At 49.7% G+C, this 118,479-nt stretch overlaps 4 protein-coding genes across 5 annotated transcripts; 2 read left to right on the top strand and 2 right to left on the bottom strand.

The window, feature by feature from the left end:
- Positions 1-5,361: 5,361 nt before the first annotated feature.
- Positions 5,362-9,656, bottom strand: LOC104369705 (NmrA like redox sensor 1). Its single transcript, XM_086622122.1, has 5 exons — positions 9,601-9,656; positions 9,017-9,255; positions 7,896-8,145; positions 7,204-7,394; positions 5,362-5,533 (listed from the first exon to the last, which is right to left on the bottom strand). Exons 1-5 carry the CDS (start codon positions 9,638-9,640, stop codon positions 5,363-5,365), a joined length of 891 nt encoding a protein of 296 aa, XP_086478248.1. The 5' UTR covers positions 9,641-9,656; the 3' UTR covers position 5,362.
- An 8,251-nt stretch (positions 9,657-17,907) lies between these two features.
- NLRC3 (NLR family CARD domain containing 3) lies at positions 17,908-27,723 on the top strand. Its single transcript, XM_086622332.1, is given in 19 exon segments — positions 17,908-17,964; positions 18,421-18,663; positions 19,741-21,496; positions 21,751-21,837; positions 22,555-22,638; positions 22,927-22,981; positions 22,983-23,011; positions 23,563-23,646; positions 23,755-23,838; positions 24,179-24,262; positions 25,019-25,102; positions 25,508-25,591; positions 25,697-25,780; positions 25,873-25,956; positions 26,252-26,335; positions 26,452-26,535; positions 26,758-26,841; positions 27,047-27,130; positions 27,633-27,723. Coding segments are annotated over 19 exon segments (3,276 nt in total). The 5' UTR covers positions 17,908-17,957.
- Positions 27,724-31,693: 3,970 nt separating this feature from the next.
- IFT38 (intraflagellar transport 38) lies at positions 31,694-101,167 on the bottom strand. 2 transcript variants are annotated; one of them, XM_086622338.1, is made up of 13 exons: positions 101,146-101,167; positions 100,521-100,632; positions 98,427-98,511; positions 94,146-94,325; positions 92,952-93,047; positions 79,577-79,660; positions 77,332-77,465; positions 76,016-76,157; positions 53,492-53,564; positions 44,399-44,506; positions 34,734-34,789; positions 32,390-32,443; positions 31,694-31,848 (listed from the first exon to the last, which is right to left on the bottom strand). In XM_086622338.1, exons 1-13 carry the CDS (start codon positions 101,165-101,167, stop codon positions 31,702-31,704), a joined length of 1,293 nt encoding a protein of 430 aa, XP_086478464.1. In that variant the 3' UTR covers positions 31,694-31,701. The 2 variants fall into 2 exon arrangements, with proteins under 2 accessions (XP_086478464.1, XP_086478465.1); XM_086622339.1 differs by lacking the exon at positions 32,390-32,443.
- A 13,090-nt stretch (positions 101,168-114,257) lies between these two features.
- On the top strand, positions 114,258-118,201 carry LOC104379153 (glucagon receptor-like). Its single transcript, XM_086622288.1, has 13 exons — positions 114,258-114,335; positions 114,537-114,633; positions 114,841-114,948; positions 115,243-115,364; positions 115,462-115,568; positions 115,684-115,844; positions 116,213-116,368; positions 116,522-116,582; positions 116,764-116,833; positions 117,099-117,187; positions 117,563-117,701; positions 117,952-117,993; positions 118,130-118,201. Exons 1-13 carry the CDS (start codon positions 114,258-114,260, stop codon positions 118,199-118,201), a joined length of 1,302 nt encoding a protein of 433 aa, XP_086478414.1.
- The last annotated feature ends 278 nt before the right edge of the window (positions 118,202-118,479 follow it).

Here is a 118,479-nt window from a genome sequence, read left to right as displayed (position 1 = left end):
TGGGTCGAACTCATCCCGCTGGGAACGCGACCAGTTGGGCTTAGTAAACACGTTGGGAAAGTTGGGTTTGAATCGAGCCAATCGCCCGGAAAATACGCGAGGGATGTTTTTATACAGCTGGAAAGAAATAATTCAGGTGCCTTAATTAACATAAATGAATGATTACGAAAGCAGGAGGTACAGCCCTGTGTGGGGCTTCTGCACAGTCATTTTTGGGGTGAGGGATCTTCAGCTTGTCGGGAAGGTGACAACTGATGGGACTTCCCAGATGCCATCTCCTCTTGCAACCAGCCCCCTGCCAGGGTGGGGAATTGCCAACACACCTCACACTCGGGGAGGAAAGGTTCCTACCCCTTACCAGGCACAGCCCTGGGACCGGCACAGAGCTTGTGCTTGGAGCAATCCCTGAGAGACCACAGCCCAGGGCGGTGGCTGGAGGTCCCAACTCCTGCTTGCCACCGCCTCTCCAAACACAGTTCACCGTGCGTGTGAGCCCATGTTATCCCCCGCCAGCTCGCCACCGAGAGCTCCATTAGCCACCGTCATCTCTCCTCCGTCCTCCACTACCATCTCTCCTCCGTCCTTCTCCACCACCATCTCTCCTCCGTCCTCCACTACCATCTCTCCTCCGTCCTTCTCCACCACCATCTCTCCTCTGTCCTTCTCCACCACCATCTCTCCTCCGTCCTTCTCCACCACCATCTCTCCTCCGTCCTCCACTACCATCTCTCCTCTGTCCTTCTCCACCACCATCTCTCCTCTGTCCTTCTCCACCACCATCTCTCCTCCGTCCTTCTCCACCACCATCTCTCCTCCGTCCTTCTCCACCACCCGCCATTGACCCCCTCTCAGCTGGACTCGGTGGAGGGAAAGGTGTGTAATTATAGATTCAGATGCCACTTAATTAGAGCTACCTGTGTGCGTGGAAGAACCTTGGATAGAAACGCTCACTGGTGCCGAGCGTCCAGCGTGATGGAGGGAGCGAAGACAGCTGGGAGCTTTGTAGAGCTGCTCTTTCAGCTCTGAATCAAAAATTTTGATTTTGCAATTAAGCGTTTTAAGTTTCAGGGGTGAGGTACCTGGCATCAGTAGCAGCTGAAGGCAAAACGTACGATAGAACAGTAAGGCAAGAGTCTACTGGGAGTCTTTCAAAGCTGGTAAATGATCCCAGGAACTCAGGTGCTCTCTACTACGCATGCTAAAGCCTGAGGAACATAGGCTGAAGTTCAGGATATTGGAAGGCAGCATCTGCCAAACACTTACAATGTTATGTTTTATAGTGCTTCCATAACATAGAATTTATGTCTTTTCTGCTGAGGGTAAACATTAAAGGCCGGTCTTGGGGGGAAAGGGAGAGATCCTTAAGCACAATACTTTCATTCCAGCTTTTTCAAGATGTTTATATGCCGAAGGAAAAAAACACTCTCCAAATTTGTTTGTTATAAAGTAAACCTGCCAGTTTTTACCACATTCAGCAGCAAGGTGGAGTAAAACCAGCGCCGGTAGCTTGCCGTGTAGAGAGGCTGTTGCTGAAAGTGAGTCCTTGCTCTGGGAAGCAGAAATACCCTGAGTATTTCCTACCATTGCATCAGTCCCAGCTTGGCAATCAGCTGGAGGAGGAGGGGGAGGACTGGACTTGATGTTCTCTGTGTGCAAAGGAAGCTCAAGGAGCATTCGGGGGTCTTGTTATTCACGGGTTTACTTCAGAAAAAGCAGATTAGCAAAGAGGTCTCCTTTGTTCTTGCTGTAGCCACTTCTCAGAGGGACAAATGACTTCTCAGGACCTGTTTATATAGGAAAATTGTTGCTGCCGGAAAGATTCCTTACCTGGACACTTGTTCTGAAATACTTGTAGCCTTTTTTATTCTACCTGAGTTCATTTTTTCCTTGATACTGTTTGTCTGAGCATGGCATGAGGATTACTTGAGGCAGGCTCTTGGTATGGTTTTGCACTGCTTTGCTCTGAAGGTGAAACAGGAAGACAGGTTGTTCCAGGGACCACCAATATAGGGGTTTATTCTGTGAAGTCATGGGTGGCGGTGGTCAGCTTGACAACTTGGAATTGAGGGTCTGCCACTAAAACCAGGTGCTTGTTTCCAAAACCTGTGGGCTCCCTGACTTAATTGTGCAGCATTGTCAGCTGGAGGGCTGGGCAGAAGGGAAGGGAAGGGGCCTGAGCTCACGGCCATCTTTTCCTCTTCTGGGGCCTGGGCTCTCCAGTGCTTTCACTGCAAGTGGTCCGGTACTATGGCTCGCTGCCAGGTGCAGCCCTGTACACGAGGATGCAGGCAAAACCAGCTGCCTTGACTTGACCATTCCCCATCTAAAATAACCCTCTCGCTTCATCAGGGGTGCTGGTTACTGGTGGGAGATGTGTCTGACTGCAGCCCTTTGCTGTTTGTGTCCAGGTGGCAGGGCCACGGCTAGCGCTGACGCAGGCGGGGATAGGCCTGAGGCTGAGGAGAACAAGGAGGGATTCCTTTCCAAACTTAAGAAAATGTTTAGCTCCTGACACCCTGTCCGAGGTAGGAGGCCTCTTGTCTTTTACTGTCATCTTTTCCCCACACGAAGCAGAACTTGGCACTTCTTGGGGAGGTAGAAGCAGCGAAAGCGCAGCATTGCTTCTCACTTAGCCTCAGGCCATCCAGCCACTGGTGTGGAAAGCCCTAGCTGTCCCCCGTGACCTGGAGCAAAAAGCCAGGGACTAAATTGCATTGTTGCTGCAGCAAAAAGCAGCAGAAATGCTGGGTACATCTTCAGGGAGGTTGCTGGCCCCCCCTGCAGCTCTATTTCCTTATCCACTCGGTGGCTGTGCCCGTTCAAAGCACCGAGGGTGCTCCCGTTGGGCGGTAAAGCTGGAACCAGGCAGTCCTGCAGGCGGGTCCGCGGCGCCTCCGGTGCCGGTACGCCAGGCTGGACTCGCCCCCACCACGGGCTTACAGCACCAGGAAGGGTGCAGAGCACAGCACAGCCCCCGCCGCACCGACGAGTACAGTGTTACGACTTGGGGTGCCGCTCAGTTGGCATTGGCCATTGTGAGAGAGCTCTGCAGGCTTGGAATCATCCGTGGGGCCGTGGGTTCCAGCGGCTCAGCTTCCCGTCACCGCAGGCTTCACACTCGGCCGTTGAGCGTGGCCGACGAGGCGTGAGGGCAGGGCCGGTGGGGAGGTGCTCTGGCAGAGCAGGCTGCGGGGCTGCCGCGCGTCTCGGGCTGATTCGGTCTGGAAACGCTGAACTTTTCTCTTGCTTCAACCGCAGGGAAGCGTTCTACTGGAAACTAAGAGCCGGTCGCAGCAGATTGGCTTTGCAGTTGGGGATGAACCTTTGTGGCAGCGGGCTCTGGAGAGCGAAGGAGGTCAGGCGGCAGCGCAGGGAGAATCCCGGCTGGAGAGGCTACAAACAAACCACTGAGGCACCAACCATCGGCGTGATACAAAACCCACCCACCGACCGAGGAAATGGTAACGAAGGAAAACACCAGCTTTGCAGAAATGCGAGGCTCTCTCGAGGTTGCTCTGCAGCCCCTACTGCTGCTGGAAACTTATTTGGTGAAAATTGAAGTTGAAATAATATTTACAATCTAAAGCAGTGGAAATGTGAAATAAAAATTGTCCTTCCAGCACAGAGTGGAGCAGATTGCTCTGTGGAGCCCGAGATTGCTGCTGCTCGCTCAGGTGCCCGTCTGAATGGTGGATGTGCTTGCTGAGCTTGCCACCACTTATCTTCTCCCAGGAGGCTGGTGGGACAGTTAGGTTTAACTCTGTCTTCCCAGCAGCCCTCCTAGCTGTCCTGCACATCTCAGAGTGGGAAGTTTCCCTCTGGGACTCGTCAGAGCCCAGCTCCCTCAGCAGCCAGGGGCTTTCTTAGTCCTGCTGATTTCCCGCACAGAGCGCAGCGATGGAATCTGCATTTTGCCTCAGGTTTCCCTTTCCGCCCCCAAATTAACTAAAGTTACAACACAAATGCTGTCGCTTCTGAATGGGGACAAGTTTATCACCAAGCCCTTTGCCAGTTTGGGACAAAAGTCTTTTATTACATTAGTGCAACACCTGTAGCATAAATGATTGGTCAAAGAGTCATTGTTCCTACATGTGTGAGAATACAGAGAAGTGGATCGCTCCTTCCAGGTGGAGTCGAGCTCTTGCCGTGAGTGTTTTCGTGGTTGCCGTAGCCTGCTGCTGTTAGTTATACCCTACAGGTACCATCAGCCCACATACTAATCGACCAGTTAAACAAGGACACGTCCTAGTCTTGCCCTTCTTAATTTGCTGAAATAAAGCACGAGTTGCCTCCTGATCAAACTGTCTGTAAAGTGATTCTGTACCCATGTAAATAAGATTGACTTCATAAAGATATTTAACACGTGCTGTGCCTCGCTGCTTTGTCTGCTCTTCCAAACGTGCCTGTCCCTCCCTTCCCTCCCCCAGTAACAGGAATGAAGGTCTTTTGGACAAGGAGAGGACAGGGTGAGAAGTCTTGAGCATCAGTCTAGGGGCTGTGATTGACTTCAAGCACTTGTGCAAAGAGCTCTTAGCTAAACAGTACCTTAAGATACAGTGATGTGAGCCAGTGGGGGAAGGAGCTTTGTAAGTGAATCTTAAATCCTAAGGTTGGACAAGTCTTGCAAATGTTTTACTCAGCTCACAAGGGCAGTGACAGAAATTGGCTCTGGGAGCCCCAAGGCCAGGCCCCAGGCAAGAGCTGACTGACTTGAGGAATGAGGTTCAGGTTCTCCAGTGCAGGAAGTCACAGCACGGTTCCTCTTTGGGGCTGCTGGCACAGAGCTGAGGGCACCTTTTTACCAGGGTGGTGCTGGCACAGTGCCCCATCTCTCTTGGTTCTCTGCCTGCTGGCTCACCTGCAGTGCCTGGACCTGCTCTGTGGAGAAAACCCAGTGTTTTCTGTCATCTCAGGAGCCTGTGCTGGTGTGGGCCAGCCACAGGTGGCTGCAGAGGAGGTACTATGAGTTTAGCCCACCAAGTGGTGCTGTGTGCTCAGAGCTGCCCAGGAAAGAGCGATCCTGGGAAAAGAAACCACCACCCAATAGCCATGAAAACACCCAGAATCACTAAACAAACACCTCCCTGAAGATAGCGTGCAAAGGGAGCGCTTCTCCCACCTGTCTGCCTGCAGCTGTACAGCATTGCCTTTTGTTCTAGTTGTGCTGATGGACAGAATCTCAACCAAGTTGCAGGAGAGCCCTGGAGCACACGCATGGACTAAAGCATTTGCCAGCTCCAGCAGGATCAGCCTTTCGCCAGGGCATTAGGGGAAAGGCAGCGTGGCTCCGTGCAGCTCACCTCCTCGGCTAGTTCCCTCGACTTGCTGCAGCAGCTCAGGTGGAAGGGGACGGAGGAGCGGGTCAGAAGGCAGCCTTGTTGTCTGCCACCCACTGACGGAAGGTGCGGGCCTTGGGGTTGAGTTTCATGGTCAGGTCCACGTTGCGGTCTGGCTTCAGGGCATAGAAACGGAACATATTGGCCATTTCCTTGGCGCCAGGGGTGCCACGTTTCTCAAAATCCGCAGGTGAGAGCTGCAAGAATAATTGGGGGGAAAAAAACAAAGTGTCATCACAGGGCAGAGGCTGCTGGGGGCCCTTCCTGTACATCACACAGGGAAGCTGAGGAGGGCGGCATTGGCTCAGCCTGCCAGGCTACTGCCACTGGTGAGGAGGGTGCTGCTGCTCTGTAAGTGATTTTAGTTGAGTTTGTGTGAAGAAAGCAGCAGCCATACAGTGTGAGGGCAAGGCCAAGGAAAGCCTTCGCCAGAGCACACTGGTGGGAGGTAGGATGGAGAAGACCAGTGTCTCTTGGTGGTGCTCCAGGAGTTCCCCCCAGTCCACCCTTCCTCCAGGTGCAGCTGGAGAACAAGGGGTGGGGAGAAATAAAAATAAAATAAAAAATAAAATCAGACAGTATGGATGCTCACAAGCTTGTTCTGGATCTGTCCCACACAAGCTGCCCCCCAAAGCCACAGCCCCCTGCCTGGCAGGGAACAGCCCAATCTGCCTGGAGCCGGTCCCTGGCTCTGGCACACAGCCGACCTGGGCACAGGCTCGGGCACACAATCTGCTCACCCCAGCAGCAGAGGCCCAGCACAGCTACGAGGGAGCCCTTCCCTGCACTGGGCACAAGCTGTGGCTAAGGGGGGTCTAGAAACACGGGCTTGGGAGATCTGGGCGAGCTCTGTAGAGTCTGAGCAACCCAGGCTGCCACCCGGCACTCCAGCCTTCCACTCACTTGGCATTCCAAGCCTTCCCTGCTTGGATCAAAGGGTGGACCATGGTGCTTCTGCACCGTGCTGGGAAGAAAAGAGCTGCTTATTTGTCCCTGGCAGAGCAGAACCTGCAGAGAGCATCAGAGCTGCGTCGCTGCTGCTGAGCTGCACTTTGCTCTCCGAGCAGAGAGCCACCGCGCCCCTCAGCCACTGCATCGGCTGCCTGATGGCAGCAGCACAGCCAAAGTACAAACAGAAACAAAAGTCACAGGGCACAGGGAGGCCAGGAGCGCTGTAACGGTGACACAGCAGGAGCGCTGTAACGGTGACACAGCAGGAGCGCTGTAACGGTGACACAGCAAAGCCCTGGGGACACACTGCTGAAGGGAAGGGCGCGCAGCAGAGACCTACCTGTTCCATAGGTGCCCAGCCCTACTGGCAAGTGCCAGGCCCTGGCTCTTCTGGAGACCTCCCGCTTCAGTTATCCCTCAGAGCCAGGCACAGACCTGCCCGGGCACACACGCGCGTTCCACGAGCGTGAGTTGTCTCAGAGACAATACTGACACGGCAGTTTTTGGTGCCAACATGTGCTCCAGCTGCACGCGAGGGCAGCGGCACTAATCCTGAACGCCAGTGCGGGGTTGTACCAAACCCGTACACTGGGCTACAAGGGGCCCTCCACCCCCGCAGCTCCCGACCTTGCTGCTGGGGCAGGACAGCACTTGTTTTGCCACTGCCGTCCGTGCTTGGCCCCCCAGCAGGACCCCCCGCTATTCCAGACCAACGGGAGAAGCCGGGCGTGCTGCTCCTTTGCTGCTGCCAGGCAGGGGTGCCCAGCAGCAGCCTGGCTCAGGCAGGGACCTGCAGAGGACCTAGATGTTGGGAAGGCACCAGGATCATCCCTCCACCACCTCACGGCAGGTTGCAGAGCCCTGAGCCAGCTTCCCCACCTCAAGAACATCCCCCACACCAAGGGACGCTTCCTACCTTGCTGGCTTTCACGGTCTTGCCCGTCTGCTGGGAGAAGACAGCAGCATACTCTGCCTCGGTGAGCTTGCCAGTGCTGAGCCCGATCACTTGGCCTATGTACGCCTCCGGGGACTTCAGCAGGGAAACGACAACAGGCCCAAAGTCCTGCACTGCCATCCCATCCATGGGAGTGTCCTCCATGGGCAGCGCTGTATGGGAGAGATTGATCCTGGTCAGAGCACAGCCCAGCTCCAGGGAGGTACAGCCAGGGTTTTTGGCACTCAGCCTCTGAACAAGAGGTGAGGAAGAGCCGAGAGAACCCATCAGCGCGGCAAACCTCGAGACCATCTGCAGAGCTCAGCTAAGAGACTGAGCGACCAGAGCAGCACCATGACTTGTCTGGATCTGCAGCCCCACCTCTGACCTCCAACATCCCTACTGCAGGGAGCTGGGGTGTCCAAAGACACTTTGGGATCTGCAGAGCTGCCCTCAGCACCCAAAACAGGACCAGGATCTCATTTATTTCTTGCAGGCCACCAAACAGGTCTGAAGGACTATAATGCAGCTGCAAATCGCTGTGGTGAAGCTGGCACAGGCCTCTCTTCTCCATCAGCACTACCGGTTTTTCCACCCCTCAGTGAGGCTCTGCACAGCAGGAGCAGATGAGAACTACAGGACAGTGACCTGGAGAGCAAGAGGTTCCATCTTACCCAGGGTAAAGGTATCTCCCTGCGGGACCTTCTGCGGCTTGAAGAAGGAGAGGAAGTTCTCAAAGTAGCACGGCAGCCGGATGATCGTGGTGGGAACGCCAATGTCCTGGAAGTACTCCTCCACCTCACCTTTGCTGTCAAAGTGGGGCACCTCCAGCTGGCCCCCGGTCAGCTTCTTCACGTTCTCCAGGCCGCTGTACACGACATGGCGCAGACCCAGGCGCTTTGACAGATCAGCAAGCCGCTTTCCCTGGGTGAAGGGTGAAACTGGCCATGAAGAGGGAAATGGCTCCCTTGGGACACAGGGCAGCTCTCACCATCCCCACAACCCACCCTTCCCCTCTGTTGCACTGGGCAGGAGGGCAGGAGCCAACACACGCCAGCTGAGCAAGCTCTTCTGCATCTGGCACCCCGAGCACTCAGCTGGAAGCAGGGCTGAGCAGACCCAGCGAGCCCTGAGAGTTGGCCAGGAGGAGTAGGGTCCTCTGCTTACACCATCCTACATTAGACAAGCCGCACACCCTGCAGCTTTGGTGCCAGCTCCTCCACCAAGCACACAAACACCAGCCCTAAAGATATGCTGGGCACACCATACCTGCCCTAACGTATCTTATCTTTAGTTTGCTGCCATCCAGGCTTGGCAATTGTGCCACCCTGTGAAACCTATCCAGGGGTGAACACTGCCCATAGGGAAAGCCCTGGGAGTTCTGGTACCACAGCACGTTTTGGCCCCAAAGCTGTAAGTAATGAGAACTACAGGACAGCAGGCAGTGACAGTCCTGACTCAGCCCTGGGAACGCTCTGTGGAGCTGCATCTTCCCTCTCCTGCTACTCTGACTCCCAGGCAGTGCTCTCTGCCACACCAAGTCTCACGGCATCTAACAGCTCCCTGAAGGCACCAGATCCTGGAGCCATGTGACTGCAAGGGAACAGGGAACAAGTTCTGGCTTTGCAAGACCTGGGACCCGGTTTGTTTGCAAAGCCTTGGAACTTTTCTGGACCGGGCGCTTGAACCGTCAAGACTGTTTCATGACCCCCACCCTGATGCCACATGGCTGTCCCTTGATTTCCCCCTCCCAGGCCGTTCTGCACGTGCTCCCAGTTAAAGCAAGCAGCGGTACCTGCGCGATTTCCCTCTCTTTGCTCAAGTGATCCCAGAAGTTGGTTACAACAAAGGCTCCATAAGCACCCGCCAAGGCCAGCTCCAGCGACGGCTCATCGTCCTGATCCGCCTTCACGATTTCAGCTCCCCTCTGCTTCAGCTCGTTGGCCTCCTTCTTCGCGGGGTCCCGCGTCACCGCGCGGACCTTGAAGGTCCCATCGTCCAGCAGAGCCCGGGCCACGGAGCCCCCCTGAGCCCCTGCAGGTGCAGACCCGTTCAGAGCCCCGGCTTCCCGCAGGGCTCTGCCCACAAAGGGAACTGGGACGAGCTGGGACTGGGAGACGGAGCTGCTCGGCCCCGTGCTCTCCCTGGGACACAAGGACCAACTCCCCCAGTGCGTCCTCCTGCCAGTCCCACCGCCTGCTCCCAGTGCTGCTGCTCCAGCCGGGCGGGCGCTTTCCAGGCGCCCTGAGCCCGCACGGTTCTCCTCCACGGCAGCAGGGCAGAGCGCTGCGGCACAGCCCGACCCTCGCCCTTCCCACCGGCCCGGCCCGGAGCCCGCCAGCATCCCGGGCAGGGCCGGGCTTTTCCCCGAGAACTCACCGGTTGCCCCGAACACCGTGATCAGTTTCCTCCCAGCCATGAGGCAGCGCGGGCGGTCCCGGGGCTCTGCCAGGGCGAGAAGCGGAGCGGTCGCACCAGCGTGCGGGCCCGGCGAGACCGCGGCTCAGCCCCCGGCCCGGCCCCGCTCGGGAGGGCTTCGCCGGGCGCGGCAGCGAGGGGAGGAACGGGGCGGCTGCGGGTGCCCATCGCCAGTCTCGGCACGGGCCCGGAGCCACATCCCCTGGCAGGGGGGGGCCGGCCGTCGCGAGTCTCCTCACCTGGGTTCGGCTCGAATCGGCTCGGCTCGGCTGTCCCGAGTGCGTTCGGCTCGGCTCGGCTGGTCGCGAGTGCGTTCGGCTCGGCTCGGCTGTCCCGAGTGCGTTCGGCTCGGCTCGGCTGGTCGCGAGTGCGTTCGGCTCGGCTCGGCTGTCCCGAGTGCGTTCGGCTCGGCTCGGCTGTCCCGAGTGCGTTCGGCTCGGCTCGGCTGCCCCGAGTGCGTTCGGCTCGGCTCGGCTGGTCCCGAGTGCGTTCGGCTCGGCTGGACCCGAGTGCGTCCGGCTCGGCTCGGCTGGACACGAGTGCTGGACCCGACTCCGCTCGGTTATGTCCGGCTGGGCGGGCCGCCCCCCTCCATCCCACCCCTCTTCCGACCCCGCCCACCTCTCCCGGCCCCGCCCACCCCCGCCGGGCGCGGCAGGCGATGGCGCAGCGCGACCAGGGATGGCGGCGTGTCCGCCGGCGGAGCCGCCTGCTTCCTTCTCGGTCGCTGCCGCTTTAAACCTGAAAGCGGCCTCGTAACCCCCTCAGGAGGTCGTTAAGGCTTGTACCGCGGAGGCGTCCCGGGGCTTGGACACCCCCTCGCTGCGGGTCCTCCGGTGCCGGTTCCCCGGTCCCGGGCTTTGCTTTGCACGTTCGCCGGGTGTGGGAGCCCGGCTGATCCCAGGGAGCGTCCCGCTGCTCCCTCCGGACACGGGGCCGTTCGTTATCCCGGGCGAGTGGCTTCTGCGGTGGGCTGAGCTCGGGGAACGGTCCCCGGTCCCCCCCCGCCACCTTTCATCGAGCAGCCCCGGGCGAGGCGGGAGGAGCAAAGTTGTCACCGGGGCTTTTGCGAGCAGCCCCGGGAGCCCTGTGTCACCTGCCCGGTCGGATGGGTCGAACTCATCCCGCTGGGAACGCGACCAGTTGGGCTTAGTAAATATGTTGGGAAAGTTTTGTTTGAATCGAGCCAATCGCCCGGAAAATACGCGAGGGATGTTTTTATACAGCTGGAAAGAAATAATTCAGGTGCCTTAATTAACATAAATGAATGATTACGAAAGCAGGAGGTACAGCCCCGTGTGGGGCTTCTGCACAGTCATTTTTGGGGTGAGGGATCTTCAGCTTGTCGGGAAGGTGACAACTGATGGGACTTCCCAGATGCCATCTCCTCTTGCAACCAGCCCCCTGCCAGGGTGGGGAATTGCCAACACACCTCACACTCGGGGAGGAAAGGTTCCTACCCCTTACCAGGCACAGCCCTGGGACCGGCACAGAGCTTGTGCTTGGAGCAATCCCTGGGACACCACAGCCCAGGGCAGTGGCTGGAGGTCCCAACTCCTGCTTGCCACCGCCTCTCCAAACACAGTTCACCGTGCGTGTGAGCCGACGTTATCCGCCGCCAGCTCGCCACCGAGAGCTCCATTAGCCACCGTCATCTCTCCTCCGTCCTTCTCCACCACCATCTCTCCACTGTCCTCCACCACCAGCCATTGACCCCCTCTCAACTGGACTCGGTGGAGGGAAAGGTGTGTAATTATAGATTCAGATGCCACTTAATTAGAGCTACCTGCTAGACATAAACGGACCCCACCAGGGCAGATCTCCTAACAGCACGTGCTATTTTCATCTGTTTTCATCACAGGCTGCTGCTGACTCTGACCTCTGCCAAACCACCCTGGCAGTGGGAGCTCTTGGTTCAAAAAATGAGGCATTGGATATAGACCAGGACGGCAGCAAAGCCCACCGTGGTATGCGATTATCCCGTTATTTTGGTGAGGTGCCCTTCCCTGGCTGTCCCGGGACTCATGGAGAGCAGAGTTACCATCTGCCTCGGGTCTCAGTGCTGCTGTGCCACCCTGCCCACCTGCCTCCAGCGGACCTCTGCGCTCAGCATCTCAGGATTAATAGGAATTACCTAAATGCCAGCAAAACCTGTGATAAGATTTATAAATTAAGGCTTTTGTAGAACAAAAATGCAAAATAACAATCAACCCCACTTGCCTGAGCGGAGTCAGGGAGGGGACATCCCACCAGTCCCGCTGCTGCCGGCACCTCTGGCTCCTCGGTGTGGACGCAGCGCTCCTCGGGGCCACATGATCCACTTCTTGAGAGAGAAACTCGTAATTCGAGAAAACATTCAGGCACTGGCAGAAAAGTGGCTTTGGAGGAGGGGGAGTTTATTCCTGCCTCCTTATTCTGCTCTTTGAAGGTGCAACTTGAACGTACTCGTGGAGATGATTCCATGCACGGCCCGGCAAAGGGCAGAGCTGCTGGGACACCAGCTTCTTCCGTGGGATCTCCTCGGTGTTCCTGGCCAGCAAGGGGGTTATGTAGCAAAACCCCTGGGCTCTCCCAGGCCGGGGTGAGCTCGTGGTTTTGCTTTGAGGGAATTCGGTGTAATTTGGATGTTGGTCAACCTGATTTTGTGGTTCTCCAGGGAGAAAGCAGCCGTGGCGGGGGAATTGGCTGTGCACCGAGCATCCCGCTGGGACAGACCCCGCGCCGCTGCTGTCGGGGGGGTCACATGGGCTCTGGGTGGTTACCGCGCGCTGTTTTTCAGCAGATAACTCGCATCGATTTGCATAGGCGGCAGCCCTGCACCGACAGGAAGGAAGATCGAGCGAGACCCGTGGCGCAGGAAGGGGCGAGAAGCAAACTGAAAGAGAGAAAAAGCCACTGAGCTGGAAACAGTGGTGGTGGGCTGCCAGGGAGGCCGGACCCACCTTGCCCAGGTGCTACCAGGAGCATCGCCCCGGTTGCCAGGTCCCATTGCCTCCGCAGGTTCCCTGGGGGCAGGGGCTGCCAACTGGTGGGGCTTCCATTTCCGACCTTGAACTTGAGCATCCAGGCGAGACAAAGCTCTGGGGATGAAGTGCTGAGCGGTGGCACGGAGGGGATCCGTCCTCCCGCCATGACGAGGATGGCCTCTCCACTCTCCTGCTCCCACACAGACCTGGGGAAGGCGGCAGGAGGCCAAGGTAAGGATTTGGTGGGGCTTTGGAGGAGTACAGGGAGAAGGGGAGGTGCCGTTTGGCCCTCCTGCACAGGGACTGTCTGCTGCAGATGTCCTGCTGCGACGGCCATGTGAAATGGAGCGGCTGGGCCAACACGTGGCAGGGCCAGGAGCCGTTGGGCAGAGGTCCCTGGGATGGGCAAGATGAGAGAAACCACCAGCAGCGCCCAGCAAAGCAGCCTGGCGCGGCGTGGCCACCGGTGCCGGCAGGAGTGGGTGCTGCGGCACATGGCGCTGAGCCCTGAGCAATGGAGATGAATTCTGTCCCCGTGCCTGCTACTGCCTGCCCTTCCCGTGCCAAGTCTTGCATGGCATCAGCTTTTGCCCCCACATTAAAGTCGTTCACTGAATTCATTCCACTGCAAAACCATCCCCCAAAACCCCCCAATATATACTGCAAATAGAAAAGGATGAGATTAGCCACACGCTCGCCCGTGGCATGGTGCAAAATTGCACCAAAGAGCAAGGCAGGGTCCTGGCACGAGGGTGATGGACCTTGAAACCCAGAGCCACACCCCCATGTGCCCCTTTGGAGCCTTCCCAGAGCTCACCCAGAGGGAACAACAACATCCAGGGCTCCAAAGCTGCAGCTGGTACCTTCTCCAGCTCTTTTCACTGCAGGGGATCCCCCAACCCTGCGTAGGACTCGGCGGCGCAGGGAGCAGGTCGAGGCGATGGAGCTCAGCAGGGGACATGTGGCTGGGCACCCAGGTGCCCATGGCACCCATGGGGCTGCATCAGTGCCTTGGGCTTAATCCTGCTGTTATTTAAGCACTCGAAGGTTATCAGGGAAAGTGCGGATCCTCGGGATAAGTATGGCTGGGGAGATCCTCTCCCAGTCACCCACTGGGAAGTCTCCAGCACCCACCTGGAAGGGTTACCCGAGGCCAGACGCGCATCGATCAGGGCAGCCTGGGCAGAGCCTGGCACAAAGGATGTCACATTGCGTGGAAGTTTCTTTCTTGAGAGCTTGTGGACACTTTTCGTGGTACTTTGCAACTCTGGAAACCGGGGCTGACCCTGAGCATCAAACCCCGTGAGGTGCTCGTGCCAGGATGGTACTGCGGACGTTGGGATCCCTGGAGGCAGGCTGGCAGCAGCTCGGCCTCAGTTTTCACCCTGACGTCCTGAGACCCCGCAGGCACGAGGGGCAGAAACTGCTTTTCAATCATCTGGGTGCACGGACATGGTGAAGTGTCCTGGGGGCACCATCAGCTCGGTAAACTCATCGCTCTTCGTTTTGCAGCTTGCGAGGTGTAACAGTGCCCGGCGAGGGACCTTCTCGCTGAAATTAGTTTCGTTTTTAGCTGTTTGGAATTACCTGGAGTTTGATTTTTTTTTTCTTTTTCCTGGTAAGATTTCGTGTTAGGGCTGCTGGCATTCAGTCTGGGGTCCTTCACAGCTCCTCACCTCCACGACTCACTGTTTAATTCCTGCTGTGCCTGAGCTCTCATATTCTGGTTGGGGTTTTGGAATAAAAAAATAACAACATTGGTAGGGGTTAGTTTTGGCGTAGAGAGTCGCTCTATATTTGCAGTAAATTTTGCTAGGATTAAATCCAGACCGAAATAAATTAGACTGCACCTGAAAACCGTATGTAAACTTATCTAAGTGAATTACCTGCAAAAGCTGCAGATTTCATAACTGGGGCATAGCATAGGAGGTACTTTGTCGCTTTGCTTAATTAACATAAATTAATAATGTGAAATCTTTTTGGTTCTGCCAAAAGGTGGCAGCCTCCATCCTGCGTCCCGGTGAACCTCAGGGTCTCCCCAGCTGAGGGGGAACACGTGGAGACGTTGGGTTGGCAAATGATGCGGTGGGTGGGTCATCGCCCTCCGAAACGGGGTCGGTTCAGGGCAGAGAAATAAATAAGTGGATACACGGCGGGAGAAATAAATAAAAGCTCCGAGGGTGTGTTGGTAAAGGAGCCGGAGATGCGCTGGAGGAAACCCAGTTTGTATAAAAAGCCGTAAACGTACCTAAACACTGCAGATCGGCCCGTTTTCTGATGGTTTCCATATGTGGGTCCCTGCAGCCATCCAGGAGCTCTTGCCCAGACTTCGGTGCCCATCCAGACTTGGCACCTTCAGCCCACAGCAACGGGTTGGGTCCCTGAGGTTCTGCTGACTGGAAAGCCAGTGCCCAAGGTGCCAGCCGGTGTCTGGTGGATCTGCCCACGAGCCCCTGTGGGGTGATGACCACAGATTTCCGACCGTTGAGCGTCGCAGCCTGAGTCCTCTGCAGATTCTCAAAGCACAGGGCCATGGATCTGTCTGGGGGTGACGCTGCCCTAGGAAAACCAAAGTCACCTCCTGGCACGAGGCTCCGAGGGGCCGGGTAGAGCAGTAAATATTGATTGTGCCCAGACACCTTCGTGCTGTGGCCATCCCAGGACTGTCCCTTCATCTGGGATCCCCTGGCAAGCTGCTTTTGATCCATGATGGACTTTCAGGAGCTAAAGCACGTGCACATAATTGGAGCCAGAGAGGAGCAGAAGCTTCTGCCTTTAGGTCCGTGTTTTCTGGTGTTGATGCCAGGCAGTTTGGATCTTGGAATAGGGCACACACGGTGGGAAATGCAGTGGCTCTGGGATAGAGGGTTGTTTCTGCATGTGGTTGGGGACTTTCCACTGCGGTGGTTGTGGCTCTCAGGCACTGGTAGGTTTTGGGCATGGACCTTCTGCTCACAGGTGTGGTGGGACATGGGGATGGCGGGACGTGGGATTGAAACCCCTAGAAGAACAGATCAGCGTTGACTGGACATCCTCAGATGGGAGAATTTTCCCCTGGGCTGGGCTCTTGGACCACACCAAGCAAAAAAAGCGTTAATGCCAAGTTCTTGCCAACAAAATCCCCATTTCCCTCCCTGGGGCTTGTAGACTCCGTTCATCAGGCTGGGGAGCCTCCCACCCTCCACCTTCTTATCCTGGTGCCCCGGCGCCACGGGCAGCAAGGCAGGGCAGACACAAACCATGGCTGGATCACCGCTTCTCCAGGCATGCTGCACGGTTTCCAGCAGCAGGATCACGTTTGGAAGCAGCACCAGAAGACACCGTCAAACAATCGCTGGCATTGGAACAAGCTTCCTCTCATCAAAGGGCTTTTCCTTGCCAGCTGCAAGCAGCAAAACCCCCTTGCCACCCCCTTGCAACCCAGTTGCGGTCTTGGTCGTGCAGCAAAGATGAAAGACCTGGGGACTTCTGCCTGTGAAGACTTAATTGAACTTTCCAGGCCAGTTAGAGACAAGAAGACATCAAAGGGTGAAAATTTCGCCATGAATTGCTCAGAGAGCTCCTTTAATTGATGGTATCTTAATTGACCAAGCCACAGTCTGTGGGGTGAAGAGCAAGAGGGGCTGCTGCTGCAGCCCTGCTGCTCCCTGTATGGGGAAAAGGGTTTTGCTGTGGGGCACCATCGCTGCCAGAGGGAGCGTGGACCTCTGCCTCCTCTGAAAACAGGTGGTTAGAGCTGCGAAAGAGCAGAAGGATTCAGGTTTCTCCCCTGGGAAAGGTTGTGGGTTCAGACCCAGCTACAAGAGCAACCTCCACCCCTACGCGGGCTCGTCCAAGCCATATGTGGAACCACCTGGGCGGGCAGGCAGGGCTGGGCTGGTGCTTTGTCACTTGGCGCCTCTCGGACACTTACCATGCTCCGAAGGACATGCAGCGAAGGGGTCTGGATGGGACATCCAGCCAGCGGGGTCTGTGAGGGACTCAGCTCTGGGAGATGCTCTGCCTGGTCCGGCCACCATCCGCATAGCTGGGCTGCTGCTGGTGGCTGAGCCCTTGTGTCTTCTGGCGGGAGAAATAAACCTCAGCATGGATCTCCTGGCAGGAGGATGAATAGAAAAGTTTGCAAAGGAGATGTTCCCAGCACCTTAACCTTGCACCATGGGCCTAACCATGGACCAGAAACTCTACCAAGTTTCCCCAGTCAAGCTACATTTGTGCTTTCTCCCTGGAAGAGGTTGGGTTTGACCGAGGAAAGCAAGTGTTACGTGTTACCAAAGACCCCACAGTGCCCACGTCCTGCTCAGGAGTGGGTCTGGGCAAAGGCAATGCTGCCTGTGGGCAGGGATCTCCTTGCAGTGCCTCTGAGCAGCACTCATGGGGTGATCGCATGGATCTAGAGCATCCGGCAGGCCAGGTGGAGGTGAGGAAAGAACGCAGTGCCAGGACACGAGCCGGGGCACTGGGACACCGTGTTTGCATCGCTGCCGTGATCAGACAGCCCTTGGGGCTGAGAAAGTCCCACCTGGACATGGCCAGCTCCTGGAGATGACTTTGGGGCTGGTGGAGAGGCCACAGCACAGTGCCATCTGCTAAGACAGGTGAAGCTGGGAGAGCTTGGTGAGCAGATACACTTCTGGCAAACAAAACACCAACCCCTCGGTGTGGTTTGGCAGCAGCGGAGGGGGAGGGAGCAAGTAGATGCTCTTTCTCCAGGCGGTGATTCACCAGTGCTGCTGAAAGTGGAGCATCTACAGAGCTCTGCAACAGGATGTGGTGTTGGCTGTGCTCAGCAAGCCCTGACGGAGGCTCTGGATGGTGGCCAGGTGGGTTCAAAACCAAACCGGGGCCTTCATCGCTCTGCCTGCTGCCCCACAACTTCCTTTGACGGCAAACGTGCGGGTGGTTCACAGCCCTGCTGTCCCTCTGGTGGCCCGCGGGTGGCCCGGGGACATCGTCCGGGCAATTCATGCAAATCACTCTGCCTGGGAAAGGCTCCGGCATAAGCGGTGGTGGTGAAGGCACTAGATTTGTAGCATGTGTGGTCTGGGTGAAGATGCTGCAGCGTGATGGTCCTGGCTTTGCCCCTGCTGCGTCCACTGTGCTGGGGCCTCTGGTCTTAGGCAAGAGCTGAAGAACGGACCCTTGGCTCAACCACAGCACCACGTATGCTCAAGTTTGGCTCCTTCCCACACTGTTCCTGATGCTTTTCCTCTTCTTCCACCAGGAACATGGATAAAGGCTGAGGAGCCTCAACTGATGCTGTGAGCCGGCCAGGCAGATGCAGGGCAGTCCATGCTGCTGCCAACACAGTGCTCCTCACCCAGGGATCACTCATGTCACGGGAGGCCTCTGATGGAAGGTGAGCATGGCTGGGCAGCTGGAGATCCATCATCTCGGTGGAGTTTCGGGTTTGAAAATGGGACAAGATGGGGCACCAAGGCATGAGGGTTGGCAGCAGTTCCTAGTCTGAGGGCTCAGGGAACGAGAATGGCTGTCTCCAAAGAGAAATGATCTTGCTCAGACTCTGCGTGGGTTCGGTTTCCAGGAGGAAACGTCATTCATGGTTGTGTTCTTTGGTTTCTTTGACTCTAATTTCAATAGCTGCTGCCTTGACCGAGCAGCTGCTAACTAAAGCAGCCCGCCGCAGCTTTGGGATGGCGTCATCTCAAGGAGGACTTTGGCAGGTTGCTCTGGAGGGCTCTAACTTATGTTCAGAGTCAGATGGGGTGGTCTACTGCTGCCCTTATTCTTTCCCCCCGAGCAACGTGCCCGGGGCTTCTCCAAGACCCAACTCCCCTGCTTTCCTCTCCTGCAGAGGCTTGGATCAATCGCTACCGCAAGCAGCTGGTGAGGTCCATCTCACCGCAGTTCCTGGAGAAGATCATCTGTCACCTGCGGAGGTTGGACCTCCTCACAGCGGAGGAGGCCAGCCGGGCGCAGGAGGCGAGCTCCCTGCCCGAGCAGGTGAGGGCGGTGGTGGACGTCCTGGCTGGCAAGGGCAGCCACGCCTGCCAGTCCCTGCAGACCTTCATCGAGGCCACCAATTCCCAGCTCTACCTTCACATCACTGTCTATGGTAGGCAGTCCACTTTGGACCCAACGAGGGCTGCCTGCGCACATGTCCTGGCTGTGGGCGCTTGCTGGAGCACCCCAAGACATGCGCAGAGATGGGCAGTGTTGGCAGGTCTGATGGGAGTGTCCATGCAAGTGACGGTGCTGTCTCAGGGTCTCTGCTGGGGAAGGACACAGTCGGGGGTGACAAGGACTCTCTACCAGGTCTGAGGGACCTTCCTCCAGGCCCCTCACTGCCCTCAGCACACCTCTCTGGGCAGCCCGAAGAGTCTTTAATGTCCTCAACGTCCAGGTCACACCAGTCACTCCCAGCAGCTGGGCTGGGAATGGGGGTGTGGCAGGACGACAGCTGGGCATCCCTGACCCCATCCGTTGGTGGCTGCCCCAACTTAAGGCTCTCCTTGCAAGGTGCTTGCCAGGAGAGGTTTCCCTGGTTTCCCTCCTGGTTGGAAGTCTCCAATCTTGGCTGGTGTCTGCTCTGAATCTCTCACAGCACCGTCCCCTGCTTGTCCAGCCTTTGCTGGAGGGTTTAAATATGCTGTACCAGGGGCCGTGGTACCTGAGCCAGGTGAGCAGGACCGGTCCAGAGATGGTCACCAGGTTCAGCCAAGAGTCCAAGACATCAGACAAGTCCATGGTGATGAGGCAGAGCTGAGGTCAAGCCGGGAAGTCACTCCAGAGGTCAGGATCAGGTCCAGTGAGGGCAACCAGGTTCAGACACAGCCCAGTGGTCATCAGGCAAGTGCAGAGCAATGAGATCCGAGATCAAGGTCCATAGCAGGCACAGGTGCGATGGTGCTGTAGACAAACACTCCTACAACATAGCTCAGGCAGGGGCTGAAGGCCCAGGGCTGAGCTTAAGTGGGCTCCTGGACTAATGGGTGAGGCTGGTGAGGGCCATTTAAGCCTATGAGTGCCCTCTGGGCCCCGGCACGTACCTTCCTGCCCAGACGTAAAGGCTCCGTGTGGTTTCCCCTCTGCGTAGGCATGGCAGAAAAGTGAAGCAGCGTCTCTCATTTGCATTTGTGGTTACTGTCCTCCTCCTCACCCCCTCGTTTTGTTTCTCTCTGTGCAGAACCCATGGTGCAGAAGCACCTGGAGAGCCTCCAAAGCTACTGTGGGAATGGCTTGGAGACAGGTCCCCTCCAGCGACTCACAGACCTGCTGCTGGTGGAGGGCTTGACCGATATCCAGCAGAAGGAGCATGACGTCCTGCAGATGGAAGCCACCAAAGGCCTACGAAATGTATCCAAGAGCATCCCTCTGGAGAAGCTCTTCCTGCCACTCTCCAAGGTCAGCATCCCACCTCGGATCTCTGTTACCATCGGAGTGGCCGGGATTGGCAAAAGCACACTGGTGAAGCTGTTTGTCTACACCTGGGTGAAGGGGGAGATCAACAGGGACATCATCTTTGTGCTGCCCCTCACCTTTCGGGAGCTCAACGCCTATGAGAAGCTCTCTGCCGAGAGGCTCATCTGCTCAGCCTTCCCTCACATCACCGAGCCGAACTGCATCTCGGCCGGAGCCGCCAGGACCCTGCTGATCCTCGATGGCTTGGATGAGTTCAAGACTCCTTTGGATTTTTCCAACACGGTAGTGTGCACCGATCCCAAAAAGGAGATCCAAGTGGACAACCTGATCACCAACATCATACGTGGCAACCTGCTGCAGGAGGCTTCTGTCTGGATCACGTCACGGCCGACGGCAGCCAGCCAAATCCCCGGCGGGCTTGTTGACCGGATGACAGAAATACGAGGTTTTGGAGCTGCAGAGATGAAGGACTTCTTGGACCAGATGTTCCCTGACAACAGAGACCTATCCAGCCAAGTCCTGCATCACATCAGGGCTAACAGGTCGTTACGTGTCATGTGCACTGTTCCTGGCTTCTGCTGGATTTCCGGCTCCTCAGTCGGCTATTACCTAAAAAATAGCACTGATCAATCCCAGGAAAGCCCCGTCGTCCCCAGGACACTATCCGAAATCTACTCCTATTATTTTAAAATGGCTCTGAGCGGCGACTGGCCGGGCAAGCCGAGAGAAACGCTCAGGATCGAGCAGGCTGTGAACAACAGCAAGAAGATAGTGGGCAGCCTGGGCAGACTGGCCTTCTACAGCCTTCTCAAAAAGAAACACGTGTTCTACGAGCAGGACATGAAGGCGTACGGCATCGACCTCTCCTTGCTGCAGAGCAGCTTGTGCAGCCGACTCCTACTCAAAGAAGAGACGCCGTCCTCCACAGCCTACTACTTCTCCCACTTAACCATACAGGAGTTTCTGGCAGCTCTTTACTACTACATGGCTGCGAAACGGGCGATATTCGACCTCTTCACGGAGAGCGGGGTCTCCTGGCCCAAGTTTGGTTTCCTCAACCACTTCAAGAGTGCCGTTCAGCGGTCGCTGCAGGCGGAGGACAGGCAGCTGGATGTCTTTGTGCGCTTTCTCGCCGGGCTCCTCTCGCCGCAGGTGAACAAGCTGCTCTCTGGGTGGCTGTTGGTGAAGGATGAGCACAACAGCTTCAGGAGCCAAGCGATCAGCTTCCTCCAGGGCTGCCTCAACACTGACTACGTCATCTCCTCGCGGGCAGTGAACACCATGCACTGCCTGCACGAAATTCAGCACACGGATATCGCCAAGACTGTGGAAGAAGCCATGAAGAACGAGAGCTTGGCTGGGATGCTTACCCCCGTGAACTGCTCTGCCCTGGCTTATCTCCTGCAGGTCTCCGACGTCTGCATGGAGGAGACGAACCTCTCCAACTGCCTCACCTACAACATCTGTAAGAGCCTGCTCTCCCAGCTCCTCTTCTGCCGGAACCTCAGGTGAGTCCTGGTCAGATGGCACTGGGAGAAGCAAGCAGGGATGCCGGGTTGTGACTCAAAATCCCGGCATGGGATACATGGGCCCACCAACATTGACCATCAGCAGAGGGCTGCCCTGGGGATGGCACTGGGTCACCTCTGCTTCTGTGCTTCAGTTTTTCTACCTGTGATGGGCAGATGTCACGGGAGGGTGGTCCTTTCTTCACTTTCTTCTCCGAATGCTTGCTTTTGCTCTTTCCTTGGGTATTCTCCAGGCTGGACAATAACCAGTTTAAAGATAACGTGATGGAGCTGCTGGGCAGCGTGCTGAGCGGGAAGGACTGCCAGATCCAGAAGCTCAGGTAGGACCTGGCCCAGGGCAGACAGGCTGTTCCTGGGGATGCAGAGCAGAGCTGGGGGCACTTCGAAACCAGGGTGAAGGTCCTCCAGGAACATCTCTCCTGCTGGCTCCCCAGGGTGCCGAGTGACAAGGACAGCCCCACACAATCTCCTGCACCCAGGCACGGTGACCTTACCCGCCGTGTCCTCGTGGTGGCTGGGCAAGCTGTCTTGCTCAGCCTTCCTGGGACCACCGCCTCCTTGCTGTTCCTAAAAATATGGGTAGAAATCCCTGGATTATCCCAACGAACTGCCTGCCAAGGTCACGGCTATTTGCTGGGCACCTGAGGCTCCACACAGAGCATCTGACGTATGGAGGGGACGGGTCCTGAGCCCTGTGCAGGGAGATGCCTGGCCCCAGGCAGGTCCCCACTTTCCCCACCTCCCTGCCCTTCTTCATGGTGGCACGTAGAGTCTCCAGTGCTGCCATCTGAGCCCCCTTTTCACAACATGAACGAATTTTACATCTAGAAAGTCCCCTTCCACCCCGTCCTTGCAGTCCTCTGCCTGGTGGCCTCCGCGGGAGAGCAAACCTCAGAGCATCCACCACTTTGCATGGTTGTACCATGAACCATGACTTTCCTCTGCTCACCTGTCCCAGCTGTGTCCTGGGACATGCCAGGGGCTGCAAAAACCTCTTTTTCCCCTGAAAAACACCCGATTTATCTTTTTCCGGACAGCTTGGCAGAAAATCAGATCAGCAATAAGGGCGCCAAAGCGCTGGCCAGGTCGCTGATGGTCAACAGGAGCCTGACGGTGCTGGAGTAAGTGTTCCCCCTGTACCAGCTCCTGCCACGCACGCGTTTCCCACTGGGAACCATTCCTGAGGCCACAGCGGGGCCCGATCCCACCTGGCCTGACCGAGCTGCGGATGGTCTTCAGCCCCCAAAGCCACCACCGCTCAAGAGCTGAACGTAACTTGTGGGAGGTGCCGGCCAGATGTGCCACCTCAGCAGGACCTGAGGTTGTGCCACCTGGAGGCATTTGGCTTAAGCTGGGCATGTGCCACCCTGGCTCTGCTGACCTTGGCTTTTCTGCCCGTCTCATCCCAGCCTGCGGAGCAACTCCATTGGGCCCAGCGGAGCAAAAGCACTGGCTGATGCGCTGAAAAAAAAATCAAGTCCTGCTCTCCCTGAAGTAAGTCTCAGCTTCTGCAGCACCTCCAGAAGCAGATCCCAGGACAAGCCCCCGCCAACCCTCTCCTGTCCCATCGAGGTTTTCCCCACTTCGAGGGCCAGCGCGCGGGAAGACCCTGGGCACAGCCTGGTTTGGTTGTGCCAGGCAGTGAGCAGGAGTTCAGCTGGCAGAGGCCCAGTGACTGGGGCAGCCTTGGGCCAGAGATGTAGGGACCCTCCTGCCTCTCAGCTTTGGTGGGTCCAGGCTGAGGTTGACGTCGAGGCTGAGGCTGACGTCGAGGTTGACGTTGATGTCAAGGTTGAGGTCCAAGTCCAGGTCCATCCCTGGACAGGAGCTCACAGGATTCTGGTGCATGGGAGAAGGCATCTCCCATGGGAGAAGCCAGAGGGAGTCCCCTGGGCAGGGATACTCAGGGACCAGACACTCTTCTCGCACCAGGGATGGGGACAAGCAAACGCCAGGGCAGATGACCACCACCCTGCAGCCCTGCGCGTCCCCTCACCCCACTGCGGTGGTTGCCATGCAATGGCTTCGCTCCTCTCCCCTTGCAGCCTGCAGCACAACGCCGTCAAGGAGGATGGTGCCACCTTCCTGGCCGAAGCCCTGTTGACCAATCACAGGCTGACAACCCTACAGTGAGTGACTGGGACCTGCTGTCCCCCGTCCCAGCCACCCAGCAGACCAAGGTGCCGCGATGGGGCCGTGGCACCCGATGTTCACAGGTCCTTTCCTCACCTTTGCAGCCTGCAGAAAAACGCCATCGGAGCCCACGGTGCCAGGAAGATGGCAGAGGCGCTGAGGCAGAACCGCAGCCTGAAGGAGCTGATGTAAGAGCAGGACGAGGTGCAGGGGTGCCACAGCTCCTGGGATCGGCTCCTGGGATCTTCTCCTGGGATCATGGGGCAGGAGCGGTGCTGGGCAGGGGGCTGGGCCACGCGATGCCAGCGGGGTGGACGCTGCCAGCTCTGCCCGAGCGGCGGTAAAACACAGTAGAAGCTGTTCCAGCTCAAAACCAACACACGAGGATGAAGGCGTACGGGGTGGGCGATGAGACCGCAGCGAGTGCGGGCGTCCTGCTGGAGCAGGAGGAGCCGGGGGAGATGAACCCTTTGCCACGGAGCGGAGCTGGTGGCAGTGGTGACGCCCGCTCTCTCTCTCCTCTCGCAGACTTTCCAGCAACTCGGTTGGAGACAATGGCTCCGTTGCCTTGGCTGAAGCTCTGAAAGTGAACCACAGCCTGGAAAGCCTCGAGTAAGTCCCCGCTCTGTGCCTGATCTCCTGCTTGCCCAGAACAGCCCAGTCCAGCCTCCTTGCTCCAGCAGCATCCCCCCACCCTCTCCGGGCTCCCTCCCCTGCCCCACTCCCTCCCCACGCCTCTCCCACTCCATGTTCCCCTGGAGCAGCCCTGGGCAATGCCAGCAGCAGCCAGGCTGGCCCTTGGCCTCCACCAAGAGAACACTGAAGAAGTTAATCCTCAACCCAGATGGTGATTTATTTTTCTGCTTTTGGAGGATCCAAGCAGCTTTGGGCTTTTTTCTCACCCTCAAATGCGCTGGGAATTGGCTAACAAGGAAGGTGGCAGGGTGGGATGGTGCAACCTTCATCCCCCTTGGGAATGGCAGCCAGGTGGACCGTTCCTCCTGCCTGGCTGGAGCAGAGCTCCAGAGAACAAGGTGCTGTGCCCTGGGTCCATCACCAGCTTCCCACGGTGTGCCAAGGACTCACAGACTGCAGGATCCGCATCCCCAGCTGGGCTGGCAGCCGCGGTGACAGCTGGTGGGGACACAGCTGCCCCAAAGCGCCGACAAACCCCGTCACCCCTGCTGGGTGCTGAGCAGGAGATGCTGACCCTGGCCTGGCTGCTCGGTTCTGCCCCGTCTCCCGTGGCTGGGAGACGCGTTTCTCAGGGAAATGGGCAAACAGGCGCTTTTCACCCCAAACATGACCCCACGGCCTTCCTGCCATGCACGACTGCCCCGTCCTCACGCCTTCCTCCGCTTGTTGCAGCCTCCAGAGCAACTCCATCAGCAGCGCTGGGGTCACCGCGCTGACAGCCGCCCTCTGCTCCAACAAGGGACTCGTCAGCCTCAAGTAAGTGCCGGTCCCCGCGGCCGCCCCGGCCACGAGCTGCTGCTGGGACACGGGACACGAGGACGTTTCCTCTTGCCTGGTTGTTTCCATGAGCGCTCTGGGATGCTGAAGCAGCTTCTGTCCCTCCTCTGGCCACGAGCGTCTTCTCTCCATCATCACCTTTCCCCTCTCGGGCCGGTAGCAGATCCGGCAACGGGATGACGGCAGGAGGGGTGGGAGGTTGGGAAAAGCCCCGATGGCGGCAGCGCTCCCGGCTGTGGGATGCGCAGGAAACGGCGATGCAGATGCTGGCGGGGGTTCGAGTCAATCTGCCTGCTGCCAGGGATGGTCCGGAGCGGGGAGCGAGGGGGGAGCCGCAGGCATCCTGCCTTGGCCACTGCGCCCCAGCCCCGCGCCTTTCCCCAGCCTTCGGGAGAACTCCATCAGCAAGGAGGGGGGTCCCGCCATCGCCCGCGCCCTGAGGACCAACGGCACCCTCAGGAAGTTGGAGTAAGTCCTGTGGCTGCCCGGAGGGCACCTCCAGCTGCTGCACGGCATCAGTGGAGCCATCCCAGACTCCACGTGTGTGACTCGTCCTCTGTCCCCTGCCTCTAGCTTGGCGGCCAACCTGCTGTGCGACGAAGGCGGCAAGGCCATCGCTTTGGCCGTGAAAGAGAACCGGGCGCTCACGTCCCTCCAGTGAGTTTCCCCTTGGATGCGGATGGATCCCGCGGGGATCGGGGCGTCCTCGCAGCCCCGGGACTTCACCTCCCATTGTCTCCTGTTTGCAGCTTGCAGTGGAACTTCATCCAGGCCAACGCTGCCGCGGCCCTGGCACAAGCACTGCAGTCCAACGGCAGCCTGGCCAGTCTCGAGTAAGTGGGGACACGGGCGGGCAGGTCCTGGGCAGCGTCCTCCTACCGGGACCTGCCCAAGGACTCTGCCCTCACGCCGCTCCGGGGCAGGTGGCTTTGCCTGCTGCCTCCTCCCTCTGCTCCCGTCCATCCTGTGTCCCCATCGCGGGCCCTGGCTAGTGGTGCCATAAGTGCATGGTGGCCTGGGGTGTCCTTAAGCCATTTGGGAAAGCCCGGCACACCGTGCCCGCTGCTCACGGCCCCTCGCTGCCCGCCTGCCCGCGCCGTGGGCAGACACGGCACTCGCGTGTCTTAGTTTGCAGGAGAACGCCATCGGGGATGAGGGAACGGCCGCCCTCGCCGCCGCGCTGAAGGTCAACACAACCCTGGCAGATCTCCAGTGAGTATCCAGGCTGCGGTGGGGCCCTGGCATCGCAGCCTGGCTAATTTCCTTCTCCAATTAGCACACCACGGCCACCTCACCACATGCGCTGAAGAGCCCTCATTCTCTTGCAGCCTGCAAGTGGCTTCTGTTGGCACAGCTGGTGCCCAAGCCCTGGCGAAAGCCTTGATGGTCAATAAGAGCCTGCAGATCCTGGAGTAAGTGCACGGTGGGGCCACCAAGTCCCCACGGCTGCGGCACCGCTCCCTAGGGGTGTCTGAGACCCTGGTCCTTAGCTCAGCACCGCTTCCACCCTTGTATCATGTCCTACCAGACTTGGCTTGCCTGTCCCTTGGCACACTGGTGTGGGGCCACCTCTCCCACAGACAGCGTGGGGCCGTCCCGTGCTGTTCTCCCTCACCACCTGCCTTCCTCCGCAGCTTACGAGGAAACTCCATTGGCGTGGCAGGGGCCAAGGCGATGGCCGACGCGCTGAAGGTGAATCGCAGCCTCCGCCGGCTCAAGTAAGTACCCGCTCCCTGGGGAGGGAACCAAGAAGAGTCTTTCCAGACCTTCCTGGAAGGAGCAGCGAGGGGATGGACAGCAGCTGTCAGTGGGGCAAACTCCTGAGCTGGTGGCTTTTCCCAACGGCCACGCACACAGCATGCATTCCCTCCTGGTGGCCACGTCCCCCTGGCTGATGCTTTCTGACCCTCCCACCTCCCACAGCCTGCAGGAAAACTCCCTGGGCATGGATGGAGCCATCTGCATCGCCACTGCTCTGAAGGGCAACCACGGCCTCGCCTATGTGAAGTAAGTGCCTTCTGAGCTGGACAGTGAGGTGAGGCCAGGTGAGACCACAGGAACCATCAAGGGACCTTCCCCCCCACCGGCACAGCCCATTCCCAGCTGCCCTACAGGGACCTCCCCAGTGGGGCAGGGGACAGGAGCTCCCTGTGCTCCTCCCAGCATGACAGCCACCAGCCCTGCACAGCGCCGGGCCCCTCAGCTCCTCTCTGGGGATGCCTCTGGGGTGAAGAACCATCCCAAAAGCCAAACACTCTCCAAAATATCACAGGGATGGGGTGGCTCTGCCCCTCCAGCTCCCCAGGGGCTTTCTCCAGCTTCTCACCCAGCTGCCTCTGGACTCTCAAACGCAGAGTCCCCTGTGACCGGGGTCCCAGCAAGAGCTCCTGGATGGTGTGGGGAGGGTGCAGATGATGCTGGCACAAAGCTGGGGGCCATCTCTTGTACCCACCAAGGATCCTGCTCTGCCTGGTCCCCAAGCCGGGTCTCCTCTCCTCTTTGCTCGCAGCCTGCAGGGGAACCTCATCGGCCAGTCGGGAGCCAAGATGATCTCGGACGCCATCCGGACGAACTCACCCGACTGCATGGTGGACGTGTGAGGGTGCCTGGCCGCAGCGAAGAGGTGGCCCGGTGGGTCCCTTTGGCCAGCATGGCCCCTGCAGGGAGCTGCTTGGCCCTTCATCTGCTGTCCGAGGGAGGAGAGCTGGGGCGAGGAGAGCTCCTGAGCTCCCCGGCACGGCCCAGGAGGACGTGGGACCTGTGGATCAGCAGTGCAGGAGGGTCACGACTCGCTTGTGTTGAAAGCTGAGGGGTGTGTGACCATGTCCCTGTTCATTCAGGCCCTGGAGGGCTTCAAGGAATGGGTGAAACACAAAAAGGAGGGAGGAGGAGACAGATCCCACGTGCCAGCCCTTGTTTTCATGGGTGACTTCCCTGCCACCACTGGTGGCAGTGGCCACCTCCTGTGATCTCCACGGGGCTGCAGTGCTGTGCTCGGATCCTGCCCCAGACCGGGACCATCCTCACCATCCTGGAGCTCCGCTCTCATCCCAGCCCAAGTCGCCACAGGCAAATGGTGCAGCAGCCCATCCCGGGCCCCAGCGCCCCGCTCCCAGCTCTCCAGTTCTGGCAGGGATCCCTGGAGAACTGGGTGAAACACAGGCAGGACTCACAACAGCCCCTCCTCACCTGGCTACACACAGCCTGGTCCTGGATCCCGCTGAAATCTCAGAGAGGAGAGGTTTGGTGTTGCCTTGTTCGGATGAGAGCGGTGCTCCAGCCCTTCGGAGCAGGGGCCCGGGCAGCGCTGGCGTGGCCGGTTGCCTGTGCTGTTTGCCATGGCCTCTGCCAGCGCGGCTGAGGGTGCAGTAGGGCTCTTCTGTGTCGAAGCCTCTCGGAAAAGACTTGCATAGCAGTGGAGCCATCTAGAAAGACCTTGGGAAATGAAGAGCCCTCAGGATAACGAGAGGAGGAGTGGGAGGGTGAACGTAGGAGGAGAAGCCCTGCTTGAGGATGGGCCATCTTCAGCACACGCGTCTTGGTCCTACACCGGGATCGCCTTACCACAAAGTCCTGTCTCTCAAGTTTTGGCCGGACTTCTTGGGTCTCCTGCTGTTGTCATCGGTGACGAGCTGTGTGACCTGGGGATGCGTCTTCCCGACGTGCCAGCTGCAGGCAGGGGCCTCCCCTGGCAGGTCGCCTTTCAGGCAGGCAGTGGTGCCAGGTGATGCCCTCACATGCGCAGCAGACCTGGTGACTCTCCAGAAGGAGCCAGACTTACAGGTGGACCAAGTGGCCAAACTATGCAACCCCCACCCACCCCAAACCCCCTCCAGCCACCATCTCCTCTCCCCACTCCACCCCAGCCAGAGCCCACCCCGCACCACGCTGCTGCCGCTGCAGTCAGGGCTCTGAGGGTGGTCCTGGAGAAACACCGGGCTGAGCTGGGTGAGATGTACATCCTTGGAAATAAATCGGTTCCTAGCTAAGAAGATGCCTTGTGCTGTCTTCCTCTCTTGATTGTGGATCGTTATGTGTGATGTTCGGGGCACGCTGTGCTCCACCACCGCGGCTGGAGACTCCATGTCCTGCACTGGGGCGACAAGAGGGCTCACGGCTTTTCCAGGAGATGTTGGGGGCTGGTGGGTGCTCTCCAGCAGGATTCAGTGGTGCCGAGTGGCTGAAGTCCCACCTCTTTCACCGTTATTTCTGGGCAGACTGAGGCTCGGGTCCAGCTCTGCCCAACCACGGCCCTGGGCAAAGCGGACTGTTTGGGGACAAATCAATTTGATTTGATAACGGCTCGTTTACAGAGGATGACAAGAAACAAAGCCAGATCTCAAAAACTCCTTCCCCCCACCCCTCCCTTCTTCCTGGCTCTATCTCCTCCCCCAGCGGCGTGAGGGGATGGGGAATGGGAGAGTGCAGGTCAGTTCATCACATGTCAGTTTCTGCTGCTTCTTTCTCAAAGGAGGAGGACTCCTGACACTCTTTGCCCCTGCTCCAATGGATCCTCTTCTCCTGGGACAGTCCACAGACTTCTCCACTGTGAGTCCTTCCCACAGGATGCAATCCTTACCCATCAGATTGCTCCAGCGCGGGCTTCTTCCCCACGGAGTCACAGCTTCTTAGGGAGCTGCCACCCACTCCGGCGTGGGGTTCTCCACAGGCTTCAGATGCCTCTGCCTCATCATCAGCCTCCAGCAGCTCACGGAGACCATTCTCTACGACTTCCTTCAGGCACAGGCATCTCTGCTCCAGCGTGGGGTCCTCCAAGAGCTGCTGGTGGGTCTCTGCTCCACCACTAATCTCCCCGAGGTCACGGGGGCAGTTGGCCACCTCACCACAGGCTGCAGGGCAATCCCAGCTCCGGCACACCTCCTCCCAGTCCAGCTTCACTGTCCTGGGTGTCTGTGTGGCCATTTCTCTCAGGTTTCTTCAGCGTAGGTCCAGCCTCCCTTTGGGCTCCTTTGTCCCCGTCTTAAATAGGGCATTCGTAGGACCTAGCCCCGGCCAGAGGGGATGGAGAGGGTCTCACCTGGCCAGAGGCTGGACCCACCAGTTTTGGAACTGGGGAAGCTTTGCACAGCTGCTTACAGGGGCCCCTCCCGTGCTGCCAAACCCCATCACGGAAAGCCAACACATTAAGCTTTTCACAGCTACTTACAGGGGCTGTTTCTGCAGCCCCTCCCGTAAGAGAGAGGCTTCGCAGAGGTGTCTGGCACTAAGAACACCATCTTCTGTGTCTGCTGTCTTTCAAATGAGGTGCCAAACGCCAACTAACTTCACAGGGTGCCAAGAGGCGTCCTAAATGTCAGCCAGTTCAGCTCAAGCCTGCATGATTTCAGCCCATTACTGCACCCACCTCTGTCCTGTTACTACACAAAAACTGCTCTGTGGTTACCTGTAAACCATTGTTCCACCTCGATGTGACTTTTCAAGCTCTGAGTTCTGCTGATGGGGAACTGCCTTGGGCATGAAGGTTCTGCCCTTGGGGCCAGAGACACAGAGAGATGAAAAAGCTCCAAGTTTTTTGAGTAACTCGCGTGTATTCCTTCCTTCAGCCCAATAACAGAGGGGTTGGACCCAACTCTAGACTTCAGATGGGAGGCAAAGCAAAGTACTTTGCTGATGTGGAAAAAGGGAAGGGCAGGAGAACAGCCTGGGCTCTCATCTGCCCTGATGAACACACACCAAAATGAACTCTTCTCATCAAGCACCGATTTCTGCTCCCATGAAGACAAATTGTGACACTAAAGCAGAGCTAAAAGAAAAGAGGCAACACACAAACTCCAGCTTTTGCCTCCACTTGAATACACCTTCCTTGATGGCATCAGGATAATTTGTTGAACAAAAGCCCAACTTTTGGCCCACTTGAGCGCCTAAATCTCAGTTCACCCCAGAAGTCCCAGTGTAATTAAAAGCCTAATTTCATACGGATTTAGTCACAGTGCTGTCGTGCACGGCTGCGCTCAGAACACTCGAGCACAGCCCACTGGAGTCTGAGAACTGTTCCCACTAACACAGCTGAAATACTTGGAGATGTTGCCCCGAAGGTGGTATTTGAGGAGCCCTTCCCTCGTTTCCCACTCCCTTAGTGCAACCAGTGCTGCTCTTTGTGGAGGCAAGCCCTTGATTAAGCAAAGGATATGTTTAGGATAAATAGATTTAAGGCAGATTTAAAATCAATTTAAGTGTGTTCCCAGAGCAGCTTTTCATCCAGTTTTATTAAGCCACAAAAAACCTGTTTGGATATAATAAAATACAGGGAAATCAAGCACACGATGTTCACTGGAGTGCGACTTCTGGCACTGCGGTGGCTGAGGGCCGGTTCTCATGCAATTCCGGAAATAACCGCGCTCCACGTTACGGTGAGTCTCATTACGGATAAGCTGCTCACGCTTTGGGAGTCACAACACTGGCAATCCAGGCTCAATTTTCAAGTTTAATGAACATTATTTACCGACTCCTGACTTCACGCTGACAAGCACTTTTCAAACGGCAGGACATCAGCTCCCAGCCTGCATGCTCTCCAAAGTTTGTCTTTCCAGATGCTTCCTGGTCCTGCTACCAAAGGGTCAGAAGTCATTATCACTTTCCTCTAGCGGCTCTGGCTTCCTTGCTCGGTGACCGGATTTGTTTGGGGAGATTTCCACGCTGTCATCTTCCATATCATCCTCCTCCTCGTCTTCATCCAGGTCAATCTCACTATCCCCTGAGTCCTCCTGCAGGAAAGCGAACAGAATTCATGACCAGTTCAGTTCTCAGATGGCAAAGCACCTTTGCCAGCTCAAAAATAAAGGATGGTGCTGCTGGCTGATGTGAAGCCACTTCCTCCCTTGTGCTCCGTGCGCTCACACACCCAGGGGCTATGGGGAAGGCTGTCTGGACTGGTACCGATCCAGATTCGGACTCTCTCCAGAGAGCAGCAGCAGATTCTGCGAGAGGTTTTGTTCCAGCTCAGGCTGCTGAGCTGCTGGCCTTCCGAAATAATGGAAAGCCAGAGCTCAGCTGCCTCTGGGAGCAGACGGCCTACGTGGCTTTCACCAGCAGCTCCCCACTTTGCTAGAGAATGGCTGCTCCATTCAATTTATCGCAAACCTCCTTCCCCGGCTTCACGGGGCTCACAAAAACGAACTCCCTGACTTCTGCTGAAGCCGTGGTATTAAAATCCTTGCAGGGTGTTTAGCTTTATAGCAATACCTATTGTGAGACCGAAGACTCAAGGCATAGTGGAAGAAAATGAACTGTGGGAGAGAAACCCACCTGTGCCTCAGTGATGGTCTTGCGCGTGCCTGGCCGTGCTGGGGCAGATCCCCCCTTCGAGCACCAGAGTGGACAGAACAGGAGAGGCAGAGCAGGGGAAAAAAAAAAGTACAAGAACGTAAAAGAAAACAGAAAGTAACCAGGATGGGAGCAAGGGAGAAGGCAGCAAAGCCAGGTACAGCTCAGGCATCATGTGCCACACCAGCAAGTGACAGAGGCTGGGCACACAGCTGTGGGCTCTTGGGCAGGAGGAAGCCGGCTCTCCTCTCAACTCCATAACCCGATGAACTCTTTGAGGGGTTCCAACCAGCCTCACTAGTTTCCTTCCCTGATCTCAGACACACAGATGCCTGCAAGGGTCCCTAAATAAGCCTCTCAGCTCTGGTGCCCGCTGAGGTGCTGTATTAAGAGGGCAGAGCCATGAGACAGCTAAAGTGGCTGCAGTTGAGGGCAATAAAAGGCTGAAGGCCTTGGCTTTCCACACCTGGATATGCTGGGGCTGTGCCAACAGGGAGACACAGGAGAATGCTGTGAGCAGGAAAGTCCAAAGGGGAGGAAATTGCAGAGGATGACTGTCTAAATCTGCCAAGAACACGGTCAAGGACAGTCAGGCAGCACCATGAGAAAGGTCACCATGTCTTCACCTATGGCGCTGGTGCTCCTGACCCTACCCAGAAATGGGTCCGAATGCCAAGGGCAGAAATCATGCCCTGGAAGGCATCAAACAGCCTTAACCACATCCAGAGGCAAACAGCAGAACATGGTCTGCAAGTTCCTTCCCAGAGAAAAGGTGAGGATGGGCAGAAAGAAGGGCGGCTCGGCCCTCTCTAGCAAGAGACTTAATTCCCTTCGTGCTGGGGGGTGCCTCCACACCTCTGCAATGCGCACTTTCTGGCAGTGGTGTCTTCTCTCTTCTGGCCCTGCCTGCAGGAGAAACAGTCTGCCGAGAGCTTTGCAGGGCTCACCCAGCAGTGTAGGCACCATGGCAAAGGGCTTTTGGGCGCGGTGCCCTGTAGAGGCACCTACACATCCTGTAGAGGTGCATTCCCTCGTCCACTTCCCTCCCATTTTAAACCTCCTTGGGACCCTGGAGCTGTGCTAGCTCACGGCTCACCCATTAACCTCTGCTTCCTGATCCAAGCCAGCCTGCTCCCCCAGCGTCTGCTGTCTGCCACGGGCACTTGTGAAGGGATTTCTCAAAAGCAAATTCTTTGTTTCAGAGTGGATTGATTTCTGTGCCACAAAGGCAGTACCGAGAGAGACGGATAATCCCCCAGCAGCACTGGGCTTCTTGCTGGGCCCAGAGAAGATGTCTGAACTCCTGGCATGCCCTCCTCATCTAGACAGGCAGCACTGGCTGGGGTGTCTGCGGGACAGCGAGACAGAAGGGCTACATCTACACTAGGATGTAGTGCAAATACAGGTTCAAATACAAGTTCACAATCATCACACTTTTCCAGTGTTTGTACTATTTCCTGGGACACTCTTGGCCTGGGCCAACCAGCACTCTCCAAAACGATATTCCAGCATCAGCTGGGGAACAGAACACCCCCACATTGCTCCTGGTTGGCAGCTTGGATGCAAGAACCTTTTTGGGATGGCAGGGAGAGCTTACTGTATGGATGCAAACCGTATCACAGCAGCTGGCTTCAGCTTCCTAGGACAGACAGAGCCACGCAGGAGCGCCCAGAGGCATAGAAAGACTGCCCGTATGCCAAAGGAGTGGCCCATATGCCAAAGGCTGAGCACAGCAGTCACGACCTGCTCTACAAACCTGCCTGTACCTGTTTAGCCACTGTCCTCTCACCAGTCAACTGTAACCAGATGCAAAGGCGGGAGCCACGGGACAGCTTTGTGCGCAAGGCAGGGATCCCAAGGGGCACAGCTCGCAGTGCAGCCCTCATCCCTGTCCCATCAGCTGGAAGACTGATGCTGGACATTAGTACAGGCCACTCAGAGGGCTCCAAGAAATGTGATTTTAGAGCAATGCAGTGATTTAGATTCACACATCTGACTCCCGCTACATTGCCCTGATCCCCTCTCCCCAGCACTCCCCCCCAACAGCTCAACAAAACAGCTTTTCTGCAGCCTGTGTGCTGTAGTTATACACTGCAGGCGGAGGTTAACGCACGAAGCAGTGCATAGAGACTCTAAGAGCAAAATAAAAACAGGAAAATATGCATTTATGCAGATGAGACAGCAGTCAGTTGGAGGAAAAGACGGGAAAAGCAGGTCTGGGGCATGAAGACCGAGCAGGTAAAAGGTGTTTCTCTAGCTGAGGAGAGGGCTGTCATACTAAAGCACTGTCAGAGAAGCTCTGCAGGCACATGGGATGGTTACTTACATCTTCCTCCGTGTCTCCACCTTGCATCGTTCCCACAATCCATGTGCCAGCTCTTCCTGCAAGAGCAAAGAGAATCACCATAAAGTCTGGCTCACGGTTAACACCAAGGGAAACTGAAAGACGAAGTTCAGGATTTATGTTTTAGGGGACTAATTGAATGGCAGTGACAGGATGAGATCCCAGCACATGTAAAGTCACCCTCCTTGTTTAGTCTCAGAGCTCAGAAGGTAGAATAGGGTAAGGCTGACAGTAATTCCAATCAGGATAGTATTTCCAGAGCTACCTTATGCTGGTATGACAGTTCCGACAGGACAAGAGGCAATAATGCATTAACAAACTGGAAATTCTATTTGAACACAAGAAACCATTTTATTTTTACTGTGAGGATGGTCAAACACTGGAACAAGATTGCCAAGACAAGTTGTGGAGTCTCCATCCATGGAGATATTAAAAACCCAACTGGATGTGGTCCTGGGTAACCTGCTTTAGCTGATCCTGCTTGAGCAGAGGGGCTGGACTAGATGATCTCAAGAGGTCCCTTCCAACCTAAGCAATTCTGTGAGCTGGCATATTCCTTCCTCTGCTTTGGTGCACAGAGAACAAAAGCCCATCCTTTCCATGCGGTAAGCTTTCTGTCCTTTAGAGAGCTCACTGTGTTCAGATCCTTTCTGGTATTGCAGCAGGGAATGACCATCTTCCAGGACTCCCAGGCAGTGCCCAGGCAAACCTCAAGAATGTCTTGTTGCGAGTTGGAGGTGTAAGTCTGAAGAGGCAGGTGGAGATCTCAGGGTTGCAGAGAGTTCACTGAAAAGGGAGAACATGCTTGCACCTTGTTTTGGTGCTTTTGGCTACGTAGAGGCCATAGGAAATGGGGAAGACACTAGTGTGGTCTCCTTGTCTAGAAGAGAGCCCAAAAGGTGTTGGGAATGGGTACAGTAGAGTTGTGACCCAGGAAATTCTACGTGTGGGCTGTCTGGGTGACTCAGCCCTGCCTTCTGCGGCCACCAGAAGTCACTCAGCGCCAACCAGAACAGTCCTGCTGTGACCATCACATGTCACCATCTGTTTACCTCCTGTCATCACTAGTTTTCTCTACAAGAAATATGGATTTTTTTCTAATCCAGACAAAATCTATTTTACTATTTTAGCATGAAAACAAAGCAACTTTATAATATATCCTGTCAAACCTCTTTTGTACCTCTCAAAGTACAGAAGACGACAGGTCCCTTTTGTCCCTTTTGCAGACTATTTGGGTTAGTTGTAGCAAAAAGCTGGCTAACTCACCCAGAAGTCACCAAAAATCCCTTACCGTATCAAGGCAGATAATTTAAAGGATCTTACGTCCCTAAATAAAAAGCAATGTCCTCTATCCATCTGGTTGCTGATAACACAGGCAGTGGAGATGGAATTATAAGATTCCTGAGCAGAAGATCTCTCGTCAAGCTTTAGAGACATTTGCTCTAACATATGCTAGACTAAACTGTGTAAATTTGGAGACAATTACAATTGACATCATTTGATGACCACAAAACGACATTTTTGCCCAACCTACAGGTGGCTCCAATTTTGCTACGTAGAAGGCTCAGCATGAAGTGTTAGATTGGGAATTATTACCTCCAAGAAGAAAGCAGCAGGGAGCTCATAAAGTCTACTGATAAAACAAAGCTGAGAGAGATCCTGGATATGAAAGAGAATCAAGATGTCCCATAAGGAGAGGTGATGAAATAGAACAGTTCAAAAGTGCCAAGGGAAGAGCTTAGAGAGTGCTAACAGAAGGTCTGCAGGATGCTGGGTGCTGCTCTCCCATCAGTGGAGACAGTATGGACACCTTATGGGCATCCAGCTGCTTACATTTGGAGGAAGATGAGAATCAGGTACTGCCCAGACTTTGATTCCTACACTGTTAAAGCCAGGAGCATCTCTCTGAACTCACCACTGTGGGATCAGCAGGATTAGGTCCTGTAGCACAACCCTGGGACACCCCAGGGTGCAGAGGACCTGGGGCTGCAGACTAAACAGGAGAGAAAGCACATTTTTCACATCAGTAGAAAAGCTTCCGTGACAGAGGCGGGAGCGTTATTTTAACTTTCAGATTGTAAACCCCCAAATTTCCGTGTGTGGGAGCCAGAGGAGTGCCAGATGGCCACAGTGCGTTTCCGTGTGCACCGGCGGCGGGGGGAGGCAGGAAACAGAGGAGTCGGTGGTACAGGACAGGGAGAGCTGGCAGGTACGGGGTGTCCGTCACTTGAAATGTCCTGGGTTCCGTTTATCTCTGGCCGCAGAGGCTCACGCAGCTTCCGACTTACAGATAGCGTGATTCCAGCCGGGACAGGCTGCCCAAAGCCATAACTGGGTAAAATGGCAGTCACAAACAGCCTGTAATTCACTGCACCTTTGGGTTCAAACCTAATCTCCGTGCCTCGCCACGGTTTACAGCCACCGAGCCATAAAGTTCTGCTCAAAGATCAGAAGCGAACGTGCAACTGTGGTTTGAACCCTGTGACCGTCTGCCGTTTCCCTCCGCGTGCGAGGCTCGCCGTGGTGCTAACCGGTGCAGCTGCCCACAACCGATCCACAGGACCAGAACGATGGACATCTCCTTACCCAGCAGTGGGTATATCTTAACCCTCTGCCTGACAGCAAGAAGCGATGCTTAACCTGAGACATTAGCAACCTACCAGGAGGGGAAAGGGAATTTGCAGGGGAAGCATTTTGCTCCCACTTTGGAGATCTGCAGCCAGTGTCCAGCTCTTAATGCAAATCCGCAGCGGGAGCTCAGATAAGACACTTCCCTTCCTTCCGCACCGCTTCCGCGCACAGATAATCGGGATAAATCTTTTGCCTGATCTGTCTGATCCGTGTGTCCTTCGGGCACTGCGTCCTCAAGCGCGAGCGTGGCCCGTGGCGCACGGCCCTGACCTCAGCAGCAGTTTCTAGGCATTGCCGAGGTACAGGGACTCATTAAGCACACGACGGCTGCTGCCCGGGGTGAACTTCTATTTATTTTCCTCCATGAGAAGGAAATTTGCTTGGACATGACCTACCTGCCTCCCACCATTTCTGACCTACCACCTCTCCTCCTTCTCCACGAGGACCAGCGTCGCAATGGCCGTAATACCAGCCGCAGGTGTGGAGAAACATCTCCTCCCTCCCAGGGAGCACTTAACTTTGCTGACACAAAACATACAGCCAAAGACAGCTCTGTCGGGAGCAGTTGCTGAGATGGTGGGAGGAAGCTCTATTTCAAGTTAAAACAAATTAATTTCTGTGAATTCCAACCACAGCCCCTTCTCGGTGTTTCCAAATGCACTTGATTGCCCCCCCCTTCCCCAGCTATGTGAGCCTGGTTATCACAGAATGGTTTGGGTTGGAAGGGACCTTCAAGACCATCCAGTTCCAACCCCCCTGCCATGGGCAGGGACACCTCCCACTACACCAGGTTGCTCAAAGCCTCATCCAACCTGGCCTTGAACACTTCCAGGGATGGGGCAGCCACAACTTCTCTGGGCAACCTGTTCCAGTGCCTCACCACCCTCAGTGTAAAAAATTTCTTCCTCAGATCTAATCAATCTGCCCTCTTTCAGTTTACAGCCTTTGTCCCTTGTCCTATCACTACATGCCCTTGTCTGGGATTACAAACAATAACCATAAATCCCACACAGAAAGAAAAGGTAGGAAGAGCTCGGCGCCCAGCAGCGCCTGTCTCACCGCCCCTGCTCATATCTGACTCACCTCTGCCCACCTGACACCACGTCAGGTCTACAGCTCTCCCTTCCCTACAGACATCAGAATCTATTTTGGCCTCTAACGTGTGAGAGGCAGAGTTCCTGTGGGCCCCACGGAGCACGTGAACTGCAGACTCCCAGTATTTTTGAGACTCAGGCTGCGCCATGCTGGGACATCAGGAGGACACTGACAGTTTCTCGAGTCTGCGTTGAAGTTTGTGTGTGCAACAGACCCTTGGCAAACCCTCCCCAGTGGCACGTCGGTTATCGAGCGTGGCATGACTCGGAACAAGACATTTTCTTCTGGTTTTCAGCGACACAAACTCCACGTACTCTGACTGCAGGAGTGGGGAGACCCTGATCACAGCTTCTTAAAGGTTTCTGAACAGACTGGTTGGGGGAATGACCCAGGAACTGTGAAGAAGGAGACCGCATCCTGCACTAGGTTCCATGCCAGTAAGATGCAGCTGTCCCTACAGATGAAGCTGAGAGATCAGGGATGGGATCATACAGCATTTGAATGATGCCTAGAGAACTGCAGTGGGATTCAGCACGGCTTTTTAATCAAGACTCGTTTCCACAATGGAGAAGAACACTATTTTGAGAAAACCTGAAGATTTGTTATCATCTTGTATTTAAAAAGCTAAATGCACTTGTATACGTTTCTTAGTCTTGGACTCAGACATGTAATTTGCTTTAGGAACCAGAGAGAAGGGAAAAAACAGCCTAGTTATTTAACATGTTTTTTAAAAAATTCAGCAGGTGACAGCCACAGGAACTCAATGTGAACAAGACATCCAACAAGGAGCAGGCAGCTGCTGCACATTCCTAATCGAATCCCTCCACTCCCCTGCATACTGATGGCACATCTGTGGCTTCTACACACCTGAGGAGGAAAACTTTCTAGAAATTCAGTAGCAGAAGTCTAAACATGGTCATGAGCTAGAGAGAGGATTTCCACAAGTGCAGTCTGACCATTTCCACTGAGATCAGGACTTTTCCTACTCCTCAGCCTGCATGCTATACGGAGGCACTTGCAAACAGGACTACGTAGGCTCTCCTGGAAAGATTTCTTGCTATTATGTCAAAACTCCAATTCTCTCTACAGGACTGAAAAACTGATTCAGCCTCCGTAACCTTCCCCCCAGCACGCAGGGTACCTTCGGCCCTTTCCCCCCATGTCTGCTGCCAGCTCCTACTTAATAATCACAAGCTCAAGCTTCAAAAGAAAACTGAGACAGGGAGGCTAAACATCACAAACATCACCACCATCTCAAAACACCGAGTGTCTGCTACAGAAGCATCAGCAGCATGCTTTGGGTACGTGCTGCTCTGCCTACACTGCTTCTGTGAGATGCAGGTGTCCAGGACTGGGCTCCCTGCAGGCCTGGCTGCAGCACAGGAGCAGCTGGCACTGCCAAGCCAGCCCATGTCCGCAGGGACACGGGACCACACTGTCTGCCTCTCAACTCACCTCCGGTTTGATTGTTGCATATTTGGTTCTGCTTCTCCCTAGGAGGTACACTTGGCTTTCTTAATAAAACCCCTTTATTGTCAACTGCTGCACCCAGAGACATAGTACTTCTTGCTGTGTTAAACAATTCAGGTTTTCACAGACAAAGATTTCATCCGTTGGGTAGTAAGACTCGCTAACCTGGCTGCCAGCACATCACTGATCCCCTGGGTCAGTTCTGCAAACGTTAAGAGGCTCCAGGAGAGCTGCTCTCTCACTGTTTGACTTCGGACTGCTTGCTTACTGGAAAACAATCAGAGTTTTATAATGCTGTCTTCTTCCTATAGAGACCAAACGGGGCTGATGATGTTACTGTCTTGGTAGTGAAATGGTCTCTGTGGTGCCAACAGGACAAAAATGCCCCTTAACGTTATAAAAGGGAAGATAAGAGCCCCGCCGACGTTACGAAAGAAAACAGAAGAGCTAAAGCATTCGGATAATTGGTTTACAGGAGCTGAAAGATCCTGGCAAAGTGGAATAGAGGGTGATTTACTGTAGACAGGCACAGCTCCACAGTTCTGCAAGCGTGGATCGTTTCTGCTCCATTCAGTAGCACTTCCACTGCCAACCTTGTCGGAAGCACAGCGTGAGCCCGTGTGCCATGGCCTCCCCGATCAGTCAGGAGAGGAAAGATCCTGAATTTCATCATGATTCTAAAATGCATTTCAGAACTCTGGTCTGAATGAGAGTGGGAAGATGGATCTGCACACGTAAACACAACATCGCTTCAAAATCTGCCACTTTTGATAGCACAGATGAAAAAAATCCACTTTAATTTGAGGGGCAACTGGAGAGGTTCTTAGAAATAAAACCACCATCTACTGAGAGTTTGACTGAATTAGTGGAAACCACATCCAGCTCAGGAAACTCTGATGGGGGTTCAAATAGTTGAGAGCTGGAGGGAACCTGAGGGAAGTTCTTACACTCTTCCCCAGGCATTTTCTTTCAGCCAGTGCTGGAGACAGAAGCCCAGGCTAGAGAGACCTCGTGCCTGACCTGGCATGGCAGCTTCTACCTTCCTCAGACAAGGTTTTGCATTCTCCACCCTGATATCCACCCCATCCACACGTGAACAACCATCTTGCTGCAAACTACTGGTTTATGGCCTGTTTCAGGCAAGAGGTTTCTCTACGCTGCAGACTTAAGTCCTTCAACGTGGAAGAGCAACTTCTTCTCTGGTTCTCTGACAAAACAGAGTCTTATTCCAAATGCTGTCAGTAACGCACGGTTTGACCTCAGGGAAGTCCACGCATCTAATTTATTTGTGTAACAGCCTCACTTATCTATTATGAGACAGAATAAAAGCGGATGTGAATTTTTACTTACAGTGATTTTGTTCAAATTTAAAGTTACAGATGATAAAAATCAACATATTCAAGTTACAAAAGCAAATGATTAGTGACACACAGATTTATTATAATAAGCCCGATCAAGGAGGGACTTGCCTGCGATTGTGACATTGTGACAACAAAACAGGTTGTAGTTTCACAAACCCAGCCAAAACCAGCATCCGTCAGTTCGGTGACTACCTTCCCAACCATTGATTCTCACCCCATGCCTGCTCCCTCCTCGTACAGAAGCTGTCCTGGCTTCCTAAAAGTGGGTTTGCTCTACTGCTGAATCAGAACCATTGAACTCAAAGGAGATACAGGCTCCACCGTGCGTTACAGGTTCCTCCTTAACCTGCCACCGCCTATTCCTCTTTGTACACACGAACGAGGGTTCCATTTTCCCTCTGTGCCACAGGAGCCAGCAGCCTGCCACATCTCCCCCAGCTAACACACTTTTCTGCTCCGTGGGAGACTAAATCCTATACCTTCAAGTCTTTTAATTGGCAAAAAGAATAAAACCAGGAGCAATATTGTTGAAGCTGCATTTAGTTTGAATTTTGCTGCATCTGGACAAACCAGAGGAAAGGACTCTCGAGGGTGAAAGTGTGTTGATTTTTCTCGATTATACCAAGTGGCCTAATAAGAGAGATTATCTCCCCCTGAGAATCTCACCTCTATAATGGCAAAACACACCAAAATACCTGCCCACCTATTACAGAGAGAGGAAGGAAGTCTTCTCTTACAATACTAACAACCTGGAAATCAGAGACGTAAAACTGAATCACAGCAACTACAGGAGCTGACCACAGTGGACCATTTCTCCTCAGTTTGAGAGCAAATACAGCTCAGAAGCACCATCATGTAAGAAAACACAAAGCTGCAAAAGAGTGATTGAAGCATCTTGAATTGAGTCAAGGAAAAAGGCACTAATTAATATAAATAATTTTCTTGTTATGCTGCCTTAATAATTAATTTTATTTTAAAAGCAAACTTCCTGTGCTGAAGAACATGTACAGATCCTTGGTGTGGTTAATGACAAATAGCCAGTGAACCTTCAGGACTGATTTTCTAAAGAAGCTGATGCACCTGACATTAATCTCCAGTCTTGACATCTCTCCAGCACCTCAGTTGGTGGCGTGGTATGGACAGAGAACTCGCTGTTAATCTCAAAGTGTAGCTACAGCTAGAGCAACTGGGTGACTTGCCCAAGATGATGACAAGTAATCTCAGCAAAGCAGAAGTGAGCCAAGAAGCCATCCCTTAAGAGTCTAACAATATTTGTATCCATCTCTGCTGGCAGGGATTGCATTGGAGTATTGTAGGACTGGTGTTGTGAACGGGGGTATCATAGAACCACAGAATGGTTTGGGTTGGAAGGGACCTCAAAGATCATCCAGTTCCAACCCCCCTGCCATGGGCAGGGACACCCTCCACTACACCAGGTTGCTCAAAGCCTCATCCAACCTGGCCTTGAACACTTCCAGGGATGGGGCAGCCACAACTTCTCTGGGCAACCTGGTCCAGTGCCTCACCACCCTCATTCTAAAAAATTTCTTCCTTAGATCTCATCAAAATCTACCCTTACTTAATCAAATACAACCTTACTCCTTCTGGAGGACCTGTAGGAAGTTATCTCAGGAGCCATTTAACATACCTGGAGCTGCTTCAGTAGTTCACAGCAGGTCAGAGGCAAAAAGAGGACAAAGAGCTAAGGACAGCTTCCAACTCACACAGAGGTAAGGAAGGTAAAGATCGGGATGGCGACTGTGTAGTCAGCAAACAGCAAGCTCCGAGTACTCAAAAGTCAGAGGATAATTATCTGCCAGAATTAATTTACTAAACACTAGGAAGAGACCTACAAAAGCACAGAAGGCAATCTAAACAGCATGGCAGAGAAAACATCTCTGGGGTTTGAGCTGCTTGCTTTAAGTGTGACAAGCTAGCGCCGAGTCCTCAGTGAATGTAATTAATGGTAACAAAGCCCTTCCTAGAAAAAATTCTACTTGCAACAAAATCCACAACTTTCATAATAAAGCTTTTCGCTCCTAAAACCGATATTAAAAGCTGACTCTGGCTGCAGCCAGTACCCGTATCACAAGGTTATGAAGTCCTCTGAGATGAGGCATCACAGACTGTTACACAGTCACCCCCAAAGCTCTAAAAACTGTGTATAAATCTTTCCTTCAGACACTGCAATGTAAAAATCCTGAGTGAATATCAGCATTTCTAGCACTTCAAGAATTTTCAAGTTTAATGAAAAACAGAGGAACACAAAAACGCTTGAATTATATTGACTTGAGAACATCAGCTTCTTGCTCTGGTTTCAGTCAAAGGGGAGAGCAGAACTCAACTCAGAAAAACCCACGTATTTCCAGTTTGTCTAAGTAACAGGTTCCAGCAGAAGTAGGGGCACATGAAATTACCCACACAGGCACTTCATCCACATCCCAGAGAGGCTTTTGCTGATGGTCTGAATCCCTGACCACTAACAAGAACGCCAAGGAGAACTAAGCTGATTTCCTGGTTTCATTTTGCTTGACTACAGACCAAGCAGGATGTTTCTTTTTCCACCTCAGTGAAACACAGACCCTCAGAGAGTAAGTTCTCCGAGTTGCTTCTGCCCAGGGCTGTAACCACATAAACAGCAGCAGAAGCCAGACGTCCTTCCCTGAAAAGAATAACTCATGTGTTGCACCCGTGACTGTGTCAGTGCAGGTGGCTTTACAGAGCTGCCAAAGGTCTCCGTTTGAAGAAGACTCTACTAGAATGAGTGTCAACAGCTGAAGGGAAATAAATGCTTTGCAATGAGAAATGGTATTACTTTTCTAAGGCTTTGCATAAAGCTACTTCAGGAATGTGGAAGGCAATACCAAGGAAGGAATCTTCTCACACAGTACTTTTTTCAGTAAGAAATCCTGAATTGACTCCCCTGAAAGCACTAGGTTTTCTCCACAAGACACTATCCTCTTACAGCTCATAAGTGCTGAGCAGTGCCAATATCCTCCAACGATAACAGGGTCTTCTTACATTGAAGGTTACTCAGATAATTCCAGCATATCCTTCTGAATAAAGGCAACTAAGGAAAGGTTAAGGTACCTTTCAGCAGTGTTTCTGCGGTGGTGCGGGGCTTCATGATCTGCCTGTCTTCCACTTTACTATCGGATCCATCATCTTCTTGAATCTCTATGTCGGAATCATCGTTATCTGGTTAAAACAAAAGCAGTTGACAAATATCACTCAAACCAACCCACAACTCAGAACAGCAGTTGGACACGAGATGTGCTAGCAGTCTCTACCTTTGTTCAAGTCCAAGATTAATCGAAAACGTGGTTGCAGACAGAGCATTGGCTCTACTGATGAGCACAGGGAAAGAGTCAATGTCCACATCCTAAGGCAGGCATCCTTCTACACGTAAGTGCCAAAGAAGCATTCAACATAAGCCAATGTCTTGGGACAATCCTCAGATCATACCCTAAAGGCGCTGTTCTAAACACACTCTCTGGGTGCGAAGCATACGTTCCATCAGAAGGTGCTATTTCAGCAACTGATTGAAAGTTAAAAATCTTTTAAAAGCATTCAGAAAGTGTGGGCTTATTAATGCATCTCCTAGTCTTTTACCCTGACATAAGCAATATCAAAAACGTCCCCTTTGACTCTCTGCCTTTCACTAAATCATAGGTTAGAAAAACAGAAAGAGACATCCCCAGATAAATGAAAGCAGTTACAGCCAAACCCAAGATGGCTGGAGAGGCAGGAAAGCTTCCAGAGATGCAGGAACTACTTCTAATATTTTCATAATCTGCCTTTGTTTTCGTCTTCCTATCCAAACTAAACCCTACTTAGTCCTTTACTGTTGGTTCCTCAGCCACCAAATTAGAACAAACCTAATGGACTTAGAATAAATTGTCCTTCAGATGTTTGAAAGGATGATAAAAGTCTTTGGATACTTCAGAGTGCTTGCAGAGAAAAGGGCAGACTGTCCTCCGTGTCACCTGCACGAGTCCTACCTTGAGGTTCACGTGCATGGTCAACTAAACTGATTCTCCTCTGAGCCTATTCTGAAGCAAAACAATGGGTGGAAAGATTGGAGCAGGCTCTACTCCGCTGAAGTCTCCTTCTACCCCATGAGCTTTTTCCCTTCTCTCCTTGCTCGTGCCAACCTGCTTGTGCAAGCTCCTTGGCTCGCTACGACCATGCTCTGCTTTCCAGCTACTGCCCACTTGTGATCATTTACTTCCCTCTTCAAACATCCAACGAATGAGCCAGATCCTCAGCTCCTATCATCTCAGGAACTCTTCTCACTCGTGTAGAGATGAGCCCCTCTACACCCACGGATCCCACAGTCTGAAGCTGATGCCATGTGGTTGCCCACCCGCAGGAGCTTACGGAATCGGCCATGCTACGACAAACCCAACAGCAACAATAGCTGGTCATTATTGAGAGAAAATAGGCAATTCTTTCCCAGGTACGTTTAATTACACACATGTCTGAGCTGAAAATGGAAATAACTACTTTAATTACGATTAGTAATGAGCTAACACATCTTTGCAACATTTAATTATTGGACAATATACAAATATTAGACATTTTTCCGTGATCTTTTTCATTGCAATATTAAATTAATGACAAAAATATAACAGCAAGGGATATATTTGATACCCTGGTAAGATTACAAGGCTCCAACAACGTTAGCTACAGTTTCTATCTGTGTTGCACTTTCTTCTTCGGCCAGTGAAGGAATCACTCCCTGCTGCGTGACCCGAATACCGGGTTTGTTTACCTGGGATTCAGGAAAACGACGTAAACTCCTGGCAAAGAGCCACGCGGAGCCTAAAGGAAGGCTTCAGGTTCGTGCTCTGGATGTTAAAGAGCAAGACTGCCTCATCGGCGATGGCTGTCACCGCTGTCACTGAAACACCCTCGGGTGCAACATGTGAAATGTATTTCCCTTGGGACAAAGCAGTCGTAAGAAGATGAGAATAAACAGGCACAAATCTGCCATTTCCCTTTCGCTGCACGGCGACGTCCTCTCTCCCAACCACCCACGCTGATGGCTTAATGCTCCCCTGAACCCTTCCAGCTCCCGACAGCGCACTCCCGGGCACGCCAGCCGTTTCTGACCCATTTCAACTTGCAAAAAGGAAGCTTATTTCATCATATAATTCCCCACTGTACCTTTCTGTTGGTAAGTGGGACCTGCAGGGAGATCCCATGGTGAATAAGTGACCTGCGATAGAAGTGACACCTACTATGGAGAGAGCATCGGTGGCTGGAGGGCCCCACGCTGCTGCTTTATGAAAGGAAAAGGTTCCAACACGGCTTTTCCCTCTCATCCAGGCCTTTTTTTCTTTCCTGCAGGTTCTCTGCTATTTCCAATCCCCTTTTTCTCACACTGTTTCTTTTATCCTTCTCCCCCACTAACTCAGATGTTGTAACTCTTGCCTGTCAGGGATGAAGTTGCAGTTTGCTGCTGTTCAGCCCTGGCAGGGACGCCACAAAATACCTCTGGCAAGCCCCAGAAAAGCACACCGTGCACCCCAGTTCCACCTCTTGTCTTCCACCGTGTGCTCAACAAGCCAAGCCGGCACCAACGGAATGCCTAGCTTCCATGTACATCTTTAAAAATCCTGGATTACTTTTCATAGAATCATAGACTGGTTTGGGTTGGAAGGGACCTCAAAGATCATCTAGTTCCAACCCCCCTGCCATGGGCAGGGACACCTTCCACTACACCAGGTTGCTCAAAGCCTCATCCAACCTGGCCTTGAACACTTCCAGGGATGGGGCAGCCACAGCTTCTCTGGGCAACCTGTGCCAGTGCCTCACCACCCTCAGAGAGAAAAATTTCTTCCTTAGATCTCTTCGAAATCTCCCCTCTTTCAGTTTAAAGCCATTGTCCCTTGTCCTGTCACTGCACACCCTTGTCCAAAGCCCCCCTCCAGCTTTCCTGTAGCCCCTTTAGGTACTGGAAGGCTGCAATAAGATCACCCTGGAGCCCTTGTTTACAATACAAATGAAGAGAAGATTAATCAGGAGAATTATCAGCATTTAAGCACAGTGCATAATTTTTCCTACTAAGTGGTGCCTTTGAAACTCATCTCATTAAGGATTTACAGAGTTTGAATTTTCTCTGAATACCATAGCTGGAATTCTGATGCATGTACCCCAGCACGAAGCACCACTGAGTTGCTACAACGAACACATGCCGGAGGATCAGAAAAGTGGCAGAAACAGTAAAACCTGTGCCTCCAAGCCTCCCGCTCGCCTCTTGGAAACACACTGAGAAACTTTTTAATTTAAAAAAAAAAATACATGTGTTGCTCTAACGCAGCTCAGTGGCTGCTATCACCGAGCCCGGCTCGGTTCATGTAATTCTGCGTAACAGATATCGCAATGCAACAATTCCGGGGAGACAAAGAACATTTTATGGAAAAAAAAACCAGATTTTTTTCTTAGTATCAGCATAAAGCAACAAAGAGAATAAAGCACACTACTACAAATTCCCGTGTGCGAGTACATGGAGTACAGAACACATTCTAACGGAGCTGGATTATGAGATTCGCATGGGTTTACAGGAAGATTATTTGACTTTGCACAATAAATTTCTATTCAGCAATCCACGTGCCCAAATTTAGGCCAAAACCGGCAGTTGACTGGAGCTTAACGATGGCATTTTAACAAGCTCCTGTACTTTTTATGACGAAAAGGTAATCAACAGAACAACTCTATTTTTGGCCCATTTCCCCACTGCTGTGATTTCCTCTGCAGCACGGAGAAGACTGGCAAAACATCAGACTACCTGAGAGAATATCCTGGGATTTTAAACTCCACTTGCCTTATATTTCAACATTCATATTTCATAAAGGTGCGTTTCAGTCAACTAAATTAGTTTCATTTAAAGCAGGCCAGCCATAAAAAGTACATCCTGGTGACAAGCGAAAAACGCTGCTCTCGGAAGACGCGTTATTTGTTCCAAAGTGCACCTACTGTTTCCAGAAAAAAGCTGGAGCAGATACCTGGACTGATACTACTATATTTAAATGATTTGATTTTGGGTAATTTGCAACGCTTGAAGGAAAACCAGCATGATTTAATAACTTACGAGTGATTTCATTACGGATTTGTTAGTTTGCATAAATATTCAAGTAAACGTATCCAACCGTAAAATAAGAAGGTCCTGTGGAGAAGATAACGAGCACAAAGGACATCGTTTATTGATATGCTTTCGAATTGGATGCAAGTGTTGCTTAGCATGTTCAATTTCATAATAAAAATCACTGCTCCAAAAAGACAGGCACTGGCTCCACAGCAATTACTGGATTCAGCAGGATGTTGGCCCTGAGCAACCTGATCTAGTTGGAGATATCCCTGTTCCTTGCAGGGGGGTTGGACTAGATGGCCTTTGAAGGTCCCTTCCAGCCCTAACCATTCTATGATTCTATGATGTTGATTTGGGGGAAAAAAACATCGCGAGAAAATCAAGTGGGCAACTGGTGGCCACTCAATCCAAAATAAAATCCATTTAATAAATAGCATGAAATTTTAGAAAAGGGGGCGGGGGGGGGGGAGGAAGGTGTGAATTTAGATTTTAATGTGATCGAAGGGAGAGTGAAGTTCAGCTCCCACTTGAAAGCCTCGGTTCTACCAAACCCATACTGGTTGTGTACATCGGCCCGAACACTTACGGATTTGCAGCTCTGCAATCTGAACAGGAAGAAACACTGTGATATATAAATTTCAGTAGGGAACATCCTTTGTCCTTAGACCAAAAGCGAGATCCTGCATCTGATCTCTGAGAAAAGTTCATTCTGGTACTGAGAGCTTGGATCAACGTCCTAACGCCTGCGGTTCCTACTAATTTCAGGAGAAAGTTTGGATGTTCAGACCTTCGTATACTAAAACCGGGCAATAACACACCAACAAAAACCAACTGGGAGGCTGTGGAGGTCTAAGTGCACTTTCTTACCTCACTTGGTCATTTTAAAATGGTCTGTTGCTACAGTATCCAAAGTCCCATTTCTAACACCAAGGATGATTAACCACTGCCCAGGGAAGCAATAGGTCTCTGTCACTTGAAATAATTAAAAATAACTCTTGATGACAAGCTCCATTTAAACTGGGATTTGTAGTCTTGGCACAGGAATAAGTAGCTGAGATATTTTTTGGCCCATTTTATAGAGAGGTCCCATTCAGCAACCATAACTATTTCTAATGATCTTAAAAGCCAAGAATCCATCAAAATACTATTAAATGAGCACATGAATTAGCAATTATTTAACAAGCAAAACACAAGACTATTGCAGACAAATTCCAAGTGTCTGCTACAAGAAGATGGATGGTCTGAGCATCCTGCTGGTGACAGTGCTGAGTGTCAGCAATATCATCCAGGCATCTCGCCCTGGTGGGAATTACCCAGTGACTCACTGCTACACTTCAAACACCGCAGTTGTTGCAACAGGGCTTTTGGTTTATCTACTATCAGATTTTAAAGCCATCGATTCTCGAGCAGAAAGGGTACAAGAGATTGGGTGCAGCACCAAACTACAACAGTGTCACATGATTTGCCACCCAAAGCACATCTGTTTGCTTGGTTTAATCGAGCAAGACGATAGAGCTGAGCACATTTTGCTTGGCTGTCAGAAAAGGAGAAGTTAGCTCAGCAAGTAGAACTGGCCAAGGAAACACCCTGGTTGTGTATCGAGCAGAACTGAGGCTCTCCAGGAGCATCAGTTAATCCTATTGCTATTGCCATCAAACTTGGTGGCCTGCTACAACAGTGTTACAGCGCTGGTGGATAAGGGAAGAGCAACTGACACTATCTGGACTCATCCAAAGCATCTGACACTGTCCTGCACATCATCCTTGTCTCTAGATTGGAGAGATCTGGATTTGACGGGTGGACCACTCGGTGGATAAGGAATTGGCTGGATGGTCACACTCAAAGAGTTGCAGTCATCGGCTCCACGTGCCTTGGATGTGCCACAGGGGCAGCATGCGGTGGGAAAAACACCACATTGTATATGGGCTTCTCTAAGAGAATCTTATGTGAAATAAAGATTACAAAAATAACAGCAATTTACTCACCACTCATCACAAAAACACCATTTCTGTACTGCTGCAAATACTTAATTGTGTATATTCTCATCATGTAAATAATATTCAAAGCCTGATCTGTGTCTGGAGTTCGACACCTTCACGTAATTTAAGAAAGGGTTTTCATGCAACTTGGTGTTAGTTTTTCTTTTGTTTTTAGTGTGATGGTTTTAGGGGGATGCTCCGTCACAAATAAAAGACCATTTGCAACGTATGCTCGCAAAAGGAAACCAGAACCATGTGGTTTCTGAATTCTACTAAACATTCTTGCAATATTTGTGCAAATATCAATACATACCTATTGGATTTCTATATTTGTAACACAGACCAGGACCATTCGAACTACGTTCCACAGTTGCTCTTTACAAGAAATACGATTTTGGTGTTAGTTCAGCCTGAAACTCAACGGAGAGCTGTCCAGAACTCCTGCAACTTCTGCTGCAGAGAAACCAACTGTTAATTTACAGCCCTTCTTCCCAAATTAGCAGGAGATAAGGTCAAAGGATCCAGACAGTAAGAGAACCACATCAATTACGACAGTACCACGCAAAGGTGAGAGTGCTTGCAGGGGCAGAATGGGCTCTGACTTTTAGCAGTTAATGGTAACAAATTTATCACCGGGTTCCAGCCTGTGCTGTTCTTAGAAGAGTCTCATTAAGTGTTTGCAGCTCTCAGGGACAAAATATAGTGAGAATTAAAGAACCTTCCCTTTCCCTTGTGGGAGACACGGGCCCTGTGCTAGCTCTTTGTGTAGGAAAACAATGAATCTGTTCAAACAAAGCTCACCTCTACCACTCCAGACCTTGAAGATCCAGCTGAGAGTCTGAGGATGCTGGGAGACACCAGGCCAGCCTGCCCACCTTCCACTGAGCTGAGCTGCCAGGGGAAGAAACTAAGCCATTTGTCTCCAGAACCCATTATATGGGCAAGAACAAGTCCAAGCAGGTCCTACTTTAACAGTCCTGCGAGCAGCCACGATGTATTTGTTGGGTTGAAGGCCCAGACAGCAGAGTCCTGAGATTTTTGACAAACCGAAGATGTGAGACAACTCAATATAAAGGCACTTTGCTTTGTGGGGGAGGGTATTACTCAAAAATGCAGGTGAAGTGAGGGAGTACTTTTTTCCTCCCAAAACCTACTTTAGAAAGATGTTTCTGATGGTGAAGAAAAACCCTTCTTTAACCTTCCTTGTGGCTGTCTCATTAGCAGGGCACAGCTTGTCTCAGGAGGAGGATGTAGTGTGAAGAATCTCTAAACTTAGTTGAAAGAAGGTTTAAGTTCTCATGTCCGTAGCACTTCACACCATTTCCCCACAATACTCACAGTACTCGTTGAGTACTAACTGCTGGACTCTACTCCAGGTTGTAGAGCTCTTGGGAATCCTCTACAGCAGAAACTCCTTCCTTTCTCGTGCTTCCTATTTCTAATGGGAATTTCTCTACGAAACTTTGGGGGATTTGGGGAGGAAAAGCTGTTCAGTGATGCTGCACCGGTTCTGCTGCTGTTTGTTTCATCTTGTGTAAAAAAATGTATTTTTCTGACGATTAAAGATCCTGGGATTTAAATAATAATGAGCAGAGGAGAGTGGGGTCTGGTCTAAGGGGAAAGCACAGCCTCATACCCAGTAATTAGACATTAGCAAACCGTGGTCTGAGAGTGCTTTACAACATTCAATAAATAATTAACCTCACAGCACCCAGTAATGAAGCCGTGCTCCATGCTCGTGCCTTCCAAATTTATTGTCTCAGTTACAACTCTGCTGCTCTGCAGACTTCCACACCATGAGCAGGCAAAGGCAGACCAGAGCTGACAAAGATGACTTGATTTTCCAAGGTTATGGGACAGTCAATAAATGAGCCAGCACTGAAAACCAGGATCCTGGTGCTCTTATCACTAGAATCATTACTAATTATGACAATTAAGTACTTGAATAAAGATGTATTATGGCAATATTTTTAGGTCATTAGAAGTCATAATCATGTGTTCTTAGGTGGCAGTTAAATCACTCACTAAAAGGCAAGGTTCATATTATTTCATTTATGCAAAATGACTAATAGTTTTCCAAGTGAAAATCCACAGATGAGGAGAAAGCAGGTCAGCAAATTTCCACGTTATACTTCATAATGCTAATTACTGATGATAGATGTTCTTCTCCTCTTGAACTTATTTTCCCTGGAAACTGTCAGCAGGATCTGGACTTCTTCACTCAAGTAAATCCTTGAAACAATTTCATTTTCTTGTAATTTATCTTACAAATTCTACGTATCAGTTAAAATTTCTTTAATTTTTACTGCACTGACATAAGAAGATGAGATCAAAGATGGGCAGAAATGAGTGAATTTCCTCTTTCATGAGCTTGCTCTGAAAATCTCTGCCAGCAAACAAACTGTGAAGCGTAACTTTTATGTCCTAACTCAATTTCAGCTTTCATGAACTCTCTCTCTGATCCTGAGAATTAACTCCCCTTCTATTTTTTTCCCACTACCATATAAAAATGCACATGTTGCAATATTAAATTCACAGGGGTAATTAATGAGGAAGTTCTTGCTGGTGCTTGGCTCAAAAGGAGCAAAATCTGGTTTGTCAGTTTTCTGCAAAATCTCAAGAGATTATTATTCCCTTCTGATCCTCAGCTAGCATTCTAATTAATTAAGAGTAAGTTTAGAAAACAAGAAAAAATAAAATCAAATTTTAATTGCATTCACATTTTGCAGGTACACTAGAATGAAGCAAAAGCAAGCAGGCAGACGTGGCCCCCACTTTGAATGTTAGTGATACTAAAGAGCTTTCAAATGGAGAGTTTTTCATTTGTGAAATTTATGACCTAATAGACACATCACAGAGACTTAATCTGAACACATGACCTACCTCCATGCCATGCAATGTGGCAAGCTAACTGCTGAAGACAGAAATGATACCCCAGTTTTGCAAGGCACACCTTAAAATTATTATCACTCCACTTTTTCTAATAGCCTGTTGACTGTCACCCATCCCATGTCTCCTCTGCTTCAGGCTTGTAAGTGGATATTATCCATAAAGTAGCCAGTAGTTCACAATTTTTTCTGGTAATACAGGGGGTGAAGAAATCCCACTTACCTCCACTCTTCAGCAGGTGCTGCTCCTCTTCCTTCAGCCTGTTCTGCATAAGATGTAGCATGTTTGCTGCTTCCTGTAAGAGGTAAAACCAACGGAATTAGGAGAGCTGCCACATTGCTCAGTCGAGTAGCTAACTGGATGGTCCTACAACAACAGTTAAGGGCACTCACAGGCTGAATGAGAACAGAAAACTTCAGCACTGAAAACATGTTATGAAAAAAAGGTCTGAATCGAAACATGGGAGCTCCTACTCACTTTGCCCATGAGGGTCAGGTTATAAAGCAGGCACCCAGGTGAAACAGTGCCCTGAAAATCAACCATGCATTCCCACCAGCTGCAACCTCACTTATCACATTGAAAATGAATTCAGTTGTCTTCACCCAACAGAAAATTACTGCCCTTACAGAATGAAAGGGCTTTCCTTTGGAAAGCAGTCTTTGGCAGTTGTTTTCAACCAATACATCATCAAAAACTTCATTGCGAAACAACCGCAGCTTCGTCATACACGAACCAAACCAGGATAAATTCACACATTTCCACTTATGTAAACGAAATGGGAGGAAAAACCCCAATCCATAAGCTGGAGAAGTACAGCCATATACTACAGTCCAGTATCCAGGTGCAAAGGAGGACGAAGCCAGTAAGGCTGCACAAGGAGATCTGTTGATTTTGTTTTCTGAATACAGCAGGTTGTCAGATAAAAACATGCTGAGAAACACTGTCGTGATGACAGTAGGATAAAGTCACGACAAACGCGGTTCGGAGCAAGTGGAAAAAGGCAGGTCCAACAGTGGCTGCTCTGCTGAGGAAGAGAAGGAAATAACAAGTCTCAACCCACTCAAACGAAGGCCAGCGATAACAGAAAATGCTGCAAAAAGGCCCACAAGGACTTATAAAACCTAAATCTTGCCCAGTCAACCAAGTAAGAAACGTGACAGCCCAGAAGGGAAGAAGGAGGCTGGTGGCAGTGGTGGTTAAAATAGACATTCTCATTCCAGCATAATGGATGAGTCCGAAAACATGGCTGGCTCTGCAGACACTAACTGATGAGAGTAATTTTAATCTGCACTTGCAGAGCATCACAGACCAGGCAGACTGAAGGGACTGTTTGATTGCTGAACACCACAAAGCAATCGTAGGGGGTGTTGCGCTGAGTTCACAAAGTTCTCTGGCCAGGTAGGACTCAAATCCAGCAAAGATGCCAAGATCCTGAATTTTAGGAACTAAGGTTCACTATTCCAATAGCAGCATCAGACAGAAAAATAGGGTTTTAGGGATCTCTAGTTTAAGTTTGGGTAATGTTAATGGTGAACAGCAAACTAAACTATCAGTAGAGTAGGCAGGATGTGAATGCAGACAATCAGGTTCAGATAGAACCTACAACACTAAACAGGTGGTAAACAACGGATGGAAGGATTTAGGCACAAATTTTGCAAGCTTTAGGCTCTTCTACAATTCCGGTCAAGCAAGACAAGTAGATGAGAACACTAATTGACTGTGGATTGAACTAAGATTTTTCTGAGCCTTTGATTGTCTTTGCAAAATATTCATACAGTTAAAAAAAAAAAAAGACAGACACCGGTTGCTCTGACATGGTCAAATCTGCACATTTACAGTGCACTTGCAGAAAGGAAACAGAGGCTTAGCTGGAATATCCGTGGGAGAGAGGGAAGTAAGAAGAAAATCTGAAAATGGTTCAAAGGTGGGCCATTTTTTTACACTTGCTGATGGAAATGCGTATCCATAGGTATGGCAATGCAAGCTGAGAAAGGACAATCTCCTCCCACCAACCTTTAGGCAAACCACCAAGTCCCACCCAGCACATAAGGAAGTTGCTGGAAACAGGCCTGGGGAGCAGCTTTCATGATGCATCATGACTTGGCATAAAGGTCTGTGTCTTGGGAGTTGAAATTCACGCTGAAAAAGCTTGCAGAGAAGATGTTTACAGGTGGCAAAGGGAAGTGACAGAAATCCCCTGTACCGAGTGAGAAATCCAGTCCGGTGCCTTTCTCAAGGCCCCAGAGGGAATAAATTCTGATTCAAAAATCTGCTTTGGGCACCTATGCAGAGTGTCTGCTGTACAAACGCTCCAGGACTAATACAGACGATGGCCCCACAGATGTTAGGAAGACTGGAAGTGATTGCTTGGGATTGTAGAAATAACACTGCAAAACATATAGAAAGTAACATAAATTACAGAAATAACGCAGCAGGCATGACGGCTTCCAGGGCTATAAAGCAGAAAGGTCACGATGCAAAATCATGCTGAGTAAGACACTCCAGCAGCAACTTGCAACCATATTGAAAACCCTGAAGTGATGGATATATATTCTCCAGGGAGAAGCACGTTCCATCTGCAAGAATGAAGAAGGAAAAGACACAAGCATCTTTTTATGACTGTTTCAGAACGTTTTAAATACCTTATTTAGAAGACTGCTCTTCTTTATTAATCCCTTCTATAGGGAACAAAGGACAGTGAGGACAGAAGAGTGTGACTGGAGATGAAACCAAAGGGAAGATGCAAGGATGCCCCAGCAACCATTTACAACACGGCCTCCCCAGCGCTACGTCTCTGGGACAAACGGAGTGAGTGAGGGCTCAACCAGCCCCCTGAACCTCAACCCCCAGGGTTGCCCCCTGCGCAGCGCATATGGCAAAGAAAAGCTACGGGGAGGAAAAAAACAAAGGACATTTCGTGGCAGTCCCCGGCATAAATACAGACTGGGTGGTGATTGGATCGAGAGCAGCCCTGAGGAGAAGGACTTGGGAGTACTGGTGGACGAGAAGCTCAATATGAGCCGGCAATGTGCTCTTGCGGCCCAGAAGGCCAACCGCGTCCTGGGCTGCATCAAGAGGAGCGTGGCCAGCAAGTCGAGGGAGGTGATTCTCCCCCTCTACTCTGCCCTCGTGAGACCTCACTTGGAGTACTGCGTCCAGTTCTGGAGTCTCCAACATAAGAAGGACATGGACCAGTTGGAGAGGGTCCAGAGGAGGGCCACGAAGATGATAAGAGGGCTGGAGCACCTTTCCTATGAGGACAGGCTGAAAGAGTTGGGGCTGTTCAGCCTGGAGAAGAGGAGGCTCCGGGGTGACCTTATAGCGGTCTTCCAGTACCTCAAGGGGGCCTACAGGAAAGATGGGGAGAGGCTGTTCAGGAGGGCCAGTTATGATAGGACAAGGGGTAATGGTTTTAAAATAGAGGGAGGTAGGTTCAGGTTGGATATTAGGAAAAAATTTTTTACTATGAGAGTGGTAGAACACTGGAACAGGTTGCCCAGAGAGGTGGTGGATGCTCCATCCCTGGAGACGTTCAAGGCCAGGTTGGACAAGGCCCTGAGCAACCTGATCTAGCTGGAGATATCCCTGTTTGTTGCAGGGGGGTTGGACTAGATGACCTTTGAAGGTCCCTTCCAGCCCTAACCATTCTATGATTCTATGTCACAGGGATAAATTCATAAACCCAGCAAACATTTAAAAAACGTTCACAGACCACTGAAACGCTGGGTACAGATATAATCAGTGCCTCATACTGTAACGCCAGGCACAAGTTAAGAGAGCTGAAGGTGGCAATCCAAATCCCTCCCTGCACCCCGCGCCGCTCGCTCCTTCCCTTTCATCACCCTCCCGCTCTGGTGCGAGCATTTGCGCAGCGACACACAAGAAACCTGGTGAAAATTAATCCATCAAAACAAAATTAAGCCAGGTGAATTCTCTGCAGCAGTTCAGCAGGTGGCTGGGCAAATTCTTGACTGGCACAGTGGAGGACAGGGAGGTGCAGTCGTGGGAAACATAATGGTGATAAGATGGGGTACTCTTTGTTTCAGCTTCAGTGCTGGTTTATGGACTTAAAATACAAGATAAATTAAGTCCAAGAAGATGGTTTAACCACACAGATGAGCTGCTTCTCCCTCTTCCCTTTAGCCCCTTACTCGTGCTGGTGCCAGCAGCTCAGCTGACCTTGTACCACGCCAGCCCAGACTTAACTGGGAGGAAAACGTAGATTTTTCTACCGGTTTAGATTTCCGAGTAGCTCAATACACGGTTGGTCGAACGCTGCTGTCAGCCCAAGGCTGCTGCTGAGACTGTACATGGTCCCTTTCACCAGTAGCCCATCGCCGCCCCAGTTTGGCTGCGCTGCCAGGCTACACCCTGCAAAAGCTTATCGAAAACTGCAGCAACAAAACCTGTTTCCAAAGGGCAGTCCTAAACCAGTATGAACCAGAAAGCTGTTTACAATTCATAACAAGTAAGATCTTCAAAGGAGGCAGCAGAAGTGATGGCAGATCATATATTTAGAACGTAAACAAAATTTATCATGTAATTATTTAAAGTTATATATTCACTTAAAAGAATCTGCAGAGTCAGTGGCAGCTTCAGCTTCCCTTTCTCCCTGCTGCTTTTAATGACTGCAATCATCAGGCTGCAGTTTACTGGTGTGACTGGCTTCCACCTTCCCTGCAGACACCACTCCCCACACCTCACATCATCTTAACAGACGTGATTTGTATCAGCTCAGCGAAAACAAGGCCATGCTAATCAGAGATGGTTTTTGGTTCTAGGCTGGCCACTTCTGGGTGACCCAGGGCTTCTGAAACATGACGAGGCAGAAAAGCGAAGGGTGTGATGACCATAGAATCACAGAATGGTTTGGGTTGGAAGGGACCTTCAAGCCCATCTAGTTTCCAACCCCCTGCCATGGGCAGGGACACCTTCCACTACACCAGGTTGCTCAAAGCCTCATTCAACCTGGCCCTGGACACTTCCAGGGATGGGGCAGTACTCTTTAGGTACTGAAAGGCTGCTGGACGGTCTCCCCAGAGCCTTCTCTTCTCCAGGCTGAACAGCCCCAACTCTCTCAGCCTGTCTCCATAGCAGAGGTGCTCCAGCCCAAAGCATCATCTTCGTGGCCTCCTCTGGACCTGCTCCAGCAGCTCCATGTCCTTCTGATGTTGGGGACCCCAGAGCTGAACGCAGCACTGCAGGGGGGTCTCCCTTGACCTGCTGCCCACACTGCTTTGGATGCAGCCCAGGACATGGTTGCCTTTCTGGGCTGCCAGCACACGGTGCCGGCTCATGTTGGGCTTCTCACCAACCAACACCCCCAGTAACGCTGCGGATGCTCTTTCAACACTTAACATCGTACTCAGGCTAGCGCTGCATGCAGGACAACAGTCAGGTTTTCTGCGTAGAGGGACAGAGTGACAGCTCCATGAAACAAGAGACTTGGCCTTGACCTTACAAAGCACTGGTGGGGAATGGCCTGGGTGCCTCGGGACGCTGTAGGGGCAGAAGCCAACATTTCAGGGCCCTGTTCAGTCTCTCCAGTATCAAACAAGACTGAAATGCTGCAGGCAAACACTGCACATATCTTACTCTGCAAATGAACTTTACCCAAATGAAGTGGCAGCACACGCTGTGTAACCACAGTGACAAATTAACACAATCAAAGTGCCAGTCAACACAAAGGCAGGGCCAGCCTGCCCCGTCAGAGGGGGCTCCCAGCCTTTCAGGACACCAGAGATTACTGAGGATGAAAATCCTGCTTTGGAGGCAAACAGATCTCTGCTGAGATGGAACTTTTCCTCCTCTGTCTCATCTATTACGCAGCCTTTTCTGGGTGTAAATCTGCCCTTTAACGAGTAATAAATCAATCACTTTGCAAACTCAGAGCAGCCAGCCTAGTGAAACGGGGAGCACGGCAGAACATTGTGGCCAACATTTAGACCTGCAGAACAACCCCAGCTCCAAGGGACCTTCAGAAGTCCCCAGCCCAACCTCCTGCTAAAGCAGGATCAGCAACAGGATCAGACCACAGTGCTCAGGGCTTGAGCTAGTTGAGTCTTAGAAACCTCCAAGGGGAGAGACCGATCAACCTGTCTGGGCAGTCTGTTCTGATACTTGACTATCCGAACAGTGAAAAAGTTTCCTTGTATCACCAAGTCAGAACTATTTTTATTGCCAGTAATTTATCCGTGTCTTTTAGCATAGAAGAGTTCAGTTCACCTTAGTCACCAGTTGTGTCACCACCTTTCCATAGCAGGCACCTTATCTTGTGACAGAGAACCAAATGGTCTACATGCAGTCGATAGCAAAAGGAAATAAAGATTCCTTTTGTTGACATCCTAGGACAAGCAAAGGCTTTAAAACAAAATTCCCTTTATGTTTACAATCAGCTGTGCCCAATTCAGCAAGAACATTGCCCATTTTCTACAGCACATTGAATGCACTCAAGACAAACGTAGATTTTTCTGTAGAACGGAGTTTGAATGAGCACAATATAGATATTCTGTATCTCAGTCTACTTTAATTGGCAAAGCAGATGGCTTTCCATCTCATGTCTGACTAGGAAAGCCTTTGGAAAACAGTAACGAAACAAAACACATGGCTGTTTGGCAGAATGTTTTAATATAATCTAACCTGTTCTTCTAGCAGCCTTCCAGTACCTAAAGGGGCTACAAGAAAGCTGGAGAGGGGCTTTGGACAAGGGTGTGTAGTGATAGGACAAGGGACAATAGTTTAAACTGAAAGAGGGGAGATTTTGATGAGATCTAGGGAAGAAATTCTTCCCTCAGAGGGTGGTGAGGCACTAGACCAGGTTGCCCAGAGAAGTTGTGGCTGCCCCATCCCTGGAAGTGTTCAAGGCCAGGCTGGATGGGGTTTTGAGCAACCTGGTGTAGTGGAGGGTGTCCCTGCCCATGGCAGAGGGGTTGGAACTGGACAATCTTTAAGGTTCACTTCAGGGTGAATGGCAGTTGGCTTTGTAAATCTTTTTACAGAAAGCTATACAGAAGCAGAGCCTGAGAATTGCTTTTTCATTTATTGGCTTTTTGTTTAATATGTGTTTTGATTTCTTGAAGAGAAGGATTATTAAGCAGCATGCCATTACAACTCCTGCAAACTCCACACAACTATGTGCAGGGTCTGGGATGGGGGGATTGGTTGGGGGTTTTCTGTTTTTAAGAGAGGCCAATGTGCCACCACAGAGAACACCCTCCAGCAGCAGCCCCACAGACAACTGGCTCTGCCACTGACTCAGTGTTTGCCTTAGGGGAAGTGATCCCGGATTTGAATAAGCCACATGATTTCTTGGCTGCCAGTCCTTTATGATATACCTAATGCTGCTGAGTATTGTTTTACACAACCAAATCAAGTCCCTGAAATCACAGCATGGAAGACAACTCTATGCCCCTGCAGATTGCAAAGCAGCAAGTCTAAAAAAAAACCAGAAAGAACAAAAATGATGCAGTATTTGATAATTTAAAATATCTATTTTCTTTTTTTTTTTTTTTTTTTTAAAGTTAACCTCAAATTTCTGTTGGGGAAATTGTGGAGAAAACACTAGTGGGATTTTGAATACAAAGAATGTGTGCCCTGGAGCCAGCTGGCAGACAACACGGCTCCCACTAAGTAAAAAGAAAAGAAACTGGGAAAATAGGAAGGGGATAAGTATGAAAGAACAACCGGACAACAACCAGAGCTTGCTGACTTTTCCTTGTTCAGATGCTATCAACTTTCACTAAGTTATTTCTTCTGTTCCCAGACATCCTCCCAATCCCAGAAATCTCTCCAGGCATCTGCATGTAACCTTTTCATCTTAGTAAGGGAAAACGATGTTTCCTTCTGCTTTTTTCCTAGTGATTTGCTAGAGAATATTGGTAATCCTACCGCTCTGTAGTACACTTCAAGGGAAGCAATTTGCTGATGGATTGAACCGCTTCATCTTCACCTTGCCCATCAATCCCAGCAGCTGGTTCTTGCTTTGTTATAGCACAAAGCAGCCCAGATTAGCTCTTGCTACCCGCACACAATGGGATTTGTTTTCCATAATTGAGCGTTGCCACTCATTCAGCAGGAGTGAGATATAAGGACGAGGAGAAATCGTGCGGTGCCTGGACAGAGAATGTGACAGTACTCTTAATAAGAGGAAGCCTGCAAGGGACAACAGAAAGCTAAGTGAACACAACATGGAGGTTGCACAGTTAAAGTTCATGATAGCATGGCGTGCCAATCTACCCAGAGCTGTTTTTTAGGAATTGATGATGCTGCTTCATAGAATCATTAAGTTGGAAGGGACCTCTAAGATCATCAAGTCCAACCATCAACCCAATACCACCATGCCCACTAAACCATGTCCTGAAGTGCTACATCTACACATTTTTTGAATGCTTCCAAGCATGGTGACTCCACCACTTCCCTGGGCAACCTGTTTCAATGTTCGACCACTCTTTCAGTAAAGAATTTTTTTCCTACTATCTAATCTAAACCTCTCCTGGCACAACTTGAGGCCATTTCCTCTTGTCCTGTCTCTAGCTACCTGGGAGAAGAGACCAACACCGACCTCGCTACAACCTCCTTTCAGGTAGTTGATGCTTCATATCATGCTGAACGACTATTAAATACCTCACCCTAAATTCAGGTCCAGTTTTATGATTTGAATCGGAACATGGCTACAGTTACGCTGACTAAAAGTGACTGCAATGCTATGGGTGTTTTTGCCTTTTTATTCTGTTGAGGAACAAAGACGATGGGAGAGAGAGAGAGAGAGAGAGAAGACCTATCTGAAAAAGTGGGGCAGAAGAATCTTTACCGACAGGCTTGCCAACGAGGGGGGCTTCAAACTAGGTCTGGCAGGGAACCATGATGATGGCAGCACAATGAGGAGTGGGGTCAGTGTGAACAGTGAAGGGGAGGCTCTGGTACGGTCCCTGTGAGGGCACCACAAGCAGGAATCCATCTCAAATGCCTGTGCATGAGTACACACATCATAAGAAACAAAATAGGAGGACTTAGAAGGTGCACAGGTGCACAGCTTTGATCCCACCAGGATTACAGAAATATGCTCAGACAGCTTCCATGCTTGGAGGGTTGCGCTAGATGGATGTAGGCATTCCAGAAAGGACAGGGAGGAGAGGAGGAGAGACTGCTCCTTCTGCAAAGGAGCAACCTGAATGCGCCAAACATTGCCTTGTGAGAGGTGAGGAGCCCTTTGAGAGGTTATGGTTAAGGATCAGAGAACAAATCGTTGACTTATAAAATAACACAGATCATGCTGGATAAACTAATATTAATTTTAACCTTGAACTTTTAGATGCTTATTCTTAGCAGGTCATCTCACTTCAGTAAAAAACAAACAAACAAACAAAATCCCAAAAGACACAGCTGGCAGTATTACCAGAGAGGTCTTTTGGTTTCCCATCTCTTGTCTATAGTCATTTGACCGGGACTTTTGTGTTCCTACAAAACATACCAAAACTCAAAACTAAAAAATTCCTTTCCATACCACACGACGTCGCACTGAGGAAATAGCGTAGAACCGCAGCAAAGCTGGTGTACAGCTGCTCAGAGCCAGCAGCAAAGCAGGACCTTGTCCTTCTGGCACAGAGAGAGATTTTGCATGTAGAGGTTATTCTTCTTGGACTGATGATGCCACCTCAATAATTGTGAAGTGCTCTCACTGTGATAAAGCTTTCTGATGAATACAGAAGCAGCAAACTTCCCCACTCCCCAATATTAAATCAAGTTCAGGGCTTTGGAGAATGTTGTCTCAAACAAACAATCCACTGCTCCAAATACAGAGTTCTGAACCAGAAAAGAGAATATGAACTTGTTCTAGCAGATTCTCTGGACCCCTCGTCAAGGTTCATGCTAATAAATACATAGCTTTTACAGACATTTATACATCTTCACCATTTTGGCCTGAAGAACATCTGAAAGCCATCACCATTGGCCATTTGAAGTTTTTTAAAGGTCATCCTTCCAGTGGATGAGCACACATTGAATGAACCGAAAATCATCAGCCCCTATTATAAGACCATCTGTCTTCTCCTTATTCTCATTATTCCCATCTTCTCCCTCACCCTCACGTGCAGAAACAGTCATGGCCTCTCAACATTAATAGTCAACAGTCATTTTACAGTAATCATTTCTGTTGAAACACATCTAAAGCATACTTGAGAGTATTTATCCACTTAACTGATACTCACCAGAAGTTCACCAACTGTTATCATAACACTGGCCCCACCAAGTGTCGGTGGCACGGGATGAGGATTCATTTCTGCTGTAGTGTCATTATTTTAAATTATTCACTTGATTCATTGTCCTTTTTCAGAGAAAGTTAGTTTTTCTTTTATCTTGAAACTCTTCTTTTATCCTAGCTATGCATTACCTGTCATTGATGTATCTATTTTCAAAACAATGAAATTGTTTTGAAAAATAGGAAATCTTATGCTACTTTACAAAATGCCTTTGTCTTGCCAGGTTATTCTTTTCCTGTGGTAAACCCTGCTAACCTTGCATTTTGCTGCTTCTTGTGGAAGAATTGTTCACTGAGACCACTATAATAGATACAGCAAAAGTACTTCAACAAATGGGGCAGAAGAGCATTGGTCATTCAAGCTGACAGAATAGCACTTACCCAAGTGAAACACCAAATCTGACTTAGTTGGCTCGACAGGAGACCAAACAGCATCCACGCTGCCCAGATCACAGGCACCACAGAACGCAGCACCCTCCCCCAGTAAATTCTGACACGCCAACCCCAGTGATCACATTTACCAAAACAAACAATTAGACCCATTAGACCACTCCTGAAGTGCACTTTCATCAACAAAAGCCACAAAAACATCTCAAAAGTTTCTTGAAAGGTTTCTTTTTTCAAGGAAATACATGTTAATTAACTGAACTTCATTCATGCCATCATGAAAACTAGGAAAAATGCTGAAATGTTTTCTAATGTACAAAGTCTTTAGGAAGGAAAACTTCTACCAGGGGTCTGGGGGAAAGAGCAGCAAGGACCAGGGTGTCCCGTGGAGCCTTTGCATGGGATTGTGAGAGCAGCAGAAGGCAGAGACAGGAAAAGATACGATTTATGGCTCAGGATACCTACGCTGATGCTATTCTAACACAGCAGCTCTTAATGCTACCAAGCTCGGGCTACACAGTCAGACAGTGAAGCATATTTAAAAACCACCCTTAAACCAACAGGATGTGACACAATCCACAGCAAATTATTGGGAAATTAGATCGGTTTGATGTTTCTCACGTACACTTCTGCTTAAAGCTTCCATAATCACTTAGCAGCTCTAGCTTCGGAACGTCCAGCTCAAACACTGCAATAACCGCTTTTCGCCGAACAGATAAATTGGAGTTGGAAGTGAACAGCACAATTCATAACCTGAAGTTGAGAAGTAGCGTCCTGAGACTTGAGGCAGAGCAGTTACTGTTCCTCTTGAATCAGCAGACTGAGCATGAAGGTCTCACCTAGACATTAATACCTTCCCTTTGGGAACTCAAAAGGAAGGAACTGAACAGAAAGAGCAAATTAGCTCAGGGGGATGAATTCCAACTAGGGTGCCATATTCATGCTTTGTATGAACTCTCTTGGCTTCTCCACACCTCTCCCCTCTTATAAACTAAGTAATTCTTCCAGCGGCACGTTCCTTGAGCAACTTTTGAAGCAATATAAAAGCTTTCTGCACTTTTTTCTACTCCACTTTTTTTCTGTGCCTACACATTACATGTTTTCCATTAGAACGGTCGGGCAGCACGGAGCTTGCCCAAAGAGGCTGTGCAGCCTCCGTCCTTGGAGGCTTTCAAGACTGGACTGGATAAAGTCTTGAGTGATGTGGTCTGGTGCCATAGCTGACCTTGCTTTGAACACAATCAATCTGCGAATCAGTGACCAAGAAAGCAGGTTTAAAAGTTATTTAGCTATTTTGACTGGTTTTCTGTTAAAAAAACAAGCCAACCCAAAACTTTCCACCTCAAATACTCCTCTCTGCTGCTGTCCTTACTTCTTTTGAGCTATACATTAGGATGCATGGCAATTCAAGGAATTTGACACAAGCTACATGAAAGGTCTCACAAAAGAGTACCAGTCTGGCTCTGTGCAACCTTACCCATGGAATCCAGAATCATTTAGGTTGGAAAAGACCTTTAAGATCATCGAGTTCAACCACAGTAGCTGTTTTCACTCAGACTTACTGCCAAGTCACTGTATGAAAGCACAATGACGAAGAAAAACGTGATTCCCACTGTTAATTTCAAACCCCTTCACTATGAGCTCTGCCAGTTCTGGAGCCAACTCTGCATGTTTACGCTACGTTATGGTTTTCCTTTCAGATTCAGCAAGATCCAGATTCAGTAAAGCTGACTAGAGGCTTGAAGGTCAAAGGCCCCAAGAGGAGGTATAGAAATACTCCTGAACCATGCAGGAACCACAGGTGAGAGCCCAGGGAGCAGAACTTTGGAGGTAACACAGCACCGAGCGCATCGCTGAGGAATTCCGTGACTGTCTATGACAGGGCACAGCTTGAGGGGACTGTGAGGAGGCAGAAGACAAAAGGATTGGTAAGGCACCAGCACAGGCTGCAGCATGAGACTAGTTGAGATCACCTCCAGAACTAAGAAAAAAGAGAAGGAAAAAAAAAAAAAGACAGACCCAGACTAACATTTTATGCCCAGAATTTTCTAGTTAAAATGCTTTCATGCAAGTCAGCGCTAACACTCAGGAATTCACTACAGCCTAAAATAACGTGACAGAGGATGGACTTTATCCTGAGAATTAAATGTATTCATCATTGGATACGATGCAAGTTTACCATAACGACTACTCCTCTCCATTTTTCCTATCCGCTTTTGTGGGAGATATGAATTATAATGACTCAATAACAGCTCATCGAGCATTCCCTTCGTGTATCACATTTTGATTGTACCCAGCTTATAAGCAATACTGGTTGGATGTGTGATTTATTTGAATTTAGGTACAATTCTGTAATGTAAACCTGAGGTCAGTTTGCAGTGTCTGAAGAAATTATCGTCCAAATTAATATTGATTGGAAGTTAGTAGTCACAGCTGTGTCTTGTTCACCACCATAAAGCAGTCCCTGTCACATCATTGCCAGAATCTAACCTCAGAATTATCCTGTCCCTGTGTCACAAGGTAGCGCAAACCCTTAAATGTTTGAAGGGGAGTCGGGATTATTCGCTCTTTTCAAGGAGAGCGTTTATTATATTAAAAGACTTGTTGTTCTTGGTGAACTTGATGGTTCCAGGAATTGATAATGGAATCTGCTGCCTTCCATCTCGAGATCAATTAGCTCCAATACAGCCCATGCTTCTCACGGCGGAGAACCTCTTCTACAAGTGGCTGGCACACACTTGGGTTTGTTTCTTATTTCCCACCAGTCAAGCCCCAAATTAAGAGGCGGCACCAGCAAGATTCTCTCTAAGTGTCTTGTTAGAGCCCTAGCACAGGAATTAGAAACCTGTTTTTTCCAGCTTGAAAACATTTGCACTCCTCGTCCCTGCTCACTAGGACCGTGCTGTAGCTACCAGCTTAGAAGACCAGGATAAACTATTTTTAAATATCTCATTGTGGTGGGGTAGAGAAGAAGAAAGTAAAGATGACTAACGACGCAGACAAATCTCTCTTAAAAGGCAAGCACTGTTTCAAGGACAGGTCACATGCATCAGGCTGTGATTCTTTAATATAAAACGAGTAGGTAATATTCACTGGGCAACCAACAACCTACAAAACCATTAGGTTTCACCTTACACATCCTTCTTCTCTAGTTTTAATAATTCTGTGTTCTTCTGCACATAATCCCCCAGTTTAAGTAGTGGGGACACAGGATAGCTTCATTCCGGCCTACTCTATAGATTAAGAAACAGAAGCTGTTGGCTTAAAAATCTTTATGGTTGAGAAGGAACTGAGATGCAGGATGCAGGAGGTGAACTCCTTTTTTATTAGAAGACAGCCACTGCCAGGTATTTAAAGTGAATGCAGGACTGCCAAAGTGAGTCAGATCCTGCCTAACAGGCTGGGTTCTGATCAAGTCAGGTTTCTCATCAGTCCCCTCAAAGATGCCACAAAGCTCGAGTAACAGACAAGCACGTAGCTCTCCAGGTCAACAAATTTTTAAAAAGCAGGCCCTCAGAGAGTCTAGTGGCCTAAAATAGAGGTTCCCATTGATTTCAGGACTATGTTGTGCTCAAGATAAGCCCAAATGAGAATGTAAATGGAATTCTAGCAAAACAAATACGACCTATAGTCCCTGGGTAGAAAGGTGTTCTGTTTGCCCCAGGATTTCTTACTTTTCTTACTCCTGATGTCTGACCCTGCCGCAACGCTTCTGAAATGGGATGGCTCACACTTTGGCCCACAGGTATCTCAATATCAGAATCATCTTCAAAGAATCCTGATGGTATTCTGGAGCTCTCAGAGCAGAAGGCAATGACTGTGCAAGGTGCAGGAACTCACACTGCCGGCCCCTGCGCCAGGTGGGTGTCAGCCAAGGGTTCTGCCAGAACACCTATCCTGGAGATCTACTGATCATACATAGTGTTTAATTTTCCTATGTTTCACAGAATTCAACTAGAAATTGTTTCTACAGAGCTAGAAAGCGGAGAACTATTTTTCTATTTCACATGTAAAACCTCAAACCTTAAGTTTTTTCACATTAGAACTAGATCACCTCTGGAGTTACCAACACAAGAAGGACATGGAGCTGCTGGAGTGGGTCCAGAGGAGGTCACGAAGATGATGCGGGGGCTGGAGCACCTCAGCTTTGGAGACAGGCTGACAGAGTTGGGGTTGTTCAGCCTGGAGAAGAGAAGGCTCCGGGGTGATCTTCCAGCGGCCTTCCAGTGCCTAAAGGGGCTACAAGAAAGCTGGAGAGGGGCTTTGGACAAGGGTGTGTAGCGACAGGACATGGGGCAATGGCTTTAAACTGAAAGAGGGGAGATTTCCATTAGATCTAAGGAAGAAATTTTTCACCATGAGGGTGGTGAGGCACTGGAACAGGTTGCCCAGAGAAGCAGTGGCTGCCCCATCCCTGGAAGTGTCCAAGGCCAGGTTGGATGAGGCTTTGGGTAACCTGGTGCAGTGGAAGGTGTCCCTGGCCATGGCAGGGGGGTTGGAACTACATGATCGTGAAGGTCCCTTCCAACCCAAACCCTTCCGTGATTCTATGATTATGAGACTCCACACGCTTGTGCAAATCAAAATGCCAGTCTCACAGCTACTTTTCTCTGTTGCTAAGTAGCTTGTGCAGTAGCAGAGCATAAACCTCCTAAACTTCACATACCTCATTTTAACATTACCTACTTATGTCATTTGGTGCAAATCACTTGCAAAACATCAGTCCCAAAATGAGCTATTTCAACATTTTTTTTTCTTTCAACCAATTCCTTAGTTTTTAATCACCTAGTAAAATGTTTCTCATAATGATTTTTATGTGTTGATCTCTGGGGGAAAAAAACAACCTGATCTGCTTGATCAACGTTTCTTCAAGTGATCTGATTGTCTCCTACTTTGAGTGAATTTCAAGCTAGATTTCTGTTACATAATTCACACATCTAAAGTACTTGTGAATATTCAAAAGCATAATGCAGGCTGACAGGAAAGGCAGAAAGACCGTAATGTGAACAATCCACTTATTCTGTCTTCTTACCAAATAAAATCGGATAAAGAAAATACTTAAACCCTAAAAGGCAGTACAATCAGAATGCACTAAAAAGACACTGTTTTCATGCAATGTTTCTTCTGGAGTGGAGTCGGTGCAGAAGAAATTAAGTGAGACAACTGAAAGTATGGAGAGGTCAGAAACTCTGATCTCTATTCATGAAAATCATTCAGGGATGTCTGAGCTACACTATCCATGAGAGCCGTTACATCTCATACAAGACAGAGAAACTCACCCTGACTTAGTACGCTGCAAAACTTAGTAGATACTCTCCGTGTGTTCCTTCCCCAACTGTGGAGTATCTCAGGTGTAACAGAATTAGCACAGTTTTACAACAGCAGCAAGAAAGAACCAGACGGAGTAGTCTAGGCAGGGGGTTCATATCCAGGCACAGCAAGAAGCCCTGGCACACAGGGAATCTCTTTTCCTCTTCTGCTAAGGAGTTCATGGGTGGCTAAAGGCAGAATGTGAATGCTTCAATTTGTCAGAAAAGCTTACAAGTGATGATTAGAGTTTAAATTAATTCTTCTTTGAGCTTTAGGTCTGTGAAAAAGTAAGTTCCAGACTCTGTCAGATGTTGCTCACCAGCCTGGGCTGCAGCTCCAAGGATGCCATCACATCTTCCACAGCCAGGAGGAAATGGCCCACCTTTTGTAGGCAGGGTCTCAACCTTAGTTAATTAGTTAATTACATTCAGTTTGAATTCAAGCCAGCTGGGTAATAACAATTGGATGCCATAGTCAGAGACGAAGAACTTGAAGCTGAGTTAAATGACCCCAAATTTGGGATCCTAAGGCAAGCTTGTTCACCCATCTGGCTCATCAGATGTCACAATAACCCTGACAAACACGTGGATCTTCGAGCACTGAGCTGATGAAAATGATTGAGATCAATCCAGCTGATCCAAACTGTTTTAACTTCCCCAAAAGTTTTCCTATAACTTCTAATGGAGACAGTATCAACAAAGCACCAGGAGCAGGTAGGCACACAACTTCTTCAGGGCATTCAGAGGTACATTTGAGACTCCAGATGCAGCTGCCATGGTATTGGTAGGGGATTGCAGATTTTTCTTTCAGTGGAACGAACACACACAGCAACACTTCCATCTTTTCTAACATGCTCTTCACATGCCCTCCCACCTTTTCTCTGTCTTCATCTTCTCCTTTTCTGTGACCATCGTTTCTCAGGCCAGCAATTTCCTCTGTCCTTTTCTCCTATGTTCCATCACCCCCACTCTCTCCCTGCACATTCCCTTCCTCCTCTTCTGTTTTTTTTTCTGCATTTCTCCATTATGGGATTTGTGTGTCTCAGCACACCGATAGTGTCATACTTGTACACCGGACTAAATGCCAACAAGCAATCAACAATTAAGATGCCTGTGCTTACTTTTACATCTGACAGTCAATATAATTCAGTAACGCTGGACCAGAAGTGCTCTCTTGGCACCTACAAAACGTTACCAAACAGTCATAACTCAAACATACATTAGCTAGAACATTAAAGACTAACCAACTGCTTTTCATACCAACCTTCTGTCTGGCTATTTCAGTGAGCAGACATGGCAATGGAAATGTCTAAATTTAATATTTGAAATGGGATAGCTCAATGCAAAAAGACATGAAAAGCAGCAGAACCAAGGAGTATCTCAGAGCGCAGCAGAACTCAGATATCCCTACTGTGTGTATATTCAGAATAAAGCACCTGCCTCAAGTACGGAGCACGGATTAAAAAAAAAAATCATTCAATGAAGAGGAGATTTTATTTGGGGAGGGTGGGTTGCAAAGGGAAAGTCACAATACAGGATGTTTATTTGGTTTTTCTTTTCTTAATCATGATGAACTACTTACTGGTAGTAATATCATAATGATGAAAAGAAAAACGGTTTAAGCAATCCCAAACCAAAGATAATGACTGAGTGGCTGAGAACATCCTCTTCCACGTGTCCACCACTTCATGGTATTCTTTAGCTGAGATTTCACAGCACCAGCACAAAAGCAGCCTTAAAATATCTTAGGAGAAAGTAGCTGAAGAAGAAAGTACTTCAGGGATGTCCTCTGAGAAGCACAAGACAGAAGTAGCATATTCTGTCTAGAGAAAAGGCAAATGCTAAAGGATATTGCCAAGTTATTCTGGTATTACACAAGCTAGTTTCAAAAACGCCTTTTTGAACTGTGTTAGTCTCTGTTCTGCTTTAAAAGAGAGGCATTCATTTATAGTTCATAGAAAATTTCAGCCTCTAAATCTGAAACTCCCTGAAACTTTGAATTTTAGAGCAGCCAAAGTTCTAATAGCTTTCATGTCTAAACATCAGAAACAATTCCATCTTAAAAAGAGGATAAAAACTAATGAGGTGTGCTGAATCTTTTTACAAAGCAGAAAAATAAGAACAAATCTTTACGGAGACATGGCACATAAATCCCTGCTTCTGCACAGAAACGCAAGATGGATTAATTCCACGAGCAGCACAAGGAACAGAAACAGAATAAAAGAGGTGGCTGAAAATGAAAAAAGGCTAAGGAAACTGGCAAGACAGAAACCCTTATTTTAATTCCTCGGATCCAATAATAAGTAACGTGTGACAGTTTGTCAATAAGTGTGAGAAACTTCAGTCAAAGGAAGAGGCATGTGAAGACTCTGGCCATCTCCACAAAGGAGAGTTGAGAACAAAGAATTTCCTATTTTTCATACGTTTCAAAAAGCAGGTGCCCTGCAGGTGGTAATTTCATCATCAATTAATGGTTCAGTTCTGGCAATTCACTCGGTTCAGACCCAACACCAAGACTTTAAGTTCACTTTAACACAGAGAGAGACTTCTCAAGTCTAGTGCCTGGCAGGAGACTCCTGCCGATGGCTCTCCAACCACCGCGTCATTACGGACACCGACAGCAAAAGCAACAAGAAGCTCAAGACAACACCAGGAGATACAGAGGCTCCTCTCCATGGAACTGTACACCTACCACATGGAAGAACAAACCAAAAAAATCTGCTCAAACGACCAGCACCGCAGTCTGGAAAGGCTGGAGTGCTTCTACTGCTCAATGTCACTTAATTAAAATTGTGTGCTTGGGTACAATCTTTAAATCGCTTTTCTAATTAGGAAATGCACTCTGGCCCAGGTCATTAGCTGTGCAACGTCAGCAGGGTACTAAAACAGCTTTGAGTCCAAGTGCACCAGAGATTAGTCTCGTTATTCAGCAACGGTCTCTCAATCAGAACAAAAATTCCTCCTAAAAACATGCACCTAGTCAAGGAGAGGGGTCCAGGAATCAGTCCTCAGTGCTGAGCACACCGAGTGCTGGATTAATCTAATTACACTGCTGTCGCTTTTTCCTGGCAAGCTATTTAACAAAATACACAGCGATGATAAAAGAATCAACTCTCACTTCTACCACAGAAGATAATTAACATTTGTTTGCTGGAACAAAAGACAAATTGAGGTTGGGAAAAAAAAAAAAAGAGAACATAATTTTCAGTGGGTTTTGACAGTTGGAGAGAGCAGATTAAATTATTAAAATGGATTAAATGTAATTATCCTAGCTACTTTTTCCTTGTTGATTCTGAAAATGACAAGAGATGATAAACTTTAGGACAATGTGCAGCATCGTTTTGGAGCAAACTGCTTTTTTTTCAAGTGTGTAATAAACAACCCACAGTTTCGCTTCACTAACAAGTAGCTAAAGGTGATGGAGCACCTGAAAAGCAGATCAAGACTGACAGAAGAAGTGAAACAAATGCTCTGGTGTTCCAGGTTGGCAAGAGACTAACCTGAAAAGGATTAGGCAGTGCACCGTCTTTTTAAAATAAAAAAGTTTTTTAAAAGTCCCTCCACTGGTTTGCAAATTGGAGTGCGCCAGCAAATCTCTTGGTTTAGTTGAGATCCAGATTCTTCACCATCTTTCAGTTCCCAAGTCCTGACACCAGCACTGACATCTGACAACGACTTCAAACAGCAGTTTGGACTCCAGCACTCCAGAGAATCCGGCTGCAAAAGAAACACACACATAACCTCCTCTTCTCCTGAAGCAACAGCTTTGCCAACAAAGCAGGCATGGCTGCTTGAGTCACTGGATTGCTCCTCAAAGAGATGGTTAGAGTCTCATCCTTTAAATATTTTTAACAATTTTAAGTATTTTTAGATATTTCAATTTTCTGTTCTTGATTCCCATTCTCCTCTCTCCAGTTCTGAAGAACAACTGTCAAATGTTCCTTTTTTCTCCTCTTTTTATTTTTGTTATTTTTGGTCTTCCCAAACTCTCCTTAGGGAAAAGATTTAAGGAAGTGAAATGAAATGATCCCAAGGTACTTTCAGGGTTAAGCTCAAGATACAGAACTAGACTTGGCAGGTAAACTCCATGCTGGTTTAAGCTCACACAGTGTACGTAACAGGTACAGGGTTCAGCACAAGAAACTTGATTGCTTCGGTGTCTCTAACCATGACCTCGAGTACGGACCCCCAGACATGGCAAGAACGCATTCCGAATGCAGAAGCCTCAATACCACTTTTCTTTTAGCATAAAACACATCTCAAAAGATGTTTCCAGCTCTCACGCCTACTAACGCACACTGCAAATAACAAGAGATAGATGCGAGAGAGAAAAACCACATCTTCTTGTCACAAGCTTTTAGAGTCGTTAATTCTGCACGATGCTGAAGGATTGCTATTAGGATTGCACCCTGTTTATCCTAACAAATGAAAAGGCAAACCATATGAGTAGATTTCCAGGTGCCTCACAGAAAGAAGGAGAAAAAGGAAAATAAAAAGTGCTCTCCATATTCTAAGCACGGGCACAGCTCTGAATGACAAAGGCTTTTTCTTCGTCTTATTATCTTTGAACAAAAATCCCCTGAAGAGCTGTACGCCAACTCATTACTAACTTCTGTGCATGAATTATAAACAGTTTCAGGTAGCTCAGTTCAAAACATTTCTACTTGTTGTATTAAGTCTCAATGGCATTTGAGCAGAAGGGAAAAAATCAGATTTCAGGCTTCATTTCAAGATTACAATTTAATTGAGGACTTTTTTTTTGTTTGGCCAAAGATATGGTGAAAAACTAGAATATTATAAAACAAGACATATGAAAACACCAAGCTGGCTACAGATTAGAAATAGGTGAAATAAAGTCTACAGAGGCAGTGCCTATTAAAAGGGAGGTTAATGGGAAACTGGTTCCCAATGATTAACAAGTTGTCAAATGCCCACGTTATCTTTTTAAAAGACAGGGTATTTCATCCCTCAAGCAAAAAATGCAGCAAAATATTTGAGCCTTCTCAAAGGAATACAGCATGCCTTTTCCTACACCCAAAAGGTGATGGGAACTACTGTGTTTGCTCCAGGCTGCGGAACGGCCTGAGCCTGGTTCTGAAGCCCATGAAGGACAATGCACTGTGCGGCTTCGACGCGCAGGAACGGCGTGCCGGCGCTCTCCGAAGGGAGGCTGCTCCGCACAACCAGTTCTAGAGAATGATGAGGCTTTCTACAAAGATCTCACAGATGCAGCCAAGGCAGATCATAGGAGAAGAGGGACTATAAAGTCACTGTGCCTTACTTGCAGCCTAAGCACAGGTCACAAAATTTTACTATAAGACAAGTGTGAATGCTTTAAAGAAGAAGGTTAGAAAACTTGGGGTGAAATCACTTTACTTTTCAAATCAGTAGGCACAAACGGACACAGCAAAAGGAAAATGTGCAGTCACAGCCAGATAGAAGGAACATTATGCACAGCTCTCCCATATTTCTGCCAGGAACAAGAGTGAGTTGTGTTGACAAAATAAAATATAAATCATAGAATGGTTTGGGTTGGAAAAGACCTTCAAGACCATCTAGTTCCAACCCCCCTGCCATGGCCAGGGACACCTTCCACTACACCAGGTTGTTCAAAGTCTCATCCAACCTGGCCTTGAACACTTCCAGGGATGGGGCAGTCACAGCTTCTCTGGGCAACCTGGTCCAGTGCCTCACTACCCTCATGGTGAAAAATTTCTTCCCTAGATCTCATCGAAATCTGCCCTCTTTCAGTTCAAAGCCATTGCCCCTTGTCCTGTCACTACACACCCTTGTCCAAAGCCCCTCTCCAGCTTTCTTGTAGCCCCTTTAGGTACTGGAAGGCTGCTGGAAGGTCTCGCCAGAGCCTTCTCTTCTCCAGGCTGAAAAGCCCCAACTGTCTCAGCCTGTCTTCACAGCAGAGGTGCTCCAACATGATCTGCATGTGGAAGGCAGGACGATCCAGAAAGAGGAAGCACTGGTTAACTCAAGGTATAGTGCACCCACTGATATTAACATCCAAGGGGAGACCATTCAATGAAACATGTTTTCAATGAAGAACAGAAGACACACTGGACAATGACTGTGAGAAGGATGACAAACCAACAAGTAAAACATGAAGCTACAGGAAGCTGAAAGAAAGGCTGGCTGAAAGCGCTGCAGTCCAAAATACACCCAAAGGAAGGACGCAGCAAGATGAAATACAGATGCAGATTATCCAGCAGGATACAAAACAGAGAATCACACTGAACTGATAGAATTCAGCAAGTCAACAAAAACCAGAATTTCTGCCAAACAAAACTGAATTCTATGTGAGTGAGGATTCCAGCATGCCCAGTCTTTTCACCGATGCTCTTTTCATTGAAGAGACCTGCTGTGAGGAAATTGAAGAGCCTTGTGCTGAGAAATCCTTATACATAGTTCTTGGCAGAGGATAAAAACAAGCGCCTAATAACTCTTAGCACATACATTGTGTGTAGCAAAAGGAAGATGAGAAACGCTGAAAACATTCTTCAAGAACAAAAAACATCAACTGAAAACGAGTTGGGGGAGTCAGAGACCGGAAAGGGGCATCACGACACTGGTTTAACTTCACTAACTCAAAAAATAAAGCTGTATTATTGTGTTTGTCCAAGAGCAGTCACACTTACTGGTCTGTCAGTAAGCTGCCAGTCACTCCGAGCTGGCTCTACAACTGGTAACGCGCTGCTTTGGCAAAGGGGTATTAAAATATTTTGTGTTATAAGGCCGAGAACTACAGGATGTACAGTCTTGCTGAGCATTTGTAAGCTGTCTTACCTCAAACATCTCTTGCTCTGCCCTACGATGATCATCCAGGAGCTGCTCCATGTAGGTCAGGTTACGGAATTTTTCCAGATAACTACTGTATTGTTTCTGCAGTTGCTCCTCAATCTTCTCATACTCATCCATAAAAGCAGGACTGGAGAGAACAAGCACAAACTATTCAGTGAAATATTGACCTCTACATGCAGAATTCTGAAACAAGCATTTTTGGTTTTGCAGCTTCCTTTCCATGTGCTCTAAACTAATCTAGAAGACTTTTTGCTTCCAAGGTTCCACACTACTTCAAAGACTAAAAGCATAACACACAACCCCTCATTGAACTGTCCTGCAAAAATTACGTATAGCAAAGGAAAGGTTATTGTGTACCCACTACCATTCCCTTCCAAAGAAGCAGAAAGGCAGCCTTTTGGCCCCTTTAGCACGCAAATCTTAGTTAATACTCCAAAAAATTAGCTTGTACCATGGCTGGTAAATCACCTACCTTGCTGGAGACTTATTTCCTACAAAACTGTGCTGTGTCCTTACAAGCGTAACTAGACTTGACACCAAGAAGCGACGACGTCCCTGTACTCCAGAGCCAACTGCTGCGCCCCAGAGATCACCGCTGCCGTTTGCTGCTTCACATCTACCCAACACACCTCCTCCAAAGTGTCACTTACATGAATCAATGTCATTCCTTCCACCACTCATTTTTCTATTTCTGTTTTTTGTTTTTTTTTATTCCTTCATAAAATGCAAGTCAAAAATAGAGCATGATCTTGTAGTTGTATAAACCTACAGTTTAATGAAGGGCAAGAAATCAACCCAAACTGTGAATCTGAACATCTTGATTTTATGGCAGGCTGTATCACTGCCTGAAGGAACCGATCCTAACAAGGGACGCATAAAGAACTTCTTTTATTAGTGGCTGAGAATGCTAGAAGCCTCTGGGAACAGAGAGAATGTTTGGACCAGTTGCCATTTTCAGGAGAAGTACCTGTCCCCATCTATGTTTAATGACAAAGGAAAAGACATACTACCTGACCATTCCGTACAGCTCGAGCAGCAATTAAGCAATCCCACCAAATAACATTTTGGTCACTTTTAACAGCACTGAAATTCTGATTTCCAACATATTGTAATGGAAAAATGAACAATTACAATCCAGACTGGGCATTTCCAGAGAAGAGAACCTCTCTCTTCCACAAGCCATCATCTCTCAGCCTCATTACAGACTTCACTCCTCACTGCTCTAAGCATTAACAACACACAGTTCCATCATTTATGCTAACGCTCATTTATGCAGTAGATAATCAGTTCATAATCTTTACCGAACACTTTGTAGAGTCTGTAGTCTCTTCTGGCTTCTTTCCAGTTCCAATTTTCGTTTTTCAATCTTGGCTTCCAAATTGGCTTCATCCAAAGCCACATTATTCAACATGTCTTTCGTCTTTTGGACTTGTTCCTAAAAGAGAAGGACGATGAGCCACAGCTTGTGCTGGAATAATTAGAATTATCTTTCAGATGCTGACAGTTCTTCTGTATAATCTCATATCTCAAGTTAACAAATAAGTTTATAACAATGAGCTAGAACATAAACTGGCCAGGCAACGAAAATTATCCTCAAGATACAGGTCACTTTTATATGGAACTTACTCTATCCGAACACCTTCATCCTTTTCTAAGCCTTGCTTTATCCATCTTTTCAAAATTTGGGAAGCATCCTGAGCATTGCAGCACGTGCTACAGGAATCAGGAGTGGGAAGTGAGAATATTCCAGTTTATTAAGATGAGCAAGTGCATGCAGTGTGCTCAGGCTCAGGACACTGTGAGCATCTTTTGAGTGAGAGAGAGAGAGAGAGAGAGGGGACTTCACGCTTGCTGCTAGGTGCTGCTCAGCTACAACACGTCATTTCATTAACTGGTCCAGAACCAAAACCACTGAGGTACACGGTATTGGTACTTCCCAGGAAGCCAATCGCCCTGCTGTGCTGCTGTCAGTTTATCTGCACTCCTGCCTACGATAGCAATGCATATATTTACAGCAGTTCGAACCCAGATATACTGCGAGTGGGAGCAGAAACATAAGAAAAGATTGCCTGGAGTCTCTATTGATTTTGCATCGGCTGCTTAAATCCAGAACTCCACTCCTTGTCACTATACAATTTTTGCAGTTAAATAACTTATGGGAAGCACAAGATTTAATTAACTCCCGTACTTGCTCAGTGGCTGTGAGTGCAGCTAATGGCTCAGAAATACAAGAACCCAAGCACTGGAGCAAGGACAGTGTCACCAAGGCTGGGACAGACAAAAGGTCCTCTGAAACGAGAACTGTAATGATGCACTGGCATAGAATCATAGAATGGTTAGGGTTGGAAGGGACCTCACAGATCATCTAGTTCCAACCCCCCTACCATGGGCAGGGAAATCCTCCACTACACCAGGTTGCCCAAAGCCTCATCCAACCTGGCCTTGAACACTGCCAGGGATGGGGCATCCACAACTTCTCTGGGCAACCTGTTCCAGTACCTCACCACCCTCAATGTAAAGAATTTCTTTCTTATATCTAACCTAAATCTCCCCTCTTTCAGTTTAAATCCGTTGCCCCTTGTCCTATCACTACACACCCTTGTAAAAAGTCCCTCTCCAGCTTTCCTGTAGGCCCCCTTTAGGTACTGGAAAGCATGGCACTAACTAGCTCAGTGCCAGTTCTCACACCTTGGCCAGCTCAGCCATCCTGCTCCCAGAGCCCAACTTCAAAGCTCCACGGGTACCAGGACATTTTGAGTTACCAAGTACACCCCTGGCAGCCCTGACTCTGCAAAGTTTACACAGCTTAGACAATGTTGGTGGGATGTAGATTTCTGTGCTAATTTAGGCAGGTTTTATCCCTTCTGTAGAGCTTCTGGGGTGACTACTGAGCTCCTAACAGAGGTGGGGAACATGACTAAAACACAGAGGGTTTTTCTGTCGTTTTCTCCCATGTCAGAGGCCCGGGGAGGCCAAGTTAGTTCTTTGATGCATCAACTGGAGGAACATTTCTGCATACTGAACCAACAGAGTTATACAGTGCAACAGCCTGAAAGCAGAGCAGGTTTGAACATATTCTCCTAGCTAGTGCTGCTAACATCGTTCATGTTTTCTGCTGCAGGCTGTGATTTCTGACTGCCAGCTCACAATCATCACTGTGCAGACACCTCCTTCACTCCTCCAGGAAAAGCTATCAGTTTCCATTATCAGGCTTGTCCACTTTGAACACAACAGGTTTCCCAAAGAAACCATAAGGATCATCAGTGACCACGCTCATTGATACGACACAAGGAGTCATCACAGGCTGATCTCTGCCTTGATGAACTTCTGTTCGCACACCTGATGTTACCTAAAGACTACAGAAGCCATTAACTGAAGCTCAACATTAGCTATTAGCTAACCAGGTGCAGCACTACTTGGCCCAGCCAGCAGAAGGTGATGCATGCTTCGGCACTCTTAACCCTAGGCTGTTGATAGAAAGAGCTAAATTCTTTTTGCAGAAGTGGGATGATAATTTTGCAATTAAATAAGTATCATTTTGCTTACCAGAACACAATCGATGGCAACTTTCATCATCTTCTCAGCCTCATTTATCTCCAAAGGTCTGGCAATAGATTCTGTTCTTGCTTCCTATGAAATAAAAATACACCAATATATTTAAAAGGAATATTAGGAACTAATAGATGCAGAACTGAGGGTGGTCAAACTACAACGATATGATCATCTGCATATCAAAACAAGATAAGTGCTACTGTCTGAACTTCAAGTATTCTTGAATGCAGAGTTTTGCAAACTGCACTGGTTATTACTTGTCGAGCAAGGTATGCAATGCAGCATGGAAGATTTCATCATCTTTATAACATGACCCATGAAAGCAACAGTGTAGGTAGATGAGCACCGAGTCACAAAATTGTGGAGCAACAAGCACTATGAACCCATCTAACTCTGCCAGACAGCTGGGACAGTCAGACAGTGCCATCCATGCCCACACAAAAAATCAGATGACACTGATGTATAGGCTTCTTCAAGTCTGATAACCAAGTGGTTTAGAATCCTCATCAAAACAGTGATCCTTGTTTAGATCTCAAAGGATGAAAAAAACCTCTTCCATCCTCGGCAGTGCTGGGACAGATGGGCTTAGGGCTATTCAGCGTGCTCTTGTCTGTATGATGTCTTACAACACTGACCTGGTCGGTATATGAAAACATTGGATTACTCGTTTGCTACTGGGAGGAGAGGAGGGAGTTTTTTTGCAGTTAAATGTCCTTAAAATAATTTTATGTCAGCAAGCCATTTGGTAACAGATGGATAAAGATGGAAATAGCATCTCTCTAGAGAACATCTGAGTAAGAATCTAAAAATGTTTCATGCACATTGCAACAGGCTGTACCCAGCCCACCAAGAGATCAATTCTGGAAGCAGAGTTACTTTGTTAAGTTACCAGCCAGACGCTCCAGGCTGCACAGGCAAGTACTAGCAGAGGCAGCTTAGCTCTCTCCCCACCAACTCAAGTTCAGGGAGTTGCACGTGAACCCAACCAGGGAGCTCATCCAGCTAACTAAAACAGCTTTTTGTGCTGAGCTTATTCCTCTGCTGGATCAGCTCCCTGAACAAGCCTGCCGCACGCTGCACCAAGGCTTTTTTTATGGCACAAGAAAAGAAGCAGAAGAAATATTATGTTGGGGACAGTGACAGAAGCTACATCTGTTAGTGGCGGTGTGAAAGTGCTTGTGAACGTTCCCCTGTCCACACGGAGACACAGGCTCCAAGCAGCAGAAAGTTAATTTGGACGAAAATAAGATACAGAGTCTGCACAATACATATCCCTGAATATCTCCACAGGTAGACACTTGTGGAGGAAGAGCGGACAAGAGTAACACAGCTCAGCAGCTATTCTGAGAACATCATGCATTCAACAAGCTCAACCAAATGCCCATTTGTTTGTGAGGACTTTGCCTGAACTGAAACGGCAGCCAGGACCAGCCCGCAAAGACTCTGCCCTGCCAGCCGTACCCCGTTCTTCTGGTGGCAACAGCGAGATCTCCGCTACAGAGCCAACGTTTTTCAAACAAAATAGTTTATCACTCAGCAGGGGGAAGGAAATTATGTTCCTTCCCACATTCAAAGGAGATAAAAGAAACAGCAAGGACCTTAGTTTTTAATTCTAAACAACTCCCTTACCAATTTCCTTTCAGCAGCCCGGTGAAACACCCACAGGACCCGCGCGAGCCACTGCAGCGTGTTGGGTCAGGGTGACTGATGGGCTCAGGATCTACCCTTTTAAGTTGGCAGTAAATCCAACTGATTTACTTCTGAGGATCTACCCTTTCAAGTTGGAGTCATTTATACAAGTTTAATGTCTTTTCTTCTTCTACCTTCCCTCTATTACCCAAGGAAGTTCCACATACAGACCACAGTCTTTGTGCAGAAATCCACATCGTTTTCTAGAACAAGGTTCAGTCCTACAGTCCCACTTGCTTGGAAAAACGTGTCAGGCCAATGAAGAGTAGAATAAAAGCAGAAATTTGTATATTTAGACTGTTGAATCAGGGCTGAACTGGGAAAGGAGAAGGTTAAGGTAATTAACCTCCTCATACCCCAACAGATCAAAAGGAGAATCCAAGTGGGCTATTATAGCTTCCACCACAGTGGATCATTATACTAATATATAATGGAAACACATTTGAAAAATAAATACATACAGAGGGTATCAAAGCTGTTAGATTTTTAATGGATGTTTGTAACAGCTTCCCTGGGTATCCGTGACTGGGCCATTCCCTGTTATCCTATGAAAACTCTCAAAGAGAAAACTTATTTTTAATATCTCTTTTCAGGAAAGACCCTGCAACTGGCCATATAGAAGAGGATTAAAAGAAAGGCAGCTCACATTAACATGCCTGGATAAAAAAAAAAAAACACTCCACAAAGATTATGAATGCATTAGGAGAAACAAAAAAGTATTTTACTTTAAAATACCAAAGTTGGTCAATTTAAACATTGTGAAGCCATTAGCAAATAAAAGAGAACGAATTTAACACAACCACTTGGACTATCTCTGACTCCCCACATGAGCAAATAAAGTACATTTTTCCTCCAGCCCGACTCATCCTCACTAATATTTCTTACCCAATACAAAATATGCAGTGACATGACAACTGAGATTTTTAAAACCTGCCTTTACACAAAGGCTTTTCAGTTTGTGCTTAAATCTGCGGATACAAATAGGCTGTGTACTAGAAGGCAAAGCAAATTTTCTAAATTTATCCAAATACCAAGTATTACATGGCCACTGGCTGTACTCACAATTCCTTGTGCTCAAAAAAAGGGTGCAAATGAAACTGAGCTGGAAAACACAGCCTCCTTCATTTTCTTTTAAAGTAATGTACTCTTTGCAATTAGGTGTGCTAATCAGAATACACATTATAATATTCAAGAGGTTTCCTTTAAATTGACCACTAAAAATAGAGTTCTCAGGAGAGATGAGAAATATAGAAAAAATTATCAAGGCAAGAGGAGCTAAGAAGGAGAACAATTTAGGACTCTGCCTGGTAATTACAACTTGAGAAAACAAACACACGCAAAAGCAGAGAGGTTTTCATGGACAAACTGATTGTTTACCACTTACCAGTGCTTCCTCTTCAAAGTGTCCAAGAGCTCCCTGACTATAGCTTTACATGATAAATACTAATTAAAAATCAGGGAAGCCAGCTGGAAAATTATTTCTGATGAACTAAAGCTGACAATTATTAAAGAAAACACACAAAGGCACACAAGAGACACCATTTGCTGGCATTTTTTATCCTCCCTGGTCAGACTAATATTTGGTACCGCATGGAAGGGCTGAGGCTTTAATTCTTCCAGTTTTGAGTCTCACTTTGGACAAAGCCAATTGGAAGTACTAAAAAATTAGTTGGCTGGTTTAACTTGAAAGCTTCCTTTTCTTTGGAAATCAGAACTTCCTTACAAAGTAAGAAAGATTTCTAATCAAAGACCAGCTGACTTGCCAGTCAAGCAGACCAGAGCACAGCCTGTCAGGATGTTCCCCAAAGGTCATGGAAAGTTAGCACTGAAGCCAGCTCTGCCCAACTTGCACCAGTTTTGGCATCAAAAACAGAGAAGCTTCCTTTGTAGCAAAAGGAAAGTTTCCTTTGAAGCAAAACTGTACTGCAGTCATTTCAGGAAATAACACTGATCTTGATTGAAGCCTTCAAAACTCCATCTGTCTAAAGAATTGACTCGTCTCAAATCTGCATCCCCGCTGAGTGACGCTGGGTCAAACACCAGTGAGAGTGAAGGCCACAGCCGACCTTCAGAGCAGAAGCCTGAGGTTCTGTCTACTGGAATCAGATCAGCAGGCAGCCTCCGGAAGAGGCAACGAGCTGCAGTTCTGGCTGGTGGAGAAGTCACCACCACCTTTTGGTGGAGAAGTCGGCCTGACACAGGACCACAAGTTACTATTATTCTCACACCACTCAGTTCAGCGGTACGGTACAGCTTCTTTCTGCCAAAAGGTAATGAAGTGACTGGTTCACCTAACCAGGAGTTCCACCTCATGCAGCAAAAAAGCATCTTGTAGGACACAACTCCAGAGCTAGTAACCTTATCAAACCCTCTTGCAGCTTCACTGCCAAACACCCAGCTAAATGTAAAAAGGCTAGTTGAAATACAAAACGCAGAAAAGCAGCACAGGAGTTTCCTTTCCTGTCACTAAAGACCTGTTCCACAAAGCTCTGCAGCCTTAAGTTTCCTGGATGTGGAAAGACGTGGATTTCTCTGCCCCTCCAGGATCACTAGGGAATACCTGTCTTTTATTCGAAGTTTAGTACCTTTTAGGGTTTATACACGATCTCCAAAATACATGCTAACACACAGGCAACTCCATTGCCTGAACAATCTGATCTTCCAGGTATGCCTTAAGTCCTGTACGGTACTTGCCAGCCCTCTTCAAATGTCTTGGATACCCTCAGACATCTAAAATGAGGTTGGAACTAGATGATCTTTGAGGTCCCTTCCAACCCTAACCTTTCTTTTTAGGCACTGGTATTGCACATTAAAAAAGCACAGTGCAGCACTGTCGTCTTCCCGAATAAAAAAACCCAAACAACCCATCACCACCACCACCAAAAAACAAACAAACAAAAAACCCCAAATAGCTAAAAGCTTCTTAAAGTTTGGATTTTGGCCCACTTATGTGTCAAATATAAGACAAGAAATATTTAATACTGACAATTAAACTTGTTGAGAAGACAATATGAAACTCTCCAAAAGCATCAAGAATTAGCAGTAAACACTGGGGAGAGAACTGGTATGCTGTCAAGTACATGGACCATGTACTGGCAGAGGGTCAAGATAACAGCTTCTGGCATCTTCTGACCTCCGCAGAAACTGGTAACAGCAAACAGCACTTTCTGGGTACATCGTACCTTTCCATTGTGTGCAAGGTGTTACAACCTGGTTCGGAATCCTTACATGATGGCAAATGCTGTGAGCTCTTCCTGAAATCTAACAAGCACTTCCAGGGACTCAGGTGCAGCTTGGTTCATCCACCTTAACTGTCAGACCCAGAACAGGAAATGGCTGTACCATCACTTGGCCTTCTACTGGAGCCTGAAGAGCTTCTCCGAAAGTCAGCCGACTGTCGAGGCAGCAGCAGCGACGAAAGCTCCTGTCTATGCCGACTTCCTGGAACGTGGACCAAGGTGCAACCTGAGCCCATTTGGTACTTTGCGTTGTCCTGCTGGGCGAATGCACTCATGTGGGAATCCATTCAACTTCGCTACAGCCCTGTCGATACTTCTGCCTCCCTGGCTGCTCCAGTGTCAACGTGGAACACTGAATCCATCCTAAATTCCCACACTCCCTTGCTGTGCAGTAATGCCACCACGCAGAAAGCCAAATTCACTTACTAGCCACAAAAAGTGGGGGCAGGAGGCTGCTACCATCTCTGCAAATGCACCCCACCGCTTCTCCTACTGAGAATTTTCCTGCAGGAGCTTTATATTTGGTTAACAATGAAGAGCCACTATCACAGCAACCATTCTGCAGATATGCCCAGTGAAGCATTTTCAACTGGTAATGGTTTTGCATCATTATGCATCAAAACTTGATAAGCCAGCTTCCTGCACGCTTGATGTGTGGATAAATGGACATACACATCTTCTGAACGGCAGTAGGAACCAAGGCAAGTACTTAAGCATGACCGGCACACAAGTCACTCGTGATAAAGGTGGTGTAATAGACGTATATATTGACGTGCACAGGTCTAGCAGAGGATTCTAAACAGCCTTTTTTGTGCTAAGGATCAGAAATGAAAGCTTTTTTCCAACATACTGGTCTTTGCATCAGGCTTTTTTTGACCATAGGTTAAATCCTTCCTTGTTTTTCAGGAGTTCGTAAGCCTGATGTGTACAAAAGTTACCTCCTCACTGCCACTGTCTTTGCCTTCAGCCTTAGTCCAGGAAGCATTTTACATCCCATATTCCCTGCAAATAGGGGGTTTGCAATTACTGCTGTCCATACAGGCAATAAAACTCTCCTTTTGGAGAGTTTATTGTTCAGGGAATTTCCTAACACACACTGTGACCACATTTGGCCAATAGGGAATAGATCATCAGGCATTGTTAGATATGAACAGGAAGGTATAGGAGGGACACGAAAAATAATCTAGACCTTCTGAAGGCATCTGATACTTCCTAACAGCCTATTTTCCTCCTCAAGAGATTAAAGCTCAAGCTAGTTGAGAATTTTCCTGCTAGTTGAGAATTTTCCTGCTTCCAGGCTCCCATAAAGCTACGCTGCTTTCTCGCATGCTCATCTGAGCAGTCCACAAAGAGAATCCAGAGACATTTCCTACTCAGCAATGCAAAGCCCTCAATCAGAAACAGTGTCCGAACCCCCCTGGCTAAGACTCCCATTCCAACGTTCGACCACTCTTTCAGTAAAGAATTTTTTCCTACTATCTAATCTAAACCTCCCCTGGCACAACTTGAAGCCATTTCCTCTTGTCCTGTCTCTAGCTACCTGGGAGAAGAGACCAACCACCACCTCGCTACAATCTCCTTTCAGGCAGTTGTAGAGAGTGATAAGTCTCCTTTTCTCCAGGCTAAACAATCCCAGTTCCCTCAGCCACTCCTCACAAGACTCGTGCTCCAGACCCTTCACCAGCTTCGTTGCCCTTCTCTGGACACACTCCAGCACCTCAGTGTCTTTCTTGTAGTGAGGGGCCCAAAACTGAACATGGTGTTTCGAGGTGGGGCCTCACCAGTGCTGAGCACAGGGGGAAGATCACTGCCCTGGTCCTGCTGGCCACACTACTTCTGATACAAGCTGGGATGCTGTTGGCCTTCTTGGCCACCTGGGCACACTGCTGGCTCACATTCAACCAGCTATCAAACAGCACCTCCAGGTCCTTTTCTGCTGGGCAGCTTTCCAGCCACTGTCCCCCAAGCCTGTAGCGTTGCATGGGGTTGTGGTGACCCAAGTGGAGGATCCAGCACTTGGCCTTGTTGAACCTCATACAGTTGGCCTTGGCCCATCCAGCCTGTCCAGATCCCTCTGAAGAGCCTTCCTACCCTCCAGCAGATCAACACTCCCGCCTAGCTTGGTGTCACCTACAAACTTACTTAGGGAGCACTCAATCCCCTCATCCAGACCATCGATAAAGATATTAAACAAGACTGGCCCCAGAACTGAGTCCTGGGGAACACCACTTGTGACCAGCCACCAACTGGATTTAACTCCATTCAGCACAACTCTCTGGGCTCGGCCACCCAGACGTTTTTTTTACCCAGCAAAGACTACACCTGCCTAAGTCATGAGCCACCAGCTTCTCCAGAATCTTACAGTTGCAAGGTTTAATTTTGGCTCCTTGCTTTGCAATAAGCCCTCTTCCTCAAACCTGATAGGTTAGGGTTTGGTTAGAAGCAGGACAGTTCAAAAAAATTGATGCAAACTAGGTAATTCTCCAAAGTTCTGGCAATTTGAAGTTACAAATTTCCGCTAGAAATCACATGTGGCAACTCTGTAACCAAAGCACAGGAAATGAGAGAAATTAGTTTATCAGCCTTCACCAGGCAGCACCTCGTATCCAGAACTAACATTCAGCAGATGGAAAACGTTTCCAACGTTACAAATAAAATGATTTTTTGTAGTTAACCTTCAAAAAGTACCAAATAATGCAGCCGTCACCCAAATCAGATCTACCTCTCTACAGAGAGAGCAGGCGGCAAGCTACAACAGCGGGAGCGGGGGAGGCAGGGACCAAGGGTTCTTGAAGGAAAAGGCTGCAAATCAAGAGATCCAAACGCCTTTGGCTCTCCTAAGAGTTTAATTCCAGCATTTCACTAACTGAAGTCAGCAAAGAGATTTTCAATGACTTCCAGCAGTTTTGGAACAAGCTTATACTGTGCGCATACATAACAGCAACACTCGTAGCAATACCCTGTACTTACTTAGAAATTTATCCTCCATACATCGGGAAACCCTTTATCTGGCTGTTAAAAGCTTTAATCTACAAAATTACAGAAATTACTGTATTTACACAAGAGGACACATAGGGAATAAACAGTTTGTTCAAGGTCACAGACAGAGTAAGTGCCAGGAGGCGCATTAGAAAACAGACCCACTGCGTTGCCCATCTTTAGCATGAGCTAAGTATATAAAAAAAAAAGAAAATATTATTTTCATTTTTCTCTTGTTTTACATGGCTTAGAGCTAATTAAGAGGTAAATAAAATGGAAACAACCTTGAGAAGGTCAGAAATCTTTATGCCTGCCATCAGCACAGAGGCAGCTTTAGTCTGGAATTTTTTTGCTTCATTATCTTACTGTGTCTAATAATTCAGCAGGTTTAAGCAAGGCAGCTTCTCGACAGGCTCCTGCTAATGTGTCCACAGGACCTCTGGCAGATGCAAAGCAGCAGGCACTCAGAGGCAGGCAGCTTCGCTGAGGCGTTACAAACAGCCGTGAATTTTTCCTTTTGGATTTCGGATATTCAGCGTATGGTAACTCAGGAGCGTCCTTCCTTAACAGAGCACAAAGGACCTTGAAAGCCATTACTGCTCTATTTTGTGCTAAAGAATGATTTGGATCATCTCACCACCCCTCCCGACCCCCAAACAGTCATCTTGCCATTTTCCTCAATCACCAGCTGTTACAGGGGACAGAGGACCACTGATTTCTCCAACATCTTTTGGCCACAGAGAAGACCGCAGCAGTTAGCTGTGCAGGTCCAGAGGCAGCCACCACACCTGAAACCCAAAGTGAGAGCATAGGGAAGTGATGCTGCTCTTTGCCCGAGTACTGACACTAGTTCTATTCCTGCTTTTCTTGATTTTGGGCTTGGCAGACTCCATCACAGCATCAGTATTTTCAATTTCTACTTCTTTTAATCATCCTAAGTATTTAATATAGTGTACAAAGAGAGAGAAAAATCCAAGCAGAATCTCCCGTTCCCACCTCAAATTCAAATCAACCTCCACTTTCTCTCTATAAAAAAAAAGGCTAGAAAACAGATCAGAGAAAAACAGAACTCAAAGCATCTACTTAATCTTCCAAAGCTAGTTGTAAATATTCTGAAAATTAAGGCTACATAGTGATGCAATGCAGCAAAAGTCCCCCTGGCAGTGAAGGAAACAATGAAGATAAAGACATACGTCTCCATGTGGAGAATTTGCTTTTCAGCTGGGGATCTCACTGTTGTACCAAAATTCATTCATCAGCTCCACTACGGACCTAACATAGGTCAAGATAACAATGATTTTACACGTGAACATCCAATTACAGAGTGTTAGGAAGCGGCGTATTCAAAACCAGACTCTACGAATTCCAACTTTGCAATTTCTGTGCTCTAACACTCGGACCAGGAAGACTGGAAACTCCAAACTATCTGGTCAATGTAAGTATTAAACGTGTTCTAAAATAAAAATTCTGCGTCTCCACCATTGCGTTGCTACAGGACACCCACAACTTATGCCGTGCTTACCCACAGTCGGTCTAGAACCAGCTAGAACAACACAGCTTCGTTGGAAATCACCATTTAACTCCAAAGATCCTCTGGCCAAGTAAGGCTTCTCGTCCCTTTCCCCCTTGGTGCAGAATTGCTCCCCAAAGTTAACCGTGCCGCGCTCCTGCTTAGCAGCAACCTGACAGCAGAGGTGACACAGCACACGCAGCCCCTCTGCTTCTCCCCCTCCACGCCTGGTGCTCCAAAACCTGCTGCACAAGTTGGGATCCACTGACAGTGGAAAAGGAGAGCTCCTTCCCTGTCTGCAGCGCTGGAACCAAAAGGCTTCACGTCTCAGCTTTCTGCTGCTTTAGGATTGTTAATCGGGAAATGCCTTCCTCGTCTTTCTCAAATAGAAAGTCTGATTTCTTTTTTAAACCAAAAATGACATTTTTGGTCATTTTGGACATTTTGGTCTTGTCAAAAATGACAAGAAAGATGGGGAGAGGCTGTTCAGGAGGGCCAGTTGTGATAGGACAAGGGGTAATGGTTTTAAAATAGAGGGAGGTAGATTCAGGTTGGATATTAGGAAAAAATTTTTTACCATGAGAGTTGTAGAACACTGGAACAGGTTGCCCAGAGAGGTGGTGGATGCTCCATCCCTGGAGACGTTCAAGGCCCGGTTGGATGAGGCCCTGAGCAACCTGATCTAGTTGGAGATATCCCTGTTCCTTGCAGGGGGGTTGGACTAGATGGCCTTTGAAGGCCCCTTCCAGCCCTAACGATTCTATGATTCTATGATTCTATGATTTGTAATTTTCATTTGATGAGAAAAGTATAGCTTTTGGTTGTTTTGTTTGTTTTGGTTTTTTTTCCCTCCAAAATCTTAACTAACAGCATCATAGTCTGAATTCAGCAAATGAAAACCTGTAGATTTTGTTTCTTCTGCAGTTCTTAAATTAAAGGTGGTGGTTTTTCTACATTATGAACTTTGAAAGTAGTTTACATATACATTAGAACTATATATTCAGTCAGGAAATCAGATATTTTTAAAGGCATCAGAAAGGCACAGTACCACATTTCCAAGAAAATGAATACAGGCTCAAACTCTTCCCAATAAATACACACACGCATTTACATCGCTACGGACCGACAATACATCTAACAGAACCATTCCACTAATAAACTCTTCCCTACCTGAAATTTGTTTTCATCCAGAAAGTAATTTATTTTAATTCCATGACTTGAAGCAATAAAATTTACCTAACGTGTAAGGCTTTTCTACGCTGTTTCTATACAAATTACATGCAAAAAGAACTTCAATAAGGTAAGTAAAGGTTATGACACAAATTAGAGTCAACATTTCTCCAGGAAATAATGAGTTTTGTTTCACTTTTCCCAATGATTTTCCCCAAAAAGCTGCTCAGACTACGAGAACAGACCTAGTCAACCCATTGGTGTCAAATGCTGGCATTCCTTTTACAGTTGCTGGAAAACCAAGCAGTCTTCAGTTAGGAGAGAAACAAGATATATCACCAGTCTGTCTAAGCCTAGGTAGCAAGATCCTTCATTTAAATATTTGGAAATGGATGGACTGGGGGGGAAATAGGTTCAGGGAACACAAAACTACCATGTTTTCAAATTCATTAAAACAATATCACAGCTGTCGATGTATTTCGGTGTATGCGACAGGTTTCGGGATATAAAATGTAAAGAAAAAACAAACCATAGGGCTCTTCTCCCACCCTTTAATGGCACAATCCCTCTGCCTGTGCACCCCACTGCGGGCACTGCCCAGCCACGTCACAAGAAAACAAGCAACGAAAATCAATAATCTTCACATTAAAAAGTAATAAAAGTAACCTTAGATTAATGGGAACTCATTTCACATCTACAAACAAGGCTCTAACGCTCCACAAAGCCAGAAATAACTGCACTTCTACTTCTCTCCACCTGATTCCAGGTGAGAAGGGCCACCCTGTCATCTTCTGAGCACCTCACCAAGTCTGTGAAGGATCCAGGGAAGAAGTGTGAAATGAAGAAGGGCAATTCTCCACTGCCCTCAACACCGGCTACTTAGCGAGATCTGCTGCTCCACTGACTTCCGTGGGCACCACCAGGCCTAACGGTGATGGAAAACAGCAGCATTTGGCTCTAAGCCTCTTATTTGATGATATTTCAAGTGGAAGGCAGAGTTGGGTGCTATAATTAGAAAAGGCAAACTTGACAAATTCCACCGAAAAGCTGGTGACTGCAACCTCATGGCTTTTAACCTGAAACCTGTTTGCTTTGCTACAGGCTCCAGTCTCAAACTTGTCCCGCACTTACGTCCCAACCTTGGCGTTCCACACACAAGCCAAAAATGGGCTCTCAAGTTTAACAAATCGCTGAAGGCGGCTGGAACCAGTCACAAATCGTTAGGAACACAGCATGGAAATCTCTGCTGCTGCTCTCCGGAGGTTCTCACTGCACTGTCATAGTGTCACCTTGTGCTTTTAGGATATAAACTCAGAGCTCATGAGACAGAAGCAAAGGTCACCTTTCCTGACATGGGATTTCTTAAAGACAAGTTCAATCTGTCAAACCTTTTTACAAAATATAAACCGTGTAGGTATATAGGATTAGTTAGTCCCATCTTGTGCAGTCAGTCATTACACCACAAGAAACATGCGCTCGCTACGCTATATAAGAAATACCACTTTTAGAAATTGCTCCTTTAACTGGTCTTCAGCTGAAGATTTCTTGATGGACCCAATGAGCAGTGGCTGCACTGAAGCACTTACTCATCTCTCGATTTTCCATTTCATGCTTTCAGCACTCCGCACTTGTGCAAGCCCCTTTTCTAGGGCCCAGTTCTAAAGTCGGACGGATTCCTAAAAGCCTTGATTTCAAGTGATAAAACAATGCCCAATTTCAAACCAGTGCTTGAGTACTTTTTAAAAATGTTGCCTTATCCTGACCTATACTTGACTTTTGAGCGGAGTTCTTAGAGATGCCAGACACAGAAAAAAGGGTTTAATGCTCAGAGCAAACATTAACACGTCAGGCAGCCACTCGTGAAAATGATTTCAAAGGCAAGAAATTAAGCAAAGAATGCAAGATGAGAAGAAATAACTGCTTCATGGTTTTGTGACAATCGTGTATGTTGCATTAAACTGGCTTCTTGCTTCTGTCTCTCTTTCAAAATATTAATGCCTTTCCCACTGCTGCATGCCATGCTAACATATCCAGCAGAAAAGGCAGTGTTCCACAGATAATCTTCCTCGTATATTATCCACCTTTTCAAAGGTTTGTACTCCCAAAAACAAGGGTCTGGGAGCATTAATCGTCAAGGGGCACAGTCCACTGCTCGTGCAGGGTGCACTTCCTACAGCTCGGATACTGCAAATCTGCAATTACCAAAACCAGTACTAGAACATTCAGGGTTTCCCTTGTTTAAATGTCTATTTTCAGAAAACAAATAATCTCCAGCATTGCAGATAAATCTGTTTAAGAAAATAATTGAAAGACCTATTGGCAGTGTTTCAGGACACTTCTATGACTTCATGCAACAGCTTGTGATTTGATGACTAAGCTAAAGAATATGTACCCTGCAGGCTCGCAAGGCTTTCAACTACTGTAACAGAAATAATGAGCCTTGCACTTGGAAAACTAATGGATTAATCATTTATCTTTCAGAACATATCTATCCTCACCACTAGAACGTACACATAAAGGTAGTATTTCTACAGCAGTTCTACAGAGAGTATTTCAGTTTCCTGCTAAAGAAAAAATGCCAAACTGTTCTCTCAGGCTCACTGTAATTCAAGTATCAATATGAGTGGGAAGGAAACACGAACCTTCAGACCCATTCCTTCAACTCAGAGAACATTCATTTTAGATGCAGCCATTAAGATCAACTACTGGTAATTTTTCCACCCTTTTCCTTTGCAGCACTCAGCAAACACAAGTTCCTGCACACTCACCAGGGTTTACTTACCCTTAGCTCAACTTCTTTGCCAAGTAAGTCATACAGACTTGCTCCTCTGGAGGTGATTTTGGAAGCAAGTTGTCTAGCTGCCTTCAAGTCAGCAATCTGGAAACACAGCAACAGCACTGAGTAGCCAAAGAGAATCCACAACATCACAAAGAAAACCCACAGCAGATTTTTCCCATTTTGATGTTAAAATTGCCCAGGAGGTCAGCACAATGGCCAAAACTCTACTCTAGTATTGAAGAAGTTGTCCACTGGAATCAGAATGAGTTTGTCTCTTGGGTTTAAGACGGTGTAGATTAGGCAGCATTTAGACATAGGCTTCAGGTGAAACCCCAGCCACTTCAGGCCAACAAAAAAACCTCCTCAAATCTGTGACTCAGCCAGTTGTTGGTTCACATGCTGCCCATGGCAAAGGGAAACATCATCTTTTTTATACGCAAAAGTATGTATACCAAACAGTATGTGACTAGCACATTGCATAGGTAATGAATATTTATCATCTACAAGTGGTTTTTCATTATTTGTCCAGGTGCTTTCTTCAGAGAGGCACATCAGACTTATATAGAGGAAAAAGTGCCTCTGGTCCTGCATTTTTCCAAGAATGGCAGTATTATTGCCTAACAAGCAGGCACGACACAGTATAGCTATAAAAGAATGAAAGACTAAAAGTATCAGCATATCGAAGAGGTGCTAAAACTAACAAAAAGCAGTAACAGGAATTCCTCTTATTTTAAAAAGTGTTGGTTTTTAATATCTAGAGATGGGATTTATTTTGAGGGCTTGAACAGCTTTGATGTCTGTTAGGGTAACATGGAGATTCCCCTTCCCTTCAAGGCAAACGGGCTCAAAACTAACAGTCACAGTACGTTGCAAACTCCTCCTGTTGCAACAAGGTTAGTAGATAGAAAGTAGTTTTTATTCTAGCCTACTCTGATATTTCTATGATTCCAACAGCAGTCCAAACCCAAGATGACCAATTTTGTGTCCCTGTTGCCTTGTACTATGCTTCTGGTGGAGAATTCACAGAGATTAAAACAAGTCAAAGCATATAACCTCAACTGCAGAAAGCATGAGTTAAAACCACACCGACTCCCTTGCGAGAACATTCTCTACTTATGTCTCACATACAAAACGGATTTGTTTTTCGTAAGTTAACACAACCCCCCTGCCCAAAACAAGAGCACAAGTTTTCCTTACTTTTGAGCCAAGATCAAACTTGAACTTGCTGCTGTCTTCCTCACTCACGTCCGTGCGTTCCACTCCCTTGGTATTCATAGCACCGTAAAGCACTGAGGTGACCTTCAGCAGTTCCTTCACTGCGTAGCCATCTGCCTGGTAAAGCTTCTTAGTGTTGAGCTTTATGTGAGCTTTGGTAGCCTTTGGGAAGAGAGAACGAATTCATCGTGTCACAAAGAACAAAACCCTCACTCACCTCTTCACACTTCACTCCAAAGCTCTTTTTGAGGGCAACACGCTCTGCTTCAGAGAAATAAATCTTCCTGTTTGGAAAACACAAGTTTGCCTCATCATATTACTGAGGTTTCCAGAAGAAATTTTTCTGAAACCTGTGCACTTTCTGCCTGTCAGAACACTTGCAGATAATTGCCAGAATGCAAAAACTCAAACTATCCATTAATTCTTCCCTGCATGAAGATCAGCAAAAACCCTGTGCACCACTTAAATTCAAACCAAGTTTAAGTGGAATGTAAGTGCTGCCCAGGTCTTGTGATGATGCTGCAGAGAGGTAAATTTCACCCTTAATGAGTTACAAGACTAAGATCAATTATCCTAATTCAACTGTCTTCTCTTCCAGCTGTACCTTCAGAGTATATTATTGTTTCTCTCAAATTTTCCCTTGCTGTGATATAAGTGATTTTATTCCCTTGCCTTCCATCTCTGGAAAGTACAGACCAGTAAAGAAAAAAAACATTAAAAATTATAATATTATCTTTTTATACTTCAAAATAATAAAGGGGGAAAAGAGCACAATAGAAATGATACATCTGTCGCAGAAAGGACACAAATGTTGTTCTCAAAATTCCTGATAATATTATGTCCTAAATTAATACCCACAAGGAGCCAACATCAACCTTCAGATAAAACTCTGAGGCAGTCTTCCTGATGGCATGACTAAACCAGCAAGCAAAAGGTTATGAATACAAAAACTAAGTATCCAAACGACTTAATATCTTCTTCTCAGCATCTTTTTAAGATTAAACTTCTGCTAAGATATTTATCCTTTGGGAATACTGTGTGGCAGAAAGAATCTAGCCACGTTTCACTCGTGGTATTACACAATTTTGGCATTCAGACCATGACAGTGTTATTGTAAGCAATTCACACCCCGCAGGGCTCTGACAGCGCAAGACCTTCAATTTGGGGTAAAACTCAAACATTAAAATGGTCGGTACAAGTTTTGCCCACTCTGCACAGAGCTTCACTGAAAAACTGACTGCAGGAAAATTTCCTGTGAAACTAAAGAGAGAAAGGACCACATCTCAAACTGCGGATTTAGCTGCAGCTTCTCAAGGAACAAAGGAAACAAAGCAAATAGTTGTTGGTCAATGTTTCTTCATCTTGTCAAATTTCATGATTTTCAGATTTCTGTTTCCAGGAAGTGTTTAGCTCTTGCTTTTTTCTTCATGAAATCTCAACCCAGTAGAGGAAACCGACTCTACACCTGCTTCCTGCCAGCAGGAACTCAGCTCAAAAGTGAAGTTGAAACTTCCAGAACAGGTTTCTGACGTTGTACGCCCTGAGCCGAGGGAATACGAGACTTACGGTACAAAAAAATCAGAATCGCGTTTGAAAATTTTGACCAGCGTGACCTCAAATGAGCCGATACACAAAGTGGAAAGTCAGAAACATTCTCCTTCTCTCCTTTTCAGTAGAAGGAATCTAAAAAACTAATCGTGGAAACAGTAGGTATTAAATTTTAAGAGAAGCAAGTCATTAAATTGACAGGATCTGTTAAACATCCCCTACACAAAAAGGGCTAATACAACACAGCATAAAGGATGTTGTTAAAGACGGGAATTCCAATTTCAGTTCCATTCAACCCCAAGAGAGAAAAATCAATGTTCAATAAAAGGAAAAAAAAAGGTTTTTCACCCAAAGACTACTTAAAAAGAGGAAAAAAGTACACAGATAAATATATTTATTTTTCAGGTTGGCATAATGGCACTGCTTACTCAAGAAGGTAACTTCATGTTTGGAAAGCTTGGGACAGTTCCCTATTTTATAACAACTCTGAAGAGTTTTAAAGCATCATTAAAAATCACTTCCATTTATTCTGAAGGTCAGATTATTACCATGCAATAGAAAAGAGAAATAGAAATATACAGCAAGAATGGCATCAACAGCCAGAAAGTTTGCTTTACTTTAAAATTTGCTTTGTTATTATCATAGAGTCAAATTTGGACAGTGTGATGGAAATGGAAAAACAGCTCAGGGAAGAACCAGAACTCCCAGCTGAGTGCTCCAGCCATCTGTTTGCAGAGTCTTTAGCCTGTCTAGCCCAAACATTTTGCATTCTTTCCTGTACAACAGCACGTTCTCCATAGGAAGAACAAGGATTGCTCTCATTTCCCTGTGTTCTTTAATACTTAAGAAGGTCTCCTGGGTACTGAAGTAGAAGCCCTAAATCTCCACAGGCTGAAATGGGAATTGAATCCGTGATACTTCCTGGAAAGCACTTGGGAAGATCATTAGCAGACATCGCATCCACCGCTTCTCCCACCACTTTTTAAAAACCAAACATGCCTGCCTTTGGCAAAAAGTTTGGTACCTTGGGTTGCTGAGCACGTTTTCATGAATGCACTTCTAAACTCAAGAGAGGCTTTTTGCTGCACTTTACCTCAAATGTGGGTCCAGGTGGGCTCAAGTAGGAGCCACGTATTGATCCACACAGACCAGGGCAGTTCTAGGGTCGCAAATAATTAAAGCACCACGTAAGACAACCCTGCAGACACTTCAGGAACTTCTGGGTCCGCAAAGGACACATTTGGTACGTTCTCAAACTACCAGTAGCACAGAGCAATACATCATTTGTGAAAAAATTAACACGTCTTTACTCCTTGTTCAGTAAAGGAGAGCAATGCTGTAGTTATATTTCATGATGATTAATCCATCCTGAGATTCTCTTCTGAGACAAATCTGTCTCCATCAAATCTCACACCTGGCTACAGAAGCATAAAGCTATTAGCTCCTGGAGAAGATAACGGTGGATTCCATGGACAGCGAATTATTAAGGAAACGTCTACAAGCTTTTCTCACTCTGAAAATGCTGAAAACCTACAATAATCCTCATAGGCTCAGTTAACATTACAAGATAATAAGGCCAGGGTGATTAAAGAAATTTCCATTCACCTCATTTTCTGAATCATATTATGTAATTCTTCAAAACCCTTGGGATTTCTTACATGAAATCAGCTATTAAAAGGAAAAAGTACGCATAACATTATGTCTGCTTCCATACTTGTCCTTTTCAAACATATTTGATCTGGACAGGGGAAATTCCTCCAAATGAAACAGATCTATTCACTACATCTTATGATGCTCTGGGGCTCAAAAGTGCATCCTGGTATGTACCAAAGTGTATCATGCTCTGACTATAATAAAATTAACAATTAAGAAAATTTATAGTGGACATCATCACAAATCAAAAGTGAAAAGTTGCCTTGGTTAGAATGTCATTTAAAAATATTTTAAAAATTCAAAAAAAAAGTATTATAAGAAATTAATCTTTGGTATTAGCATAAAGACTTCCATTGCTTCCAGAGTCACCCGCAGCCCCATTAAGTTTTTTCCACCTGATTAAGAGTGCTGTGTAAGCGTGTCGTAACAGCAAAGGCTCATGCTGCACCAAAACAACAAAAATGATATGAAGAACAATGTCATTTTATTCCACAAGACTAAAAAAGTTGATGGCCCCATTTAAGTGTGCTCACGCATAATGTGATAAAAGATTTGATCTGAGAAAAATATGGTTCGATCTAGTAAGTGAGAAGGCTCCTACCACAGAAGAGCAATATATGATTCTATATCATACCGAAAACATCAGAAGTTATGACTGTTTAACCATACAAAAGAATCAGGCACCCACAGTTAGCAATAAATATGATGGGATCTCTTCTGAACCCACTCGAGTGATTTCAAAAAAATTCATATCAATAGCTAGACCTTCCACTCTTACCTTTTTATAAATACGAAGTGATAAGGACGAATATTGTTCTAGTGTTAGATGTTTAGATCCCATCCTGCAAAGAGATGTACCTAACTCTGCACGATTTCAGCAGCAGCACACCCCTGGCCTCTTCAAGTTAGTACCAGCACAAGCCATACAACACAGCACAAGAATACAACACATACTCAGCCACCCATTGCAAGAGAACAGCAAGGTGTTAAGAGAGAAAGCATCAAAGCTAACGTGGAACCAGTGTTTCAATGGGCTTCAGCACGACTCCTTGGCAGGCTTACCATGAACTGAGCCACTGCCTTGATGAAGAAAACCCGGTCCTGCTCTGTCTCCACATCAGCAGGAATGTCAGTCTGAGGTTCATACCTGTGGGAAGAAGCATGCGTAGGTTCTGACAAGAAAGACAAGTGCAATATTAAAGAGATTGGTTCAGTTGGGAGGCGAAAATCAAACAAAACTGGCATGTATGAGACTGGAAAATAAATCTGTAGCTCCTACTGCAGACCAGGGTGTCCAAACCCTGCAATGCATACAATGGGTTTGTGTACAAACTGCAAAAGTTGTAAAACCTGAGCTACTTCTCCGGAAGGAATTGTTACTGTAAGGTCCTGAATACATCTTTTCACTCAGTTTTCCAAAGGAGTAAAATTTACCTGGCTCAATCGAGTCTGTGAAATACTTATTTTCAGAAATAATTCACTACTTATATCACAAGCTGCTTATATAAATCAAACTAAACTTCATGATGTGTGGCTTCTCAATTTAAAACACCAGGCACACGACTGAGTTAACATTCCCAGCCTTCCCAGTGATATGTTGACTTGGCACTAGATGGCTGTTGTTGGGAATAACAAAAATGGCCACCTCGTCCTTTAAAACACTCAAAATACACCAGGAAAGTTCATGCTCACAGACACCATTTCAAACACATTGCTCTCAGAAGTGAATGAAACTTACAAAAAAACAAACCGAAAGATTGTGAAAGGCTTTTAGAAAACCACTAGTGAAAAGCAGAAACTTCTAGAAGTCACCAGCCTACAGGAACCAGGGAAGGAAAAAAAACAGTGAATTCCCAGAATCTTATACGAGGCTTCGAGATTTTCAACATCCAGACAGGCAAAAAAGCATCTTTGCTTTCAAATCACATTTGAAATTAAGAGCAAGGCACCTGCAAAGTAGCCTCTCTGCTTTAAAGTGTAATTTAAAAGCTTCTAGAAGCTGGAAAAGCTGTTTGTGTGAAGCGTAAATCTGACCCGTAACACAAAAGGATGCTGGAGTTCAGGTGCTGCGTGGCCTGAGAGCGAAGCCCCTCACTATTAGGCAGGGGGTTCCCAGTGATCTTATAATACAGAAGTTTAAGCTGTTAAAAGTGTTCAGGTTCATTAGAGAAACGTATTTTTTAAAACAGTATTTTTATTTTCTTTCAATTGCTCTGTTATTTTATGGTTACATACTAGGGGACACACTCACTGATTTATGTTTTTACACAAGCAGAAAATGACCAGTAATTTAGACCCTGAGTGTAACAGCAGTATCTTAAAGAACATTTAGGCAAGTTAACCCAAGTACTTTTGAATGGGTTTAAGTATTTCTCTATTTTATTACAACTGCAACAGCATTCAGCAAATGTCTAACAGTTCAGCAATGAAACTTAATGGATACTAATGATGAATCCAGGGCAAAAAATAGCAATCAGGCAAACGGGCCACTGTCATAGTTTCCACAGCAATGTTCTACCTTATAAGTAGCTTAAAAAACTTGGTTTATTTTTTTCACTTACATGGGAGAGAGAAAATAACGTACAATTTGATTAGCACATTGAGTGTCATAATTATCTAACCAAAGCCTGTCAATGGGTTAAGTGAGTGTAAAACTACAACTGGATAGTAGGAGATTAGTACTGTATCATTTAATTTCTTTCAAGCATGGCATGAATAGTAGATGTTACCAGGTTGAACCAACGGAAATTGTAGCAACAAGGTAAGAACTATCTTTACCTTGGGAAGTTCTCACTGTTTATCACCTTGTTTGGGCTACGAGGTCAGATGTAGGCAGGATGGTAATGGGGTTTGTAGAATATGTGAAAGAGATACGGCTGCCTTCGAACAAGTATGGCCATGTTCAGGACGCAACCTCTGTCAGGACCAAGTTGTATTTTCTACTTCAGCTATTAAACCACGTTTTTTTGAGGTTCTGTAATTAAACTAAAAACCTGCAAACTAAATTACCATCTTTTCTATCTGATATTCAAAACAGTAGGCTCAAAGAACGACTAAATATCGTTATGCTCCTCTTCAAACTTTGTAACACAGTTCCACACCAAAACATCAGCCACAAACACACACGTCACGTCCCACCTCAGCCCCACCACCGACCTTCTCACCAGCCAGAGAAGCACTTCTGACACCAGCATGAAGTTTGGGGTGTGGAAATTCTCCATTGATATGAGTCGGGGATACCCCAGCGCCCTCATCATCTCAGTAAAATCTGAAAAACAAGCCGGAGCAGGGATTCCTCCCAACGTATCCGACACAGATGTTAGCGATCACCCCAGTTCCCGCAGCACACCACTCACTGACCATCAGGCACGCCCTGTTAGAGGCACTGAGCAAAACAATCCCGACTGGATTAATTAAAAAACCCACCATAATATTGTTTCACTGGAAAACACAGCTGGGTAAAAAAAGGTGACTTTTTAACAAGAGATTCACTGGGCAGAAACCATGTTAAAACAGCTTCTCTCTAGGAACAACACGGTTTAAATGAAGTTATCGACGGAGAGCGGTGGTGACCGCTCTGGTGCTCCCCCAGCCCCCGCCTGTATCACACCCGGCAAACGCTCCCCGCGCCCGTTTAACGGCAGCCTGAGGCACCCGCGGGGCCGGGGCTGCTCCGCGGGCCCCACGGAACCGCGGCAGCCCGTGGGGAGCTCGGAGGGGCCGCCCTGTCCCGCCCCGTGCCCCCGGCCCAGCTCCCGCTCCCCTCAGCGAGGCTGCTCACTCCTCAGGTCGCGGAACGACATCGCCGCGGGAACGCGCAGGCCTCCGCCCGCCGCCGCCGCACTAGGCCGCGCCGCTCGTTTCTATGGCAACGCCCGTACGGCGCGGCGGCGGGGCCAAACTCCTGCGGAAAGCGAAGGGCCACGGCCACTACGGCCCTTCCCGGGCCGGCGCGGCGCTGGTTCTGCCCGGGGCACGCTGCCACCAGCCAGGGCGGCGAAAGCGAGCGGCTCCGCTGGGAGGCGGCTCCGGGAGTGCGCAGCTCCGTGCTGTCACCCACCCGCCAGCGCTCGGCCGGAGGTGACATCCGGCCAGGACGGGAGCTGTGGCTGAGAGCCACCATCAGTGATGCCCAGAGAACACCCAGTAGTACCTGCGCCGCGTTAAACTGGGGCTGCTGTGGTTTGAGAAGGCTGTGCTTCCCCACGGGACAGCACGACCGTCGCCAGGGATCTGCCAACGCATGTCCTCCCCTCGCCCTGGCGGACGTAAACCCACCGCCACGTGCCGGTTTGGCTCTCAGTCCGGTTGGGCTCAGCGCATCCACCTTCCACCCGCTCCGCAGAGCGGGACTCGGATCTCCCCAAGGACAGGAGCCCAGCACGCAGCCCTGCCTGGGTGCTCAGGAGTCGCGGGGCTGAGCTGGAGGAGGCGCAGAGGACAAGGACCAGCAGGAAGGCAGGCGGGAACACCTTGGGAACACCTTCCTCCCTCCGGTCACACATTTCGGATGGGCAGCCTGGGTGCCACAGCCACACAAACAGCCGCTGCAGGACACGGAGCACTCGCCAGAATGCACGAGGGGTCTTTGGCACAGCCCAGAGTGCACGTGCCAGACCCCTGTCCACCCCTGGAGACAACCACGGAAACCAGCATCCTCAGGCCAGCCAACATGGCTTCTTGCGACCTCTCAGCTCCTGCCCGCAACTGACACTGTCAGCAGTTCCATAACAAACTTCTTAAAGTCTCTTGGTGTCCTGAGATTGCCCCTATGGATGTAACCAACAGCAGTTTTCATGTCGATGCATCAAGTAAGAACAGTATGACAGCTTCTCCGCTAACACTTGGTGGTTTCAGACGTCCTAAAGGAACAGGAGCTCCGACCACGAAACTCTGCAGAAACATCGGATGGAGCGGCCACAGATCTTACCGACAGGGTCATCAATATCGCAGGGTGGAATGAGTTGAAAATAATCTAGATGTCAGGCTGATCTATGGCTGTCTCGGAACATTTGGTGGAGCAGTCTGCAGCTTTCCAGTTTTGACTGCCCAAGCATATGTAAGACATGCACATATGGGCTCTACATTGAGCAGCACCCTATTCGCATGTTTGACAAAGACATGATTAGAGGCTGGGTTTCTTGTGCCAGAAAGCCGTGAGATAGCAAACTTTAAATAATTCACTAGTTCGAGAGTGTATCAGCTATCCGATAACTCGGGCAGGGGGACCAGAGAAGGAGGGAAACGTCCCCCTGCTCTACTCCTGTGTTACATTGACTAGCAGGCAAAAGGCAGGTGGGATGAAATATGTGGGGAAAGAAAAAGCTGTAAAAGAAATGAAATAAATTGTCAGCATGCCATTTACCTCAGCTCTTCACTTGATATAAATATCTTTAATATTTATATATTAATATTAGACAGCACAAACATACTGCTGGAGATGGAGTAGATGTAGCTTTGAACTAAACGGGGGCCCAAAGAGGAGCAAACTGCAGCCATGTAACTGTGGCAAGAGCTCACACCACATCCAGGAGGGCTGAGCCTCTCTCCCTGCTGCTTTCCCATCTCTAGAAACCCACACCCTGGTGCTCACCAGCCTGCGCTGCGGCACCAAGGACACTGTTGCATCTTCCACAGCCAGGAGGAAATGGCCTGCCTCTTGTAGGCAGGGTCAGTACCTTGAGTTGATTAGTAGTTCATTACACCCAACTCAATCCAGCTGGCTAATAATGACTGGATGCCATAATTCCCCCTTTTTGTTTTACCATTTTTTGTTTTCACGAAGGCTTTATGGTGAGCAGAGATGCAGCCCATTCATCCAACTCCAGCACGCTTCCCTCCCGCGAATACCACATCAGGGCTTGCAGCTTTACCTTCTTCTCCGAAGGACTCTCGCTCAGGCTCCCAGCTCCGGCTCTTTTGGCTCGGCGAGGGAGTCAGGGCTTCCCAGGGTCTCACGGATGTATCACGTCAGGGTCACCAGTTGTTGCTCACCAGCCTGGGCTACAGCACCAAGGACACTGTTGCATCTTCCACAGCCAGGAGGAAATGGCCTGCCTCTTGTAGGCAGGGTCAGTACCTTGAGTTGATTAGTTAATTAGTAGTTCATTACATTCAACTCAATCCAGCTGGCTAATAATGACTGGATGCCATAACACCCAAAGGAAAAAATGCTACGCACCTTGACTTATTCCCTAGCCACATGAACTAAGCCCCATGGAAACAGCTCCCCATTCCACAGCCCAGTTCACACTTTTGAGGGACTTTTTTCCCCTCCCCTTCATCACTACAAAAGCTGGAAATTTTGTTAGAATGGAAAGAAAATCTCGAGTTTTGGCACAGATCTGTTTACCATCTGAGTACAGATGGTAACACCTTCACTGCACATCTGCAGAGCCTGGTCTCCACCCAAACCTCTGATTTCATTTAGATGAAATGTCGTTTCTTTGGGGCTGTAGGAAGCCACAGCAGCTGCTGGGGGCCTGGTAGAGGTGGAGGAAGAACCCAACCAGGGGTAGTGAACACCGTCCAAGTGATGTTTAAGCATCCAGCAACTGGTTTCTAGCAGAAGATGGTGACCCCACCTTGCAGCCCAAATCGCTGGTGATAAGGAATTAGCAGCCCCTGCAGTGAACAGCTTTGCTCCGAAACGCAGTCGGGTATGACAGAAGCAATTATTTAACACCTCATGGGAAATAATGTCCTCCTCTGCCTCTTTCATATGCTGTGCAGGTGAATTTTGGCGCTCCCCAACTCACTTTAAGGCTGACTTTAGGGCAAACCCTTCCACCCCAGCTGTTAGCACCATCTCATCCTATTTACTGCCTCCAGTCTGGTTTCAGGACTCTGCCAACCCCTTTTAGCCCTTCTCTCTGGCTCCCACCCGTTCCCAAACACACCACTGAAGTCGAGTTATCCTTTGGCTCATGAGCATCCATTAATCCAAGATATTTCCCTCAGAAACTGTTGACCTGGGCAGCTACACATCATTGATCTGGGCCACATGCCATCGGGTCCCTTTGGGCTGCTGCAAGTGTGGGTAACACAACGTGCTTTTAAGTGGTCCATCATCCAAATATCCCGTCAGACAGCCCGATGTCTCTGTGACAGCTCCCCATTTGGCAAGAATGGCGCCCGAGTTTGCTGTGCACGGCTGCAAGGACGACTAGACCTTGTAGCACCCCACCAGCCACCTCTGCAAGAAAAACTCTTCTCTCTTTTCATAGAGAAAGAACAATTTGGCCACATTTGCCCATACAGGATCCCCCCCTCATCTATGGAGCTCAAACATGCAACCTCCACGTACGTTTTCTTCTGCTTCACCTCATTATTGCCATTTTAGGATCAGCAAAATAAATCTGATGATTTGCTGGCTGAGACCCCTTTCCTCACTGTGTTCACGGAACACTCTTTACATCTAAACCAGCATTATCGATCTCGCGGTCGGTCTCCTGGCCATCAGCCAGCGTTTTTTCGGTTTTCCCCATCTCATCTCTGCGGTGCTCATCGCACCCTCCAGCAGCCGCTCCCCATCTCGGGCTGTGCATCACCCCATCCCTTCGGGACATCCCCCCCAGTATCCGTCGGGTTCTCAACATGTAAATAATCAGCTCTATTAATCTTTCCCTGTGTCCGTCCTTTCAGTCATCTGAACTCTTGTTGCTGTCTTCCTGCAGATGAAGGAGGGGAATTTGGCCATATATGTATATATATATATATATGTATTATTTTTAGTGTTCTAATGTTCTTTTCCTCAGGTTGTTTTTTGGCAGAGCTTGGCATTAAAGTCGCTATCGCATATTTTTTAAGTAAAATTCTCACATCCTCACATTACAGTACCTGGCAGATTGGCCTAAAATGATTTTTTTTTTCCTCTAGCAACAAGAAATTACGCTTCATGAAGAGCTGTTGGTTCATGCTATTCCCACAGTCACGTGGGGTCAGGCTGACCCAGACCACGCTCACCAAGGGTCCGTGCCCGGAGATGCGACAGGCAGACGAGTGCCACGGGCCAGTTGTGAAGGCAGGACTTGTTCCAGCTCATAGACAGCCCCACGGAGCAGCCGTGGTGCCTCTGTTGGAGAATTGGGAAGATTTTTTGGTGCCTTAAAATTTAGAAAGAAGCCATGCCAGTGTCACAGGCATGAGGCTGCCCAGCTCTCCTGCGTCGGGCTGCGCTCCAGTTCCCACTGGGGTGCTTGAACAGCCAGCTTCGTTCAGAATTGCACCCTGGTATTGGTCTAGAAAGCCACATATCTGAAAAAAAGAGCTTTTTCTAGCTAAAACAAACGTGTGATGGTCTGAGCACCATCAGCTTCCCCCAGCAGTGCTGCCCCAGGGTCTGGCCAAATGGGAGCTCCCAGTGCAGTCAAACCCCTCTCCAGCAGCACCCCAGTCCCCTCAGCGCCTGGTGCCTTTCTGTAAAATGACCTGCAAAGCAAAGAAAAAGAGCTTCAGCATTTTCCGGTGCTTTCTCTGATGTTGTCTTACTCGGTCGTTCTGGCACCGCAAATCCCACCCTCGATCCCAGGGATGGCAGGACTGTAGCTCTTGGCCGGGCTGGGACATAACATGATGTTAAAAATATGATCAGGTGAGAAAGCAAGTCATTTTCACGTGGATTTCTCTAGTATTTTTAAAATCAGGAATAAAAAAAAAATTGAGATGGTTGGGTATTCTTGAAATTCCTCGAACACAAAATAAAGCGACGCTCCTCTGTGCCCTCCCTGTTGCGAAAAAGGGGTAAAAAGGCCTCAAGCTCCTTTTACACCCCAGGAGACCCTTTTGTGAAGTCACTGACTGCTTCGATCTGCTCTAAATCACCTTTCAGGCACTGTGCCAAAAAAAAAAGAATGCGGTCCTCTTGGCGGTGGAGAAAATATAACCTGTTTCTGCTGGGTTGTTTCCCAAGCTGCCCGTTAGATAAATGCTGCAGGAGGGTGTTAGCTTTACAAAGAGACCCTTTATCGTTTGAGGGACTGGGAAGGGAATATGCCAGAGTAATGCACTCACTGGGGCTGGTGCAAAAAAAAAAAAAAGCAGGGTAGGAACCGATGAGGTTTGCACTTGGCTGGTGTATGGCAGCGTCATACAGACTCTTCGCCATCCGTTTTTTGCATCCACTTTCTGCTTTTACTTGCAGGTTGGGCATCAATTTTGGCTCCTCTAATCAGAGCCTCCCCCATCACCCAGCTGGGACAGATTAATTTTCACCTAAAGGCTGTTCTCAACCCTGGGCTGTGACATTTTCTGTCCCTGTCCCCACAATCAGAGGTTTCTGTTTGCTGCTGAGGGCTGGCTCCGCTTCCAAACTCCTCGGCGTTAGCACGGAAAGGAGTTTCAAGCAGCCTTTTGCCTTCCCACTTTATTTAACATTAACCCTCAACTCAGCTCTTTGTGCTGAGAAACACGGGGAAATCTGGAGCCTTTGTGTCTGGGGAAGGAAAACACCTGGGAATGTTGCGTTCCCCGTAATTATGGTGCGGAGCAGCTCCCAGGGAACGCGCTGGTGTTAGAGGAGAGCGGAGCGTGGTACCCAGGGTAAGCAGCAGCCCATGCATCAAGCAGAAGGGGTCATAAATCAACAGCCTGCGTTTGGTCGCGCGGCAGATACATGAGAGAAGCTGCGTAGGATGAACAAACATCCCCAAGCAAGTAGATTTCCAGATCCATCTCCAACTTTGCCCAGCAGGTCAGGAGAGGAGAGGCTGGGTTCTCATTGATATGCAGTGAAAAATGAGATTATATTTCCACTCTCCATTAGCTCCCACCTAAGCAGGGTGCCGCCCTGCCCAACTGAAGTCAGCACTAAGTGCGTGTTCCCCACCTAATTTCTGGGTGTCCAATTCAAGATGGCATAGCACAGCCTTCAAGACCATCCAGTTCCAACCCCCCTGCCACGGGCAGGGACACCCTCCACTACACCAGGTTGCCCAAAGCCTCATCCAGCCTGGCCTTGAACACTTCCAGGGATGGGGCAGCCACAGCTTCTCTGGGTAACCTGGTCCAGTGCCTCACCACGCTCAGAGGGAAGAATTTCTTCCTTAGATCTCATCAAAATCTGTTGGATGCTCATCCAACCTGGCCCTCACACTTCCAGGGATGGGGCACCTGCATTTCTACCCCCAGGGCTATAAATGCAGCTGGGTGTGGAGCAAAACCCAGCTCCATCCCCAGCCCCATCCTCTCCTACATCACACCCCCTCAGGAAGGTGTTGACCGCCTTTATTTCCATGCCGGCGGGTGAAAAGGAGATGCTGTTTCCCCTGGATGTGGCTACTCCACCAGTCCGGCATGAAAGAGAAGACAAGGACGTGATAGATCATGGGGAATTCCGCTTAAATAGGTGGTGACAGAAGAAGTCCCAATCAGGCTCCTAATAGGCAGGAGGGAAAAGAAAAGACGCAGCCTCTTATCTGCTCCCTGAATTCCTCACGCCGGGGATGCAGCAACCCTGCCGTGGAATATGGATGCTGCACCGCCTGCCACGGATTTACATATGGAGGAGGGCGACCTGCTGCCCTTCGGTGGAGGACGGGTACAAAGAGTCCAGCTTCGGGGCAGGACGTGAATATAGATGATTTTCGCAGAAGTTCTTGATCTTATCGTTGAAGCTTTCCTGCTTGAGCAAGGCGAGAAACGCAACGGAAACTCCGCAGCCTTGGGCAGCTTTGAATACGGACCCGGCAGCCGGCGTGCCCGGGGGCTCTCGGAAGGACGGGGTCTGCCAGGGTTTCTCTGAGAAAGTGCCAAATCCGATAGTGCCTTTACGAGCTGGGAACAGTCATTTACCATGAGTGCGTGGCGACGCGGCATTGAAGCGCCGGCTTGGAAGGGACCTTTGCTGCGAGACAGCGGGGATGGAGCGGGATCCCTGGGCTGTCACCGCCCAACGGGATGGAAATGGAATGGAAACGCTGTGCAAAGCCTGAGCTCAGAGATCCCGGTCACATACGACCCCTGGAAGGTGCTGTATTGGGACATCCTCCAAGGTGTCTCTTAGGACGTGACTTGCAAGCTTCTTCCTTCTCCATTCAAAAGAGCATCTCTCCCTGTCCCTCCAAAGTCCTCATCCCCCAGTATCTCTTGAAACCAGCATTTATCAGGAATAAACGTCCAAGCAACTGATTCTTTACAAAATCCCCTAACTGGTCATGGACAGGTGGGATGGCAGCGATCAGCTGCAATGGGTGATGTCCCTCCTCGTGTGAGTGGGCATTCACATGCTGATGAATTTCTCTACCTGGTGAGGGCCTGGCAGGCTTTTCTGAGAAGTTGTCTGAATAATTGCAAGTCAGGATGTGTTGATTAGCATTTCTGCTCTGTGAATTACTTCTGTATGCTGAAACGAAGTGGCGTGATTAGCAAAGGCTACGATTATGTGCACGTATGAATTTCCCCGTCAATAATGGCTAGATAAGAGGGAACCTGCTCCCAGGATGCATTTCTGCTGGTAAACCTCATAACGGTCATTGAAGAAAGGGACTTAGCCCTGCTCGATGGTCTGTTTTGGCATCTAGGATGCTGGAGAATCATAGAATCACAGAACGGTTTGGGTTGGAAGGGACCTTCAAGATCATCTCGTTCCAACCCCCCTGCCACAGGCAGGGACACCTTCCACTACACCAGGTTGCTCAAAGCCTCATCCAACCTGGCCTTGAACACTGCCAGGGATGGGGCAACCTGTTCCAGTGCCTCACCACCCTTAATGTAAAAAATTTCTTCCTTAGATCCAATGTAAACCTCCTCTCTCTCAGTTCAAAGCCATTGCCCCTTGTCCTGTCACTACACGCCCTTGTCCAAAGCCCCTCTCCAGCTTTCTTGTAGCCCCTTTAGGTACTGGAAGGCTGCTGGAAGATCTCCCTGGAGCCTTCTCTTCTCCAGGCTGAACAGCCTCAACTCTCTCAGCCTGTCCAGAGGTGCTCCAGCCCTTGGATCATTTTGGTGGCCCTGTTCTGGACCCTCTCCAACAGCTCCATGTTCTTCTACTCTCCTCTTCCTGAGCACCCCTGTAGCTCTCAGGTTGCCCAAGAAGCACCAATACTTTCAATACATGAGACCATTCAGGGGCCATTGTCCCCTCTCAGGCAGCAAACCCTGCCTGTAACATATACATTTGTCAATCGTATCTCCTGGGGGACAGCCATGCAGCACAACTGGCATCCCAAAACCGACCCCAGAAGGACAGCAGCTGTTGGAGAGCAGGTTGGTGATGTTCTCATAGGGTCCTACCCATTTCACGAGGAATTGAGAAGGTGTTTCAAGCAGCTGTGTCTCTTGCAGAGCTGCTGGGGCCTGGGAGGTGGAGCACCACATCCATCCCAGTGATGGATGGGCTCCAGCACCACATCCATCCCAGCGATACTTGGACCTGGATGCTGTCCCAGTCACTTTTCCCATGCCTGCAACCGGCTCTGCAGCACCCAAAGGGTCAGGATCCGGCCTCAGCTGAGCCACAGGCTCTGCAGTCGCTATGGAGACCCGGCCTGAGATGCATCAATATGGAAATGAACAGCTTGTTCCTCACCTCCCCGTTCAAAGGACCAGCCAGCAAATCCCTTCCAGATGGACTCTCCACCCCAGCATGCTCTCCGCCGACCTGGCAGAGTTTGGGCTCTGCCAGGTCGGCGGGGACCATGCCATGCGATGATGCTGTAAGGTTTGTGGTCCTTCTCTGTACCTCCATGCTGGAGCCTTGGGCTGTCTCCCAAATTCAGCATCGCTGCAGGATGAATCCACTGGTATTAGATGGGTTCGTGCAAGGAGGTCTGCAGGGCAGCACAGCAAAGCCATAGGGTGCCTGGGTCTGGGGATGGGGACATGGCTTCTTGTCCTCATCCTTCTCTGCTACTTGGGCGCTGTGAGCGATACTGAGCGATGCCAACCGTTCTCTGTTAGTAGTCATTACATCTTCTTCCAGAAAGGCCGTTACGGGAAGGGAGAGCATCTCTGTCTGCATCAGCTAAAGCTGCCTGCAGGCACACACATTCATTTCTCGTCACCCTTCGTGACTTACAAGGTTTCCTTGGTGGCCAGCCATGGACTGTCCCATGCATTTGGTGATGTTCATGCAGAGAAACCCCAGGGGAAAACCTCTTTCAGGTTATCTGCTGTCTGGAGGCTTTAGAGATTTCCATCATGGTCCATCTTCCATCTCCATTCTTGGGGGTTGTCAAGATCAGACTGGGTAAAGCCCTGATTCTGGAACTGACCTTGCTGTGACCAGGGCCAGACTAGAGACCTTCCGATGTCCTCCTAGCCGGAATTACCCTATAATCCCATCGTTTCCGCCTCCAGCGGTGTTGCTCCATCCCAGTCTCGTTGGCATCACTCCTGTGTGACACTAGCTGCCTCCTGCTGCTGTTTCCCAACCTGACGCTGAGGCACGGACCAGCCACACCTTCTCATGGTCCCCATCCTTCAGCCAGACCTCACCGACTGTCCATCTTCAGTGCCACACACAAACATCCTCCCGCAAGCTCTGCCAGCACCTCTTCATCCTCGTGACCTGGATGGGGCTCCTGTCCCCTCTGCCCACCAGCCTGCTTTTCCTCAAGCCCCCAAGAAGGGACCTAGACACATGGGTCCACCTAGAAACATGCAGCAAAGGGTCAATACAGGAGCCGAGGACTTTTTGTTAGGAGCTACCAGTTCTGGAGCATTAATCAACCCAGCTCCCTCAGCAGGAGCTGGTGGCCATGGCCCAGGGCTGTGCTACCTTCTGCCCAGGTGTTTCTATAACACGCTGGGGTCCCACCAGCCTCGGGGTCCCACCACCCTCCTGCTGGGTGTTGCCGCAACCACACCAGTGCCCAAGTGGGGTGCAGACACCCAGACGTCTCAGGTGCACCTGGGGAGCCCTCGCAGACTCGGAGCCACTCTCCAGCTCAGCTTCCCAAGTAGGAAGAGCTGCAGGGGTGGAAGCCTCTTGGAGCAGGTCCAGAGGAGGCCACGAAGATGATGCGAGGGCTGGAGCACCTCTGCTATGGAGACCGGCTGAGAGAGTTGGGGCTGTTCAGCCTGGAGAAGAGAAGGCTCCAGGGAGACCTTCCAGCAGCCTCCCAGTACCTAAAGGGGCTACAAGAAAGCTGGAGAGGGGCTTTGGACAAGGGTGTGTAGTGACAGGACACAGGGAAATGGCTTGAAACTGAAAGAGGGGAGATTTCAATGGGATCTAAGGAAGAAATTCTTCCCTCTGAGGGTGGTGAGGCACTGGACCAGGTTGCCCAGAGAAGCTGTGGCTGCCCCATCCCTGGAAGTGTTCAAGGCCAGGTTGGATGAGGCTTTGAGCAACCTGGTGTAGTGGAAGGTGTCCCTGCCCATGGCAGGGGGTTGGAACGAGATGATCTTGAAGGTCCCTTCCAACCCAAACCTTTCTATGATTCTATGACCAGCCCCCCACGTGTGGCCCTCACACCGCTGTGATGCTCAGAGGGGTGCAAGGCACTGACACCCTCAAACACTGTCCACCCGCTCACCTCCCCTTCCCTAACGGGGCTTTGGGACCCTCCAGCATGAAGGAGTGTTGGAGCAGGTGCCTCTGGCCAAAACTCCAGGCTCCACTCCTTAAATCTCAAGCTCATTATTTTTAGCTCCTCATCTGCACGCGTTGAGCAGACTCACAGACGCGCCGGTGCCCGCTCAGAACCGAACGCACGGGGCAGAGCGGCCCCGGAAAGCGCCCGGTGTCAGCTCGCGCCGAGAATGGCACCCGAGGGCTCGGCGTCCCCCAAACCAGCAGAACGTCACCGCGGGCTGCTCCGCTGACGGCTCATTTTTCACGTGGAATAACCAGACGCCGCTCGCTTTGCCGCAGCGACGGACGCGACTCCTCGTCCCCCTGAATGGCTGCGTCTCCTCTGAGCCCACCGCAACAGTTTTGGGCTAAACAGCCCGGTTTTGCAAAATAAATGCATTTTCTGCTGTGTTCGGCCAGCAGCACCTTCAGGGCATAAACAGGACACCGCGGTGCGGGGCAGGGCCAGCACCAGCCTCCTGGCTCGTGGCCGCTCCGGGCACCTTTGCTGGCCGTGGTTGAGTCTGGAGGGGCTCCACTGCTGGTCTTTGGAGGGTCCCTGGGAGCTTTCATGGAGGGCTCAGACACCCTTTAGACCTCCTTCTCCTCTGTGAGGACATGGGGTGGCCGGGATGGCAGCGTGACCAGGGCTGGGGGCCACCAGCCTTGTCCCATGGCTCGTCTCTGCTCCTGTGGTTTCTTTGCTTTCGGGGCCGGATGATGGGACGCCCGTTGCGGGCTGTGTCCCCGTGCTGCACCCAGCATCGTCCCCAGGCCCACCCGCTCCTTGTCCCCAGAGGAGGGTGGTCCCCAGCAGCCCAGGGCTCTGCATGGCGGGGGGCTGCCCCCGTGCTGGCACCCTGCATCGCCCAGCCCTGGGCACAGCCATGGGGTTGCCACACTCGGGAGGGGAAAGGACCCTGCAACTCTCCCTGGGGCTGCATGGGGGGCTCTGGGGGAGGCCGAGGGGGTCTGGACTCATGTTCCCATCCCTGTGACCCCCACTTTGAGATCTGGACCCTCTTCCTTGTACCCGTGTGACCCAGCTGGGGACCCCCATCATGGCCGGACCCCCGTCCCTGTCCCCGTGTGACCCAACCAGGGACCTCCGGTGAGGCTGGACCCCCATCCCTGTCCCCGTGTGACCCAACCGGGGACCCCCCCCAGCAGGGCCAGACCTTCCTCCTCCTCCTCGCGTGAAGAAACGCGGGTCTCCGCGGGGCCGCGCCGGGCGCTCGGCGGGGGCGGGAGCAGCGGAGCCCGGGACCCCGGGGGCGGCCCGAGCCCCGGGAGGCGGTGCCGCCCCCCAACCGCCCCCCACCCCCCCCGCCGTCGGGGCACGGCGCTGGCGGGAGGCGGCCGCTGCAGACGCCGCTCGCTCGCCGCCGCGCTCACGTCGCGGAGCCGGGGCTGCCGGTAACAGCGGGGCTGCCGGTAGCACCGGGGCTGCGGAGCCGCCGCCGCTCACGGTAAGCGGGCGGAGGAAGGCGGCGGCACAGCCCGGGCGGAGCGGGATCCCCGCGGGCACCGAGCGGGACCGGCCGGGGACCCCCGCGGGGCAGGGACCGGGGAGCATCCGCGCCGGCCGGGGCGCCCGGGGGGCGCAGAGCGGAGGGTGTCCGCGCTGGGAGGGGGGTCCCCAGCTGGGGCCGTCCAGCCCGGAGCGATAAGGAGGGTCCGGGGGTGCCCGGGCTGGGGCCGCCCGTGCTGACCGGGGAGCCCGGGGGGAACTCGGGTTGCTTCTCCGGGCGGAGCCCCCGGCCGGGCTGGGCGGGGCGGGGGGGCCAGGCCGTGATGGGGCACCGGTGGTTTGGGGTCCCACCCCGGGACATGCGGGGAGCACCCGGCTGGCAGCGGGGCGGAGGGAGCCCTGGGGGGGGTCTCGTTGCCTCCCCCCGGGGCGGTCCCTGCAGCCGTGGCTCCTTCCCGGGGCTCGATGGCAACGGGCCACCCGCGGGGTGAGCGGTGGTGGCCCAGGGGCTGTCACGGGGGTGACCGGGGTGGCCTTTGCCTCCCTCCCGGTTCGGAGTCCCGGTCCCCTCGCAGCTGCCCCGGGGGCCGGTGGTGTGGAAGCGGGCGAGGGGCGGCCAAGAGGTGTGATTCCATTCTGCCCCCGCTCCCGCCTGCGCTGCCCGGTGCTCCCCGAGGTTTTGGCTCTGGCAGGGACTGTGGCAGCCCAGGACGTGCCTTTGGCTGGCACTCGCACCCCACTTCTGCTCCGCTGCCTCGGGGAGCACGTCGTCCATGCCAGTGTGGGCAACTGGCAGAGCTGGACCATCCTCAGTTCCCCATCTCTCACCCAGGATCCAGGTCCCCAGCACAGCCTGGAGATACACCCCGGCACTGGGAGCACCAGCCGTGGGTCAGCGGGAGCAGCCATGAGGGACGTGCTCGGATGCGGGTACCGGCAGAGCCTCATCCGTCTTGCCTGGATGTGCCTGTTCTCCTCCGTGCCGGTAAGGGGCCAGCCCATGGGCAGCAGGGTGGGCACTACCGCGCTCGGTCCCAGCTTTGCCACGTGTTCCTGCCTGGCTCGCGGAAGCCGGCATGCAGCAGTTCGTTGGGATGCTGCAGTTGGAGGGGACAGGCCGACATGGGCTCCGTGCCCCAGTGTGCAGCCGCCAGCCACGGGCTCTGACCTGGCTCTGGGCTTGCAGCATGGCAGGGCCACGGTGCTGGAGAAGACCTTCGAGGAGTGGATGCGGTACCGTGACGAGTGCCTGAGGAGGATGGCGAGCGAGCCCTACCCGGCAGGTACGGGATGAGCCGGGGGCTGACGGGTGTCTCTGCATCTCAGGTGGGACGCTCAGGGCCAAGGCTGGTGTGGGGTACCAGGGCCCCATTGAGGGTGATGCCAGCCCCCTCGGAGGTGCTGGCAGCGGGCTGGGATGGCAGGGATGGATGCAGCCATGCCACCAGCATCTGACTGTCAGCTTTTCCCCTCCCCGCTACCGTTGGAAGGGCTCTTCTGCAACCGGACGTTCGACATGTACGCCTGCTGGCCCGACGGGAGCCCCGGCACCGCCGTCAACGTCTCCTGCCCCTTCTACCTGCCCTGGTTTGAGAAAGGTGACGATGACCCTCTGCCAACCTGGAGCTGGAGGGGGGCGGGGGCTGAGCCATGCTCAGGTTGGGGGGGAAAGAGGCTCTGGGGGTTTTCCTCCTGCCCCCTGCCAGGGGAGAGGACCCACGAGCAGACCTGGGGGTAACGGGACACATGGGGCATGGAGCGGAGCCAGCTCGTGCCCCACTCACACCTGCCCTGCAAGAGGGTCTTTGGGGCTGAGCAGAGCCCACTCCATGGTCCCAGGAGAAGGGTTTGGGGGAAGCCAAGGAAAACGTGCCAGTGCTTCGTGTCCGCAGTGAAAGACGGGCTGGTGAGCCGCCGGTGCGGTGCCGACGGGCAGTGGGTGACGGTGAACGGCAGCCAGCCCTGGCGGGACTACTCACAGTGCGAGGAGGAGCTGGAGTCCACCATCGAGGAGGTGGGATGCCCCGGCTCGGCCACAGGGCAGGGACAGACAGGGCCACCTTGGCCACGCACCGCTTGCCCGAGCTCACTGGCACGGTGCTTGCCTGCAGGAGGGTGCCCGCCGGCTGATGGGGAGCTTCAAGGTGCTCTACACCGTGGGGTACACGTTGTCGCTCCTGACTCTCGTCTCTGCCCTGCTCGTCCTCACCCTCTTCAGGTAGGAGAGCCAGGGGGACACGGTCCTGCCCCTCGTCCTTCCCAGCTGGTGATGGCCGAGCTGAGGGGTGCTCCCGCCCCCCACCCGGCCCCCCCTACGCCCTCGCTCTCAGCAGGAAACTCCGCTGCACCAGGAACTACATCCATGCCAACCTCTTTGCCTCCTTCGGGCTGCGCGCGACCTCGGTGATGGTGAAGGATGCGCTGCTGGAGAAGCGCTGGGGCATGGAGGTGGTGCAGGTGGCCGACTGGGAGGCCCTACTGAGCCACGAGGCAAGTGCTGCTGGTGGGGATGGGACGGGTCCTGCTCGATGCTGGGCTGGAATTGGGGTGGGGACCCTTACCCCAGGGAGGCGTGTGCGGCCAGCTACCAGTGCCCGTGCAGCCTCAGGCACCTCGTAGGCGAGCTCTTGGGGTGCCCATGCCACCATGCACCCTCTCAGTGAGCTCTCAGGGTGCCCATGGGCAAGCTCTTGGGATACCTGTGCACCCCATCAACGAGCTCTTGGGGTGCCCGCGCACCCAGGGGTTGAGCTCTTGGGGTATCTGAGCTGCCCACACACCCTCTTGGTGAACTCTTAGGGTGTCCATGCCCCCAGCCATGCCACCAGCCCCACAGTGGGTCTCATCTCCTCTCGCAGGCAGCGCTGGGCTGCCGGGCAGCGCAGGTGCTGATGCAGTACTGCATCCTGGCCAACCACTACTGGTTCCTGGTGGAAGCTGTCTACCTCTACAAGCTGCTCATCGGGGCTGTCTTCTCCGAGAAGAATTACTACAGGCTCTACCTCTACCTGGGTTGGGGTAGGGGCCACCCGGGTGCTGCTGCCCAAACTGGCCCCAGGAGGGTCGGGGCTGTGCTGCCCCTGGGTGTCCCCACACTGTCCCCCACCCCAGGGCTGGTTTTTCAGCTCAGGTGGGTGCTTGGTTTTACAGGGTTTGCTGTGTGACTTGCAGGGACCCCCGTGGTGTTCGTGGTGCCCTGGATGGCAGCCAAGTACCTGAAGGAGAACGTGGAGTGAGTGGGGAAGGCTGGGGGGGTCCCTCTGGGATGCTCAGCCCCAAGCTGGGCTTCAGACTCGGCTGGGGAGTGGGATGGAGGTCCCTGACCCACCTTGCCAGAGCTGGCACGCTCTCGGCCTCATCCTGCCCTCCCCAGCACAGTGTGACGGTGCTGCTCTCCGTGTGTCCCTGGGCAGGTGCTGGGCGCTGAACGAGAACATGGCATACTGGTGGATCATCCGCATCCCCATCCTGCTCGCCTCCCTGGTAGGGGGGCACCCGCCAGCCCCACACTGCTTTGGAGAACAGCACCCCGGCTCCGGGGTCTGTGCTGAGCCCCAAAGACAGGGGCTGGTGGTGGCCCTTGCAGCTTCCCAGCTGGAATTTGGGAATCCCAAAGCCCCAGCTGCAGCCTTGACAGTACAGGGGGGTGTCACCTCCCACAGCCCCCAAGGGTGGGTGTCATGGCCAGGGTGGGCTGCGAGGGGTAGGGGGTGCTGGGCTATGTGTGCCCCTGCCCTGTCTCCCCCAGATCAACCTGCTCATCTTCATGCGGATCCTGAAGGTGATCCTGGCCAAACTCCGTGCCAATCAGAAGGGCTACGCGGACTACAAGCTGCGGTGAGCCAGGAGGGACGGGGTGGCCGGTCATGGGTCCTCCCTGGGGCTACACCACCCCTATGTCCACCTCCCCATCCACCCTGGGGCAACACCACCCCTATGTCCACCTCCTCCTCCTCCCTAGGGCTACGCCACCCCTATGTCCACCTCCCCATCCACCCTGGGGCAACACCACCCCTATGTCCACCTCCTCCTCCTCCCTAGGGCTACACCACCTCTATGTCCACCTCCCCATCCACTCTGCTCATCGTTAAACAACCACTCTGACATTAATTAAGAGCTTGGCCCTGCCCGTACCTTCACCCCCACCCTCCAGTACTCACTGCCGGAGGGGACTTACACTCTTACGTTCTCACATTCCTTATGCTCTTTCAGGCTGGCCAAAGCCACCCTCACCCTCATCCCCCTCTTCGGGATCCACGAGGTCGTCTTCATCTTCGCCACCGACGAGCAAACAACGGGCATCCTGCGCTACGTCAAGGTGTTCTTCACCCTCTTCCTCAACTCCTTCCAGGTGAGGTGGGAGGCTGGAGGAATTAGAGGGTCCCTTCTCCAGCTCCCTGTCCCCACGGTGCCCCAGCCTGTGTCTGGGCTTGGGGACGGAGAACACAGGCTCCGTCGAGTACGTGACAGTGCCTCTGGTGCTGTGGGTGCTCTCCATGGCAGGGGGGACCTCAGCCCCCAGAGCAGCCTGGGGAGACTGAGCCCACCCCAGCCCCGGGAGAGGGGGAGCCGTGGGGGCTCAGTCCCCGCTTTCCCTCCAGGGCTTCCTGGTGGCTGTGCTGTACTGCTTCGCCAACAAGGAGGTACGTACCCGCTCCAGCTTTCGCCCTGTGGCGGGGCTCAGTGCTACCTTGGTCAGGGGCTTTGCCATCCCAGCTCCCGGGGGAAGGCCCGGGAAAAGCCCCCCACCACCCCTGGCTCTCTCCCCCACTGTGGCAGGTGAAGTCAGAGATGAAGAAGAAGTGGCAGCTCTGGAAGCTTGACCACCCAGCGCTCTGCTGTGCCCAGTGATGTGGTGCCCGGTCCCGCGGAGCCGGAGGAGAGGGGCTGCTGCCCGCCATGGGCATGGGGACCTGGCTGGAGGACAGGGGGCTGCAGGGATACCGTGCTGGGGCACAGCACCCACATGGGGCAGCCGGGCTGGGACCAGCATCTCAGCTGTGCCACTCCTAAGAGCACTGGAGCTGCTGGAAGGGACATCCCTCAGCTCATAGCAGACCTTGCTGCTCTCTCAGAAGAGCCTCACTCTGCTAGGGCTTGGCAAGCTGCATGGAGAGATGTGCCCCCTG

Source organism: Tauraco erythrolophus, chromosome 17 (genome assembly GCF_009769465.1).
Source record: "Tauraco erythrolophus isolate bTauEry1 chromosome 17, bTauEry1.pri, whole genome shotgun sequence".
In the NCBI taxonomy this organism is placed as follows: domain Eukaryota; kingdom Metazoa; phylum Chordata; class Aves; order Musophagiformes; family Musophagidae; genus Tauraco; species Tauraco erythrolophus.
Note: the sequence above shows the minus strand (reverse complement) of the source record. Positions and strands in the feature narration are given on the sequence as shown.

What these genes read in the sequence shown, in the direction of transcription:
- IFT38 (XM_086622338.1), bottom strand. Translation starts at nt 101,167, where the DNA reads ATGTCGTTCCGCGACCTGAGGA. An exon ending in TTGCCATCGATTGTGTTCTG is followed by an intron (nt 77,466 to 79,576) that starts GTAAGCAAAATG and finishes CTTCTCTTTTAG; the next exon opens with GAACAAGTCCAAAAGACGAA. An exon ending in GCACCTGCTGAAGAGTGGAG is followed by an intron (nt 44,507 to 53,491) that starts GTAAGTGGGATT and finishes TGTTTTAACCAG; the next exon opens with ATAACGATGATTCCGACATA.
- LOC104369705 (XM_086622122.1), bottom strand. Translation starts at nt 9,640, where the DNA reads ATGGCTGGGAGGAAACTGATCACGGTGTTCGGGGCAACCG. An exon ending in GGGAGATACCTTTACCCTGG is followed by an intron (nt 7,395 to 7,895) that starts GTAAGATGGAAC and finishes TCTCCCATACAG; the next exon opens with CGCTGCCCATGGAGGACACT. An exon ending in AGACCGTGAAAGCCAGCAAG is followed by an intron (nt 5,534 to 7,203) that starts GTAGGAAGCGTC and finishes TTATTCTTGCAG; the next exon opens with CTCTCACCTGCGGATTTTGA.
- LOC104379153 (XM_086622288.1), top strand. Translation starts at nt 114,258, where the DNA reads ATGAGGGACGTGCTCGGATGCGGGTACCGGCAGAGCCTCATCCGTCTT. An exon ending in GAGCGAGCCCTACCCGGCAG is followed by an intron (nt 114,634 to 114,840) that starts GTACGGGATGAG and finishes TACCGTTGGAAG; the next exon opens with GGCTCTTCTGCAACCGGACG. An exon ending in ACTGCTTCGCCAACAAGGAG is followed by an intron (nt 117,994 to 118,129) that starts GTACGTACCCGC and finishes CCACTGTGGCAG; the next exon opens with GTGAAGTCAGAGATGAAGAA.